Raw genomic sequence first — 136,631 nt, 5'->3', positions numbered from 1 at the left:
AAGATTTGCACAGTTTTCAATCCCGCATTGCTCCAGGGAGGATTGTCCCCTGCTTAGTCTAATCAATTGTAAGTTGCTTTGGATAAATGTTTGAGCAAAACAACAGATTCAATAAAAAAACTCTATAAAAAAATAAAACCTGTATTCTAACATTAAAGACCTCTTTTACAATTTTCTGTCATTTTCCGCAAATGTCAATTTTATTTGAATTACAAATCATTAAAGGAGAGAGCCCACCCTCATAAATGTATTCTTTAATCAAATAGGGGAAAGCAAAGAGGGCTACAGATAGAGATGAACCCTGGGCCACGTGAGGAGATCCTTACAGCGGGCTCCAGAACTTTCCAGAATCATTGATATCTTTAGGTTTGTGCTTCTGGACCCCCTTCTTTTGTTCAGACCACAGGGGATGGCCATTGCAGAACATGGGTGTTGTTTTTGCTTAACCATTTCGATGTGGATTTTGATGTGTGTTTGGAGTCATTTTCCTGCTGGAAAATCTACTTACAACCAAGTCTCAGCTTCCTAGCAGAGGCAACCACATTTTCTGTCAAGATTTCCTGGTACTGAATTAATTATGCCATTGACCTTAAATAGTGCATTTTGGCACGTGTGGCTTTCAGTAAAAATTAAGATTACTAAAAAAAAAAGAGAAGTAAAAAAAAATTGAGAGTAAATGTATTGAAATAAAAGTGTACCGTATATGTTTGAACATAACATATAGATCCTTATCCATGCTGTTTATTAGATTAGCCTTTTTTTTTTAATTAAGGGTGCCAATAATTTTGCCCAATGTATGGGTTGACATTCAGCCTTGGATCTCACTTGCAACATGATTCTACTCAATAAACTATACTTGTGACATTCTCTGTTCTTCTGTGTTCTCTCTCTTCGTTCCTTGCTTTTCACTCCTTCGGACATACCCCTCACAGTCACTTTGGCACCAAACTCCCACCCCCGGAGATGTTTGTTCAGCTGGCTGACTCTGCATCTTTACCTAAAGTCCACTGCTAAGAAAACAGCGTATCCCAGTGCCCCCGGTCCAAAAACAGAGGAAGTTATGAACATAAAAACAACATGGATTGAGGATCCAGCCAGTCTGCCTGCCTTGTAATTGCAGCACTTAGGAGTGGGCGGTGGGGATGGGCTAGGGGCTGGGGGCTGGGGGGTTTAAACAGCACTGTAGGACTCTGGCTGTGGGGAGGAGGGGGCAGCCTGTCTGTAAATATTGATGGCTTTACTTCCTGCTATTGAGGGTCCGCGCCTGGCTAGTCAGCCTGAGACTCGGGTCTGCTCTTTGTTTAGGTCTGCGCTGCCATGGGTCACGCAACTCGGATGACAGGGCGTGTGTGTGTGCTCAGTGGCTGTGTGTGCGCTCAGTGGCTGTGTGTGCGCGCTGTGCCTGTGTGTGTGCTCAGTGGCTGTGTGTGTGCTCAGTGGCTGTGTGTGCGCTCAGTGGCTGTGTGTGCGCTCAGTGGCTGTGTGTGCGCTCAGTGGCTGTGTGTGCGCTCAGTGCCTGTGTGTGTGCTCAGTGGCTGTGTGCTCAGTGACTGTGCTCAGTGGCTGAGTGACTGTGCTCAGTGGCTGTGTGTGTGCTCAGTGGCTGTGTGTATGTGCTCAGTGGCTGAGTGTGTGTGCTCAGTGGCTGAGTGTGTGTGCTCAGTGGCTGTGTGTGTGTGCTCAGTGGCTGTACGTGTGTTCAGGCTACACTAGTGTGCAAGAGTCTGTGTGTAGTTTGCCTTTCTTAGCAGATTTGGTTAGTAAAACCATTACATAACAATCTATTTTCATACTCCTTTCTCCGAGGTCACTGAATGTTGATAACCTACACATAGTTGAATAACATGGAAAATAAACACTTTGAGAAATTAATAAAAATGTCATGCATTGTGCGGATTATTGCATTCCATATTCAGCAGGCAGCAGTAATGGAAGGAACATTTAACACAAGAACAACAAATTATCCACAAAATGGGTTATCAGCTTTTTTCCCCAAGTAACTCACACCCACAAAATCAAAGACTAAATGTATCTTGAAATTACTGCATCTGTATTTGTCCTGTCAGCCACGTATGCTTTCCTTACCGGACAGGAAATCAGTCATTATTTGGACTTTGGACTTCCGGCAGAATCAATGAGAGTGCAGTTTTAAGAAATAACATCTCTTTTCTTTGCTTGGATCAATTTCAGATTTCTTTTTGTGAGAATCAGCCATTCACTAAAAATGTGAGCAAATGATAATTACCTCATTGCAAAAATGTTAAAAAGAACCTGAGATATTCCAAGACATTTCCTGGCTCGTATTAACTCCATTAACTGCTAAATTAACACTTCTCTATAATCCTTAATGCCGGTAAGAGAAAGTAACCAAACTGATGACATTACAGTACACAGCACTTTTAGGACAGACAGTAAAATACACACCTGCAATGCAACACACACTACAGTTTCAAGGCCTCAAAAGTCACATCACTGATACACACTCCCTAGATGAAAAAAAAACTCCCTACCTTTGGATTGCTCTTCTCCCATCAAAGTAACATGCAATTTCTTTTAATATTTTTAAAAGCAAACTAAACATTTGCCCACAAACCTACGTTTTTAAATGTACAGTGTGTTGAGACTGTGAAAGGCACTTTAAATAAATTATGACTTGAAATGATGACACAGAAACAGACAAACAATTTTGAGATGCTGTGCTCATGTCTCAATTGCAGTCTGACTGACAAAGCCAAACAGCAGAACCAAAATGGACCCCATCACAGCAGGATATCGCTGTTGCCCGCATTACACTGGCCCAGCAACAGCAGCGCGCTAATTACGAACCGCCCGACACACTCCCTTTGTACTCGGCAGAGATGCCAATCTCACTTTGATGTCATCCTGTGTAAACAACAGAGGGCGCCCCAGCCCCCGACCGGGAGCCCAAAGCGCTCCGGACTGGAGGTGCAGACGGGACCGTGACGCCCATCGCCGCCCGCTCCACCACACTTCCTCCCCCCGCTTCCCGCTCTCAGGGTAGGAACCCAACCCTGCTAAACGGCCAGTGACCCCTGGGAAAAGAGACTCATTGTTGCTCAACCCCCCCCATTCCCCTGGAATCAGATTTCTGCCCCTCCCATTGCCGCACTGTGGGTGGTGTGCCATGGCATGCCAGTGTGGTTCACGCAGGAGTCACCCTTCCCAGAATGCATTGCAGCTACTGTGCCCTCTGCCCTGAACCATACCTCGCCGGCACAGGGACACTGCACTCCAGGAGGCTGGGCCCTTTCAGAGAAAACTACGGCTGCTCCGGGTTTTCAGTATCATCTCAAAATCATCAACAAGGCTTTCGGCTGGGTCTCCAATTTGGACCGGCTTGGTCTGTCTACAACTACGGCCTAGCAGACTGATGACTGATGCACAGTCAGCAGGAGAATGTCAGAGGCCGGTCTGCAGATCACGAGGTTAAACTGTTCACGTCTTATTAGTTCTATTTGCTGGCCTTGATTGTAAAATTCTCCACACAAAAAAAGAAAGGGAAATGCCACATCAGTCATGTTCACTTCCCCAAATCTCCACTCACACGCCCTGTGCCCAAGGACAGTCACGTGACTCATCCAAATCCAAAGGCAATATCCAGACATCCCAGCCTGGTCTGCACACAGTGCTCAGTAACCACTCGGCAGTAATGGAGAGAAGAAACACTGAGTTCTGGATCTGGATGCTTGACCTGCCCAGAGGGATATGGCCCTAGCATCGTGAGATTCCTCCTGGACACAAAGATAAAGGTGCCCATAGGTAAAGGATGTTAGAACAATTATTATTGTTTTATTCAGTCAAAAAGAAGTACATGTTTTCCCTGCCACTAAATCACAGAAATGAGAATAGCTCACCTTCAACCGACGCAATTTCATTTGCAGTTGAGCTATACCCTCAGGTGAGACTGATGGCTTTTTTAAATGTCTTTATGCGGCTTTTCTCCAGAAAGGCCACACACACATTGATCAACCACTGATAAAGGAGGCAGTAGGTTTTTTCACAAGCTCAGGTGAGTCAGGGTAAAGCAGGTGTATTTGCCATGACAAATTACAATGTCTTTCATATTGCAGTCCTTAGGCAGGTAGCATGGTTTTGTTTGAATACTGCCAGCAGTTAAGGCTGGCAGTATACAGTATGAACTGGAACCCCACCTTGCTTCCCCATTGCACGAATTCCCTGCAGAATGAAAATACTCACATAGCACAGATGCCATACTTTATTTATCTTTTGGCAGAAATTAAGATCTGCCAAAAAACTCATGAAAAAGTTCATAGAAACAATACAGTTAGGCACAGGCAGTGGACCTCACTTCTGAGAGAGGTGAGTAAGAGATTTTGGGAAACCGGTGTACTGCTTGGCTTCCCCTAGGAACGCCGTGCCCACAGCCAAGGTGGAATCAGCAGAAAGGTCCTGGAAGCCGTCTTGGCCTGTGCATCAGGGTAGCATACAGAAGAGGACGCACGCATTTTCCCGCAGATTTGTTTTCTGGCCGTAACCTGCTCACTGCCTTATCTCCTGAGTGCAAACGCTTAAAAGCAGTCATGTGTTTCTCAGGCTTCCCTGTAGTCCTCTGCTCCGTTTATCCGAGGACTCACTTCCAGACATTTCACAATGTCTGTGTCAGCGATGTCACGCAGGGTCATACAGTATTTTCTTGCACTCAAGATGCCTCTAAACCTTGCTCTAGTACCTAATCTTTCTCCGTTTCTTTTATTCTTGGGACTCCAGCCTCCCCCGGGGTCCTCATAGACCGCTCTGAGGTCTAGTCCGCTGCTGTCCTACCCCTCCTCTTCATCCTCATCCGCCAACATCCTGGTCCTACTACTGAACCCCCCCCCCCCCCCCCCCCCACCACCCTCTGAACTGCGTATTTACATTCCTCTATGTGGACACTAACTGAACCTTAAGCCCGCGGAGGATGGGCACCCCTCTACAGCCAAGATCCTCTTGTGATTTCTTCCCATCGGGAAGAGGGTTTTTCTCCGCACTGGGGAGTTGTTCACCTTGTGTACTATCAGGCTTAGGCTAGTATTTCCTTTTTTCCCCTCGGTTCTGTGGGAAATAGAATTAATCCAATTAAAAATATTTAGTTATTATTTATTCATACCATGTCTATTTTGTCTATTCAAATTGAAATTACTTAAAAAGTAATGTGTTATCTCTTGAGGGATTGTGCCTATTTTTATGGTATTTAGTTTTTCACTGCTGTAAATCACTTTGTTCTGTATGCTCAAAAATGGCTATACAAATAAAGTTATTATTATTATTATTAATTTTTATTTTTTTATGTCAGGGATGTCTAAAAACGTGTAACTACTTAACTACATGTGTCATAGTTTTCAAACAGATTATAAAAACTGACCAGATCACTTTTGTTAAATCATAATTTTAATGATCAAATGAGACCAGAATGAGAATCAGAACTTTGATCAGATAAAGCATCGACATGTTTGGCATCAAAACAGAGATGCATAAAAGGAGAGACACCTCATACCCACAGTGAAATATGGCGGAGGGTTACTGATGTTTTGGGGCTGTTCTTAGCATATCTTAGCACATCTTAACCAGTACCCCTGGAATTCCAAAGGTCCAGGGGCACTGGTTAAGATATGGTATAATGTATCAGGCAGTTTTGGTTACGATACGATACGATACGATACACTTTATTAAAGTCCCTTAGGGAAATTTGTCTTGGACTCATGGCTACATACAGCTTATCAATGGCTCTACAAAGAAGATAACCGACAACACATTACAAAAAGAACACATACAATCACAAACAACAGTCTTGCATATTCACGTTAATCATATTGCACCATCCCATATATAGCACCATCCCATATATTGCACCATCCCTTATATTGCACCATCCATCCCATATACTGTATTGCACCAACCCTTATATTGCACCATCCCATATATTGCACCATCCCTTCTATTGCACCATCCATCCCATATACTGTATTGCACCAACCCTTATATTGCACCATCCCATATATTGCACCATCCCTTCTATTGCACCATCCATCCCATATACTGTATTGCACCAACCCTTATATTGCACCATCCCATATATTGCACCATCTCTTGAATACACATGACACTATCTAACAAACACACATGACACTATCTAACAAACTATACAGTATTTAAAATTCTGATGGAAGTAGGCACAAACGAATATCTAAACCGGTTAAGCTTCCATCTAGGTACCTTATACCGTCTGCCTGAGGGCAAGAGCTCATATTCACTATGGAGGACATGGGATGGGTCAGACAGTATTCTCTGCGTCTGACTAGAGACAGACTGTTCATAGAAGGACTGGAGGGACTGCTGTTCCTTCCTCCCCATGACCTTCATGGCAGTCTGTACTAGACGCATCAGCTTAGATTTTAATTTTACTGTCAGGTTGCCATACCATGCTGACATCCCATACCTGACCATGCTCTCTAGCACAGCTTGATAAAAAATAAACATAATCCTGTTGTCTACGCCATGTACTCTAAGTCTACGAAGAAAGTAGAGTCTCTGCTGGAGACGTGAGCACAGACTCTCCAAATGTGTATTCCAGCTGAATGTGTTGTCTAAATGAACACCCAGATACTTGTATGAGCAGACCTGAGTAATTGGTTCATCATGAATCACTACAGAACTATGCTCCCCCACTAGCTTGGGGTCTAAGATCATCTCCTGAGTCTTCCTCACATTAAGGATGAGGTGATTAGTGTTGAGACCAAGGTTGAGAATCTGGTTGCCTCTGCCATGAGACTGAACCTTAGCTGTAGGTGGACTTTCCAACCAGACAATGACCCAAAGCATACCTCAGAATCCACACAGAAATGGTTCTGTGACCACAAAATCTATGTTCTGCAATGGCTGTCTCAGGGGCCAGGCCGGAATCCAATCAAAAACCTGTGGGCTGAACTGAAGAGGGCAGAAACCTGTGGGCTGAATTGAAGAGGGCAGAAACCTGTGGGCTGAACTGAAGAGGGCAGAAACCTGTGGGCTGAACTGAAGAGGGCAGAAACCTGTGGGCTAAACTGAAGAGGGCAGAAACCTGTGGGCTGAACTGAAGAAGGCAGAAACTTGTGGGCTGAACTGAAGAGGGCAGAAACTTGTGGGCTGAACTGAAGAGGGCAGAAACTTGTGGGCTGAACTGAAGAGGGCAGAAACTTGTGGGCTGAACTGAAGAGCAGTAGATAAGCGCAAACCCAAGAATGTGAAGGATCATGCAAGGATCTACATAGGGGAATGATCCTAAATCCCTCCAAATATGTTAACCTTAAACTATTACAATAAAATACTCCATGCTGTCCTTGCCAGAGGTGGATGCACCAAGTACTAAACCAGCGGTGGCAATAATTATGAAATCTTGATTTTGGTGAAATACATTTTTTATTCAATTCATATATTTAGTTTGATTCATTTGAAACCTTAGTAAAATACTAAGTAAAAGTATTTTTCACATGTTGGCATCATGTTCTCAAAAATTATATTTTTGTACACTGCCAGTTAGGGGCCCATGGTGTGTGTCACATGCAGTTTTATGACGAAATATACGCAAGCATAAAAAAACCTAAAAAGTGACTTGAGTGGTTGAGCCATGGTCTCCGCTACCTAGCCAATTGCCTTGCTTTATTTTTGGACAGGCCATCAAGCACCAAAGCTTGAATTTCAGTCTGAAAGCTGTTTTCAGTCTGGTTTGTTAGTACTAGGACCTTTCACAGAGGGAGATCCAAAAACAGCAAAGCTCTAGCCAGTTGTCTCGTTGCCTGGTCCTCGTTTTTAAGCGTGTTCAGTAAATGGGATAATTTGGCGGCAGTGTAAATCCATTCACAGTTTGGAACACTCTATCCTCCATTTTGTCTATTTGCACGATAATGCCAAGCTCTGTTTGTGTATTTAAGCTTGACTCACTGCTTGTATGGTTTCATGGTTCAGTTACTGCCATGAAAACTGAACACAGGCAAATGTTGCTCTAGGCAGTGCTACTTTACTGCCTCCAACTCCATAACCACAGGGAGGTGTGAGGAATCCATTCAGTACAGTCTTGTGAGTCGTTTTTAGCACTCTCATCAACCTGCTTCTTCTATTCAGCCACCATTTAACAGTGAAAGTTCTCAGGCATTGATCCGTCCAAGTGATTTCTCCATCATGCTTCTCATAGAAATGCAGAAATCATGTGCATAATTGTAGACTCTTGTCTACAGGATATTTGAACATCATTAGCATTGCCCCCTATGGAATTTAGCGATGTTACATTAGGTTGGGCACACTGGCAAAGGTAATTAAACCATTGATTTATCACAAGTACAAAGTTCACTCTGCCCAAGGGCAGCCTGCTGCAATGCACTTCAGAGGGGAATTTCAACAGTGCGATGTTTTCCACAGATTACTTGAATGAAGGAATCTTTGTAGGCATCTTAATAAATCAATGTATATCCTGGATAAATGCCTTTCCCTAAGTACTCTGATCATAACATTATGGGCTAATGGACCAAAAGCATATCACAGACGTCAAGAATTATAAGGTAAAACTTGTATTTAAAGTATTTTTTCTGAATCAGAGGACCGTTCCGAGAATCAGCCACCATTCTGTTCAATGCAGACTGATGTCAAAGTTGCACTCCACAAGGGCTACTGCTTCCCGGTTTCAGGATTCAGTGTCAAACCATCTGTGACACTGGCCAATTAGGGCACGGGTTATCCGGGTAGAAAGATTTCTTCTCACCATGGTGACATTGGTAATTGACCATCCAGTTGTCATTTTGCCTTGCTAAATAGTTAACATTGCTAAGTGTGAGGATTGGGGTATTTATGCTCAATCAAAATAATTTGAATTGCTTTGGTTTTTGGTGCTGTAAAATGTAAGCTCATTTATTATACACTTCAGGAACTGCCCTTAGTGACAGGTGTATTGTGTCCCATAACACATATGAATCTCAGTCCAGGTGGTGACAGAAACAGGTATTATTTCCACAGTGCTGGGATGTTGGAGACATTCTACATATTTAAGTAATGGGATTCCAAGGGTCTTCCAGGGTGTTCAGCCAAACAAACTTTAAAAAAGCACCATTCAGAATAGCCACAAGGCCACTTCATCAGACCGTTGGATGAGACCAAGTTTTCCTTGACCAGTCATTCGGTGTCTGGGCTTTTCTTGAAGACTCTCTGTTTGATTTGAAGGTCAAAGCACCCCTGCTGAGTCAGAAGTGCGACAAAATCCGTAAGTGCTCTCAGCCCACAAGGTGCTTCAGGGCTGGGTAGCGACTTGGGAGCATATCAGTGTTGAGTCCAAAACATCCTGTAAACATTTGCTGCATTCACGACAGCAGTTATGATACATGCAGTGTTAAATTAATATCTTGAGGTGTGAAACAGCAACATGATCACACATGCTGCTATGTTGACACATGCACTATGTGCACTATACTCCAATCCATTTTTTTTAAATGATAGGTTTACAGTCAAAGGCTGAAGATCTCATCCAGTGTGAGGAGATGTTATAATATTATTATAATCTACATTCAACCGTCCTTTGACCTCTAGTACTGACACTGGTAATATCAGCTACGAATCAGTCAATATTCCTAATCAATAAAAATCAATTTTATTTTGCAAATGGTTGATTACCTTTGGTGCAGTAGTTATGACATGGCACTGACGGAACATAGAACATCATAACATATCTTAGCAATACAGTACTGGATGAAAGTAATCAAACATGTTACAAGCTACACTTTAGTTGTATTTTTTTGTGATTCAATTATTTTCTTTGCTTTTATAAAATTATATTTACTAATGCATATAATCAATATCTCAGCTATTATTTCCCTTAAAGGAGCGAGTGTCCGCAGGCTTTCTGCTCCAACTCGGGATTTTGCTCGCGCCAATCAGTGCAAATGACTGCAAATGGAATCAACTATGTTATTTCCACCGGACCAAATGTAGCTATTTGAAAACCAGCCGAGGGACTATGTTAAAGTACCTAGTTACACTAATATAAAATCTACTTCGTTTTAATACGCACATCAAACATACGCTGTGGGTTGGCCCCGCTGAAAAAAATGAATAACATTGTTTACCTGCAATTTTGTTCAATTTTCTCTGGTTTCAACAGAAAGCTGTACGTTCCTCTCGCTTTCCTCACGAAGTCACCAAAGCGTCCGGCAGCTCCGAAATACGCCACACATGTCCCATGTTAAGAAGCGGCGTAAGTCCTAATGCTTTCCTGAAGTCGGGAACAACTAAACAAAATAAAGTAACGAAAAAACACGGAATGGACTATGTACTTTAATATATGAAAACTGCTTATCTAATCATTTCCAGAGGACGGTAGCATTTTTTTTCCCTTTCCCCACAGAGTTAAGTGCTTTTTACTACGACGCGGCTCGATTCACGAGTAGGCTATCTGTTGATGTTTATAACTAATTAAAAAGCAGTTAATGGCACGTTAAGTCGCTTGTTTCATTGTCATCAACTGAAAAAAAAGAACAGAGCCAAAAAGTATTTGGATAGAAAGTACTACCTCCCAAATATGTCTGACACATAACGTCCGGTCACATCCGAAGTGCTGATGTGAATGTCATAAGTTTCAGATGTATCACAGACTGAATCTTTCGTTGATAAAACAAAAACACGAACATGAGCCTCTCTGGAGCCGGACTGGTCGCCTTCCGCACGACAAAAAAAGGCTAACAATCCTCGCTGGCGTCTCCGGGCTATATCTAAACGAGTACCGACCTAAACTTGCGGTGTTCCTGATTTCAAAGTAAGATTACATATTTTAAGCGCACGATATCGTCCCTCCCCTCATTGTCTGACGGGGTCTACTTGGAATGTGTTCTTTGCGCTGTTTTCCTGTTGCGGACATAGCCTTCATTTTCTCTCTGGCTCTTTCTTCCCCTTTAGCCTCGTGTCTATGAATAGTGCATTGCATTTTTCCTCAAAACCATCTCTATAACTTCATGACAGATTAGTCTCCATTATGTGCACCGAGGAAATATTGTGGCCAAGAGTTCGTGATATTTATATTCATTTTGGAAACTAAGTAGGTAATGTTATTACAACGAATGTTATTAAATCCTGTTATCTTTTGGCGTTACTTTTCTTTCTTTTTTCCGTGTCCTGTGATGAAGGCATGAAAGAATGATCTCACTGTCAATTTTCTCTCTCTCTCTCTCTCTCTCTCTCTCTCTCTCTCTCTCTCTCTCTCTCTCTCTCTCTCTCTCTCTCTCTCTCTCTCTCTGAGCTGATGCAGTCATGTACCCCAGAGAATCACAGAATATTGGAGAAAAATGAGTGCATTCACCCAATTAATTTGAGCAGTACCACCAGACAGGGCTAAAAACATCCCCAGAGCATTGACTACAGATGCACCATAACTTACACACTACTGCCAAAGGACAAATTCTGTACATATAAACATCTATAACAAGACAATGAATCCATCAAAATATAGCCTAATACCATAAGGTCATGCTGAGCCCTGTGGAGCCTGGCTGCTGGCGTCTTGAGAAGCCATAGTTCGCCATCTCGGGTGAAAAGTTTCCCAGTCTCACCCCCGGGCTCGTTCTCATGCTTCTCGGTCTATCTCTTTGGCCCTTGAGTCTGTGCACAGCTGGGAACCCTCAGATGAAGGCTCGCCAGGGAAGAGAACACATTTATTTTCTTCATGTAGTTTGAAGTGACTGATGTTTGCCTTGTGGAGGCTCCTCTCTCTCTTGCTCACTCTTTCTGTCCTCCACTCACTCCTTTTCCTCTCTCCCTCCCTCCTTCCCTCACTCACTTTTCCTCTTTCTTGCTCCTTGCTTTCTTGCTAACAGTGTTTCTAACAGCTTCACCCCAGTCTGCTGCTCCTGAACGCTTCATTTGCTGTGCTTTTCCCGGGACGTAAAACATATCCTCTTGAATGTCCATTTTAACGGCACATAAATTACACGTTCTTTTTTTACAAAGCACTTTTACAACTATGAAATTGCTTGAACTATTGTTTCTTAGTTCATACTGTAGTAATATGACCTGAAGGTGTACTGATGCTTGTGTCATGGTCTTTTTTCATACTGGCCTCAGTCTTTCAGGTCCATGTCTGTCAGCCTCAGACTGTTATTGCAGATTTCGACTGCTGTTTATTTATAAATGCTTCCTAATGAAAAGGGAACTTGGTGTTCCGTTGCACTGTTGAAAGGTCACAGTAAGTCAGAGAATCTAGTCAAACCTCTCTCCCTCCACACAGTGAAAGCTTTGTCAAACTTAGAAGAGGGGAATAAGTGGTTGTTGCAAATGGGGCTACTCAAATTGGGGACAAGAAGTCTAAAATGTTGCCTAAATTGTTTGGGACGACAAGAGGTCAGGGGGGCACAGACTAAGGCCGCCAGAGATGATGGATGGGAAGAATTATTCTCCATCATACACCAATCGAGGTTGGGAGAGTTACACCAAGCATGAATTTTTTGAAGATTGACCGCCCAATAATGAAATAAAAGGTTAGGCAGTGCAAGCCCTCCATCCCTCCTGCTTTTCTGCAGTACCTGTCTACGTATTCTTGGATTTTTGCCAGCTCAGATAAACTTTGAAATTAATTTGTCTAAAGTTCGGAAAAATGATTTTGGTAAAAATACAGGGAGACACTGAAAAATAAATAAGAGTCTGGGCAGAACATTCATTTTTATAGAATTTATCCTGCCCACTAGAGAAAGAGGTAGAGAGTCTCAGCATTCCAGATCAGATTTTATTTCCAAAACCAATTTAGTAAAATGAATGTTGTGGCGAGAGGGGAGGGAGTGAGTGATGTTAACAGCTAAGTAATGGAAGCCTCACTTTTATCAATATTCAGCCTATAACCAGAAAATGTGCTCAGAATTTGTAAAATATTGTCCACAGAATTACTTTGGTCTGTGACGTATAACAGACGGTAATAAAAGTAATAATCAGCATAGAGAGACACACGATGCTCCTGTCCAGCTCTATATATACCAGTAAAAAGCGGGGAGGACCTGAGGGCAATAGAAAGGGGTTCCATTGCTATAGCGAAAAGCAGGGGGATGTTGATTAGTTGTCACACAAGCAGTTGGGGCAGTATATAAAAGTCGTATCCATAAAACAAATTTCCCCAGAACAGAAAACAAATAATCCCACTCAACCTGGTCAAAGGCCTTCTCAGCATCCAGCGATATAACCATTTCAGCGGCTCGAGAGGTGCCAGGAGAGAGGGTGATGTTCAGAAGTCTTCTGATATTAGATGACAATTGTCCTCCCCTGATGAAACCTGTTTGATCTGCAGAAATAATGTTTGGAAAGCAAAGATCTAAACGGGATGCTAGGACCTTGGCTAGAAGCTTTACATTGGAATTTAGCAAGCTAATTGGGCCACATTCATTAGGATTCTTGTCTTTTTTTAGAATGAGTGAGATTGAGGCTTGATTTAGTGTTAATATAGGGGCAAGTAGGTGGGAAAACGTGTAATAAAAATCTACTGGAAAACCATCCGGACCTGGTGCTTTGTTATTTTGCATTGATTTAAGACAAGTGGTTATCTCCTTTAGCTGTATAGGACGTTTCAAATTAATTTTGTTATCAATATCTATGGTGGGGATATCTAAGCCATCTAAAATTTGGGTTGTCCCAATTAGGGGCATAAACACTCACAAGTACAACTGATGTCTGAAATTGAGTGCCACTTACTATGACATAATGTCCGCCGGGATCAGATATAATGTGTGCAGGGGAGAACTGAATACGTTTATTAATCAGAATAGCAGCACCCCTGGATTTGCTATTGAGAGCTGAATGAAATGTCTGCCCAATCCAAGGTTTACGCATTCTGCTATGATCATTCAAACGCATATTCGTCTCTTGAAGGAAAGCTATATCAGTGTTAAGGCCCTTGAGGTGAGAAAACACTTTGGATCACTTTGGATCTCTTTACCCCCTAATCCACGGATGTGCCAAGCCTAATAGAAGACCCCTCTGTTCCTTTCTGGAATATATTTGTATTGGCCATCGATCACGTATACGACAGACAAAATATAAATGACTAGAATAGGCCTATAAGTGAGGTGGGCATCCCGGTAGCATCCATAAAATACTAACATTGGGTAAAAAACATAAAAAACCTCCCAGTGCATAGTAATAATCAACACATTCCCCCCGAAATAGAAACAGATTTTGTTACAATAGTTTGGTCACAGTAACTCTGTCTGCATGTTCAGTGTTATGCTTTGCCATTTTGTCCCTATTCATAATAATTTGTCATAATAATGTGACCAAAAAGGGGGCAAAATTAGCGAACACATGAACTGGGACTGAATGAATAAACACTGGAAACCTCTCTGCAAAAACTGTAAAAAGTTAAATATTGGCAAAATCATCACCCTTTGGACTGATGTCTTAAGGGCATATTTCTAAAAGATTAATAAATAAGTGGACAAGGAATTTACTTTGAAAAATATTGTGTTTATTGGTATATCCCTAAAAAAAATTATGTCTATAACAGCTAGTACAGGGCCTGGAAGATGTTAGAAAAATAACCTTTCCATATTTATTAAAATATAAAGCAGCAAAGGCTTATCAGCGTAACCCATACTGTATACAGAACCGGACTTTCAGCTTCTTCTGTATTTTGCAATACACATGCAACCATTAATGGGTGTGTAGCGCAATAATATCCATATCAGTCTTTTGAATAGTTTCCACATGGCTACATTTACACAACCTTAAAAGGCACCTAGGTCAGTTCTATCAGGAAACCCTGGGGGGAATGATCTTAATTGGTACAAATATTGTGGAAAATATTGTAACTCCACCCCTGATTTGTTTCATGAAACCTCTCTCACCCTTCACTAGTAACTGCTGAATTACAGGTTCCCTAATTTTGGTTTCTTACAGTTGAATAAGACTAAAATAAGGAAGTAGGGCATTTGATGAAAATGTATTAATTAACACATTTTTCAGGACTCCATATACTTCTTCACTGGATTCATGGTAAGAGACAGCATAGAAACTTGCACTCTAAATTATAAGAATAAATTTGGCTCATATTTTTACCTTTCATTCCTGAGTTAGCTTGTTTTTTGCAGTCCCTGAAATTTGCTATTTAGCAACACAGTCATCATTTATACTAGAGGGCTTTTATTTTGGGGAAAATGCACTATAGCTTACTAGATAAATTGGGAAATGTACATTATTTAGCATTATAAGCCTTTATCCCTGAGATATCCTTGACACAAACACACCAGCTGCTTTTTCCATTCTGCTTGGGAATAACTATGAAAAACAAACTTCAAAATGAGTACCGGCGTTCTGTGGAAGCACCTGAGGGAGGTTTGCGTAGATTTTATAATTAGTAATGAGTTCACACCATTGTCTGCCAATGATGACCTCAGGGGTGGATGTTTTGGTACAGTGCACCAGAGGGAAGGAGTCTTGTTTGTTGTGTGACTCAATTCTCAACCTCCCCCTGTTACCAAGGGTTCTCTGGGTATTTCCCTTTAAATGGCTGTTGTTCCTGGAGTGCAAACCCCATTAATGTTCTGGCTGATTAGATACTGCGATCAGGTTCTTTCTTCATGTTATCTCAGACAGCCCTCCACCCCAATCTCCTTTTTTGTCTGCTTTCTTGCTAAACCAAGATAATCTTGAGCAGGAACGCTGATAGCTCAAATTCCTGAGATCTGACAGTGGATTAAGTCCATTCTGGTAAAAAAAAGAAGAAAAACCCAACATGGAGTTTATTATTTTTGTTGTGCTGGTTTGACTCCATTGTTCTTCTGAGAACAGCTGTATAGAACGTGGAGGTACTGTGCTTGGGAGAAACGTGGGTGTAGCTCAGAGCAGAGAGCAGGTTATGTAGAGCTAAGATATTCCAGCAATGCTACCAAAATTCAATGTTTTCTTTTCAGATATTTGTACCATAGTTTATCTGTAATCATACTTGCATATAACACAAAAACAAACAAACCAAAAAAGAAAGTCTGTATGAAATTCTGAAAAAACACTGCATTCATACATTTAGCACAAAAACAGAGTGTTCCAACAAAAAAACAAAAAAAGTGTAGTTCAGTGATTGCTGGTGATTGACATCTTCATGAGCATTTCCCCCAAATGATGTCAGCATAGTCAAGTCAGAAAAGGGAGATGGTGAAAAATAAGTTCCTTGGTGAATTCATCCGGATGATGACCTATAATCACGATCCAACTGCAAATAGGGTCCAGGTGAGAGCAAAAGGGTGGCAGCTTTACCTCATAAGGTAATGTCCCAGTGGTTGGACTTAGACTGGGGGATATAGAGGCAGAGGGGAGAAGTCCACAGTGGCCTGGTAGAGGCTTTTTTTTGGTGGGGATTTCCTCCTACTTTTTCTTCTTATTATTCTTCTTCTTCTTCTTCTTCTTTTTCTCAGACTTCTCCCTCTCCGCCGCCTCCTCGGCCTTCACCCTCTCCCTCTTCCTCTCCTGCTTGGCCTCCTTGTACTTCCACAGCGGGGGCTCCAGGTGGGCCTTGGACATCTTCTTCTTCTTCTCCTTCTTGGGCGTGCGCTCGGCGGACCGGGTGATGTGGATCTGCGGGATGCAGCCGGCGGGGAAGACGCTGTTGCGCTGGCCGATGCCGCGGGGCAGCAGGCCCCGCACGCGATTGGACAGCACGCTCCCGCGCCGCGCCGCGTCCGTGCAGCAGGACGCCAGCGACATGGACGACCCGGAGACCGACCCGGAGTCCACCGAGGGCGAGGCTGAGCTGACGGACCCGTCGCTGTGCCGCACCGAGCGCCGCTCCAGGTCCGCTCCCGGGTTCCTCTGCGCCAGCTCGGGCACGGCCAGCCGCCGCTTCCCCGCCTCGGGGGGGCTGGTGGGGCACAGGGGCCGGCAGCCCGTGGCCACCAGGGGCGAGCGCACGCTGGTGGTCATGCGCACCATGTGGTCCAGCACGCCGTTGTCACGGGGGTCGTGGGGCAGGCCGATGGTCAGCGTGGAGCGGAGGCGCTCGCTCAGACGCTGGCCGCGGGTTTTGGGGGCGGTCGCCTTGGCGACCAGCTGTCGGAGCTCGGGCCACTCGGCCACGTAGCCGTCGCAGAACTGCTCCGCGCACGGCCGCAGCTGCAGCCGCCGCAGCCGGTACAGCGTGTCGTAGCGCCCCGTCTTCAGCGCCCACTCCTTCGCCGACTTCCCCCGCGTCGTGTCCACGCTGTTCAGGTCCGCTCCTGAGGAGGGAGGGGAGAAAGTCAGACAAACTGGAAGACAATTCAGTTGAGTATTAAATTCTGGCTTCTTTCACCACCTAGTGGTCAACAACAGAACAGCAATCTTTTAAAACCAGGGAGGATGGTGTATGGCTCTAATGAGAAATAGGTGCCAGTATTGTATTACTTTCAGCTTTTAACTTTCAATGCTTAGCAGAACAGGCCAAACACACAATTTACAGGACATGAATAGAGTAGAACTGCTTAAAGGCCGTATGAAATGAGTATGTTGATAATAATGTTTTGGTGAAATTACTATATACAGTATATTATGTTATCATTCAACTCAATTATAGGTCAATTATGTTGAAGCATCACCGTGACTATTGCTTTCACATGTCACTCAGAGAAAACTACAGATAAAAAATAAATATGTTTTCTGTTCTTTGGTGAATGTACCGTTATCTCAGCTGTTGTGAAGTGGGTGTGCTGTGTTAGAAGCCCTGAATAAGCAGCGATTACATTGTGACGTCTTGGTTGGACTAGCGATGACTAAGTTTGGAGAGTTTCCAGTGGGACTTTAAATAGGACTTTAAATCCACACATGACTAATCCACAGCTCATCCAGCAAAGCAGGTGATTAAGGCCTAAATAAGGAAATGGGGCATTCTCAGATATGTCCCATACACTAAACCCGCTAGTATTTTCGTCACCCTGTATTTTCGTCACAGTTCTTTACTGCTGACACAGTTCGCCCCAACAGTCAGCAGTGGTGTTTCTGTTATAGTATTATTACTGTTATAGATATTTCTGTTATAGTACACTGTATCTCTGTCCTGTATCTGAATCCTAAAACCGGCTATTTTCTTTCCCTATTGGGCACATGAGTCTCTGGTCTTAATCTCAACAAACATAGATATTCAACTATGCTGACCCTACACAACAGGGGGGTTTCTATAAACATAAAATATTTAAAATATATTTAAAAAATATTTTCACTGCATCTCTTTTTGGTCATCCAAAAACAAATCAAAATGCTTAGTCTTTTTTCCCCATCTGGTCTCAGGAGGACATTGAGGCACTTAAAGTTTTTGTGGATATATACCAAAGCAGGTCTTCACTGTGCTCTGGTCATGTAAGCCATAGAATGACTACACTGCTCTACCTGGTACCTGATTCTTTTTAACTGTGTTATCATCGCCGTATTAACACACTGTAACGTGTGTATGTTGTCATATAACCCTGAATGACACATCTGAGGAATGTTCTACTGGAGGGCACCAGTCCTCCGCCCTTTCACACTCATCAGCGAGGGGAAGGGACTGGCGCGATGTGAGTCTGAAGGCCTCAAATTACTGAAATGGATGGTTTATTTGTAGTTATCGTGCCCCCTGAAATTATTCACACCCTTGACACAGATGTAAAAACAGAGTAATAACAGTACTAAGCTATATTTTAATTCTCAAGAATGTGAAGAATATTCTACATTCAATGGGATCAAACAAAATGAAACTTCTAAAATTTGGGCAATTATTTGTTTATTGCCATTGCCTATGGTGATAGATGAGAGATGGAATTTCCCTGTGTAGATGTGGTATATCCCAGTATATCCCAGTATAGATGGGGTATACACATTGTTATACCCCAGTGAGGGGGCCACAACACACTTCTCTGAGTTTGAGGTAAACCCAGAAAAGTAGCACGTAAATGCTACTCCACTGAAAACAATTATTTGGGCCGTGAATAATTGTGACCTTTTTTGCTGTACATGATTTTATACCCTCCCCTCCCAACTGTGGATTTCATATTTTCTTGGTTACTGAAGGATTCTGAGGATTGATGGATCAATCAAATAGTCAAATAGAGAGAGCCAATCTGCTTTGCCCTCACATGCTTGGACTCAAGAGAAGATGGGATTCTGTTTGCAGGAGTTTCCTTGCAGGGCTGGGTGGGGATGTGTGCTCTGGGGGTGGAGATGTGTGCTCTTGGGGTGGGGATGTGTGCTCTTGGGGTGGGGATGTGTGCTCTTGGGGTGGGGATGTGTGCTCTTGGGGTGGGGATGTGTGCTCTGGGGGTGGAGATGTGTGCTCTTGGGGTGGGGATGTGTGCTCTTGGGGTGGGGCTGCAGGCTCTCACCGGCCATGACCAGGGAGGACACGCAGTCGTTGCGGCCCTGCATAGCGGCCTTTATCAGCGCTGTGAACCCGCGGCTGTCCCGCACCTCCGTGTCCACCCCGGCGTAGAAGTTCAGGATGTAGTTCATGATGGTGATGTAGCCTGGAGATCCACGGAGAGAGAGACACGGGGAGGGGGCAGAGCAATGAACAGTGGTATTGATGAGAGACTGAGAGATGTTAAAATATGAATAAATTGTGGTATATAGGTATATACTGTACGAGGGGCTGATCTACAGTGTGTGAAGCCACAGTCTCTCTATGGGGATTGGTGATGTCTGGTCTCCATGCAGTGGAGGTGTATACTGACCTGCCTGTGCCGCGATCATGAGGGCGGTGTTACCGTCGTTGTCCTGGTGATTGATGTCAATGAAGGGGCAATGGTGCAGCCCAACAACAATATCCACAAAGCCCATGCTGGCTGCCAGCATCAGCCCATTCTGCCATGGAAAATGCCGGAAAACAATGCTAGTTGTGCGTTGTGCATGCAGCTGTGACACACAATGCCATCTCCCATCTCCCCTCTCCCATCTCCCCTCTCCCTAGCTCTCTCCTGAAGTACTCTGTTCACATGAGAATATTTTATGTAACAAACATCATTTTTTAAAAACAGTATTATCAGGCTGCTAAAATGCCATCTTGAAGTAGCAACAGTATATTCTCCACAGGTTGATATCTTCCTGTGCTATGTGCAAGAACACTGAACTAAATTTAGTGTGCTAGAAATTCACAACCCAAAAAACACACTTAAGTGTGAAAAGGCAGTTCTGTCCTATTCTACAGTAGCTAACAAACTGGAAGCAACTCATGGTATCAGTCACTCAATCTGAAATCTAAAGTGAACCTCTGACTTCCTGCTAAAATACTGACATACAGCAACCAAAATAACCAGGTCTTTATTTGATTGAACATAGTCTAAATGCCTTTGATCGGCTCCCCCTGATTGGCTAACAGGCATGTGTATATGCTGGTGCATCTGCCATAGGCCCTGAGACACTGAGCATTTCCTCCATAGCTTTACATTCACCAAATTTTGCAGAAAGAGTATTCTTTAAAAAAATCCCAATATTATTCTCAGAGTGTTCTTCTAACTGGATACGAATACTAACAATCTTCACCCATGTGAATAAATTTTTTCCACATGGGTTATAGCTATTTATAGTACAAAATATGAATTATGAGTATGATTTAGCATGATATTTTTCACATGGGAAAAACAGGAGCACATAATGTGAAATGTAAAGCAGTGAAATAGCTGTGAAAGTAGTACCCTCACCCTGCCGTTGATGTCCAGCTCCCTGACCTCCTCCTGGGTCAGGCCCCGCTCCAGCAGCCTCCGTAGCGTCTGGAGGTCGTTCTGGCCGCAGGCCTCCAGCAGCGTGTTGGCGCTGCCCGGCTTCCTCTCGCGCTCGTAGACGGGCAGGACCGAGTCGTCGGAGAGCAGGCTCCACGACTCCGATTCCCCCTCCCGGAACAGCTGCTGCTCGTCCTCGTCTGGCCCCGCCCCCAGGTGGGGGTCTTCCTCCTCCTGCTCGTGTGCCATTCCGTGCCCCCGCCCCCTGCCACGCTCAGATCACACCCTGCATCCCCCACGACCCCTGAGAGAAGAGAGGGGTCAAAGGCCAAGGGTCAGGTTACTGTTCCAAGGCACCATTCTCACATGTCCTGTTTGGCTCGCACGGTGCCAAAGTGAGAATGCCCTAAGAATGGCTTTTACAGTCAGTAAGCCTCCTCAGTGCAGTGCAGTAAGTCCTCTTTTGGTTTATTGGACCAAAAGAAGACATAGGCCTGCTGTACATCACATGATGTCCGCAGCACTAACGGACAGTGTGAGTGAGTAATGCCCCTCACACTTCCCCTATTGCTGTACATTCACCAAATTTAGCAGACAGAGGCTGAGCTCGTAAATATTCTTCTGACAGGATAAGAATATAAACATTCTTCTCCCATGAGAACAAATACAGTGCATTTTTTTATACAATTATTTAAACTAATTATGCTTAAATTATTCAAAAGTCTGTTAAGCATCGTCTTGAAAGAGGCAGCTACTTACTCTGCCTCATGCTCCAACAGGAACATAAAAGCATGGGGGGTTGTATATATTTTTCCCCAAATATACACCCAGTGAGCACTTTATTAGGTATTTATTAGACTTATTAAGTGCTGCTGTAGCCTATCCACTTAGAGGTTTGATGCATTGTGTGTTCTGTTGTAATGCAGGTTATTTATTGTCATCTTCCTGTCAGCTTCAACCTGCTCTTCTGGCATCTCTCTTTAACAGTGTGTTTCTCTCTGCAGAACTGCTGCAAGCTGGATGTTTTTTGCACCATTCTCTGCAAACTCTAGAGACTGTTAGGCCTGAAAATCCCAGGAGATCAGCAATTTCTGAGATATTCAGACCACCCTGTCTGGTACCAACAATCATTCCATGGTCAACGTCACTTAGATCACATTTCTTCCCTATTCTGACATTTGGCCTGAAAAACAGCTGAACCTCTTGACCACGTCTGCATGCTTTTATGCATTTCATTTTTTTAATGCATAAAATGCATTTCTGTCACACGATTGGCTGATTAAATATTTGCATTAACAAGCTGGTGTACAGGTCTACCTAATAAAGTGCTCACAGAGTGTATATCCCAAACAGGAGCTGAAGATGGCTGCAGTACAGGCCCAGAAGGTCATGGATTTGATTCCTGGGTGGAGCACTTAACTAATTCCCATAACCGGAATTGTTTCAAGTTCTAAATCAGATGTGAAATGTACTGTAAAAATGACAAAACAAAGCATGATCTGTGCCCACTGGCCCTGGGTCTGCCAACCTTTGAGCAAATAAACAACGTAATGCACCATCTGCTGGAGCAGCCAAAAATGACAAAATGAAAAAAATGTAAAAACAAATGAAAGCTCAGAATAAAACAGAACCGGCACAGTGGTGCTCTGCTTTTGGGGTGGACAGAGGGGCCACTGTATCCCTGGCCTCACATGGGACATGCATCACATTTAATTACAGTCAGTGACAAATACGAGCCATTGAGCCTGGACTTCTCAGCAGTAAGATTACTGACTGACAATTTTACCAGCTTAGCCCTGGAATATCACTGGGTTCAGCTGGGGAAACACAGCGAATGACCTGGAAGGATCAGATCCCCTCTGTTTCTCTCACTGCTACTTCACATACAGGGAGCCACAAGTAACCGGGAGGACCAAGGACCTTGTGGAGGATTCTCAAATCATTCCAGATCATGTGATTTCAGTTCAAATGTTCTCGTTGTTGCCTTAAAATGAAATACTACGCAAAATCAGGGGGAAACAGACACAAACTGTACCCTCATGCAAATAAATCTTGGTATGTAGACTCTGGAAATTATCAAAATGAAAGAGAAAGGGTTTTTTTTTGTTTTGTTTTTTAATAAAAAGCAATAAGCGTGAGCTTTTCTCATTCCTCTAGAGCAGTGGCTTTAGTCCTGAGAAGCCAGATCCTAGGTTGACATGTCACAGCCAATGTCTGGAAAATCTTGATGCTGAAATTGTGATTAAATGAAATTTTGTACTTATTCCAACATAATGTTGGTTTTGCTCACTGCCATTTACTCTTCATTTTTTATTAGTAGTTTAGTTTCTTTGAGCAGGTACTGACATTTGCAGCAATTTAATCTGTCAGTCTATAATTGAGTTGATTCAAGACTGTAACCTCTTTCTAAAGGAATGGTTTGTCAAACAGCAGATTGCAGTAAATGAAAGCATTATTTGCTCTGTCTGATTAAGAGCCCCAGAGTGTTTATTCTTCATGGCACAAGCAGCTATTTCTGCCATAATATGACCTTAAGAGGGCAAGTCATCCTTCAGTAGACATTAAGCGTCTAATTAAGGACAATTAACAGCTCATTACTATTCACAGGCTTCAATTATAGAAGGAAAGGAAATCAGCATGCACAGTGGGTCCCCAGGATCGAGTTTAAAACCCCTGTCCAACACTGTGTCAAGCTTGGTCTTCAACGCTCTGTTTATATGTGTGTCAGATTAATCTCTCTGAATGTCTTAGTGAATGTACAAAATGAAAATATAATTTCAATAATTTCAAATATTTGAAATGCGTTGCATGGTGCTTCCTGGGAGAACTGGACTGGAATATGTTTAGCTGTCTCGACAATAAACAACTTCACCATCAACAACAGCTGCGTACCATTTCCTGACCATGAGAAAACAATACTGTTTCCTCAAAGGAGTATTCTTAAAGGGTGCCTAATTAAAGGGAACAGCCACCGAGTCATTCATGGGTATCAAGGGAAAAGAATATTCGCTCACAGCTGAAATGCCACTTCACAACAATGTCTTCCCAATGTCAACAAGGAGCAGGCTGGCCAGTCACCTATTGTAGGAAAAATCAGGAAAGTCCTGAACTCTGGTTTGCTTTATTTACATTACATTACATTAATTACATTATCCAGAGTGACGTGCAGTTGATTAGAGTAAGGTAAATGGGTGTATCACAAACAATTTGCGATATGCGATATCTGTGACAAGGGAATACATTCCATAAGCCACTGCATCATAGCACCAGTGTGAAAGGAAGTGAGAAATGTCTTAACTTTTAACGGTATAACACCCTCAATCTACCACAACAATCAGTCAATGTAATCATTCTTATCTTTCAAATCTTATCACTCATTGTATTCTTCACTACTTCACTACTAAACCAATGAATTAGTTAGACTACTTCTGACGAATCTCCTCATGCAGCTGGAGGCAGCGATTCAATCCAACTCAACAGCTGACGTGTAACGCTGGCTAAATCTCGATTAAAGATCAAATTAAACTAATCTCACATTTGGAATTGTACACTTCGTATGAAATTTCTGTTTCTCAGGAGTTGCCGCAGTACCATGAACAGAATCCGCGTATGTCAGGAATGCCACAGCATCGGGCGCAGTCGTGTGTGTGCTCTTTAAATGCAATATGCCCCAGGCTTTGATGGGACATTGTTTTCTATTTAGAAGAAAACCTCCTCACGCGTGCAAATCATTTCCTCTGCGACCCGTGATGCGAACTTATTACCATTCTTTACGCCAGCAGGAGCGTTCACTCCCACGCCCCAGGGTCTGACTGGATCTGACGGTTGCAAGTGAAGCACTCTGGCGAAGGCCACGCCGAAAAGTGACAGTGGTGCAGGTTTGCGACACATCGCACGTTCAGCTGACGGGGGGAAATCTAAAACCGCCTCAAAGCTCCCCAGGAGCCGGGCGGTTATCGCTCCCCTGTGCAACTTGTTACCAGGGCTTCTGTTAGCGCTACTAAGCTAACTTCGCTCAGTGGGTGTAAACCCCACTCACCAAGCCCTGATCTCAACCGTCCTTAGATTAGCAGCAGGGGGTTTTATTATGATTTGACCGCGCAGACAAGTGCGCGTGGATATGAGCCTGCAACCGGTTGCATCAGCTCCCTGGGAATCGGGCAGCAACCATCACAGCCAACCGTAATTTTTTTTTTTTTTTTTTTTTTTTTAGAGGTTCTTCGTAGCTTATTATTTAATTCATTCATTTTAAAAGATGGACATTTGCATGAAACAAAAAAAGCACCTGGTAAGACTGGGAAAGATCCATCTGTTTTATTTTGTAAAATGCTGTTACTTAAATGCTAACAATTAAACACTGTTAAAGCTGTTAATTTCTTTCAGGAAAGTGAGGCTGAGTGGAGTTGTTCTGTCACATAACTGCCCTGAACTGCACTGCTGATCAAGAACCATGGGTGATAATTATGTCACCTGCTGGTGTGGGCCCTACAGCCGTGAGGACAGTATATGATTGGTTCCCATGCCTTGTGAGGTTACGAGTTTCAGAGCCCATCATTCAGACCACAGAAGTAACGTTTGATAGACATGACAGGGATCCCAGGGAACATAAGGTCAGAAAGCCTCATTAAGACATTCTGCAATAGTAAAAATAGGCAAAAAAAAATGAGTAAGTAAGTATAGAGTAAGTGAGTATAGAATGACCTGCTGTGCCACCCCGGGAGGTGGGTGGGGTTCCCCGAGTGAGTGAATCACTGGAACCCACCCCCCACTTACAGTACACCCTGACCCTTTGGTCCAGCCAAGCTTGCCGTCCCCAGGGAACCAGCTATAAATGGAATGGAAAGGCGGAATGCACGAGACCAACAAGACCGAACCATGTTCAGACTGTTAGAGCCTCACGGTTAAGGAAACCACCCTGGGTGAGTGTTGTGCAGCCTGGGTGAGTATTGTGCAGCCTAGGTGAGTATTGTGCAGCCTGGGTGACTGGCACTGGAGTCGTACAGGAATCCCTGTGTGGGCAGGGGCACGATCCCAGCCATGCCACCATCTGCCTCCAATTCCATTCGCTGTCTGTAACACTCTCTGGTTTCCACCTGTCTTGACTAAAGTGAAAAAATTCCAACAGCAAGGCAGCCCATCTTGCTGTCCTTCCTTTCAACATCAAAGGCCTGCCTTAAGACAAGTGTTTTAATCTTGAATCAGATTCAGTAATTAATCTTTTTTTTTTTTTTTTCAAGTAGAAAACTTCAGCTTGTTTTCAATTTTGTGCTTGACAAGTGAAAATGTCTTACTCCATTGACAAATCTTGAAATAAGTCAAACTATCTCAGCTCATTCTCATTGGCAATCTTTTTTGTCTTATTTAGCAAAATAAAAAATGTATTTTATTTCAAGTCTAAATATGTAACTAAAGATTGACTTATTTTTTGGGTTTTGCAGTGTGAAACTTCCTTACACAGAACTGGGGAGATGTCTTCATTGGTCAGCTCCCATGCATGCAGATCCCATGTAAATCTTTCACACAGACAAACAGATAATGGAGGAATAGTCTGCAGGTCTACTCCAAAACTTGCTGACATGGAATTACTGGAATAATATTAATGCTAATTTCCATAACAAATTTAATGACTGCTTATTTCAGCAGTAATATACATAATGTGTATGTGATTGGGTTACTCCGGTAGAATACACAACTGGCATTTAGTGTCCACAGACGTTTTGAAGAACATAAGGTAATATTGTGTGTGCATGCATCCCAATGGCACTGCTGAATAACACAAGGCACTCGTAAACATGCTTCAAATAACATGAGCATTTTTCAAAACATGTTTTCAGTATTTCCAAAGACAGCTGAAGAGAAATTGCTCAATCAAATGCAGAAATATGTTTTTTTCAAAAACTTGCCAGACTGGATGGCTGAAGGAAAATCCCAAAACATTCTGTTCTTTCACTTAATGCCTTACTCTCTGTTAGGTCAAACGGTTACCAATGGTCGCCACTCTGTCCACAGCAATATAACGGTCTGAGATATCAGGCGGAAAAAGAATTGCTATTTTGCTCCAAGGGTTAGCTATATTTAGCAGTCTTACCCAGGCCCATGCTGTGCTGCTTTGCCGTTATATGCTGACAGAAACGGACAGAGCGGGAGCAGCTTAGCGGACGGAAAGGATGGGGGGGTGGGGGGTGGGAATAGGAGCACAGAGGCCACGCTGCTTGGCCCCGGGGGCTGCTGCGGGTTAGCCCTCCACCGCAGGACCGTGTCCCCACGCGCAGTCATGGTCACTGGGGAGACGCTACCGTACCCACACAGCGTGCCAAATCTGCAGCGTAGCCCTACTCCTTACCGATGGAGACCCTCCCCCCGATCTCTCTTCACCTGCTGCGGAAAAACCACTGCTCTGTTCCGTTACCTTTCCCCTCAGCGTGTGCTAAAGTCTCCCTCCATGCCCTCAGTACTCTTTCTCTCTGTCAGAGTTACACTTTATAAGCAGCAAGAGCCTTTTGAGCATCTCTGGCTTTGAACTCAGTATTTTGTTGCTTAATTAGCTTCCCTGCTGAAAAAAACTGCTAGCACAAACTAGGTTTTGACCAGTTCAGACCAGCTTTAAAATAATTTACAAGCTACCAGCACTAGCTGGTTGACTAGTTCATACCCAGCTAGACCAGTTATGACTGGCTTGACAATAGCTGGTCAAGCTGACATAGCTAGATTTTATGGCAGGTTTAGCATGTGGCGTCTTTCTGTGGCTCATTGCCCAGCTTACATTGCAACATTCTTGATACTGCTGGATATTAAGTGACATAACTGAGATACAGTATTTTGCTTATGTGGCTGTGCTCCCTACCTGGGAACCAAACCAGCAACAACTTGATTACCAACATCCATGGTCTTTTTCCACTGTGCCAGTGTGTTCTAGAGCAGTGGGGAGACCTCTAAACAACTAGTCTGTACCCCATCAATCAACATCTACCTTTGCTCCAATGTTCTGAGACAACAAGCCCCACCCCCTCCCTCTCCCTTCAAAATTAAACTCCTGAACCATCTCCCAGCTCCACTTCAGCATTGATGGGTTCTTTATTTCTCTCAAAGCCAAACTCTTGTATCAATGCCTTTGATTACTGTGGCTCAACCAACATCTCATCTCTGTTGCATTGTGAAGGCAGCATGTATCAGAAGTGACTTCTGCAGACCGTTTCACTTACTAGGATGAAAAACCGGCGGATCCACTCTCTCTGCTGGCACTCCTCTCCAGAAGAAGTTTTAGATTTCTCTTTCCACCCGTGTGTACGCCGAGTTGGCTGCGTGTGAGCGAGCAAGCAAACAAACTTCCTCTGTCAGTTGCGCTCGGGTCATCTATAGCATCCTCCTTGCGGTGACTGCACTGTCCTCTGCTGCTCGTTGAGCACTGGGAAACCCGGACTCGATTGATGCTGCAGGGCGCTCCTCTCTCTCAGGCTCGTCTTCTCCTCCTGCGCTTTGCGGGCAGTCGTGCCGTCCAGCTGCTGAAGAATGTCCCCACGTCTTCTCGTACCCTGTCCCATAAGCCCGGCAGCGTGGCCTGTCTCATCCTCATTACAGGAGATTTGTAGAGAGGATTAAAAGGCAGGATCAGAAGTAGGCTTCCACTCCAGTCAAACCACCATATGGCTCCTGAGTTCTCCGTCTCTCTGTTTCTCTCTCTCTGTTTCTCTCGGTCTCTCTCTTTCTCTCTCTTTCTCTGTCTCTACCGTCCTCTTTTTTTTCTCCCGCTGCAGGTTCTGTTATTACACAAAGACACAGAGAAGCGTATGATTTAATTGCTCAAGTAACTCAAATTGTTTACGCTGAGTTTCAAAGCTGGATTTGGTCATGGGGAAGGCAGAGAGCAGACGCTGTTTGTTTAATACCCCCGCCTCTTTTTTTAAGGAAATCTTTTTATAGAAACAATAAAACTTCCTGCAGCTGAAGCCCTGTGTGTAACTTGTGAGAGGAGACTTGCACGAGGAGGGAGAACCGGAGTGTAAACAGGCGTGTGCTAGCACACACGCTCCGGTGGGCACCGCTGTGCCTCAGCGGGACTGCTGACATGTTTGTTAGTTTCGTCTGTGCGAGGCTCATGGGAACAGGGAGCCGAGAGACCCAGTGCACACGCTAATGGCGAAGACTGGATAGGATCACTGCTGGACAGCAGGCATCGAAGGCCCTCTTGGGCTGTATTCCAAAACAAAATACGCAGTTATGAACCACACTAATCATTTTACATATGGATTCAATTGGATTCAAAAGTGATTTAATATGAAAACAATAAGCCATCGTATGCTTGAGTGATAAAATGGCGGAGAAACAGTGTACTTGGACATAACAATCTCATACTCAGCCAATGGTCCGTGCCAGTGTTTATCCCCAGAGCTTCCTTTCCCTGTTTCCAGATTCCCACAGTGAAAAGCAGTGGCAATCGATGATAAAAGATGACATGACAGAGATCGCATATGAAGAAATATGAACAAAAATGATGCCAGTTGCTTAAAAAGGCCTCTTGGAACCCACGTTTACTGCTCTTGAACAATGAGGGGATCAATTCCACAGGAAGTGGAACACGCAATTTATTGTGAATGATGTCCTAGCCATGTAGGATCAAACTTGTGTCTTGTTTTTACAATTTGCTAGGTCTATCTCAAAAGAACAACAGCACACATCAAAATGAAAATCTGATCGATGCAAGGTGAGAAAACAAAAAGGTCTGGGAAAACGAGAGCAACAGGGCTAGTTGCTGTTTGACTCGAGGGAGTTCAGCTTCCTGAGTTCTTCCTGCTGTGAAAGTTTGGGAAGGGAGGGTGTGCTGAGTCCACGCTACACCATTGTGCTGGTGTGCAGTTCCACAAACACACAACCTTACACGCTCGCATTGGAGCTGGAAAGTGATTTCATACTAAACCCTAACCACCATGGTGCACTGCTACCCTTGCTCTTCATGAGGGATTGATCCCAGAAGCTGCACCTTATCGCAGGTGAAATAAGAAGATCTGGTGAGACTTTATTGTCCCTAGAGGCAAAACCATTGCTTGGGAATTAAAAGGAGGTAGCTCAGGGTGTCAATAACTTTCATATTATACAGGTGGGTGAGTGCTTATGCATGTAGTTAGTTTACTTTTACTTCAGGCTGTGTAGCTGTGGCATCAGTTCCCCTCTTAGAAGGTTCCCCTTGGAAGATTTACTAAAACCCTGTCTCTGTTTTATAACATGGCGTTGTCAAAGGAAATATAGTGGAGGGTGACCTATAATATATGACCTATATATTTAAACACAACCATTTGTAGAATGTGAAAAGTGTGAGAGCATAGATACACACATACACAGGCTCTTGCAGTATGTGCTGCTGCTGTAGCCTATCGACTTAGAGGTTTGACACATTGTGTGTTCAGAGATCTCTTCTGCATACCACTGTTGTAATGTGTGGTTATTTGCGTTACTGTCACTTTCCTGTCAGCTTTGACCAGTCTGGCCCTTCTCCTCTGACCTCTCTCATTAATAAGGCATTTCTGCCCACATAACTGCTGCTCACTGGATGTTTTTTCTTTTTTGCACCATTCTCTGCAAACTCTAGAGACTGTTGTGTGTGAAAATCCCAGGAGATCTGCAGTTTCTGAGATACTCAACCAACAATCTGGCACCAACAATCATTCTACAGTCAAAGTCACTTAGATAACATTTTTCCACGTTCTGATGGTTGATGTGAACATTAACTGAAGCTCCTGACCCGTATCTACGTGATTTTATGCATTGCACTGCTGCCACACAATTGGCTGATTTAGATAATTGCATGCATAAGTAGGTGTTCCTAATAAAGTGCTCAGTGAGTATGTATGTATGTAGAACGCTCACAGATAAAATAATCATAATATCTTTGCTTTTACAGTTAGGCCTACACGTTATTTTGTTTTCCTTATGAGGTTTTAACTAATGAGATAATTCACCCAAAATCATATAACAGTGTATGTAATCTAGTGCTGAGTTACTGACTCATGTCATGACTGCTCTCTGTATGATGTCCATAAATTAGCCATCATAAAAGTGCACCATAGACCACAGCTTCTAAATCCAGACCTATGAAAATCACCATGGCCCAGTCACTCCTAAAGGTGGTATAGTCACACAGGTTATGTGTTTGAAACAGGGGAGGGAGGAGCTGAGCTGTGCAAAAGCATATTCTCACATCATCACCCTGCCTATTTCTGGAACTGTGTGAACCGCGGAGTAAATCATGGCTAAGTGGTTTTTACAGAGATTTTAATAATTGCACTGCAGTACAGTATCTCATCACATACAGTAAAATCAATTATAAATATAGTGACAGGACTGTTAGTTATGAATATATGTTTATTTTAACAGTATTCACCAGGAAACACAAACTGGCCACAGGAAAATATTTGTCTGTGATTCACTATGAAGGCCATGCAGTTTGGTCACAACCCATTCACTGGACAAAAGTGCAATTAGAATGAAGCAGAATGATGTCAATGAACTAAAAGCAAGAATTATTACTTGATGTACAGGTTACAATTATTTGATTAGGACCAGAAAAGCAATTTAAAACTACATGGTTAAAAAGAAACTGAACAGGCAAACAAAAGACCGTATTGGTGTTTGGAGAGGGGAGAGAATGCAAGCAGGTTACACAATGGAGTATGCTAAATATTCAGGAAAGTATCAGTGAAGTGGTTAACCTGAGAATATCAAAGGATGAATATCGAAGTGATGGATTGTGGGCTGGTGGTTATGAGGCCTATATCACACCAGTAGAGGGCGGCAGTGTACAGCCGGATTTTACGCAATATCAAATTTTGAGGTCTTTTTGACTCACTACATTGAGGAATTCTTCAGTAATGCAACAAATCTTAGATCAGTACTTTATTGTGAAAAAAACGACAGACATAGGATAGATTCACCGAAAGGGGAGCCACTGATAGACAGGCAGTTATTCACACATTGTGTCATATGAACAGTGTGAAAAATACTTTTATTAATTGAATCTAGATAGTTGGTTTTTGGAAAGGTTATCCATTGTAAAGTATGATTTATGTTTCTTGTTTACATTTCCAAGCTGTGCAGCAGTCATTTTGTGCCATGTCCTGGGATGTCTTGGGGCACACTGATGTGCTTCTGACTGCCCTGCTGCCTGTGCCAAACTGTTCTGGAGGATCTTGTGAACTGGCCTTTATCACCAATGGTTTTGGTCTCCCATTACGAACAAAAACAACTTTATGCTTCATAAATATGTCACGTCATCATGAATTAGTGATTTACTCTATATTATATTTTCATTAAAAAAACAACCCACAGAACTGTAAGTGAGAGAGCCAGAACTCTGGGAAAACAATCTTTATTGTCGGCAGCAACTTGAAGGCTGTTGAGTGCAGTTTCGGTCTTGATGATCGATTACATAAGAGGTGGCGAATGTTTGGAAGCTGGGCCGATTATCTGGCTGCTCCCTCCAGTGACGAGTCAGGCTCTGGCTCTGCTTCAACAACCCCCCACGGAGGGGGATGAGGTCATCTTCTCTGTAATTTGATTGTTTAAGATTGTTAAGCTTTTCTGAGATCATTGCTTCTGAGTCACCTAAAATTTTTTGCTGTTTACGCTTGTTTTTTATGTGTGTTCTCCATATACCAGTTTAATGGACATGTACCGAATGATTATACGGCTCCTCATAGGGAATGATTAGTCTTCCGTTGGATTGAGTTCCAGAGTGTAGTTGAGTGAAGTTTAGTAGTTGAGTTTGAGAGTGTAGTTGAGTGAAGTTTAGTAGTTGAGTTTGAGAGTGTAGTTGAGTGAAGTTTAGTAGTTGAGTTTGAGAGTGTAGTTGAGTAAAGTTTAGTCGTTGAGTTTGAGAGTGTAGTTGAGTGAAGTTTAGTAGTTGAGTTTCAGAGTGTAGTTGAGTGAAGTTTAGTAGTTGAGTTTCAGAGTAGTAGTAGTAGTTTTCAGTACCCAATGGCCTCTTATTTTAAGCTTCTGTTTAAATGGTGGGTTTAGTTTCCCTTTATCAGCAGCTTATTACAATCCAGTATAGCATCAGAGATGAGTGATGTCACTAATCAACTGTAATCATAATATTTTGGTTTCGGGCTGAAATCAAAAGACCCTGTAACTGTCCAGGGCCAGGGTTGGGGACCCCAATTGTGGAGTGTTGCTGAGGTGGAGGAAAAGTTAGTAAAAATGGAAATGGGAGGATGGATTTGCATGGGAGTAGTGATATTCTTTTGTAAACTTGGTTTCACGGACAGATTTATTGTGCTTTGTAATTATTGTCCTCATTGAAATAGATGCTGGCATGTATCCACTATTCTATTTACTGTCTCTATTTGCTCGTTGATTTAAACTGAAGGTCAAAGCGAAGACTGGATAAATGCTGTAATAGTGTAAGTGATTGTTGCTGCTCAAACAATGGCTCATGCAGAAATCAGTTTCCTCTCTGGATTTAAGAATCAAATTTTTTTTCTGGTAAAAAAACTAAAACAATCAACTCCAAGTGTGGGACTGCATAGGCAGCCTTGAGGATCAGCTGAGGTTGGGGTAGGTGAGGAGGGGGGGAGGGGCGGGGGGTCAGCGGAGCTAAGATTATCCACAAAACCAGCTCTAATGAAAGCCATGTGCTTGGCTAATATTAGGTACTTGGCAGACTTTCTTACCCCAAATCTTAGCACTGCCTTAGTACAGCTCAGAGGAGCTACAGTTATTTTAACCTACACACACACACACATAGTATGTGTATTACCGTTTTGGTTTCTGAGTCATTATTGCTTCCTGGACACCAGCTTGTTAAATGTAAATATTTAATCAGCCAATCATATGGGAGCAGCTAAATGCATAAAAGCATGGTCCAGAGGTTCAGCTGTTTTTCAGGCCAAATATCAGAATAGGAAAGAAATGTGTCCTAAGTGAATTTGACCGTGGAATGATTGGTGGTGCCAGACAGAGTGGTTTCAGTATCTCAGAAATTGATAATCTCCTGGGATTTTCAAGCACAACAGTCTCTTTGCAGTTTGCAGAGAATGAGAAAAAACAAAAAACATCCAGTGAGCAGCAGTTCTGTGGGCAGAAACGTGTTGTAAATGAGAGAGGTCAGTGGAGAAGGGCCAGACTGATCAAAGCTGACAGGGGAAGGTGACAGTAATGCAAATAACCACGCATTACAACAGTGGTATGCAGAAGAGTATCTCTGAACACACAGCATGTCTCTGAGTGGATAGGCTAAAACAATAAGTCTAATAAATAGCTAATAAAGTGCTCACTCACATGTGAGAGAGCTGCAGCCCTGGGGGGGACTGAACTTTCCACCTCCCAGTCAGGCGTGTTCACAGCTGGTGCACCAGGTGAGGTGGTTCTGCTGTCAGGCAATCCACCCAATTAAGCAATTAAAAGGGTCAACGAGGGGTGGCTCAGCTCCATAGAAAAACAACTGCTCCCCTCAGGCTGAGCAGTGACCCACCTCAGAATTCAGACCAGGCTTCAAGTCTTTACTGAACAAATTCTGCCCCCCTCCCCGATCATTAGAGAACTGCAGACCCCCCAAATACTGATTTAAGGCAAATACTCACTATCTCTGTCAATTTCACTTTAAAATTCGCTTTATTGGCGAAATGTGTTCGAAAATATGTATTGTGAAAGCAATTCACAATTAAACAAGATGTTATCCAAATGGAATGTATACAGTAGCAATACAAGAAACATGCTGGTGACTCTCTGTCTGACTTTCTCTCCCTCCCACCTTCTGTCGCTCTCTCCCTCCCTCCTCTCTCTCTCTGTCTCTCTCTCTCACTCTCTCTCTTTCTCTCTCTCACACACTTTCTCTGGCCTCCTGTTACTCTTTACACTTTACAGCTGTTATGCTGAAGGCTGCTCTGGTCATCTGACTACACGAGCCATGCGGGACAGGCTGGGACAGGGAAGGGCAGAGGGAGGGAGAGGGGGAGGAAAGAGGGATGGTAGAGGCATGTGTGTGGTGGACTGGGGAGGCGGAATGGGAGGAGAAGGAGGAGGAGAAAGAGGGAGAGAAACTTGCGGGAGGGGGGGGCACACCAGGCAGTCAAATCTGGAAGGCAGGCTTGGCTTGTTTATCTTAAAATAACAACTGATCCAACAAAATTACAAGGAACACAAGGAAAATTTACCAGAGTGGTTCCAAAGAAGTTGGGAACACAGTGAACTGGAAACGGTCGGGTCCTGAAGGAATGGGGAGCGCAGGGAGAGAGGTACAGATGGAGGGGTGGTGGAGAGAGGTGAAGACCTCGGGGGAATATCCCCTCTGACTGAACGAGAGGTGAGAGCAGCTCAGGCCCTCTGAGCAGAGCACGCCCGGCGCACGGAAAAGAGAGAGAGAGAGAGGGAGGGAGGGAGGAGGAGTGACTGAGAGGAAGAGAAGTAGAAGAGTGTGGAGGGAGTGTACAGGAGGAGAGGCAAAGTGAGGGCTGGGACAGAAGGGGAGGTGAGGAGAGGGAGGAGAGAGCTGGTTTCCCCTGCGCGGGTAAATTATTGATGTGGATGAGTGTTCCTGAGTGTCAGGCACACAGGAGCCCGTGCTGTGGCTGAAGATTCCAACGCAACTACTCCAGAGCAGCCCGTGGAAGGAGAGAGTGAGAGAGAGCGGGACGAAGGCCAGGGAAGAGGAGAGGACGAAGGGGGACCGCCGGCAGGATGAGGGCTCTGCAGAAGAACCAGGGGCGCACAGACCAGGTGCTGGGCGCGATGGCGGACATGCTGACATCCGTGACCTTGCCCCGCCAGCAGCAGCAGCAGTGGGTGAGTGACACCGCACCCCTTGCTGTACACGTCCACGATCGCACTGTGATCACTTTTAAACAATACCCTAGTTTCATATAATAAAATAACTGCTAGATGTGCTCCGTTTGTGTGTGCAGTGACTGAGCTCAGTGTTGGACGAAGGTGACAAATGTAAACCATTTTGCTGAATTGGGGTCTTCAGTCAGAGGGTGGCCATTTTAGGGTGTTTTTTAACATTGAACTGAACTGCAGTCACGGCACATTGCTGTGTTCAGTCCTGCCCTCCCCCAACACCACCACAGGTCCTGTCTTTAGGCTCCTGTTGTCCTTCCAGGCCTGTCTTCTGTCTCATCGATTCACACACTGCGAAGTGCTTTTGCTGTCTCCGACCGCAATGTCAGCTCATAATGGGATCCCTGGGTTATTGATTGGCTTTGGAAACTTGGTGAAAGTGCACTAAAAGCTCGTGTTTCTGCAGTCGGTTCCATACTGGTGGCACCAGGGTTGCACGTCGCTGCCGAAAGGCGTCCTTAGATCTCTTCACCTGCCACCTGTTTTATAGAACCAAAATAAGAGTGAGAAAACATTCTTGGGTAACGACTGCCTTCAAACGATTTATGTGAGGATTTACTTGTGTGAATGTGTCTGGAATCTAGGCTTTAGAACCCACAGCAGGCTGTATTACTGAGGGGGGGGGCTGTGGGACACCTCTCAGTGCTGGGACACCTCCTGGTGCTCTGCGGCCAGTCCTGTGAGTGTCGGGATCAGCTCAGGGCACCGCTGATGGCCTGCCTGCAGGGGGCGCTGCTCCCACCTGCAAACACACATTCCACACACGGACCAGATGGGGTCAGATCACCAGCAGGGACCAGGGGGGTGAGGTGAGAGAGAGGGGGGTAGAGGGCTCAGTCCAATCACTGATGTCATCCTCGTCTCCTAGCTCCTCGCGTGACCCAGCCAGAAACCGACTGAGGACATCTGCTACCTTTAAGGACACTCCAACCCGAATCCTTGCTTCCATTTTTTTTAGTTCTGCTGGGAGCAAGCAAAGGAAGGGAGGTGAAAATATGTGATTGGAAGGGTGGGGGGTGGAGGACAGAAAAGCGTGGGGGGGGTCAGGAGAAAAAAAAAGAAACGTATTGAAGGCAAGAGCGAGAGAAATGGTGACACTGTGAGAGGATTGCTCTTTTGTATTGCCTTCACATTACATTATTACTTTGCTGGCATTTAGCAGAGAGAGAGCTGAATTTTTGTGTCTTTTTTCCATTATTAATTCCGGTGATTGATCTGCTTTGGAAACACATTACATTTTGAAACACGTACTGTAGCTGAAGCATAAATAAGTGAGGGAGAGAGAGAGGAAAGAAGCGTGGGGCTATGTGGGGGCGGTGAGCGAATCGTGCCAATGAAGCACATTTAAATTAAAATGTAATTCAGAGAGAGAGTGTGACGGAATGAATGAGCACGAGTGAACGCAAGTGAGGACAAGTGAGAGGGGAAAAGGCAGCGAGGGAGGGAATTTATGGGGGCAGCATAAACGAATTTAGCCCCCCTGCTCTGTCCTGAGAGGCCGGGAGGAATGCCGGCGGGAGGGAACTGAGACGGAGCAGTATAAACAAACACAACCCCCCCACCACCCCAACCCCAAACCCAGCGCAGACCACCGCAACCACCCCAACCAAACCCCCCCCTCCACCCCAACCAAACCCACCGCAGACCCCCCCACATTCCCCTCCACCCCTCATGAGCCTGTATGCTGTCCAAACCCTGCTACCTGCATATGCATAAGTGTTTTTATTTTCATTTTGTATTTGAGCCAAATTAACTTCCCCATTGTAGGATAATAAAGTTGACTTGGCTTACTTGAAACATTGCTAGTTTCAAGGAACACTTTTATTTATTTTCCAACAAGTTTCTGCATTTTTACTGGAAATTAAAGGTAAACACAGTAAACTCTTTAACTGGCCTAGTGCCACTACCTCCACAAAAGCTTGCCAGATGTTAATATCCACTTACTGTCATTACGACATTTTTGATGAGGGAAGTGCCGAAGATAAACCATCTTGCTTGATTTAATAATGTATAATTTATTATTTTAGGATATAACTAAACCTTGCAAACATATAAACGTATGTTTATTCATTCAAAGTCTTTGAGACTGTTCACATTTGTCTCTTGCAGGCAGCAAAATTATTCATTGACACAGGATGACAAACATAAAGTTTCCATTAGAAGCTCACTTGGTGGCCTGTGTTTCTGTTCCAGTAAAGACCTCGGAATGTTTGGGATTAAGGCATTCCTGTCTCTCTGTCGAGTGCACCAAAACTGTTTTACTGGTGAATCAGTCCTAGTCCTAATTTCCTCAACATAAAGCCCACGTTTTACAATGGGGAAAAAACACGAGGACGTAATGGAACCCACACTCGCAGATGTGTATGCACCTTGTGGAAATGGCCTAATATGCATAGCAACAACGGCCACATATTATAAACCCACAGGAAAGCTCATTGCCTAGGGGAGATTTGGCTGTCATTGATTTGTGTTTTGTGGGATCCCATCCAGAGACACCATCTCACTCCTATAAACTGTTCCAGTTTATGCAAACTGCTACTGTGCTGTGTTTGGCCTGGAGGTGATTCCTTGGTGGTAATGAACGTTCTTGGTTTATGAGAGAGACTCTCCGAATGTGTCTGTAATTGATTATTCTTTTGCTTCTTATTGGTACTTATCTGTGAAAGAACTTTATTGAACAACCATCATCCAATCAAACAACACAACAGGTGGGAATAATCTCTGCCAACAGACAGGAAGATGGAGAGGTTGAGCCTCTTATTTCTCTCTGGTTGGAGAATAAGATTTATAAATGTTACAGTCAGGTTGCGATAAAAGGGCTGTGTGTAATGTACAGGGCTGTGAGAACATACATCTGTTCTGTCATCTTGGAATCTACCTTCAACCCATCTGTGTCAAGCCTTTATTCCCTGCTGCAGAAGAGACAGAATGAGTAACCATACAACCTTCAGTAAAAAAAACGGTAACCTCTCTCCCTTTGCTTCCCCATCTCTCTTCTCCCTCTCTCTTCCCCCTCTCTCCATCTGGGGACGTGCAAACAGGTTTCAGAGGCCAGGAAAGAGCGCCTGCCGGTGGCCAAAGAGGGCCAGAGCGCCGAGCGGGGGTGCTGGGGTCCCGGGGTAGAGGGCAGGGAGCGGGGATCCTCAGACAGTCTGGAGAACAGTGACAGACCAGGGGAAGGTAAGGAAGGGTTTGTCTCCTTTTTTTATGCTGGCCTGGAAGGCCAGTGAAGCTGTCGGGTGATTGTATGACTGAGTGAGTAGCCCCTTTAACAGGTTTGACTCCACTGTGCTAATGGGCATCACTGATCAGCTGACACATCATACTGTAGGACCAATTGTATTCACAACCCAGACTGTGGTGTGAACACAGCATTAGTCTCATTGGCAAAGATGGATGTGCTATTGTTAAATGAAGTACACTTTAAGATAATCAGCCAATCTCTTTTTTAAACAGTTAGTGGAGATGTCTCTATCTGATCCTAGCACAAACAAAGGGAGCTGGGCTCTATTAGTCAGTGAAGGGATGCTGAGGCTTCTCAATCCCCATAATAGGCAGGGCTTCCATTTACTGCTGCTGACTTGTTTGAACCAATAAAAAATAAAAAAGGCAAAGCTGTACGATTAACGGTTCCAATAAGTGAGTCACTTTTTTTGAGGCATTTTGGGGTTTGTGAAATTCTCTCTACTATCACTACAATTGGTGGCTGTTTTTTTGTTTTATAGTTTTAACAAGTCAAGACAAAACAAGAGTACACATTTCACCAGTCATCCAGACACAACAAGTAAACAAAACATAACAACAGGTGATGGTGTTTGCTAAAAGCATTCAGGCACACTGAGGAGGTATGGTAGAGAAAGAGTTACTTGAAAATGAGTGGCATATCACTGATGTATTGTCAGCCTTTTTAGTTCCACAGAACAACGCGTCAGTCAATCCGCTGTGCGGCAGTCTGGGCAGGACATTGTGTGCAGGAGGTGCTAATCTTACCCTCCGTGTTAATGCTCCACAGGGTAAACTGGATTAGTGATGCTCAATTCAACCTTTTCCAGATGTGGAAATTGAACGCTTGCATTTTCACTTCGTGTTTTCCCCCCAGATCAAGAGTTTACAAACTTCAGTTTGCAATCACCCTGGTCTGTCCCAGGAAGGCCTTGTGCAGTGCAGTCACATTGTGTTTGAACGCGATGGAATAAAAGCAGCTTTTTATCCTTTTCCAGGGTTCAGGGGTTTGGATTTTGGTTACATCCCAGTGTGTGTTGTGTTCATGCTTGTTTATGTGTACGTTTCTGTGTGTGGGGATTGGTGTTAAGATTTGGGGTGCATTATGAGTGTGTGTTATCTCTCCCTCACTCTGCCCTCATCACTGTGTGACTAGGATGTGCTTACTGTCTGATCTGTGGCGTTCAGAGGGGGGGGTACAGGTGGAACAGATCATCCATCTGCGTATGACAGGAACCTAGGTGCCTTTGGATTGGTGCAGCAGAGTCACATGATCCTTTGCTCCCCCCCCCAGTCCCTTATTTCCCCATAGGCACTTTCATACAGGCATACCGCTGTTATGATAACTATACTATAAAGATAACAATAAAGAAACAGCTAACTGTTTCTTCTTAGAGAAGGTCCGCGCAATGGTCGACAAAGGAGGTGTTGTCGGTGCTGTGTTCTTAGACCTTCGCAAAGCTTTCGACACAGTCAACCATAAGGTCCTTATTGCCAAACTGTCTGCTTTTAACTTCTCCTCGTTAGCACTCAAATGGATTGAGTCATACCTAACTGGTAGAAGCCAACATGTTTCTGTGAACAACCACTGTTCATCAGCTCTTAACCTATTCACCGGTGTACCTCAAGGATCAATACTTGGCCCGCTTCTGTTTAGCCTATATATTAATGATCTGCCATCTGTCTGCCCTGATGTTGAAACACAATTATATGCAGATGACACTGTAATATATGTGCATGCCAAGACCAAACATCTGGCTGCTGCCAAACTCATCACAGCTATGGATCAGATCACAAATTGGCTGAACCGTTCATGCCTTCAACTTAACGTAAATAAAACTGTAGGAATGTTTTTCACTAAAAGACAATGTAACACCGTGTCCAATATATCAATCTCAGGTAAAAATATTAGCATTGTGCCACAATTTAAATATCTTGGTATCATTATTGACTCCAATCTGTCATTCAAAGCATACATTAAGAAAGTATGCCAAAGAGTCAAGTTTAGCCTAACTAATTTTAAATACATCAGAAATGTAATGCCTTTTAATGCTGCCAAATTATACATGAACGCCATGATTATGTCACATCTGACATACTGTTTGACAAGTTGGGGACAAACTAACAGCTCGTCACTCAAACCACTAGCAATTCTCTACAAACAAACCCTTAAAGTCCTGGACCAGAAGCCTAACAGCTCTCATCATTGTATCATCCTAAATAACCGTAAACTTCTGAGCTGGGAGGATGTGATCAAATACAAAAACATCTGCCTGGTCTACAAAGTCTTGCATAGCACTGCTCCTCCTCCTCTTACCTCATTCATAATCTAATGTAACAATACCAGTCAGATCACCAGAAGCACCACACGAGGCGACTTCTTAGTCCCATTTAAGAAAAGTACATTTGGTCAATTATCATTCTCTGTTATAGCAATACAAAACTGGAACTCAATACCTACCTACATAAAAAATATACATACATACTCCACCTTTACAACACACCTTAAAACATGGCTTTGCGATAACTACAACTGCATACATTAATCTCTGTCAGATGTGACGTGTGTTATGTACACCTCCATCTTTGCTACCCACCTGCATATGTCTGTGTGTGTTTCAATGTCTGGATGCTACTGTGCCTGTATGCTGCTGTGTCTGTATGCTACTATGTCTGTACGCTATTATGTCTGTATGTTGCTGTGTCTGTATGTCTGCTATGACTATTTGCTCTTCCCTTGTCCCCTTGTACTGTTTTATCTCATGTACTGCATTGATGTTGCTGCCATTTGTGCTTGCATGTCTTGTCTCCCCGTTTGTGCTTGCTCCAATTCTGCTTGATATGTTTGTATGTCTTGCTCCATTTGTTTGTGCTTGCTGCAACTGTAATTTTTTTTAATTTTATTTTTTTAACTAATGTATTTTAGGGAGCCTATTGTCAACTGGCCGGGGACTACAGCTGGAAATTAGTCATGTAGGCTAAAGCTGCTCCATTTACTGTTTACAGTTAATTAATGGGGACTGTCCACGACATTATAAACAAATAAATTCAAATTCAAATTCAAGATCATTTGCATTACTCACTGATGTTTAGAACACACCTCCAGTGATGAAACGTGTTCAACCACCAATCACTGCTGCGCACTGCCTGCAGCTGTGGTAAGTGCATGTGCTGAGTGGCATTTGTGTACAATGATAAAATGGATGTTAGTGAACAGTGTAAGTTTACTCTTGGAGTTAAGAGTTGTCTTTCCTAGTGGAAACCGGGCCTTCAGATCTTTAATATTGCGTTGTCTCTCGCCCACTTTCCGAAGGGATCTCACTTAAACTCCTCCACCTTCTCAGCGTGGTTTAACGGCATTAATAGACTGCTGTCTCAGCTGAGTCATTAATTCCAGAGTGTCTATGTGATAAACGGACACAGCTATAGATGACTATGCTTTTGGCAGACTAGAGAGAAAAAGAGAGTTGGAGAGAATTTATTTGCGTTACTCGTAAAGAGCACAACAACAGGAAGCCATGATGACTCAGAAACCAAAACAATGTGTGTATGTGTCTGTGCGTGTGTGTGCATGTGTGTGCGTGTGTGCGCGTATGTGTGTGTACGTATGTGTGTGTGTATGCGTATGTGTGTGTGTGCATGTGTGTGTGTGTACATTTATTTGCATGAGTGTGTGTGTGTGTGTGTGTGTTACCTTTTCAACAGAGTCCGATCCAACATAACAAACCACCGTAGTAACAGAACAGATGTGTGCACATGCTTTCTAAATTAAGAGCCAGCCCAGCACAGTAAGAAGTGGGCTGTTTCACTATCTTTCACAGACCCGCGTTTCCTATAAACACAATTCGCTTTATTAACTTTCAGTAGCCCAGCTAACCAAGTGCTACTCGTTTCCTTTTTATTATGCAGTAACTTCAACAATATTTTGAGTACATACTGTACTGAACAAACATCATTTTAATTTGTTATTCAGAAGGATGCACAATTCTAATTACTGTGCTATTTTTAGTTACTTTATTACAGTAAATCATAAATAATTATACAGAAGAGAAACAGAAACTGATTGAAAAAGTCTTAGGATGTGCCATAAAATTCCAATAACAAACACTGTGAAATAAATATGATGACACAGCAGAATGTTACAAACACAGCGTGACGCTGGCCTGCAGCACTCTCATGCACCCTCTAAATCAGGGATGTAAAACTCCAGTCCTGGAGAATTATGGAGGTATTTGTGGTTTCCTTTCAATCAGCAGCCAATTAAGGCCTTGGGAACACGGTGTGTGGACTCTGAAAGACTTCAATTCATAATTGGTGCTGAAACACCAAAAACTAGCAGACCACTGTGGCCCTCCAGGACTGGAGTTTAACCTGCGGACACTGTGGCCCTCCAGGACTGGAGTTTAACTTGCAGACACTGCAGCCCTCCAGGACTGGAGTTAAACCTGCAGACACTGTGGCCCTCCAGGACTGGAGTTAAACCAGCCGACACTGTGGCCCTCCAGGACTGGAGTTTGACACCCCTCTAATGAGAAGCTTCTCAAGGCCAATCCGAAGTGCTGTCTCCTCTGCGCTGGAATTGAATACAATAGCACCACTCCAATGAGAGCAGATGGCAAAAGTTAGAACCTCAAATGTCTGGTGGAAATGGTGATTAATGGGAGAATTAAGCCCTGGGAAAGTATTTGGATATGTACTACAGTACAGCTATACAGATTCATTTTCCAGAAATTATCTTTTGCTCCTAACATATCTAATAGTAGTAGTAGTTCAGGCAGGCCACAAGAGTGGCTGAATCAGCTGATGGCTGAGCTGATTAGTGATGTTCGCCTCTCACAGTCCATTATCATACAGGGCGGTCTATCTAAACTCCCTCCTCTTACTCATTGGCTTCCTCCTGCATGCAGCTGCCGCACGCTGCCAGTCTAAAGCTTCCTCATGCATGTATGCTCTCTGCACCACCCCTCCCTCATGTGTGGATTAGACTATCCGTTATGGGCAGCACGGTGGTGCAGTGGATCGCAAGAAGGTCCCAGGTTCTGTGTGGAGGTTGAATGTCCTCCCCGTGTCTCTGTGGGCTTCCTCCTAGTGTTCCAGTTTCCTCCCACATCCAAAGACATGCTGTCTGCCTAACCCATACAAATAAATCTACCCCGTGCTGGCGGATTGTGGTCTGTGTAAACCTCTGGGGAGGGGGAGGTGGCTGCTGCCCTCCCTGCCGTAACCATGCATGCTTGTGTTGATGGTCGAGAGGCCCTCGAGAACAGAGCCGTACCGCCAGACATAACTGTATTGCCTTTGGTCTGTTAGTAAAGATTCTAAGCTGTGAAACACTCTGATCAGGAGCAGCAGAGACAGGGCTTGCGGCTCTAAGAGTGACAATATCAGGGGAAAGGATGTGCCAGTTCTTGCCCTCATGAGTTTAAGTGATGGTAAGGGCGTAATAGTGAAAGGGGCCACACTAGCACACTCATTCTCTGAAATATACCAGCTGCTCCTTCTTTAGACTCTCCAGTGCCGTGAAAATTCTTCACGTTGTAATTTAGGTAATTTCCCTCATGACATTTTTAAGAGGGATGGACATAGGACTTTTATTATTATTAATATTATTATTATTATTATTATTGTTGTTGTTGTTATTGTTATTATTGTTCAGTTATGGCCCGCGAATGTTGCACCACGCAGACATTTGCTGTTACCACGATTCCCATCTGTCCATCATGGTGCAAATGTGGAAGCGTCCGTAGCGCTGAGCGCTGAGTGGAGTGGCAAAAAAAGGGGGTGTGGAACACCATAGGCGGAACCCCCCGGGGACCCCGGGCCTGCGGCTGCCCTGACCGTATAAGGTCTGCGCACACAAATCTGGCTCTGTTTCTGGGCAGCGCTTGTGGCGGTGGAGGCCAGGGCGTGCTGGCGGTTGGCTGCTATTGGACGCTCCTGCTGCCTGCAGAGCGGGGCGTTGCCTAATGACCAGGCCCTGGAGGACTGGGCCAGGGGGCATACAGGACAGAGGGGGGGGGGGGCATCGGTGATGCAATGTTTACATTCCAGGAACAATGTTTGTGTTTGTGCATGTGCACGCATGTGTACTGATGTGTAATCTCCTGTGCACACAATCTTTCCAGACATCTGAATAACAGGAAAAGGCACTGTTTGGTGTGTATGTGCCTGCTTGCATATGTGTTTGTGTGTCTGGGTGTATGTGTGTGTGTGTGTGTGTGTGTGTGTGTGTGTGCATGTATACTGCGCTGTTGGTGTACGTGATCCATTGTTTTGGAACTTCAGAGAAGCGGACCCAGAGGCTGTGGTCTCAGTACTAAATTACACACAGGTGAAGGGATAACACTATTAAATTACTAAAGTGCCTTCCCTTTACAATGTCTGACATCAAAGGAAGCTAGCTCTCATGAAACAGAGCATCATCTTTGTCCAGACTGTATCTAAAGCCTTTGGATGTGGAACCATCAAAGTTCCCACCTGGTGGGGCTCAGCACAGCCTTGACCACACAGTATTTTCATTATTTTGTCTCACTCAACACCAAGCTCAATTTATTGACAAGATTCAGGCCAGGGAAAGATGTTGGATGTCTCATTATTCTTATCATGCCTTTGTGTGTGTGAGTTGTTTTTGTGTTGTATGTTACACACTGAGGTAGTGAAATGCAAGTTACATACTGTACTTATCCTCAGTGTAAAAAAGACATTCAACATTTTCTGGGGGGAGAGAACACAATTTCTGGCTTACAAATGAAATTAACTAAGAGGAGATTTCTGTATTTCTCAATAAACTGCTCAGTGTTGAGACAGTGTTGAGACTCGCAAGCAGGACAAAGACTTGAACATAGCTAGTGTGTGGTCCCTTATGAATGTAGGTCATGTGACAAATTCTCTGTTATTTTTTTTCAAATTAGCATTTTTCTGATGTAGCATTATTGAGGTAAATTCATCATGGCAGATGAAAGAGGGTAAATATCGAACCCATGGTTCTTTCAGGTAATGTTGGAAAACAAAGATAATGATCTGAAGCTAAGTTATGCCAGCAACTGAACGTATTGCAATACTTTGGAATGAGTTGATAATGCACTTAATGCTGTTCATTGAAGTGTGAAAGTAGTTTGAAGTGTGTGGTTCCATGTAATCATCGCTAACAAAGGTCCGCTTGATCAATTTAATCTGTCACATCAGAACCATGACCACATGTTTTGATGTTTCTCTGTTGCTATTAATGTCAGGGTTGTGACCGAAGAACCAAGAGGGCACATGGCCCCCGCAGGGCCCCCAGGGGCCTCTGTGGCTCACGTTGCATCAGGGGGTGAGATACAGTACTGGCACAATTTATGGAAATGCTGATGAACAGATATTGACAATTAATGCAATGGTTTATCTTTCTGCCAAAAAAGGTCTAATGCATCTTACTATTTGAAATTTGATTGTGAATCTGTTATATATTTGTCCAGTATTTTTCTAAATTGAATGATAATATTCGTACCAAAAAGCTTAAACATTATTTCAAAGTCACATGATCATTACCACTTGTGGTCAAGAACTGTTTTGAATACATTTTTAGAAATGACGTTGGCTCTGCGAAACAACAGAAGAAAGGGCTCGGATAAAGGTTTTACGAGCACTAAGTGCTTTCCATCACAGTGTTTCCATCATTTGTTCCAGTACTGTACCTTGCTGGGATTCCTTGATGAACATGTTCTTTCCCTACCACATGTTGGAACGTGTGGTGCAGTCCATAGGGCGGCCAAATCTCGATCCATGTACAAATCTCCTCCGCGCGCTTGGGGGGTCAATCCCCTGGAGTGGCACTCTCTGTGACCCCTTCTCCATCAGTTACACTCTCTGCTTTACCCCTGGCTGAGTAAAGTGGAAAGGAGGCTGGTTTTGTGGAGTGTTTTTGTAAATAAAGACCGTACGCCCCTCCCATCGCCTCAGCGTCTTACAGACGGGTGACGACCACCATGCGTGCCTCAAAGCTCAAAGTGGAAACTTTTGGCTTTATGGCCCTGAACACATTCATGTGCATGGTCTCATGTAGCTGGCTGCAGGTGACTAGTCAGCCAGAGGGGGCGCTGTTGTGAAGTGAGGGATGGAGTTCCCTGCAGTCTGAATTCATCCCTCCTTTTCAGGTGATAAAGTGACAAATTGTGCGTCACCCCAGGATAAATTCACAACTGCATTATCACTCTCATTTTAAAGAATTTTTTCCCTTTTTCCTCACACATGTGCAATGACCAGTTGTGTATGTATTATATATTTATACCCACCCCCCCCCCCATCACCCTCACATGGTATGGACCAGGGGAACATAAAGCAGCTCAGATGGAAAGCAGATGGAAAGATATATGAGGCGGAGGAGAGGAAAACAGTGAGGCGGTTTTTTCGGTATGCTGGAATCTGGTGACTCATTGTGCTGTTTCCTCCAAACTCAGATGAACTTAAACTGGTACATCTAAAGAAAGGGATGCTACAGACCCACGCACACATACACACGCACTTAGACACACACACAGACACACACACACGCACACAAACAATCAATCACACAGGAAGAGCTAGCTCTGGCATTAGACCAAGCCAGCCTCCACTTCACCCATCACTTCATGATTATCCTCATCCTCATTGAAAGAGTCAGGTTGGATCTTTGTCTTGAGCAAAACAAACCACATTTAAGAATTTTAAAATTATTTTTAGTTCTTACAGGAAGCCAAATTCAACTTGAAGTTCTGCAAATAAGCTTATAAGCATTTTATCAAAATAGCTTTTAATGGGTTTTGGCAGCCCATCGTGATCTGTCTTCTGAGAAGGCCATCTCCCCAGATGCACTTAGTAGTGTAATACCTTACTGTACCACACAGGGGCAGTCTAACCCCCTTGGCTGGTTCCCTGAGTCCCTGACCTGCAGAGCCATGGGCACTGCGGCCCAAACGACCTGACTGCAGCCATGGGCATCGAGCCACAGCTTCTCTGAATGCTCCTGATTCAACTTCGCCTTAATTGGCATTTGGCTGAGAGAGCAAGAGAGTGAAAGAACGAGAGAGAGAGCAAGAGAGAGAGAAGATAAGTCTAACCTTAAAATTCGACCATGTTTTGGATGAGACTCCGAAAGAAGCATGGCCAGGCCGCTGCAGTTCAACACAGCTCGTTTGATGTGTGAGCACATGTGAGTGGTGTGTGTGTGTGTGTGTGTGTCTGTGTGTGAGCACATGTGAGTGGTGTGTGTGTGTGTCTGTGTGTGAGCACATGTGAGTGGTGTGTGTGTGTGTGTGTGTCTGTGTGTGAGCACATGTCCTAATCATACAAATGACGTGCAGCTCTCTTTATGGGGTGGGCTGTGTCTGGGTGTTGGTCTGGGTGCAGCTCTGTGCCTGTGAGGCGGTGTAATGCAGCATACTGGCTGTGTCTGTTCATTGTTTATTGTTTATTGAGATCTTCATTAGCTGCTGCAGATGCAGCAACTATTCTTCCTGGGGTGCTGTGTGAACCTTCTTTATCCGAAGCTAACGCCGCCCTTAAAACCTCTGTTTGAGCTCAGGGGAACACAGCAGCTGCCGAATGCAGGTGTGGTAAAATGGCCGACAGCGTGCGTGCTCTTCCGAGCATCCGCTCCAGACAGGACCCCGCCGCACGGGATGTGTGTGACCCCCGGTCGAGGTCGCCGCGATCCGAACAACCTCGGGCCGCTGAAAACGGGAGAGGGGAACAGAATGGAGCATCCTGTTCCCTTGCGCGGCGCTTCCTCCGGGGGGTAAACACTGGAGGCCCTGCGTCGGCTGGTTCGTCACGACCACTTTCCCACTAAGGCTCCCCGCCGGCTCGCAGTTGAAACTGGGGGGTGATGTCATCGGAACGGGAGAGCAGCCGTGCGTGCTAGCGAATGCGCATGAATTGGCAGGAGTTTATGAGCGCTAATTTAGTTTACTCGGCACAGCATGAATCAGGAAGGCACACAACAAGTCTCAGTTAAAGTCTCCTCCTGGCAGCGATTTTGGAGTGATGCAATGTGTGATTAAAAACAGCACTTCTCCGGAGTAACTAGGGAAACTGGCAAAATGGTACCTTTTAATACAGAGAACGGAACTCACTGTGAACACCAAGCCCCCCTGAACACGCCCCTGCACTCTTTCAGTTGTTTAATGAAATGACACGTATAGTTCCTGAAGAACTGAAATGAGCTGATGTATCTTCCCTACATGAGCTTACCTGACTGACAGTGGCCACACTTTTTTTGGATTTGATCAGAATTTTTATATATTTTTTAATTGGCCGCTGGCACAGTCCACCAGAGGGGGTCACTAATGAGCAATGGCCAATCTGGCCGCAGTCAGGCACAGTTTGAGCTAAGGGCACGTTATCACCCCGGGCCCCACATTTTTAACCTCACACATTGACATGCCTGCATAATCATGTGTGCATTTGTCTACTGTGATATTTGTGCATATATTCAGTTTTGGTTAAAATAGTTATTTCAATGCATATCCTCTTACTGCTATTTTGGAGCCGACAGAAACAGTATTTTTGCTGTGTTCAGTGAACTCTGCAGCAGAACTGAGGTCAGTGCCCGTCTGTCTGCTCCTGGGAGGCACAGATGAACCCACAGATGTGGGACTTCATTAATGCCTGGCAAGAGCTCCCTCTGCTGATCACCTTTAGGCACTACAATGGCCCCATGTGACCTATGGAGCACCCACATTACTTAAATGAACATTTCATTGTGCTTGTTCCAACTCATTTGTTTTTAGTTACATTTGTTGTGTTAGTAATATAGCCAAATATAGCTTGATTCATGTTGGAAAATCATAGCTTTTAAAAAATGTTGTTGTTCCTGGCAAACCCGGTCTTCCAATTTGACTTTACAAGGAATTATGGAAGCTTGAGTGACACATAGAAATGGCTGTGTGGAATCTTGAGGTAAAGATAAAAGCATTACATGTTTTTACACGCCTGGACTGTCCACCCGCACATGATTGATTTTGCATTAAAGATAATGAAAAGTGGTGAAGAACATGCATGCTGATGAGAATTCTGCAATGCACTGGAATGCTGAACAAGCATTCTGGCTCTGGGTGTTCATGATATCATCTGCAGGCAGTAAAAATACATTTTTTGAAATTTTGAGGTGAAATTATTCTTCACAGAACATATCAAGCTCACTTGCCACACAAGGTGTTGGAGAGATTCTGCATCTGATTTATTTTCTCCCCCTCTTCCACTCATCCATAATAAACACAGTGCTTTCACCTGATTAGCGGTTGGAGACATGGGCTGTCGAACACAGCCATGGTTCTTATGTTTTTATCAAACGCAGGCACCACTTGGGCCCGAATGTAACCCAGTTCCGGTGCACCTCTCTCTCTCCCCGAGTGTGAAAGGAGGGAGGATACAGAGACTGTGATGGGAGCAGAACTGAAAAACAAGCAGAGCACTCAGCTGCTGTGTGGTTGCACTGTGGGTAACACACCACAGCTTCTCAGGTCTCTAATTGGCTGTCCAGATGCTCTACTGGTGGGTGATTCCAATCCTACCCAGCCGCCACGTATGCCGGTGTCTGTTGTTGCCAAATACACTGGACAAATGGGCAAATTAACTGAATACACTATTGCTGAATACACTTAACTCTAGATCAGACCACAATAAGGTGGTTCATGTTGGGACACAGGAGAAGTCAAGTTAAATATTGATAGCATGAAATATACAGATACGGCCCTCCTTGCCCAGTACTAGTGCTAGAAGCCAGTCACAATCCTAAACCGAAGTAATTGCATTACTTTTTGAAACTTAGTAAATGCTTGTGTTTTACGCAGTTTACGCAGTACCTTGCTCAAGGGTGCAAAGGCAGCGGGTCCAACCTGAAATTTTGGAGGACCTCAAGGATTTTACCCAGCCTGTCTACATCTGCTGTCTGAATAAGTGTATCTTGATGCTGTCTTGAGGCTGAGGCAGGGTGGGGCATAAGAGGCGAGGAAAGGCTTCTCTGGGTAGGGTGCTCCCAGCCTCACTGCATTTGCAGTTTCTCCAGGCCTGCTTGCTTGAGCTGCGTACTGTGGTGCCAGGAAAAGTCATTAGGGTGCTGTCCACCAGGTGGCAGCACGAGCCCTGCATACAGGTATGGCCCCAGCTGTGATTCATTGCAATCATCATAGCTGTGGCCATTAGCTATTTTGTGCACTGCTGCATGAGTTTTGTGATTTCTCTCTCTTTGATTTCTCTTCCACCAGAGCATTGTGGGTTGCCACATCGGTCTTGTTGTTTTGGGGAAACTCTTGTTGTGTTTTGGGTAAATAAAAGCCGTTAAGCCAACCTTTCCTTTGGTTGGGCTGTTAAATGGTAAATGGTAAATGGTTGGAATTTATATAGCGCCTTTATCCAAAGCGCTGTACAATTGATGCTTCTCATTCACCCATTCATACACACACACACACCAACGGCGATTGGCTGCCATGCAAGGCGCCGACCAGCTCGTCAGGAGCATTTGGGGGTTAGGTGTCTTGCTCAGGGACACTTTGACACAGCCTGGGTGGGGGATCGAACCGGCAACCCTCCGACTGCCAGACGACTGCCAGACGACTGCTCTTACTGCCTGAGCCATGTCGCCCCCTTCTGTTCACCACGTGAGCAGTGGCCACCCTCTGTCCTGGTTCTACTTCACGCACACGCAGCCCGATTACTTTGGCCCCAAGAACCAAGAGTGTGTGATAGTGACACAGGTGAGGATTGAGGTGGGATTGTGAGATTCTGGAGAAGCAGCATGGGTATTTTCACGGTCACATTTCTTCACATTTCTTCAGCACTATGATTTAACAAGTCCAACTGGTTAAAGCAAACATGCTGATCAAACAGTTTTTTTGGCAAATAGGTAATGTCTAATGTATTAAAGAAAATATTCTGATGAACATTTTTTTAAAATCATTTTATGACACTACTTTTGTCTAGGTTGCTAGGTTGAATATTTATTTCATTTTGTGAAATTTTCTTACACAACCAACAAACTCGTTAGTTATCTCACTTTCAAACTAGTGCTAAAGATTTTTTATTTTGCTTTGTGCCCATGTTCTGCTTGAAGACATATTAATATGAGATTGCTGGACTCATGCATGTGGGGTGTGTTCCCTGATGGCCTACAATCAGCCTTTCAGAATTTGACATTTTTATTGTGTTTTAAGAAGAAAAAAACAAAACAGTCCCTCACATCTTGAAATGAGTCCAGGCCGTGCCAGGGGCAGCTCCACATGGTGATGCGCAGTTGACAATTGCCTTGTCCAGGTTATGGGAAGGTTCAGGCAGTTAGGGGTCTCTGCTGTCTAGTGCCCCCTGCTGGTCAGTGGGGCACCCAGGGGCCATAAGGTGTTCCTCTGGCTCATCTTTGTGTCTGCATAGCTGCAGTCTGCGGTGTGAAATCGAGCAGCTAGTGACACCAGGTCTTTTGGTGGAGAGCTGGGACGGTCAGATTGGCGGTGGGATACGCGTGTGCAGTTGCAGACCGTTGGCATTCCAAATAAGGGGAATTAGACATGCTCAGGTCCACACTGGGGGCTAAATAATAAAGGAAAATAAAGAGGAATGGAATTTTTTCCTGTGATGGCAACCATTTTAAAGCAAGTAAGGGGAAAGTTCCCTGTGTGAGTTCCCTAGACAGTTTTATGATACTGTTTTCATCATTCTGGAAGAAGTGAGGGTACCTGTACAAATTCCATCTGCAGTGTGTAATGGTGTGTTTTTTATTTCTGCTGGATCTTGTTTTGCACACAGGTCTTGCACTCATATCAGAGACAGACGGTCTCTACAGTCTCTGCTCCCTGCTGGTACTCCAGCCTTAATCCCACAGCAAAGAGTCTGTCTGCTGCCCACAGGAAAATGCAATATATCTGATTCCCCCCCTCCGCACACATATACACGCACACATGCGCACACACACACACACACATTCACAGAGACACACACATGCAAGCACGGAAAGACACAATCAGAGACACACACATGCATGCACGGAAAGACACACACTCACAGAGACACACACTCACACTCACCGAGGCACACACGCACACACACACATATGTATGCACAGCCTTGTACGTGAGCGCATTTGTAAGACAGACATCCACCGACCCATAATACACACAGACAGACAGAGAAGAAAGACCTTTCTAAAAATAACAAGGTACTATTCTACATATTTTACATATCTCTGTCCACACACACATTCCCACAGAGCTGCGTGTGACACAACACTAGTATAAACAGCGATGAGTGTGGAATGCAAGCTTGCAGCCCCCTAAGACATCTCCGGGTCTGATTAGTAATCTTGGTCTGGCCCTCTCACCACAAACAAACCCCCAGAAATAAACACACTGCCCCTGACTACGGACAAAGCCAAACACTCCACAGTTCTGAAATCAGATTTTAATAAATGGCTTCTCAGAAAAGGGGGGCGATAGAGGGAGAGTTTTCTCCTCTGTCTTCGCATGGTTGGCATGGCAGTGTCTCCGTCGGGCCTGCTGGGCTTCCCCTCTCCTCAGAGCAGACGCCGGGGAGTGTGGGGTTTCAGCCGCACGCGGTGTTGGGTTTCCAGCAGGAGACACTCCACACGCCTCCCGTGTCCCACAGCGTCATGGATCGAGAGAGGGGTACGGGGAGGGAGCGGTGGAACGGAGGTATGCCAAAAGAAGGAAGAGAGATGAAGAGAGGAGAGTTGGGGGGGAAGGAATGGTGAAAGAATAAAGAGATAAAGGAACAGAGGAGAGGAAAAACCATGGGGAGGAGGGAAAACCTTGTCTGAAACAGCCAGCAACAAGAGCTGCCGCTGACTCCACCTCTCTCCCTCCCTCTCTCTCCCCCTCTCTCTCGCTCTCACTCTCTCAGAGCAGACTCTCAGATCTCCCTTATGTGACCAGTCAATGCGAGGAGAGCGCCGGGAGACGGAGGTGTACATTTTATACCTCCTCCTCCTCTCAAAGGTGTAATGCCTAAACAACTCTGGACTGCCTTAACTACATATACATTTTGCATTCATCTTCCTCTCGTGGTCTTTGCGATGCTGATTTAAAGGACTGTAGATTTTTGGTGGATTTCTTTTCTCAGCTGAGAGTTTTTTTCACACTTTTTTGGGGGATATATTGCCGGCGATATCACTGGAGTGAGTGTGCGTGTGTAAGTGCCTGTGTGTGTGTCTGTGCGTGTGTCTGTGTGTGTGCTGTGCCATGCCCTCGGCTGGAAGACTTGTTGCCAGAGATCGGGGTACAACATGAAAGGGGGAGGCCAGGGCCAGCGGGGGTGCTCCTGCCCGCACTTGTTCCGGAAAGTCCTGGCCAAGTGTGGCTGCTGCTACGCCCGGGTTCGAGGTCAGTGGTGCCCTTTTTAACCTGTCCTTTCCGCTAGTGACTATTCTCCTTCTGACAGGGGGCATTTTCTCTCTCTCTCTCCTCTTCTCTCTTTCTCTCATGAACTCTTTGTCTCCTCATTTGGCTGATTTCTCCTTCCTGTGTACCTCCTTTAATCTCAGCCCCTGTCTCCACTCCTGGCCTCCCCCCGCCCCATCGCCCCTTCCTCTCAGCCCTCCTCTGCTCTGAACTCTGAGATCTCTCTCGGCAGGAGCAACAGATGTCTGTCACTCAGAGAGAGGGAGAATACAGTGTGCTGTATTTGTCTATTTAATCATTAGCTGAATGCTGTTGCTCTTTTTCTTTTCCACATTGACATTTCCTTTGGCAGCTGTCCTACTTCATGCCGGTAAAGCACCTAAAGTTGAAAAACAGAGTTTAAACTTGAGACAGAAAGGGAGACGCAGAGATTGGAATACTGTGGTTCTCAGTGTACGGTTGCCAAGTTCTTAAATCCCCACTGATTTAAGGTTGCCAAGTTGAGGTCCCATGTTAATATCCCCAGTTTCCCCTGTACTTTAACACAGATGTCTAATTGTAAACAGTGGTGTTTAAGTGAATGCTACATGAATGGCAAAATGCACAGCTACAGATTCATCATTTGTACTCACAATGCAAACTAAATATTACAACTTACAAGTATATATTCCTTTCTTAACCGAATGAACCACGTATTACAACACGAGTAAGATAAGAAATAAGCATGTGCTTACTGGTGCAGTTAGTGTAGAGGGGTGAGGGGGCAATAAGGAGCATGGGGAGTGTTGCTGGTTCCCATGGAGCAGGTCTGCATGTATGGGATTAGGCTAACCGGCCCTGCTTCTATGGTATGCACCCCCCCTGGAGGTCTGAGTAATGCCCAGCCCAGCATGTGGGCTTGGACCCAGGATTACATCCATCAGACATCCTTCAACAAAACTCCAATACAGAGACTACTTGGGTTTCCATTAATCGAAGAAGGTCCTCGCTGAAAAGGGCCTGTTCAATTAATTTAAGGCGAAGAAAACCGCGGCACTGTTCTTTAACGAAGTGAAACATCGACTTTATTGATTGCCACATCCGTAAGAAATAATGGCCTAATGAGCTTTTGTCAGCGTCGGAATGTGCCGCCATTCTTGTCCGGTGTTTATTAAAACACTTTTACAGAATGTTCTTTCTGAGCTCACAAAATTGTGTGTGGCAGAAATATCTGTGCATGCATCTAATAATACATCAAGCAATAATCTAAATATATCGTATTACAGTTCAGAGCAAATGTGCGCTTGATTATAGGTTGGCTTGAATCCATGGTTTGTGAGCTCATATTGTGCCTGGGTTTGTGCTGTATGGGTGCTGAAAGATGTTCAGACAATTCAGGACAAAACAGCACCGGAGGTTTAATGCTGGGCCTGAAATCTCCCCCCAACCTCCCAGCATCCTGGGGTTTCAGAAACCTGCTGTGTTTGGCATTAACACCAGGACTGCCCACACAGCCGTTTCCATTGCTTTACACCACATGCCAAGCGCGTGGAGGGCAGGTCCCGCAGCTTTGTGCACTGGTGAGGTGACTGAAAAATGTTTTAATATCTTAAACATGCTCTTAAATCATTAAGATAATTTATCTCAGACCGTTTCAGTCTTTAAGCACACACACACCCACACATACACACACACACATACAGATGCACATGCACAGACGCATACACATAGAAACGATTCTCGGTACAAGCAAAACTGCTTGATGAGTCAGCTTTGCTAGAGTAGCTTCCTTCTGCCCATTACTGTCTGCTAAGCACTTAATGTGCTCTTAATTACCATGTGATTCAAGACCCAAGACCCTGCACTCATGACCTCAGAGCCCGTCAACCTAAGACCACCTGCCTTTACATCGCAAGCCTCTCTGATAAATGTGATCTTGCATGCGATGGCGTGAGTTTGGAATGTGACCCGTATGTTGTAAAATTGATACAGGTTGCAGCTCTTTTAAATAGTTAAACCATTTGGGTCTTTTTTCCACACAAAAAAGGCTCTCAGCTGTAACTGGTTTAAGTTTCTAGTGCTTCTCTTTCTTGTTTCAACCGAAACCACACAGTTTACACAGTACTGAGAAGGGAGACAGACAGTCTGTAATTGTAATAACATTAAACAGCAGGCATGAAGTCCCCAACACCTGCGGTCTGTTTATATACCACACAAAACCTGGAGCTCTTTCTATAAAATATTTATCATAGACTGAACTGCAGTCCCGTGGAGGATGTGTGCGCCGGGAGACTTGGTTATGGGAAAGATGGGCATACATACACACGCAATTGCACACCGGCATGCTCAAACATGTACTGCATGTACTGTATATGCGTGCATACATATGCAGACACCCGTGCAGTCATGCATGAGTTCAAACACACATGTGCACATACACAAACTTCCATGCATACGGCACACACACACTTGTACAGACATGTATGCACACACATGCACTCGCACACACACAAACACATATGCATATATGCATGCACACACACACAGACCGCCGCAGTCATGCACATGCACATAAACCTAAGTGCACACATATAAACATGCTCCAACTCACAGAGTAGGGCTCTATACTCTGTATTTTCTCTGGTAAACTGGATAAATTAACCTGCTTGCAGCGTTTGAGCTTGTGCTGTTGTTTATACCACTTAGTGAAGTGAATATAACCTTCGGCGAGTTTGATTTGTTAGTACTGTTACCATTGTGTTTGTCAATGGGCAAACTGTCATCTTCCAGGCCAATAGGCTTGATTCCTTGGTGTCCTGAGTTGCCCCTTCGTGGTTCAAGGAGTCCGCAAGAGCCTCACTTAGAGCTCCGCTCTTTCCCCGTCTAATCGGTGATCAATATTTAGCACCGTTGATGCTCTTGTTCAGTGAGGCGGGGAGAGACGTTCAGGCTGGGAGCCGTCCTCTGCGGTGCTGCTCTTGCCAGGCGTGCACTGCGTCTCAGGACTGCTGGACATCAGGGGCAGGCTGTGAGGTGCACTGAGGACTGACATTTCACCAAGAGTGGGGTGGGGTGGGGTTTCAAAACACGACCCGTAGATTTGAGCTTCTATTGCACCGATGACAGGTTGGCCATCCACTGAAACTAGAGACAGGATGAAGAGACGGCCTGCAAACTTCAGCTTTGAAACTTTTGGCCTCTTTTTGAGTGGGATATTGTGTGAGGATCTTGGTCCAGGGAAGAATTCATGGAGCTTTCTGGGTTCCTGCCTCCTCTTCCTCTTTCTTCAGCCCCATGTGGATAAATGGCCACTCTTGTGTTTCTAATAAACTTGTTCAAAAAACCCCAAAGTGTTTCAGAACATACAATGAAAGACCCTGTATAAATGCCCTTGAATATTAAGTGGAGGGTCAAGCCAGAATGTTGAGTGATTTGGGCACACTGGAGTCATTGGTATGAAAGTGTATTTCATGTGTCAAAACCAAATCTATCATCCATACCTAAATAATAATTTGTTATCTAGCTGATGCAAGAAGACGAATATAAAAAAAATGGGTGGGAGATTTCAAGGCAAGGATAAAAGTAGCCTCACGTACACTCAGTGTGGAAAGTATTTTGATCTCACAGATCTGGTGAACTGCCAACCCATTTATCTAAGCTCCAATAGTCTCTCTCAGAAGCACACACACACGTGTCTGTTGTGATGTTTGGAGAAGACACAGAGAGATGAGGTGAGGATAGTGGTTGTGTACTGTGTGTCTTTGTGGCCTAGGCACTATGTCAGAGCAGTGGATTCTGGGAAGAGATTAGCCACGTGATAAGTCTGCGAGCTGTGATTCGCCAAATGAGTAGTCTAGGGTAGGGGTGACAGTTTATAGTCAAGGAGCCCTGCTGTGACAAGGGCAGATTTTCCCAAACCTGATGGACTCAAACTTTTCTGCACTTGTCAACAGCCAATGAACAGCATTTTCTGTGTATGTGAGTAAGTGTGTGTATGTGTATGTGTGTGTGTCTGTGAGAGAGAGAGAGAGAGAGAGAGAGAGAGAGAGAGAAAGCGATCTAGCAGGAATTTTGTGAGTGTGTGCGTAGGTTTATCCATGTGCACGTGTAAGATAATACATGTGTGTGTCCATAAGTGTGTGTATACAGTAGGTGCGTGCGCTTGTGTGTGTGATGTCTGTATCTATGTCCTTTAATATACACAGTGTGCTGAATTATTCCAGCAATAGGTGAGATTACATGGCCTGACTGGACAACACGGAACAAAGGCACACCCGTGACAAGGGCTGTTTTTCGAGAAGAGCACACGTGTAAAGTAAATGGGTGAGTGAGAGAAGGATCGAGAGCAAAAAGGAGGAGGAGGCAGAAATCTTGAAGATGGAGCATGAATGTGATTTTAGAGCCACAGGTTATACATGTATTTCCCCAGCTTCTTAAGACGTGACACATTATTACGATGTTATTAGCACATTATTACCCGCAAAAGCTCTTTTAACGAGGCCTCAGAAATCCCCATTACAAACTTCAAATCCTACATTGATGTAACAGGCAAGCACAGCATTAATAATAATTAATAAGGGCTGGTTGGGAAAGAACCATTGGGCTAATTGCAGGGATATTAATGGATATTTAATGGACACAATATTTCAATGCTTCATTGCGTACTGTAACAGGTCTGAATGCACTGGGTCACTGATCGGGAAGCCAACGCTAAAATTATTCTTGTGGCTTGAACGAGTGGCTGCACCTGTATGAGGTTGCACCTGTGTGTGATAGCACCCCTCTCCTACAATCAAAACCCAGTGTAAAGCATCTGGTGAAACGTGTCTGCCATATGGATCACACTGCTGTGAACAAACAGACAGGTAGCGTCCTGACTTTAATGGCTGATAGCACTTTGTATGCATTTAATATTAATAAGAGGGAGTTCCTTGTCTGCAGATGAAATTGGCATGTTGGCAGTGGGACAGTTGGGTAAAAGCTCCTATACTGAATGAGGTCAGGTCTAAATAGTCATGGCCTGTGATTGGCAGGTGGTTTGGATCAATAAGGAGGGAAATGGCCAGTCAATTCTGATCTCTTCGAAAGGAGAATAAAATTGGTCTCAGTGGACTTTAAAGGGCCACACACTTATTTTTCATGTTTTTGAGCTTATATTATCCTAGAGCTTTCAGTTTTTGTTCTGTCCTGATTCAAGTAAAACTATTGGACGTTTTGGTAGAAGTGTTCAGATTTTAGGGTCTAAATGCTATTTTTCAAAGCTTTTTGGAAATCAATTTCCCTTGTGATATGACATGTTTTTACATAATTGTCGGATGATGTTGATAAATATGAACACAGAGAGCTGAACACTGGAGGTGAGGGGGAGGAGGAATTGGGTTCTGCAGCAGGCAGGGTTAGGGACTTTTCAATAAACCAACATCACTGCTCTTTGCAAATATTTTTTTGGTCTTTTTAGATACTAAAACCAGGAAGAGAATGCTGATGTGTGTGCCTTTAACACATGCTGTGCACTGCCTCTGTCTAATAACAGCCGATAATTGCGTTGTCTTCAGACCGGAGAAGGAACTACTCTCCTCTCTCCTACCTGTGGCACTAACAAGGCTTTATTTGGATTCTGCCAGGTCTTGTAGGTGCACTTTTCATGTTGGCTTGTTTTAGATTATGCCCTCTGCAATGGCACTTGTGAGCAGCACAAGTAGATTTATTATGGCCTGGCTTTACATGGCGACACACACAGTTACTGAGAGTGGAACAACTAGCTGAATTACTGTCTGTGGCATTACTAAAGAAAAGGGGACACTTACCTCACTAAATTTAGTTACACGCTTCAAACATTGAACATTTGTAAGTTGTCTTGCTTGTCTTAGATAGACTAGCTTGCTTGTGGGCTAGTATAAAATAACTAAACCTAGAATAAATTAGCTTTAAATCAGAAAATCCGACTACATTTTAAGCGGTACATAGTAGGAAATTCACAGTATTGATACCTGTTATCTACATATGTGTGTCAGTACAGCAATGTGAATCCGTGTATCCAACTGAATTGCTTGTTTATCTCGGCAAGTAGCACTGCAGCTGAGGCATCGCCAGAGCGATGAAGTATGATACTAAAACTGCAGACCTGTGCATATGTTATATAAAATACAAATTATAAACACCTCCGTCCAAAAGGGCACTGGTTGAGTGTGAGGCCAAACAGGCAGGGGCTCAAGCCCCCCTTGAGGTCTGTCTGTGCACGTACCTGGTTTTATGCATCCTGACAAATCATATGCATGAACCAGAAAGATTTTGGGACTGTTTGCTTCATGAATATTGTAAAAGCATGTCGAGAGAGAGATAAACTTACTTCTGCATCATTGTACCAGTTTCATACTGGAACTAGATAAATTACATACACAGTCCAGGTGATAGTCCAGTCAGATTGAAATGGTGGTACCTGTTTGTGTGTGTGTGTGTGTGTGTGTGTGTGTATGTGTATATTACAATGTGTACTTTTCCATTGCATTAGTGAATGAAACTAAAGGTAGAGACCATACTGTGGACAATGATGCTTTGACCACTTGTGAAATGTTAATATAATAAATCCTGCATGCATTTGTAGCTGAGCTTTGGGAGGATCCTTTTATTACATTTATCTCTCTTCATTGTAATGCCTGTCCGACTGTGGCTGTGTCCTTTGTTAATATGTGGGGGCTCAGATTAGCCCAGGCTGGGCCGTGTTGCTGTGCAGCCATTGCTCCTTATCCTACTGGCACAGGCAGACTGCAGGGGCCTCCATTGGGTCGCTCGTTAGCGTGGAGGCTAGGGAAACCCTGTGGAATTAAACCCTGTCTTTCTGGATGCTGTGGTCCGCTGTCCCCCTGGGGCATTCTGGCGCACAGTGAGCCCCAGGATAGTCAGGATTCCTCCTTCAATTCTTGAGAGCTGTATGACCTAGCAGAACCACCGCTCACCATCTCTTGTGCAGTACGAACCGATTGGCGCTGCTCTCTGCAGCAAAATACTATCATTTGTTTACTTCCTGGCCCTTTGAGGTCAGCGGTTGCCCTGTCCACTTTATGGACCATGAAGGCTCAATTTGCCATCACTGGTGTGTAGCTGCTCTGGGCTGCCTTGTCGAAGGGCTCAGAATCCTCAAAATGCACCCCACTCACTCCCATCAGAGCCGGGCTTTTCTTAGCCTTTGGGGTGCGTAGGAGTTGCGTACGAAACGAGAAGCCTTGAAAGGCTCTGAAAGTGGAATGATAGCAGCATATTAAATCTTTAGAGATCCCGGGAAACTGCCAGCCTGTATACAGTACGCAGAAAGGTGATAATTAATAAGATAAAAATAACCATTCTGTTTTAAGCCAGCAGTGTCTGTTGCTATGTTCTTCCTCGGCCGAGGCTGTTGCTGAGACTCTTGCGCACCAAGTGGTGCTCAGAGCGAGAGAGAGAGGGGAAGAGAGAGAGAGAGAGGAAGAGAGAGAGAGAGAGAGAGGGGAAGAAAGAAGAAAAATAGGGTAATCTTACAGATGCTGGCAGTCAGCGGGAGAAGGTATGAATTATGAAAGGGCCGAGAGAGTCGCAGAGAGCGTTGGCTACCGGAGCTGTCAGGAGATAAAGAGGGGGACAAAATGAAGAGAATAAAGGAAGGAGAAGAAAAAGACATATCATCTAGACCAAGGCCTGTGCCTTCGGTATAATAGCACGGTATAATAGGGTCAGGTTACGGGGGGAGAGTTTTCTCACAGCGTTGTGTTTACAGCCTGCCCTGGTCCACTTGCCTCTCCTGTTCTTTGCTTGTTGTTTTTTTGAGTGTTTTTACAGCTACTGCTGGTTCTCATGGGGGGGTTGTGGTTCACGGCCGGTGACTGGAAGGGACAGTGGACGATGTTTGCAGAACACAAACAAACTCTTGAAAGTTTGGAAAGGTATGCCTGTCTATCCCAAGGGTCAGTTGATTCAGGCCACCGGCTCTCCCATATTTCTCCCCATTCATGCCCCTCTGCCCTGATCTGAGGTCAGTCTGCTCCCCCTACTGCTTACGATGGACTGATATTCTAGGTCTGTGGTTCTGATGGACTCTGAGGGCTTTGGTCTCTGTTTATAATGTCAGTGATGTCTCAGGTCTGTGGCTCTAGTGGATTGTGATATTACAGATCTATAGTTCTGGTGGACTAGCGTTCTTGGGTCTGTGGTTCTGATAGACTCTGTGGTTCTGATGGATTCTGCCGTGTGCGGTCCACTGCAGTGTAGATACTGGCGTGCTGGGCTGTGCCCGACCTGAAGCTTCAGTGCACAGCACGAGAGAAATGTGCAGCCATGCGATAACTGCAGTGGCGGTAATCCCTCCTGTGCACCATGTGACCCTGACCTCCCTCATGCGCTGCCCTCCCAAACTGGCCGACTTCATGGTGACGGGACGGGCCTGTGCTCAGTTATGACCGCTAATCGGTAATTAGGTGGGGAGATATGAAATATGGAAAAAAACAATAACAACAGCTGTTGGTTGTAATGTCACAGGAGGGCAGCTCCTCTTTCTGTAATGTCATCACTCACAGAAGATTGCCCCTCTGCCATTAGCTTATAAGGCAGAATTTTATCTGTACATGCATTATGGGAAAATGCTGCAAAAATAGCAGAGAAATTAAAAGAATGTGAGGCAATTTAAGACTCAGATTAATAGTGGCAGATATTTTTATACTGTTCCTCCCCTTCCCCCTCGCTCTCCCCCGGTCGTGACATCTTAGACATTCTCTCACTGGCACACACATGCACGCACACACACACACACACACGCACACACACACACGGCTTGCTCTCCAGGATGAAGAACTTTGGGCAGAGAGTCGTATGATCTGGCTGTGTGGAATTTGAACATCAACTGGATCATTCCTGGAGCCCCCCCCCACCCCTCCCACCGGAAATATCCCCCTCTCTGGCCCATCTCTTCAGTCTCCTTGTCCATCTCAGTTTATACAAAAGTCTTTATTATCATGTGAGAAGCTACCATTAACAGTATTGTGTTGTGTAATAAACACAACCAAAAAATCTTTTACCCTATGTTCCCTCTGTATGGGGTGTGCAGCAGGAGGATTTGGGGACTCCTCATTAACCGAAGGAGCGCATTCCAAACCTTGTTTAGTAAAGCAGCGGGAGACAGGAAGGAGACGTTCCCACAGGGAAACACGTTCTCCTCATCCTGACCTTACTCCCAGTGCTCCTCATACGCTCTGGGACAGAACCAAATACAAATAACAAACAAAACTGCATATTAGAATGGGAAGACAAGTTCTACTACTTTGAATAATATCAGATCATTTTCAATATAATGTACAAAATAGGGATTCTTTCAATTAATTATATATTAATCACAAAAAACTATGTTTTAAGTGAAACGTTTGCATTTGCAAGCCTTAAAAGACAGGAAATTAAATTGATCAGTTCTAATGCTAACATCAGCCTGCTCTCCATCAAGGTATCTGCACAGATCTGACAACTGCTACAGTATACTGCCATGTATAATGCCTACTGTACGCCAAACAACATGTGCTTACCACTGGGCAGATTGTGGATTCTTTGAGAGGCTTGAACTTAAGTAAAGAAAATTTAAAATTTTGATTCAAATTTGATTCACATATTTGATTCAACTTTAATAAAATGTAAATTGAGCTATTTTTGTGCAAATGCTTTATTTTGTCTTAATGCTTTATGATCATTTTTTAAGATTATCCATAACACAGAAATCGTGCAACGTAGCAATACCAAAATCAGTAGCTGGTGCACCCGTTGCCATTGTAGTAGACCCGCAAAATGGCATTGAGATTGGTTTTTGAAACGAGTGCGATATTGAGGTTCAAAATGTGCTACTCTGAATGGAAGTGCCAACCAATGCAAATATATGTGCCTTGGTTTACTTTGCCTATGATTAGTATCAGATTCATATCACACAGTTTCTTGGACTTTTTAAGATATGGAAATTGTAAGTAATAAGTTATTAAAAAATTGTAATAATTGTTTTATAATAAATGTGTGCATGTAATAGACTTCACTGCAGTGGGTACAGTGCATGTCAGTATGGTACATATTCTTCCATAAGTCCTGCTCAACAACTGAGAAATAAATCTGAAGTGAATTTTCAAAATGGATTCTCTCAAAGATTTAGATTTGGCAGTTTGGCAGCTCGATGTACCCTGAAGTGTTTTTTTGTGGAACAGAGCTATTTCAATTTTGAACGCAAGAACGTGTGTGGTGTGCGGAGTAGGAATCATGTCAGCTTTGAGTGAGAGTGAGCATTAAGGTGAGTGCCTGTGGCCAGGATGGATGGGTAGGGAGAGCCTGATGCTCTTACATGATAGGTTTCTAAGTGAGAAATAAGCGAAGCGAAGATGTTTGCTTTGGCGGCTTTCCTACAGGAAGTTTATGACGAAGCTCTAGTGCTGCTGGCCAAACTGTTTACAGAGAGCGACGCAAATGAGGGTGGGGCTGCCCCAGATGTGTACAGCAACACCCCTTCTTCGGGTCTGCTCAACCAGGCCCTCATAGCACCAAATGTCCTTCTGTTACTCCAATACTGGAGACGGGAGGTCAAAGGTCATCAGAAGACCATGTAGGCCAGTAAAGCAATGCTGGGAGGCAATCCTACTTTTTGTTGCTTCTTACCGTATTGGGCTCTGGTTTTCTGGCGTTTCCTGAAGTCAGTGTTGCTGGCTGTCGAAGACTCTGTTAACCAGATTAGTTTTGGGATAAACTCAAGATTTTCTGTTTCACAAAGTTCACCATTTAACTTCTTATCGGAGTCTTAAGCCCAGAATTGCAGGTCTTAAGCAAGTTCGCCGGATAACAAGAATATAGCCTATAAGCCAAACAGTGAAATTACACATACACAAACAGCAGAACGAGGTAATAATGTATATGCCATTATTGAAAAAAGTGCATTTAAAAGAGAGCATTTCAGAGACCAAAATTAAGACCCTTTAAGGCACTATCTTTGTGCTACTGATTTAGTCGTGAGGGAATTATTTTATAATTTCTTTCATACATAAAATGCAATGCTTCACATATGAGGACAAAAGCAAGATGGAATCAACAAACAGGATTCAAGATTACAGAATAAATACAGGAGTAAAATGAGGAAATGAATACAAGGCCACAGTATACCGAGCAATCGGGAAACAGTGCTTTGTGTTTAAAAGGCATATCAGTATGTTCATCACATTTCCTAGCCATGCAAAGGTGAACACTAGTATATGTTTCTCTGTAGTCACAGGTAAATTTGACATTATTTGCAAGAGGCTTTCACAGTGGTAATATTGACATAATCACTAACAAATCAATGTTAAATGTTAAATAGGATTCCCAAATGTCCCATGAGCTTAACCAACTTCTATTAACTAACCTAGTTGAATAATAGAATTACCATAAAGATGCAACCTGTTATTTATATCTGACTTTGATCTGCTGGCAGCTTCTATTTTAGCAGCACATGCACTGGGAAGTCATGAAAAATAATGTAATTTAATGTGTCAGTGTGGTGCCATTATCAGAAGACAAGTGAATAAAAAATCTTCTTACGTATTTCATTTATCTGCTAGTATGTGCCTGGGTTCCTCTCTCATTTTGTTTGGTGTAGATAGGTTTGATTTGCTAGTTAGGATTGCTTCTCGATCTTTAAATGTATAAAATATGCCCTCTCCATTGTTGCCATCATTCAGCTATCTACAAACCAGAAACAAAACAAAAAACAACAACGGTTACATTTTGAGAGATAGAAAAATATTGCCTTGTCTATTTTGATGTGTCGTGATCTCGCAAGGGGCAGTATAACCTCCCTTCGTGTCTATATATGGAGTGTGATCCTGTTTTTGCCATGCAATTCATCTCCCCTTTATAGCAGAGTGGATATGCAGTTATCTGAGATGATTCAATCCTAGATGTACTGATCAAATTGTAAATCACGTTTGTGAAACAGAGTAAGCCCAAATTTAATTAGCAACATCATTTGACACAATACCCATCCAGTTATCCTGGATTGTTGAAGCGATGCATGTGAAATAGGGCCCAGGACTTCCCAAAATGGGATCCAGGCAGAGGGGGAAGTCCTCCACAGTATTTTCTTCCAATCATCTGGATTTGCAAATGAGCAATTATTGAGCCTGGAAGTAGAGCTAATTGGTGTAATAAATAGTTGAGTTGATTGGCTGAGCTGATGGGTGGAGGAAGCACATGGAAGGACCCCTGGACTTTCCATCTTTTGTTAAATATTTATCTTACAGTATACTGTATATTGTTTTGTAATATTTTGAAATATGTCTCAGACTTGAGCTGAAATGAAGCTATACGCAGCACCCCGCTCTATATCTGGGAGATGAGATAAGCTCTCCAGTGGCCAGAAAGACCCCCCTGTACAAAATCACACCCTGCTGGTGGAATCTGATTATTTGACGGGAAAGCGTTTTCTGCCTTTCATCTGGCAGCCATACGGACGCTGCCTGATCTCTGTGTTAAACCAAAATGGTTCATTTAATTGTGATATAATATTAGTTGCAAGCTGCTGTAGAAACAGCTTATCTTTTGTTTTCAGAAGAAAAGAGCATGGCACTGAGATGGCTGTGATTTTAGGAACAGTTCAGTTTGTATACATGTACATGCGTGTGTTTTGATTCCATGTCATTTGTGAAGGTGTCCCTCATTCGCCGCCTCATGGGTTTAGTTGCTATGGCAATGTGAGCGAGTAGCGAAATCCAGACACGGAGAGGAGAGGAAATTTGAGCTCAGAGGCTTTGGTGTAGGCAGCTGAAGCTCGATAGCCGTAGCAGGTCATTCATGATTGTGTTTAAGATACTGTTGAAAAATCCACAGCTAAGGGGCTAAGGGAAAATTCCCAAGGGTTTGTTCTTTTCCTGGGATAGGATTCTGGTAAAGACTGATTTGCAACAGATCTTACACAAGCTGATAAATTCCTGTAGATCATGGGTGTTGTGATGCCACAATGCAAAAGCCGGATGTCTGTGTTCTGCTAGTGTAGACTCTAGAGCCTGGGTTTTCAACAGGGGGCCCTCGAAGGTACTGTAGGGGGGTCACTGGCTTTCACTAAGACTTGACTATATATAGATTTCTGAAAATATTTCAAATTATAACTATAAAAAATATATAACCCTTTTAGCTTACGACGGGAGTCCCATGGATGCCCTTGAGCCTCAGTGGGGGTCCCTGGATCAGAAAAGATTCCTGGTCTGGAGCGAAATTTGGGTAAAAAAGCAGAAACACTGCATTTAATTTCTCTCCCTGAACTTTATGGAATCTGTGATAAAAGGCTTAGTACACAAACAGTCGGTACAACCCGATCATCCTTCAGGGTTGGTGCAGAGGTTACTCTTAGAGCCGAAGCCTTTAGCAGTCACATGATTACAAATATGGGGAAAGGCTGCAGAGCCTCTAATTGTGGTATTTTGAGATGCCGCAGATTTCGCACTGCTGGACAGTAACATCAGAGACAGCAGCAGCCTAGGAAAAAAATTAAGAGGCCAGAAGCCAAAAAAAACTCACATTAGAATTCTAAAATTTCTACTCAAGATCGAGCTTTGAAGAAAAGCTTGATCCTGACCTATTCTGTGAACTTGTACCTTTTAAAAATATTTTCCCCTCATCACTACTTTTCATGTGTTGATTTTGTGGTTTTGTCATGTCCGCTCGTCTTTGAAGTTTTCCTCTGTGCCTTTGCCGGCTTCATTACGGCGTATTTGGGACTGTTTTCCCTCCTCTCACTGGCAGTCATTAAAGTAGCTGTGTGAGTGTCGAGAGTGATGGAACAGCAGTGTATAAATTAAAGGGGTTATTTCAGTGACCGTTGCTGAGGGAAGACTGCGTCTCTATGGACCCAAGCGCAGCTAACCCACCTGGACTGTGTGTTCTGGCTCCTTTTAGAATTCCTATTTTTTCTTTTCAGTGGCATTTCAACCAGTTCCTGTGAATCAGTCGTCCAAATATAAAGATTCCACTCCTGCTCCATAGAATTTGCTTTATTAGCAGAAGTACATCTCTAGTGACTCACACTTCTCCATACAGCTGTACTTTTCCCCTAAAACAAGTTCGGTAATCCTGAACAAAATTGCAATACAAAAAAGCTGTTCTTTCTATACAAAGTACTTGGTGAGTTTGGTGAGCATTCTTCCATTTAGTTTTCATCTTGGACGGGTCATTGAGCTCAGGAGAACTGGAGGGGTCTGGTTGTACTGTGGTTGGACCTTGCCCCACAAGCTTGCTGAGGTTCCTCTGGATCGACACCAGATCCCAGGCAAGTTCAGGGGCCTAATACTGGACCATTACCATTGCTTCTGGCTGAGAATGTCCGCTAGTCTTACAACATCAGAGTGGCACGGGGTCAAAAAAAGGATCCTCACTGCCTGCACTATTTCAGTGATCCTTTATGTCTTGTCCATGAACATGCTGGTGAAGTGAGGTGAATTGTAGGGGTCCACAGACCAAAACTGGGTGTGCAACAACCGGATGACTTTTAAGACAATGAAGCCCAGATCCCTGTTGCTGCAGTGTCGTGAAAGAGAGATACAGAGAGTGTATTATATTCATGATCCAGGTTGTCTATGATGTTCTACCTAGTCCATCCAACCTGTTCTACTAGAGAAAGAGTCACAATCATGCCCTCGTGCCGTCAGAACACTGACATTTTTGGAACTTCAAATTACATTGAAATGTAAGGTAATTTTATATTTATTTCAGTACATTTTGAGTCATAATGAACCACTAACCTCTTGGGCATTTGCTGAAACAATAACAGTAAAGTGCAATCAAAGGCTAACAAACAATATGCTAAACTTGTAGGCTGAACTTAATAAAATAGGCAAATCAGAAATAAATCGATATAGTCGTCCATAGTCATTAGTGTGATGCGATCTTTTCTGCATTTAAATTATTTGCCTGTCAAAACGCTACTCTTTAGAAACAGCTGCTAAGATCAGTCCCTTTTGCAGTCGTCATTTTATATTAATGTTATACTTCTGATTCCATACCCTGTTTGGATTACATTTTTCTACGTTTCGGATGTCTGAGGTTCTACTGTATATGTTTGTGTATGTGCATGCGTGCATGCATGCATGAAATGGTTCATCATTATCTGAAGAGAGTGACAGACAGAGAGCGAGGAGAGAAATGAGAAATGGATAGAAAGAGTCAGTAAGTGGGTTTGAGAGACAGAAAGGGAGGTAGGCTACAATAACAACTCCCCTCAGCTCCTCTGTAACAGTTGCAGGATTTTCTGATGCTTTCTAAGGGGTACACAGCAGCAAAGTTACAATGCCACTGGCTCATCTTTTCCCTCCTACCACAGCACTGCAGGGCTGGGTGGAACAGCACCTACAGCTGCCCCATTGCATTGGTACAGGCAGAGGACTGTGGGTAGGTCTGTGGGCGGGTTCACAATCCAAACTGCAGGTGGTATCGAGACCGGGAAGAAACCATACAAAGAATCCAGTTCATGGCATGAACTTCAGAACTTAGAATAATAACTTTTCTTTGCATGTGATTTGATTTAGATTTGATTCAGTCATTGAAAATAAACATACGTACATCCCCAGAACCACAAACTAGTTTAATTCAGAGATGCTTCCAATGTTTAATTCAGAGTTAATGTTTCATGCTGATGTACATGCATTAGAAATCATGGAGCATAAAAACATAATCATGAAGACTTTGTGAGTGATATTGCTGCCTAGGGAAGTTTGTATTTCAGCGTAGTGGGATTTTAATGACTCGTATATCAGGGGCCCTTTTCGGAGTGCTTTCTAGTCAGCTCTCTTTTACCCAAATGGAACCAAGGATGCCTTTTGTCATAACCCTTCTCCATTTCTCTTGAGTCAGCAGAATGTGATCTTCAGTTCTGGACTGGAAGAACAGAACTGAGGATTGTGGGAGCTATGGAGAGGTACCGGGGTATAGGGAGATAGACAGAGTTTGCAGGGGTAACTAGAGTGTAGACCTGCATTTTTGTGACAGCGGCTGTCCAAATCGATCCATTCCCACTATGACCTTTGCCTTCAGGATGCTGTGAGAACCAGGTGAGCAATACTGCTGGAGATTGGCGGTCAGTCTTTGGGAGGCTGTACGGTCAGTCAGGTGTCTTTGGGAGGATGAACGGTCAGTCAGGTGTCTTTGGGAGGCTGTACGGTTAGTCAGGTGTCTTTGGGAGGCTGTACGGTCAGTCAGGTGTCTTTGGGAGGCAGTGTGGTCAGTCAGGTGTTTTTTGGAGGGTGTGTGGTCAGTCTTAGTTATTTGGTGCAGCCTGCTTCTCTTGCCAGACAAGAGAGAGCAAGTGCTGATCACACAGGTAGGCATTAGCAATCAATCACAGATCTGGGCACAGTCTCTCATGGAGACACGCTGGCTAGAAAGCACGAACTGATGGATTTCAGGGGCCAGGGAGACAGGAGGCAGTTGAGAGGAACAACCAAAACAACCAAAACAGCAGCACTGAAATTTCCCACTCATCAACTTCAGCAAAAATCAATACATGGATACTGCAAGAAATGCAAGCTCAGTTAATGGTGTGTACTGCTCTCTTTTCTTCACTGTCCACAGTATGAAAAAAGCAGTTTTTGGCCTTGCTTAGAACAGAGCTTTTCTTCTTTTGGGCTTCTGACTTCAGGCTTTTTTTTAACCACGACATTATCAACATTCACACAGATATTGTAACCTTTAAGTGCAGACAGACTGAAGTTAGAATGCTAGGTCTGGGGAGAGCCTTCAGATGGACAGATAGAGAGAGAGAGAAAGAGAGAGAGGACAGAGCAAGAGGAGAGAGAGAGCCAAACAGACATAAAGTGAATGGAACCTTTTGTCGAGGTCAGCAAAAAGGGGAAATATGAAAACATTTGTTCTGTGCCATAAATTAATCTATTAAAATCATCCCCTTTTAGCTTGAAGCACCCTCTCCATAATCAGGCGAGGAATCAGAAGGATTAGCATTTTTTGGGCCATCACTCCCCCCTCTGCATTCTTCTCTTCTCTCACGCCTCTTACTTTTTTCTGTTTCTCTCTCTCATCCTCTCTCCCCGTTTTTGTTGTGTGTGTGCGTGTGAGAGTTTGTGAGTCACAGTGGAGCAGGGTGTCTGTAGGCACGTGCACGTTTGTGTGTGTGCACGCGTACGTGTGTGTGACGCAGAGCAATTTCTCTCTGTCATTAACCCTGGCAGCTCAGAGGGCACCACTGGATCACACAATGGAGATCAAAAATATCTGGAGCTGGAGGGGCTCTTGGGAAAAACAAACACACTATAAATACCCAGCATTATCAGCACAAGTGTTTTATTCATATCTATTTAATTGGCTATTCAGTTTGTTTAACGTTGAAAGGTAGATTATGCAGAGACTTCAGCTCAATGAGATTCTAATCACATACATGAGGGTATACATGTGGGCCCTCTTCTGTGGGTCGCACTGTCTACAGCCTGTCACTATCCAAGGCAGCAGATGGCATTGCATCCGTCCCTTATTACATGACTTACTCTTTCTTTGGATTCATAAAGACCCGGCAAAGTGGTCTTTGATTGGCTTTGGAAGGCGCTGAAATAGATCTGACAGCAGCAGCCGCCCGCGTCCGGCGCAGGAAGCGGGGGAGGATGACACGTCTCGTGCTGCGCGCTGCGGGGGTCTTTTGTACCGCTGTGAATGATTAATTGACCTTGAATCTGGCGTGACGAATCTAATCAAACACGGGCCCGAGAGGAGGGCTGGGGTATAATAACGATAATAGCGGCAGCTAATGGGACACGATGAAAGGGAACATGGTTGAGAACCGCTGCAGGACCGTAGTAATTGATGAACAGGCTGTGTCAAAACCACCCCCTCACCTCTCATACACCCAAGATACACACACGCACTCTCACACTCACACTCACACTCACACATACATGCACATACATGCCACCCTCACATGCATGCACGCACATGCATATTTTTTCTTGATCTGTGCTCCACAATTTTAGATTTCTAATCAAACAATTCACATGTGGTTAAAGTGCAGATTTTATGTAGGAATATTTGTACAATCTCATAAATCTGAAATACAAATGCAGAAACGCGGTACAACACAGACACACACACACACACACTCGCACACATACACACTCACATACACACCAAAAAACAGACAAGATGTATTGAATCACTGCACACTGAATGAAGTATCTGCCTTGAGGGATGGCATTATTCTCTCTCATTGTGTGAAGGGCCTCAGTGGGATTTCTGGGGGACATGCTGATTCTCAGGTGTGTCCACACAAAAAGGGCAGCGCTGACTCGCACGCTATCCGGGCTCATCCTCACCCACTGTGCTCCCTCTCTAGATCATGTTTAGGGTTGGCGTGCAGCGCTCCTCTTGGCTCTCAGAGCTGCTATCAGCTGTCACTCTGCCTGGGAGGAAAGCTTACATTTTACCTCCTGATGTTGTTTTCATACAGTGGGGACGAAATGTCTGAGGTCTTGCATAAGCCGGTGGAGTCCGTGCCAAGCACAGTGAGGGAGGTAATCAAGGCCAAAGGCGGACTTTCAATGAATACCGACACTCTTTTTCTGACTTATATTATTAAAAACGTGTATTCTTGCGAAAGAAGTATAGACGGAGTGTCCCGACCCCTAATTGTATTATCCCATGATAAATAGAGAAAACAATGAGTTCTCGGTAGTGTCTTCTGACTTTTTGGCCCCACTATGCAATAAATAAGGCAATGCATTGTGGGCCTAAATAGGGTAGTACTTCATTCATATAAGTGATTCTATGCTCAGAACAGAGCTGGTTATGTGTGCGAGAGCCAACATGGTTTTAGTTCTGACCTCTGGGCCTCCAAGTGACCCAGGTCAAGGGTTGAAGGTCACAGACTATAGGCTCAGATGGTAAGCTCTCTGTACGGTTCTATTTTTCTCAAATATTAATTTGGCTCCTAGTGTGGGGCTGGACATGTCCGTGCTCCTACCTTCATTTGGAATGTCCGGCAGCCACATCCATATTAATGTGCGAGCCCCACTTGTGGTTCAGTCCCTTGTAGACAGCCACTGTTCACACTTGGTCACACAGAGTGGAGTCAGAGGAAGACCCTTCATATGCGGCCTTCGCATGCAGTCCATGGACGCCCCAGTTGACCGGCAGTGGTCACCCACACCATGGGTCGCTAGCAGCCCCTAATTGCGCCTCACCCTGCCTTTCCGTGTTGCATCCAATCAGAGACCATGGGGCTCAACCATGACCACAGAATGATGCCTTTAGTGAATGAGCCACCCAGCAGTCTTACATGGATGTCATATATATTCTCTGTCACTGGCCCAGCCATGAATATTCATAAACCGCTCAATAAACTCCGGTGACCAAACAGTGGGGAAGCAGAGGGTATGCACATGATGGAGCAGCAGAGAATGTGTGGTGAAGAAGAGGACACTGGTCAGGGCGCTGTCGGGTGGACTGACTGCAGTATTGTGGTAATAGTCGAGGGCTCCCAAGCCAAAGTTCTGTGAAAATGTGGTGAGGCCTTTCATTTTGCACAAGCCATATTGAGTTACATATGGGGAAGTCTTTTCCCTGGGCGGTCTGTGGGATGGGCCTTGAGAACTGAATGGAAAGTTGTGTGTAGGGAGGGGGGGGGGTACATTACGGAAAGTTGAATATGGCTTTGTTTAATTGTTGTTCTTTAGAACCAGCCGAAATCCCCACTGGGGTGCAAGCCCTTGTTACAGGATGGATACACAAAACCCCAGAACAAGAGCTTCCTGTGGTCAGGATTAAAGTGCATTTCCTGTCCCCGTAAAACTCCCCCCCCCCCCCCCCCAAGCCCAATTTCCTTCCCATGGGTTCTCTTATGTCTCGAAAAGACAGTGTGTGTGAGTGTGTGTGTGTGTGTGTGTGTGTGTGTGAGAGAGAGAGAGAGGGAGAGGGAGATGTATGCATGTATGTAGGAATGTGTGTGCGTGCATGTGGGCGTGTGTGTGTCTGAGCGCACGCATGTGTGAGTGTGTATATGTGTGAGGAGATTATAAACACTCTATTTTTAGTCGCAGAGGGTCATGCAACAGCTGAGTAAACTGACATGATGGCTCAGGTCTGCCTCCAGTTTGTGATTGACTGGTTCTGCGCATTCTGTTCCTATTCCCGAATTTCTGCTCTCCCCTGAGTGCACCTCTGTCTCAGCTCATCCCCTCATCCTCCACCCTCTGCTCGCTCACTCCTTCTCCACCTCGTCCTCACCCTCGCCCTCACCCTCACCCACACCCACACCCTCACCCCCACCCACCCTCGCCCCCACCCTCACCCTCACCCACCCTCGCCCTCACCCCCACCCACCCTCGCCCTCACCCTCACCTTCGCCCTCACCCCCACCCTCACCCTCACCCCCCTCACCCTCACCCCCACTCTCACCCCCCCACCCTCACTCTCACCCCCACCCTCACCCCCCCCCTCGTCTCAGTCTGTACTGTCACCAGGGCCACTCGATCACTCCTTCTCCACCTCGCCCTCGCCCCCACACTCACCCCCACCCTCACCCTCACCCTCACCCCCACCCTCACCCTCACCCCCACTCTCCGCCCCCACCCTCACTCTCACCCCCACCCTCACCCCCCTCACCCTCACCCCCACACTCACCCCCACCCTCACCCCCCTCACCCCCACCCTCACCCTCACCCCCACCCTCGCCCTCACCCTCACCCTCACCCCCCTCAACCCTCACCCCCACCCTCGCCCTCACCCCCCCCCCCCCGTCTCAGTCAGTACTGTCACCAGGGCCACTCTTTCTCTCCCCTCTCTTTATTGTTTTTTTTCATTTTCATAATATCCAGAGCATTGTACATTGTAAGTAGGGTCATTTTACATTTTAAGTTTTGTTTGTGCAATGAGTTTTCCAAAGTAATTTATGGAAGTTATGCCTTGTACTGACTATGAAATGGAGTAAAAAAAATAATAATTCCCCTCTCTCCCCCTTTCTCTCTCCCTGTCCCTTTCCCTTTCTTCTCTCTTGTGCCTGCTTGGCATGGTTTATTGGCATGAAGTACCTTAAGTAAATATTGCCAATGTGTGCAGTGTGTGCTGCACTGCAGTAAAACAAGCAGACATATTTTACAAATGAATAAATACCATAAATATATTAATGATACATGATACAGAGAAAATGAATGATGTTGTAATGACAGCTGTTTTCTATTGATTGAATGATTGTGATATATTGATTTATTTTACTATGATTTCAGTTTTAATTTTCCTTTTTTTGTTCTGTCTTGCAAAATAATGGAGCAAGTGTGTTTATTTTTTCCTGTTATTGTTAATAAAGGAAGTCTCTTTCTCTCCCTCCCTTTCCCTCTCTTTCTCTCCCTCCCTCTTCTCCCTCTCTCTCTCCCTCACTCTCTCCCTCTGTCTCCCTTTCTCTCTCCTTCTCTCTCTTCCTCACTCTCTCTCTCCTCTCTCCCTTTCCCTCTCTGTCCCTCTCTCTTCTCTCTCCCTCTTTCCCTCTCTCCCTCTCTCTCCCTCTCTCCCACCTCTCTCCCTCTCCTTCCCTGTCTCCCACCTCTCTCCCCCTCTCTCTCTCTCTCTCCCTCTCTCTCTCTCTCTCTCCCTCCCTCTCTCCCCCTCTCCCCCTCTCTCTCTCTCTCTCTCTTCTCTCTCTCTCTCTCTCAGAATCCTACTCCGTGGGGGGCAGTGAGGGCAGTATCTCCACCTCTGTGGCGTCTCTGCCCCCCCAGGCCTCGGGAAGCTCCGCCCCCAGCTCCCCCAGCTCCCGCCGCTCCGTCAGCACTCTGAAGAAGTGGCTGACCAATCCCGTCCGCAAGCTGAGCTCCGCGGGCGCGGCCGGGGGCGGAGCCAAGGGCGAGCGACAGGTGCGCAGGCTGGAGGGCAAGCCTCCCCCTGCCCAGAAGAGCCAGGACCTGGGCCCCTCTCGGGCTCTGGAGGGAGGCTTCACCATCCTACCCACTGCTGACCAAGAGCCGGTAGGGCCCACAGCCGCTCTGCTGGGGAGGGTCCGCACCTGCACCCTGGGAGTGCTCCAGTTGTTGCATGTGCACTCCTCTAGTGACTGCTTAAAGGCCCATCCGCACCCAGAACAATAAATAAAAAAGAGGACTATAAATATGCCGTTTAAAAAACTCAAGTGGATAGCGGAGTCCACATTACTATAACAACAACAGTGAAGAACGATAGCGTTGGGATCACTTTCAGAGAGATTTTTTCCAGCTCCATGAATGGTAAAACACTGACAGCCAATTTAAATCCATCAAAATGTACATGGCGTCACGTGCAAAATGCCATAGCCGAGAATCTATTTACGGAAGGTTATCATTCAGCGATGATAAGCCCAGGAATGCTGGCCCGTTTAAAGCTGACCTGGCGTTTGGAAGGACAGGGTCTTCGTGTTGCTGAGGGCTCAGATGCTCAGACCTATGACTGCCTTCTCTGACTGAGTCGCTCTGTAATACCAGGGCCCGCTATTATGTCAGTTACCATGGCAACATCAGCTTCCTGGTAGTTAAGCTTCTGAACTCTTCTTGTGAAGGTGATGGATGTACATGCAAATGCAGAAAATATGAGCAGGAAATTCATTCTGGAGTTTTTGCCGCTGCCATTAAGTAATCAAGTGGCACCTAGAGTGTCAACACTCCCCTCTCTGCACAGCTGCAGCATTAACATCCTCTCTGTGTGGCTGCAGCATTAACATCCTCTCTCTGTGTAGCTGCAGTAATAACATCCTCTCTCTGTGTAGCTGCAGCATTAACATCCTCTCTCTGCACAGCTCCTATAAGCTGTTATAAGCCCCCACTCTCTTTGCAGCTGTAGTTATAAGCTCCCGCAGGTGCAGTAAATGCCGTGTATTGTGTTGCAGGAGTGGAGAGACGGTCCACTGAAGGCTGAAGGCGAGGGACAGACTCTGACTGACAGCTACCTGTCAGAACTACTGCAGGGAGACGGCACACTCACACACACACAGGTGAGCAAGTACATTACTGCTTAAGGTAGTCTATTGTGTCCGATGATGACCTCTACTACTGCTTGTTATGAGTTCGCTGCAGGATGCACAATGCCTGCCACAGACAGTGCGCATGAAAGCCTGATGTGTTCTGTCGGTTGCAGCCATGGTTAATCGCCAAGTATGGCCCGCTTTTCCTCTGCCAGCTGCACCCCTTCTTGACATGACCTACAAAGACTGGTTCAGTTGGAGGCTGTTTTCTCCAGTCCCACACTTCTTGAGGGAGATATTCAGTTGGTCTTTGTAGCGTTTCTTTTGTCCACCAGCAGAACAAAACCTACTCTCAACTGTCTGTATAGGATTCTCCCGGGGAGGCAGTCCTGCGCCATTCTGATGCCAAGTCATCTCAGCTGGTAGTGAGCGATGGTCCAGTTTAAGTTCTCATGGTGCAGGACATAGCCCTGCCAGGCCACTTTAAAAATGCGCAGAGTTCGTTTCGGTGGTGACTATAGAGTGTCCCTGTCTCGCACCCATACAGAAGTGTGGACACACACTGCCTGATACACTGTGATGTTGGTGGTGCGGTGTAGGTTGCTGTTAAGGAACATTCTGGTCGATTGCAGGAAACATCTATAAACACACACATACACACTGGGAGGGAGGACACTTGCACAAAACTGTAGCAAGGTACAGACTAATGGAGAGCAATCAGAAAAATAAAAAGATTTAATTTATTGCAAAAAAACGATGTTTCAAAACGATGTTTTTTGAAAATGCTCGGTATGCATGCACACATTGGTCTTTGGGTTGGATGACAGAGCATGCAACTACCGTTTTCTTTTAATAAGGTTTTTTTTAATTAACCAAATAGATTGTGTTGCCTGAGAAGGTAAATTCATGTCCAGGTATAGACCGGCACAGCAGCGCGGAGATAAATGTGCCAATGACTCAGAGGAACCCAGTGATTCAAAGAGAAATGTATGGTAATTTTATTTTAGGTTATTTTATTTGGAGGCCGTCTCGGTCTGGTGAGAGTGCACAGTGTGACTGTGTTAATGACAGAGTGACTGTGTTAATGACAGAGTGCTCAGTGTGACTGTGTTAATGACAGAGTGACTGTGTTAATGACAGAGTGCTCAGTGTGACTGTGTTAATGACAGAGTGCTCAGTGTGACTGTGTTAATGACAGAGTGCACAGTGTGACTGTGTTAATGAGAGTGCTCAGTGTGACTGTGTTAATGACAGAGTGACTGTGTTAATGACAGAGTGCTCAGTGTGACTGTGTTAACGACAGAGTGCTCAGTGTGACTGTGTTAATGAGAGTGCTCAGTGTGACTGTGTTAATGACAGAGTGACTGTGTTAATGACAGAGTGCACAGTGTGACTGTGTTAATGACAGAGTGCACAGTGTGACTGTGTTAATGACAGGGTGCACAGTGTGACTGTGTTAATGACAGGGTGCTCAGTGTGACTGTGTTAATGACAGAGTGCACAGTGTGACTGTGTTAATGAGAGTGCTCAGTGTGACTGTGTTAATGACAGTGTGACTGTGTTAATGACAGAGTGCTCAGTGTGACTGTGTTAATGACAGAGTGCTCAGTGTGACTGTGTTAATGACAGAGTGACTGTGTTAATGACAGAGTGCTCAGTGTGACTGTGTTAACGACAGAGTGCTCAGTGTGACTGTGTTAATGACAGAGTGCTCAGTGTGACTGTGTTAATGACAGAGTGCTCAGTGTGACTGTGTTAACGACAGAGTGCACAGTGTGACTGTGTTAATGACAGAGTGCTCAGTGTGACTGTGTTAATGACAGAGTGCTCAGTGTGACTGTGTTAATGACAGAGTGCACAGTCTGACTGTGTTAATGAGGAGTGCTCAGTCTGACTGTGTTAATGACAGAGTGCTCAGTCTGACTGTGTTAATGACAGAGTGCTCAGTGTGACTGTGTTAATGACAGAGTGCTCAGTGTGACTGTGTTAACGACAGAGTGCACAGTGTGACTGTGTTAATGACAGAGTGCTCAGTGTGACTGTGTTAATGACAGAGTGCTCAGTGTGACTGTGTTAATGACAGAGTGCACAGTCTGACTGTGTTAATGAGGAGTGCTCAGTCTGACTGTGTTAATGACAGAGTGCTCAGTCTGACTGTGTTAATGACAGAGTGCACAGTGTGACTGTGTTAATGACAGAGTGCTCAGTCTGACTGTCTTAATGACAGAGTGCTCAGTCGGACCGTGTTAATGCCGTGTTGAGGAGGACATGTTGATTCAACCCTGAGGAATGGGCCTCGCTAGTGTTTGGCCAACCCTAACCCCTCTTTCCCCCCTGTGTGCCTCCCTGCCTGCCCCACACATGCTCATATATACACACACACACCTCTCTTTCCCTCCTCAAGTCCTCATTCCTCCTCTTATTCGACACAGGCAGACTTGCTGGTCATGTCCCCCAAAGTGCCAGAGAGTGAGTCAGTACTCCAAGAGGGAAGAGAGAGAGATTAGGGTGTAGCGAGATGATTATGGTTCTGAGGGGCATTTGTGCGCTTCCCAGGAATCGCAGTGAGCAATCCACAGATAAGACGTTTCCTTCAGAAAGTCTGAAGGATTGGACGTGTTGGACCTATACGTGAACAACATGATTATCGTGGATGTCCAGACTCTGCACTCTCTGTCTCTTGTTCACCCTGGGTGTGTGTAGAGTAAACGGAAACAAAATGGCAGATTTTCAGGTCAGATAAGAATTTTGAGCTTTTGCCTTCAGTGGGAGGGGAGGGAGGGGTTTGCGCTTATGGTTTATCAACCAGAGGAGAATTCCCTGGCGGGTGCGCAAAGTGATCCGACATGTCCGACCGAACCTAGGGGCGCAGGGAGTGCCAGACCGAGCCGGGCGTTTCCTGAGACACGCAATGGTGTATCGGTATATGGGCCTTTTCAGAAAAACAGGGGGCTTTTAAGAAACTGACACCTCTGCCACCCCCCCTCCAATCCCCCCTTACCCCCTGCAAACAGCACATTTACAAAGGAAACCTTAGCGCACATCTCCCCAGGACAGACAGCCATGACCTCAGCCTTTATTGAAACTGGCTGATTTATCATGAAAAGGCTTCTGTGTAGAAAAACAAGGGCAGCCTGAAAATAAAATAAAAATTTTAAAAAGCGGGATCTTTCCTGTTTGGGGGGAGGGGGGTGAGCACATCTGGAAGCGATCATTATTTGGGGAGGAAAGAGCAGTGGACATGGGGGCTGGGTTGGGGAAGGGGGAGGGGTCAGTCTGGAGACAAAGTCTCAATTGCAGACAATAGTGGCTTTTTGCATAAAAATAGAGTCCGGAGAGCCCTGCGGGCTCACTGATATTATATGACTATAAATGCCTGACATGTCTCCACCTCTCATTGTCTGGTGTCCCTCTGCTCGACTAGGAGGGAGGGAGACGTGTCCTGCTTAAGTGGCGAATGGACACAGTGTGTGTGTGTGTGTGTGTGTGTGTGTGTGTGTGTGTGATCCAGTCGTAGAGTGCAGTTTGTGGGTTTATGAAGGATAGTTGCTGCTGAAGAAAAACCCTGCTGTCAGTTTTCAAGCATGTCAACAGGTGTCCGGACAGGTACGTGAGCAGGTGAGTAGGTGAGTGAACAGGTCTGAACAGGAGTGTTATCACGTGTGTGTGTGCAGGTGTATGAACAGGTGAGTAGGTCTGTGAGCCGGCGTGTGAAAAGGCCTGAGATTAGGTGTGTGTTACAGCGTCCCAGGACCCTGAGCTGCGTTCAGGTTTCTGTGGGAGTGAATGCAGGAGAGAAAGACACACAGGAAGCCCGGCAGAGGACAACAGATATCCCACAAATAAAAAGAGAGAGAGAGAGGGGGAGGGAGGGGCAGATGGAGTGAAAGGAGAATACAGGAGGAAAAGGGGGAGAGAGTCAGATCATTTTGGTATTCAGTGTTCTGAAACAGCGATTGCAAATGTTCCTGAAGAAGCGGGGCTTAGGTGGAATCTAGCGCTCATTTAAGGGGGATTTCAGCTGAAGGCCGTGTCTGGGTGGGCTCTCAGGGCCTGGGAGAGGGGGGCTCCGAAGTAATGAAGCTGCTCTCTTATGGGCTTTTAAATCCACCCAGAAGACACTGGTTGCTCCACATATTTTTTGAAGACAAGGCTGATTCAGCACGGGTGATTCTGCACTGACTGGTATGAATCACTCCCCTGTGAATTCTCTAGAGTTAGTATTGTCAGCTTGTTGGGTTCAGACCACATGTGGCCAAGACACTGCTGCAGTATTACTTTGACCCATGGAACCAGGAAAGGTAAGTCTGCTCTATTACCCTTGAGTTAGCCTGCCATTACACAGAGTCACTGTTTGATTAAAGTTACGTTATTTTGAATCAGTGATGAAAACAGTGCTGTGGGGGGGGGGGGGGGGGGGGGGGGCGGGGGGGTGCGCGGGGGTGCGCTAGACCAACAAAATGTCTTCTTCTTTCACCCTTTTACCATCACAGGATCCAGGTAAAAATAACAAACTAAAAGCAAAGTAAATAAAAACCGACCGCTTTTCAGCTGGCTCTTTGGCTTGCGTGAAAATGTTCTCTCTCATGCGTGACACGTTCCCCAGTCTCAGCCTGTGGAAGGAAGCACACATTTTAAAAGCTGAGCCACCTTGCCAGATCACTGTACCTAGCGCATGTGCAAGAGGGTCACACGCAGTCTGCATATGTGACAGGTTCGCTGGGAAACGGCGGATGTATGAAACTGTAGCTGTTAGGCCAGTGATATGGGTGTATGGGAGGAAACAAAGCATGGGAAATAAGCCAGCTGCGGCATGGTGGAACAACATCTGTTTACAGTCTCTGTGGGACTGTCCACACCTGAAATTCAATTATACATGCTTCGCTGGCATAGAGGACATGGGGTAAATATTGTCAGCACAATGTACAAGTACTCTCTGTCCCTCAGGCTGTGTGCAGATGGCTTGCTGTGCCACTGAAGCCTCATTCCCTCTTCTCCAGGCAGCAATGGGAGCCTCTATTTCTCTCTCTGAGAGTCTCTCACAATCAGGGCAGATTTCTTGTGTTTGGGCGAAATACACTGTTCCTGATTCTATAAGCTGTCCACTTATGGCCTTTCTCTCTCCCTCTCCCTCTCTGTCTCTGTAGCTCTCACTGTGGCGTTGACACCCCACATCATCACTCCTAACAGACTCATCCCTGTCATAATTCCCTCACTGTCGCTGGTGCCTGACTTCTTGTCTTCCGTTGCCGGGGCAACCCGGATCATTCCAGCATAGCATCCATGCTCGGTCTTGCTCATTCTCTTCCTCTTCTGTCTCTTTCTTTCTGTCTCCCTCTCTCTCTATCTTAAACACCTGCCAATTAGACTTCCAAACACCATCTTAAACGCCTGCCAATTAGACTTCCAAACACCATCTTAAACACCTGCCAATTAGACTTCCAAACACCATCTTAAACACCTGCCAAAGTGCTCTCCCTGCCACTTGACGCTCTCATGCTCTCCCCCCACCTTCATATTTCACATTTTCAGTCCTCCCTCTCATTTGTCTTCTGGAAACATCTCTGCAGTCTGCAGCAGTCTCGTTTGAAGAAGAACAATGGAATATTGGAATGCCTTTGAATTAAAACTTTATTTTGTAGCTCTGTGAAACCAATAATTATTATTCTCCAGCAAACCAAGTGCAGTACATTTATCATGTCTGTGTTGCTTCACACCACTTCTTCATTAGAAATGAACTGTGCGGCTCTGCATTTTTCATTCAGTTAAAAAGGTTCATTAATTTTTGTTTGCCAGTGAACCACAGGCGAAATTAGATGATATTTGCAATTTCAGATTATTGCCTTGCATTGAAACCAAGGAAGTACAATTGTGTGGTTGCGTGTGTGTGTGTGTACATAGACATGTATAATATGTATAATAGCACCTGGTTATTTTTAGGCAGGACTTTATTAAAAAGAGGTGAAAGGCAAGCGGTAAATAATGAATGGATTTGCAGCAGAATCCATCACATTTCCCCCTGGCTTTATCTGTAGAGTGTTCATGCAGTGATTCATGAAAGCTTTTTTGCTAAATGAAATCCATTTATCCTAAAAGCATAATTTTTGCTCTGGGCCATGTGCATATATACACGCATGCAGACACACACACATCCATATACCCGTAAATGAATACATGTACACACACACAAACGCATACGCTCAGTGAGCACTTTATTAGATATTTATGATAAAAAAAATTTTTACTTACTGGTCTTCTGCTGCTGTAGCCTATCCACTTAAGAGGTTTGATGCATTGTGTGTTCAGAGATGCTGTTCTGCATACCACTTTTGTAATGTGTGGTTATTTGCGTTACTGTGACCTTCCTGTCAGCTTCAACCAGTCTGGCCCTTCTCCTCTGACCTCTCTCATTAACAAGGCATTTCTGTCTGCAGATTGCTGCTCACTGGATGTTTTTTGTTTTTCACACCATTCTCTGCAAACTCTAGAGACTGTTGTGTGTGAAAATCCCTGGAGATCAGCAGTTTCTGAGATATTCAAACCACTCTGTCTGGCACCAACAATCATTCCACGGTCAAAGTCACTTTGATTCCATTTCTTCCCTATTCTGACATTTGGTCTGAAAAACAGCTGAACCTCTTTACCTTGTCTGCATATTTTTATGCGTTTACTGCTGCCACATGATTGGCTGATTAAATATTTGCATTAACATGCTAGTGTACAGGTCTAATAAAGTGCTCACTGAGTGTACATATGTGCACCCACAAAGGAATACACACACATGCACACTCACCCTCACAGTAAATAGCTTGTCAATAATATTGCACACAAATGAAAATCATTCTTTCAACCTTTTTCCCAAAATAGGTTTTTGACTTCAGTGTTCACTTCTTGCATTTGTTAGCTAAACGTGATGAAGTGTTACTGTATGTCGTCTCTCTCTCTAACCAGGATAATCAATCCACAAGTCCTCAGGCAGATGATGATGGCTTCACCTTGATGGACGACACATCCAGCCAATCGTCAGCTACGATAGACAGCGAGGAAGAGAGGAGGAGTGCCATGGAGAAGAGCATGTATGCTTTCCCTAATTACAGCGTGTCCTATTGGTCAATAAAATACACCTTTCACGGCAAACCAATAAGAAGACTCAGATTGCATCACTGGTATAGCTACCTTGAAGTTGGCATTAGGCATATTATAAGTACACAGGCCCATGTATATTGAACCTAAAATATACCATATCTACTAATTTTGGGATTCTCTGTCTGTCATAGATATTAATACATCAGGTGAGCTTGTTGAATGTATTTCTAACTAAAATACAGCCCTGTCGTTATAGGTTTGGTAAGGAGGCCTTTGATCAGACAATCCTTCAAAATGACTGACATGATACTCTTCCTGTTATTAGCTTGCCATACTACCTATATACTGCTGTTATGACTAATAATATGTTTCCCTATTATTCTCTCTATTAATTTCAATCCAGTTCTAATGTTTTATGGGCAAACTTGCTGTCTCTTCCCATCTTGCTCTTTCCCTCTACCATTCTTTCTTCTCTCTCTCTCCAGGTACGTGTTGAATGAACTCATAGAGACAGAGAAGCTGTATGTGGCAGATCTCTCCCACATTGTGGAGGTAAGCTGCATACAAACCCAAGCCATACTTGCTGCATGTACACAAACCAATAAAGCTCACATTGCTTTGCTGAGCTTAAATGGCTATTATTAATTATCAAAAACACTGGAGGACATAAAAAAAGAAAAAGAATAGCATTGCTCCAAAACAACCGTTTTTTGGTTTTCTGAAATTGCCTGGTTTATTGGATATGCTTGTTACTGATGCTATGAATCCTATCATTGTGTGAGGCTGGGATGCAGTCCATGGCTAAACACTGTTATTTGGAAGGATCCTAATATATTTCGATCACCTTACAGATCACCTGTTATATTTGTTTCTTAATAATGCTTGACTTGTGTGTTTATCACTGTCATTCCCTGTACAGAAACCTTGGGTACACATGCTTTACAATGCATTATTTTAGTTATTGTGTGCGTGCCTGTGTTTGTGTGTGTGTGTGTGTGTGTGTGTGTTACAGGGCTACATGGCCACTATGAACACAAAGGGGGTTCCTGAGGACATGAAGGGAAAGGATAAGATTGTGTTTGGGAATATTCACCAGATTTACGACTGGCACAAAGAGTGAGTGTGTGTCTGAGAAACACAGCTTCCTTTTCAGCTCTTATACTGTATGTGTTTTAGAGAGAGAGAGAGAGTTTTTCCCTTCACATCTGCTCTTGTTGTACTGAAAAGTACCGCAGTGTGTGAATTGTGTTCTATGACTTATACCGCAGTCTACAGTGCACATGTACAGTGTCTAGGGCGTTTTATACGTCTGCATTGTCTGCATAGTTTGCATGTTACGCGTGGCACTTGTGAATGTGCAGACCATTTATACTTATATAGCATGTTGGTTTTATACATCTATGTGGACTTGGTCTGCAACCTCTGCATCCAGTGGCTTGAGAAAGTATTCAGACCCCATCACATTTTGCACACTTTATTGTAGATTTAATTTTAAATGGATAAAATAGCAATTTCTCCCAATCAATCTACACTCAATAACCCATATGACATAATGACCAAGTGAAAACATGTTTTTATAATTTTTTTATAATTAAATGTACAGCACAATAAAGTGAAGGGGTCTGAATACTTTCTGAAGCCACAGTATGCCACATAATCCACAAGGGCCGCACACTCTCTGTGTCTGTGCCGCACATAGTCTAACTCTCTGCACTGTGTCTGTACAGCACAGAGTCTAACTCTCTGCACTGTGTCTGTACAGCACAGAGTCTAACTCTCTGCACTGTGTCTGTACAGCACAGAGTCTAACTCTCTGCACTGTGTCTGTACAGCACAGAGTCTAACTCTCTGCACTGTGTCTGTACAGCACAGAGTCTAACTCTCTGCACTGTGTCTGTACAGCACAGAGTCTAACTCTCTCTCTGCTCTCTCTCTGCACAGTTATTTCCTGGAGGAGTTGAATAAGAGTGTCTCTGAGCCAGAGAGGTTGGCACAACTGTTCATCAAACACGTGAGTCCCACAGCCTAGTGTGTACGTGTGTGTGCACATGCGCAAGTTTACGTGTGTTTGTTTATGCATTCAAGTGTGTTTGTTTCGGCTGCTTTTGTCTGTGTGTTTGTGAGTTTGTGTATGTGCATGTGTGTTTGTGTTGCTGTTTGTGTGTATGTGTGTTTGTGACTGTTTGTGTGGCTGCTTGTGTGTGTATGTGTATGTGTGTGTGCTGGAGCTACTGCCTTTTGCTGTTTGTTACAACACACAACAATACCAGGGAAACTGGGGCTGTTTAAGATAATGGCGTGCCGTTCCTTCAGGACAATGGCTCACTGTGTTTGAGAGCCTCTCCACTGTTTCCCATCCTGTTTATGTTGTCGTCTATATATCGCCATGTTTTCACTCTGCTGTACAAACAGCTCACTGCTGCAGGCCAGATGCAACTTTGACTGGCCTGGTCAGGAAGCAGGCAAGAAAAAACAGAAAGAATGAAAAAAAAACCCTCACGCGTAAGATCACAAGACTACAAAGCATAATGCTAAACACACTGGTACAGCAGTGTCACGGGGTGTAATTCTTTGGTGAGGTTTATATGTCTTTGATTCTTTCTTTTTGGACAGTCAAAGGCAGGCGATAGTAGAAGTCCAGCGCTGAGCTCTCGCTGTAGCTGCGGTGGTTTAACAGCACTTATGACACAGCTACATTATACAGCTAGCGGCTGTGCGTGCGCGAACGGTTAGTGCTGTTTTGGAGACGAGCATTTGGCAGACTCCGCTGGAGCAGGAAACTGGGAGTCATTGTCGGGGGAGGGGTCCGTAAACATACTAAGTTTTCACAGGGTCTTGTGGCTTATGCCCTAGTTCCAGGCCACTGTTATTTAATAAGCCCGACTTGTTTAATTAACTGGATTGAATGAAATCATTCTTCCCTCGGCCACAGAAACCATTTAGCATGATGAAGAACATCCTTCGGGAAATGAACTCAAATCGACTTTTGGAAAAGTGGAAAAAAGCCCCTAAATCACCGCATCGTGTTGGGGAGGGGAGTAATGAGGAGCAGGAGGTTTGGGAGCAGACGGAGGTTTTTCAGTCCGACAGGAGGCTGCAGATGAGCCACTGGCATTTTAGTGGACAGACACTTCTCCTTTATCTCACCCCTAGAGGAAGACGCTCTCTCCTTCTCTTTCTCTTTCTCTCTCGCTCTCTGTTTCTGTTTCTGTCAGACATCAGTTCTGAATGATAAATGCTAGGAGCCACCAGATAACTAGCTCAGTCCATGTTATTTAGCCTGTACAATCCAGGGTTGTACTTTACTTACTTTCTAATTTGTTTATTTTGTAATGATCACGTTAGCCATGCAGGCACAGCCAACTATGCACAACCTTACCAACTAAGCCCCAGCAGTGGGCATACGATTGCACCAGGCAGTGTTGCAATAGTGCACTAGGATACCAGACCGGCACAAGTACTGCAGACACTCACTACTAACAGCTAATTGTTAGGTGATCAAGGTCAGTGAGTTAGGAGGGGATTTGAGGCTAGGGGGCTTTGAGTGTGTCTGTTTTAACACTCAGACTAATGGTGCTCAGGCTCTAGATCACTCATACAAATCTGCGTCACAGCTGGAGTGTGAAGTGTGCCACAGGCCCCTCTCCTCTGCCAGTTCATTACGCAACCCCTGGCACACGAGATAGAGCTCACGTCTGCTTCATAGCATCCCTTAAGTCCAAATAATCACTTTTTTAGGACTCTGTTTCATAACACTATTGATATTTCAGTCCTAGTACGTTTTCTACAGCTGGCAGTTTAATGGCACTGCACACGGTACAGAACCGTGGAGGCGCATGTGGATGTGATACGCTAGTCATTCTTTCTTTATAGTTTTTATCCTTTATATTTCTCCCAATCTGGAATGCCTGTTCTTCTGGCAGATGTGAAAAATCTAAATGCATGAGATTCATACTGTGGAGGTGTGGGGTGCAGGGTCCTCAGTGGAGAGCAGTAGAAGCCATAGTTTAGCCCCAATGAAGCTTCCAGATCACTCCTCTGACCTCAGACAGGTTCATTTGCCTGGTCATTGTCATTTATTTCCGGTATTCATCTCCAGGGCTGCAATCCAAAATGAATGCAAGTCAGTGGAAGGAGTGCAGCCTTATGCAAGCTTATATAAGTATCACAGGGTTGGACTTGATTCAGGTTTAATTCTTTCAGTTCAGGTAATTGACTGAAATTCTGTTCACAAACTGAAAGATTTCACTCTCCTCTGTTACAAATTCAAGTTTAAATGAGGAATTGCAGTGGAATGGAATTGCAATTCGACTCCTAAGATGACTGGTTTAATATGGAACTGACCCAAGCTCTGCTGCGGAATATCAAAAATAAATCATGTGAATTAAATCTAAGTTGTTATTGTCCATGAACCACTTGACTGTGTGTGCATGTTTGTTCTATTAGAAGCTTGCTAACTAGCTAATATGCAAGCTAACTCTGGTGGCATACAATGGAAGTGTAACTCATGTGTTTGTATATCCATTCCAGGAGCGACGTCTTCACATGTACGTGGTTTACTGCCAGAACAAACCCAAGTCTGAACACATTGTGTCTGAGTACATAGAGACCTACTTTGAAGTGAGTACCTTTTCTTCAAATTCATAAGATGGCTTTATTAAACTCCAGGGACATCATTTGGTTGGAAAACCACATGTATACTGTAATTCAACCTGTTAAGCCTTTGGTTTCTGGTAGTTATTTCAAATAACTAATCATTTCTAATTACTAGTAATTAGTAATTAGTAACTAGTAACTAGTAATTTCCTTCTGTGTTTTTTGAAATGGAACTTGACAAAAAAAAAAAAAACTTTCTATTTATACATCAAAGTGATAACCTTAGAGTAAGCTATTGATGATATTTTTTCTTGTTAATATTGTTGAAGGACAGCAGCCCTTGGTGTTTATAACTGATTGATACTGAGTTATGACCTTGCATGTGTGTCTTGGTGTGAACATGTCTAATTGCCTCACAGGAGCTGAAACAACAGCTGGGACATCGACTACAGCTGAACGACCTGCTCATCAAACCTGTACAACGAATCATGAAATACCAGCTCCTGCTGAAGGTAAGCCTCGGCCCCGCCATCCAGGTCGATGAGCAGCTGTTGTATGTGCTTTGAGTATCTCTATGTGCTGATCATCCTCAACTTGTCATGATCCGTGTTTTTCTGTCTCTGTATTTTTCTAAGTCTGTTTTCTGTCATTATTCGTTTCACCTGTTCATTGTTTCCTGATTCTGTGTTACCCACCTATCAGTCATTAAACCTTGTTACCTGTCTATTTAAACCCGCCTCTGTCTTCTGTTCTTTGCTTGATTGTAATTTGCTTCCATCATTCCTTACAGCAGGTTTTCAGTCTGACTTACCTGTGTACCGACCTGTTTCATTTAACCCGACCACCGTCTTCTGCATTACCCTTCTGTCTGTGTTGCTACCTCTGTTTTCTGACTTTCATTTATTGCCTTTCAGAATTCGTTTTGTACCTCTGGCATGTCTGACTGCCTGCCTGTTTATGATTATCTCTTTATGATGCTCTGATTATCTCTGCTGTGCCTGGTAGCCCCGGTTTCGAACCCTCGTCTGGGTTAATCACCACAAACTTGGTTACCTGTGATATTCCCGTTTGCTCGTGTCTGACCATTGCCTGCCTGACCTGCTGTGATCTGAATAAAGACATTCCATCGGATACATCCCTGATTCCTTTGTTCTAAGCCACACCTGCTTTTCAATGTTATGCACAATTTTCCACTAAGATCTCTGTGAGCTAAGTGAAAGTAAAGTGCCGTGAGGGGGATACTGTGTTCTAGGAGGTATTGTCTTTAATATCACACTGAAGGGTTGTGTGCATGTGTGTGTGGGGGTGTGCATTAATGCAAGGCTTTGTTATCAGCAAGCTTCCTCATTGAACCACTAAAACTGCTGTTCGATTGGGCAACGGCTTAAGAGAGGGGTTTAACCATTTAAGATAAAAGCTTTTGCATTGTGAGTGATATGTGTGATGTAACCTAATAACGATATGATTTTAAAATTCCCACTCATCTGCATCATTAGTGTATCAGGAAACTGCATCAATTTATAACACGATGGAACCGTGCTTGAGGCTCCGGCTGCAGACATTGAGGCCATTACGTTCTGTGTGAAATCATCACCACCATTTTCAGACGCATTAATGCACCTCATTCCTCTGCCATAGGCAAGACATTTACATTAATTTATTCATCGGACTCAGAGTGACTCTAAATATACTCTGTGAGGTTATGGATGAACAGCAGATACAAGATAAAAGCACGATCAAAAGAAATCACTGTTGTGAACAAAAACATTTAAATAAAAATGTTACTTTTCTGGAATATACATAAACATGTACACTCAGTGATCACTTTATTAGGCAGACCTGTACACCAGCTTGTTAATGCAAATATTTAATCAGCCAATCATGTCGCAGCAACTAAATGCATAAAAGCATGGAGACATGGTCAAGCTGTTTTTCAGACCAAATGTCAGAATGGGGAAGAAATGTGATCTAAGTGACTTTGACCATGGAATGATTATTGGTGCCAGACAGGGTGGTTTGAGTATCTTATAAATTGCTGATCTCCTGGGATTTTCATGCACAACAGCCAGCAGAGAGTGGTGCGACAAACCAAAAACATTCAGTGAGCAGCAAGTCTGGCAGAAGACCAACAAGTAAAATAAATATGTTTAATAAATACCTAATACAGTAAAACTCTGAGTGTACATGAACATGTATATTATATGTGCATAAGGGCCATAATGGAGGGGGAAATATTACAGGTCCGCATAGATATAGACATTCATAACTAAGAATTGGGTATTCATTTTTGGTAATTATTGCTTTTTCCCTGCAGGACTTCCTGAAGTACTACACTAAGGCAGGGATGGACACAGTGGAGCTGGAGGTACTGTGTCTCTCTGTCACTCTGTGTACCTGGGGCAGTCACACCTACCTGCCCTCTCTCTGTCACTCTGCACATGGGGCAGTCACATCTACCTGCGCAGACTGAGCGCTAACTTGACTAACTGCCTGTGAATGAGGAAGTGAGGGAGTTAGGCATACTGCTGTCTCATTGGTTGCTTGGTTAAAGTCAAGAGGCACTACATTAAAAACATCGCTATGGCCTATTAGAATGTACAATTTAAAAATATGTTTAAAAATACATGTACACTATAACTACTGGAGGGTTTCATTTCACAGTTCTTTTTTTATTTAACCTTGTGCTATACAGGGTATGTTGACTGAGTGCATGCACATTTACAGCAAAGCCCTGTTAATAGCTCCCAGGTAGCCTAACCAGCGTGTTTATATTGTGGGAGGAAACCGGAGCCTGACTGCATGACTGCATGTACACCATAACTAGAGGGACTCATTTGACTGTTTTAAAACATGTATGATAAACAGTTTGAAAAAATATGAATGTAAAGGCCTGGAGCACAGCTGCTCGCTGCAGCATCTGAGCCAAGACCTCCTAATGCTTCCATTAGCACAGCGCCTCCCTCCCTATCCCTTCTCTCTATCGCTCTATCACTTACTCGCACCCTCCCTCTATCGCTCATCTCTCCCCCAGCTCTCTCTCCCTTTATCTCTCTGCTGTCATTATCCATCTCTCCCTCTCACTAGTTCTCTTTTTCATTCTGCCCCTTACTCTCCTATCTCTCTCTCCCTCTCTATTATTCCCCGTCTCTCCCTCTTCTTATCGCGCCCTCTGCCTCTCTCCCCCTCCTCCTCTCTGTGTTTATGGGTCACGTTCCCTCTCTCCGTACAGAAAGCGGTGGAGGTGATGTGCTTCGTGCCTAAGCGCTGTAACGATATGATGAACGTGGGGCGGCTGCAGGGATTTGAGGTGAAGCACCCCCCCTTTTACATTCAACCCCCCCCCCCCCCCCCCCAAACTTCAGAAGAGCTGTTCTGGCCCAGGGCCATGTGCTGGTCTAGGAAACACTAGAGCTGCCCATCTCACTGCTCTTATTTCTCTTATTTTATGTCCTAAAACTAAACTTTCAAGGTTTCCAAAGGCCTTTAAAAGAAGATTGGGTCTACCCCTCACAGTCCTTTCAAAGCAGAAATGTTGAATTTTGGTTTGGGCCTCCTCCTGCTCCTGACAGGGGAAGATCACGGCTCAGGGAAAGCTGTTGCTGCAGGACACCTTCACGGTGACGGAGCAGGAGTACAGCTTCCTGTCTCGAGCCAAGGAGAGGCGGGTTTTCCTCTTTGAGCAGATTGTCATATTCAGCGAACCAATCGACCGCAAGAAGGGATTCTCTCTCCCCGGGTATATCTTCAAGAACAGCATCAAGGTTTGGCCCTGTTTATGTGTGTTTGAATATTCCATATGTGAGAGAGTATCTGTGTTTGTGTTTTCAATATGAGAGAGAGAGAGAGAGAGAGAGAGGGAGAGGGAGAGAGAGGGAGGGAGAGAGAGAGAGAGAGAGAGAGAGAGAGAGAGAGAGAGAGAGAAAAAGATGGTGTGGGAGAGCAAGAGTGACACTTTTTGTGTGTCAGGGTATTTATTTATGAGTATTTGTGTGTTTGCCTTCCATGTATGTTTGCATAAATATTGTGTAATGGTTTGTTTGGAAGGTTCTTCCACCTGATATGTTCTTTGAAATTGTTAGGTCAACTAGACAACCTGCATCTTGAGAACAAAGTGACTTTGAAGGCTTGTAAATTAGGAGCATGGTTGACAGATACGTCAATGTATTTTGAAAGTTAGAAGCAGAACCTTAAAATTGGTGTTTAGCCAGCATAGGGACTTTAACACAGGGGGTGGGGTATCTGTTCATTCTTCTTTGTTCCAGTCAAGATATGAGCAGCTACATTCTGGGCCAGCAGGAGGTTCTTTAATGATATATTGGAGCAGACAGATAACAGGGCATTGCTGTAATGAAGCCTTGACAAAAACATGCTTCATTTTTCTGTCACTTCTAGTGATAAGAAGTGTCTGATTTTAGCAATATTTTATAAGTGCAAGAAAGCAAGTTTTCAATATGGGTGCCTAATATGAGACCATAAAAAAGTGTTTGTGACTGTTTGTCTATGTGTATATGTATGTGTTGTGAGTGTTTGTGTCTCTGTGTATACAGTATGTAAACTGGGCTCCAGAATTATTGCGTATAATAAACAACACGCATAAGGATCTATATTTTATGTTTAAACATATGGGAAAACAATATACTTTTATTTAAATACATTTACTCTCATGTTTTTATTTAGTCATTTCATTTTTTCTGAAAACCACTGGCGCCCCTAACAATTACTGTAAATAAAATTAAATGGAGTGAAATTGCCATACAAGTTTACTTAATTTAGTTAATCTCAGTCTAAATAAACTACATGCATGTTAGTTGTGTCATTCCATCATCCTGTTTCATATAAAATTGAGGTAACAAGTATGCAAACTCTCTTTGTCAACCTTCAGCATGGGAAAAGCCAAATAACTAAATTCAGAAGACACAGATGGTAATTTACCATCACAAGTAATGGGTACAAAAAAATAAATAGTTAAATGGTTAAACATACCACCTAACACTGTAAGGGCAATAATAGAAAGGTGTAAACATATGGAATGGTTGCAAACTTGCCAGGATGAGGACATGAGTGCATATTGTATCCAGGGATAATAAGGAAGATGATGAGGGAGGCCATAATGTAACTGGATGGTTTAAGAATTGCATTGAGATTGGTTATGTCTTGGGGTCACCAAGTCAAAAAAAAAAAGGCACCTTCATTCCAACATTGAAGGTGGCACGAAGACAACCCTTACTGAGCACAAGAAAAACAAGAATCTTGAGTTTGGCAAGCCTCATTGGAATTACGAGTGGAAGAGAGTGCTGTGGTTAGATAACACCAAAGTTGAACGTTTTGGCCGTACACACCATGAGCATGTGGTGTCTGTGTGTGTGTGAGTGCGTATAAGCCTTCCCTGTCCCTGGCTCCTGCAGGTCAGCTGTCTCGGCGTGGAGGCGTGTGTAGAGGGGGACCCCTGTCGCTTCGCCCTGACCTCCCGGGGAGCCGACGGGGCGGTGCTGCGCTTCGTCCTGCAGGCGGCCACGCCCGAGACCAGCCAGGCCTGGGTCAGCAGCGTGGGCCAGATCCTGGAGACCCAGCGCAACTTCCTCAACGGTAAACACCCAGGGCCCTCTGACTCTCACCACTGACCTCAACACGTGCAAAGGGATTGTTCTTCTCACCCTGCCTTCACTGAGAAACACGTTTACAAAGCCTTTCCTTTTACACTCAGCATCAACATTAACCATATTTGTTGTTTTGAATGAATATCATTAATCGCTTATCACTGATGTTTTGGTTATATAAAGTGCAGTTACTTCCTGACTGTGTCGTATCCTAGCAACCAAAATGGAAATGTTAGTACTGCTGTACTCCCTATAAGAACTTAATTGAGAAGTGATAATATGCACCTTAAGTGTTTTCAAAAAATATATAATTGAAGTGCGAACTATTGTGTGAATGGAGTGTGAATTATTGCATCGATCTCTTGCTGAAACATCGGGACACAACAGTGTAAGGCTGAACTGCTCCAGGATTTCATTCCAGACCCTGTTTTAATCATCAAATGAGTCTTCTTCAGAGAAATCTTTTGATTAACTTACGCAATTGATGCCTGAAGACAATGCTTTTGTCCTGAAACATTGTGGTGTATGACAAACACAGTGTACAGCTGATTATCTCCATACACTGAGGTAAACAGCCAAATACTCCGTTTCTTTCCAGGTTCCAGAATATATAAAGTGGCTCTGGTGTCCAGCTATGACCAGCTTGAAATTACCAGTTACCGGCTGTTTCAAAACGTACTATAGCTTGAGCTGTTTTTTTCAGGTGCGTGTTTAATGTGAAACGTGTGCAGCACTGTATTTTTAGCCCCCCTCCTCTCTCCCTCCCAGCCCTGCAGTCTCCCATAGAGTACCAGCGGCGCGAGAGCAAGTCCAACAGCCTGGGCCGAGCCATGCGGCCCCCCATGGCCTCAGTCCTGCGGCCCCACTCCTCCGCCTCCATCGACCGCCACCGCCTGCCCTGCCTGCAGTCCTACAACAGCTCCCTGCCCTCCATCTACCTGCCCAGCCACGCCCCGCTGGAGCCCCGCGCGCAGCCAGAGGTAGTGCCGCTGTTACTGCTTTTTAATGACAAGAAAAAATAAGATCTCCAATTTCTTTGCTGTAATGGAAATGTTTAATCATAGAGTCACAAAAGTACAGTAAAGCTGTAGCATAATTAAGAGAAAATGAACTAAGTGCTGATGGGGCTGATTCTTACTTTAGAGACCAAGCTTGTTAGGCACAGTACTGTTATTAGTTGGACTGGATTGGATCTCCGTCTACTCCATTTCCGGCTTGTGGGCTGTGATTTGTGCACTGCTGCACTACTCAAGTATGACTGGTCGGCAGGATCTGCATGCGATTGATTTGGTCTGCTGTTGTCTCTTTAAGAGTCTGGCACTTATTGATTCTATTGTATGTTAATGGATTCAAGGCCTGTTCAGGGACTCCAAGCAGGAGAGAAACACATGCATATGCACTATTGGACAGGCACACACGCCTACACACACACACACACACACACTCATACACACAGACACACACACTTTTATCGGCAAACTTTTATCTCAGCATTTTTGCTGCATTCAATAGAAACAACCATCTGTTATGAAATAATCTCTAAGCTAACTAGAACACATTTATATTGAGATTTATGTTCCTCTGCAATTGAAGCTAAAACTTGAACTGTGAACATTCATAAAGAGACATACAGGCAGCACTGATGGCAGTGGAGTGGGCTAAAACACCATCCTCCCGGGCCCCTACTTCATTAATACTTGTATTATATTATAATATAACTACAGTTGGGATGTAGAGAGTATATAAGTAACACAGTAGCCTGTCTGGTCAGGCTAGAGCATTTTTGGTGGCACTGAAGGACAGCTCTAAGCTGCCCCAGCATGCATTATACCATTCTCCATATGGGTGTGTCCGTAGTCTGCATCAGTGAAACACTGCCCCATGGGATCCAACCCCGGCTCGCAGACGGTGTCCCCGGCCCACGTGCACCTGGCCTTCACAGAGCAGTCGGGCCTCCCCCTCGCACCCCCGCATAGCCCGGGCGTGTCCAACGGGCTGGCTGCTCACAATCTGCTCAGCACACAGGTACCTCCCGTAGGGCTCGTCAACTGGGAATGGAAGCCACCAGAGAGCAAACTGTGACCTTGGGATTAAAGGTTCTGTCTGCTTTCTGTGGCTTTGAGATATTGAGCTTCGAAGATACCAAAGGGAACGGGCTCCAAGTAGATACAACCTTTTAAATTTAGCATTTTTTCTAGCTTTTAAACATTTAAACACGTATATTTATTGCCCTATCACCAACATATTTATGTGACAACCTCATTTTTGTCAAAAACATCAGTTAGAACCTTATAATTTGAAGGTCTAAAATGAAATTCTGCAGGTTTACGTATATGGCTGGGTAGAAGGAATGGGAAGTCAGGTTCATTTTAAGATTTGCAGGAATGTTTTGTCAGCAGTTTTCCCACATAGTTAACTTCTCGATACATGCTTTACTTACCTGATATGCATAAGCAGTGGCTATGCACTAGAAAGCAGGCAAAAAGTAGGCAAAAAGTATGACAAGCTTAGAGTTCAGTGGCCTTTTGACATGACGTTTTTAAAGGTAAATTCTTATCATTGGACAATAATCTACAAGAGGTATTTGAATCTGGGTGGGGCATCCCATATTTATGCCTGTCTCTGGCATGGTGGTGTGCCCAGTAGGGGGCAGGTCAGGAGAGATGGGTCTGAAGGCCTATGGGGGAGGAGTGGCTCACAGTTGCTCTGTGAACTCCGTGAGGGCCTTCAGAGAGGAGACAGAATATCCGGCTGTTCCGCCCTCAGAGGCAGCAGTGCCCGGAACCGGCACCCAAAACACAGGGCCTCTCCTCTGTTTACGGACATGCTGATGACAGAAATGGGCAGCGCTCTGTTTGGTATCTTATTTAACCAGACATGGGTCTGGCAAACAGAGGGAGAGAAGGAGGGAGAAGGGAAGGAGAGAGAGACACAGTGATAGATAGAGAGAGAGACAGAAAGAGAGAGAGAGAGAGAGCTAACTCCACCTTCTGCTGGAATCTGCATGGAATTCAAGATACATTTTTTATGTAACCATGGCCTTAACTGCTGCTTTCTGGCTTAAACAAAGGCATTCAGTTGAATGCAAGCACAAAATGACAACCTCTAAAACGTGAAAAAGGAAGACTTTGAAGTCAGAGCCAGAACACAATGGGTAAACATCCATGTATAAACTCAATGGAATGCATTCATCTCATTTCAACACTAATAACAAAACATTAAGCAATTTTGAAAGGGGAATCAAAAATATATTTTTTATTAATTCACCATTCTCTGCATTTTGTTGCTTTCACGGTGGAGGTTCACTTTAAAGGGGAGGTTTTGTTGTTGCATGGCATTTCACAAACACGGCTCATTTAAAGGGGAGGTTTGGTGTGAGTTTTGTCTAGTTTTAGTCAGAGGCTCACCTCACTGCTCCTGTATCATTGGTCAAGGTGCTCTTCCTGAATTTCCCCTGTATATCAGGCTGGGAAAGTACATTTTGTTGCCCTGGCAACAGCTGCCTGCTGATGAAACCCATAATAATAATCAGTGTTTTTGCCCTTCTGGTTAGTTATTACCTGAGTGCATGACAAGAGGTCCATTATATCAAGGGGTGGGTATTAAAAATTATAGTCTCCGCGTTGACAGGAACCTTCACTGTTTAATGTGTGTAGAGCTGACAGACTGTAATAGAGGTTGAACAGACCACCGTCATCACAACACAGACAAGGCAACCCTGTCTCAGTCACAGTACAGTAATTTCCCACTGGAGGGAAATTTCACAATACATTAGTGTTTGTGATAAATATATAAATTTTGTTTTTGGTTTTGCAATCAGTGAGGCCACATGAGCAGGTGAATTATGGGAGTGTAAATGGAATGGAATGGAAAATGATAACTTTTTACCTCTTTTCTTCCTCTCTGCCATCCCCACCTCCATCCCTTAGAGAGGGAGCAAGGGTTGCCACAGCGTGCCTGCGGGGGAGGGGGGCCTGCCCACGGCCGGGTCGCCCACAGAGCGCAGACGTGGCAAGCTGGCTCTCCTGGACGAGGACGAACTCTGAACACGCAGACTCTCCAGCAGCGGTCCAAACGCGGTCCAAACGCGGTCCAAACACTCTCCTGTGCCCCTCCGCGTCTGAACTAGTCATAGTTAAAATAATGATTCCCGCTGTTATTACTGTGGTTGATATTATTTTCTATTTTATTTTCTGTTTTAAATTTGACTTATTTACAGAGGGACAGTTTGGTCTCTGATGTTAAAGACTTTATGATTTTTTGTATCAAGACATCAGCGATGAGACGCTTTGCAAAATCTTTTTTATCTTTTACTTCTTTTACTTCATCAGCGTGATCTGTTCAAGGGGAAAATAGTTCATTCCTCAATTGGGAGGCCACTGGAGTGTATGTGTGTGTGTATGTGTGAGTGTGTGAGTGTGTGAGCGTGTGTGCGTGCATTCGTGTGCGTGAGGGTGTGTGTGTGTGTGCGTGTGCGTGTGTGTATGCCTGTTAATGCATGTGTGTGTGTATATGCATGTGTATGCACACATTCCTGCGCTTGCTCATGCATGTGAGTGTGTGAGTGTGTGTGCTTGCATGTATGGCTCTTTCTAGAAGAATGATTTGAATTTCCCCACGCCAAAATACACCAATCAAGAGGACAGATCCTGCTCTGTCTCCCCTCCTCATTGGCCGACGCAGGAGCATTGTTTTTCAGTGAGCGGCCACAGGAAGCAGCTCTACCAAAGCTATTTTCGGCACAGCGCCTCCTGCTCCTCCCAGAATGCACAGCGACAACAATGAAAGACATTTCTATGGATGGAAAAACAGACGACAGATACCTTTCGACTTCTGTATATAACTGTCCCGTAGACCGATTGCTCCCTGGAGCTCCTGTCTCTGCAGAACAGAGACTGCAGTGTCTCTGGCCGCCCAGCCCTGGAGCGGCCGCTCTCTGATAGCAGACCATTACAGCAGACAGACTGCGCCTGACACACCGAGCTCACGCAAGGGTCACTGCCTTTGGAACTGAGCCACCCGAGCTTACGGACAGTGGTGTCACAGGCAGGGCGGTGCCAGAGAGCGAGAGGGCGTACCTGTCACGCATGCCGCCTGTCCTGCTGTTTGGGATGGGGAGCGATGACATTCATGTTTTTCACCCCCAGTGTAAATATTGTCTGTTCGCAAAACACAGTGAAATGAATCGAGCTGGCATTAAGCGGTAAGACACAGAGCAGCGTTCTGTGTAGTTAAAATGCAGGTGTGTCAGACAGCGAGAGAACACTCACACACAATACAGATGAATAATGGAAATAATCCTTTTAAAAAGAAAACATACACAAGTTCCATGGGCTGGTGAATAATCGGTCTTGGTTTCTCCCATGAGGGAGTCTTTTACTTTGCGAGCATTTTTCCTACATTATTTCTGCAGCCCGGCAGTCCCTTGCCACAGTAACTACACAGGTCTAGAGTCCTGATTAGATGCTCCAAAAATGGGGAATTACATTAAAAAAATTCAAATAAAATAATTTGATTATGAATAGAAACCTGCAACAGAATTCCACACATGCACTGATAGCGCAGGTCTCTCCTAGCCCCTATTCATAGAAGCCGGCCGCTATAAGCATACATCATACATTTTGTCTTTATCATACAGTTTGCTTCACTGTTTCTTCATATATTTTACTGAACTGGTCAGTTGGACGGATGGTATTGCTGTGTTTGTATTCTCTTTTCTGTGCACATCAGTGTGAGGGTAGGGGGGAGAGGGTGTCAGTCTGATAGCAGCAATGTGGTTTGTCTTCTGCTCTGAGTAGCAACTTAAAGCTTGTGTCACTCAGTGAACTCAGAGTTTACTCCAATCAATTAAAATGTAATCATTACTAATTAAAATATACTGAGTGGAATGCAATTAATTTAGAATTAAGATGTTCTTCAAGGATCTGGTAGAAGAAATCTAGAAGTGTTGCTTTACTTCCTAATTGAAAGTGACCAGCAGTCGTCCTATTGTTTGATTGAACCAGGACCATGTTTAGAATTGTTCAATACTGCCCTCTGCTGCTTTCTTGGAAAATTACACTGCTGTGCACACTGGTCAGTCTCCACCGGTCAGTCTCCCCCGGTCAGTCTCCACACTGGTCAGTCTCCACACCGGTCAGTCTCCACCGGTCAGTCTCCACACTGGTCAGTCTCCACACCGGTCAGTCTCCACCGGTCAGTCTCCACACCGGTCAGTCTCCACACTGGTCAGTCTCCACACCGGTCAGTCTCCACACCGGTCAGTCTCCACACCGGTCAGTCTCCACCGGTCAGTCTCCACACCAGTCAGTCTCCTGCTGTTCCATCTTGGTGCCTCCCCTTGCAAGTGGGTATTTCTTTCAACATTAATTGAATTTCTGAATTTTAACAAGCTATTAGTTCTTTTTTTTAAATGTCCTTCTCAGTTTGTCATTTTTGATAACTAACTAGCTTGTTGAAAATATGTGTCTCCCTCTAATGTCCTTGCCAAGAAAAAAGCAATGGAAGAAATATGATGTGCTCTACCAAACAGTCGAGCAGAACATTAAAAGGTTCATTTCAAATGATGAGCCATTTACCCATTTACCCATGTGGTGTGCATGCTGTCAGTAACAAATATTCCTTTGGCTTCTAATCAGTCAGGATCGGTTTGCAGAAAAATGATGCTTTCATCTTCTAATAATTTCATTTTCTGAAAGGTGCTAAATGAGAAATGATCCCTTTAGACCAGGAGTGGACTGGTGTGTATGCAGGAGTTTGCTGCCACCAGCTACCCTGGCTCAGTCAGCTAATTACCCATGTGCACCATGACCGAGTCACTCCCAAATTAGACCACAATAAAATGCTACAGGACAGAACATTTATCAGCTGCTATTTACAGGGAATGTGGCTAAAAAATTCAGACCATCTAACTGATGGTGCTAATTAAATAATTACAGATAAACACAGATATGGCGCATCTTGCCCATCCCTGCTTTAGAGTGAAGGTACAGTTCTCATTTGATTCATTGACAGGCTGACGGGAGAAATTGGTTGGTTCCTATGATGTATGGACAGGTGAAACCAGGCAATCTGTGTAAAATACAGTGTTCAATAACAAAGCATACAGTCACTGAGCACTTTATTAAGAAAATGTTTACTTTATTACACCTACATATGCATGTGATTATCTAATCAGCCAACTGTGTGGCAGTGCAATGCATACAATCATGTAGATACGGGTCAGGAGCTTCAGTTAATGTTCACATCAACCATCAGAATGGGGAAAAATGTGATCTAAGTGACTTTAACTGTGGAATGATTGTTGGTGGCAGACAGGGTGGTTTGAGTATCTCAGACCTGCTGAGAATTTGCAAAGAATGTTGCAAAAAACAAAAAGAAAAATCCAGTGAGCAGCAGTTCTGCAGACAGAAACGCCTTGTTATGTCAGAGGAGAAGGGCCAGACTGGTTAAAGCTGACAAGAAGGTGACAGAAACGCAAATAATCACATATTACAACAGCGGTATGCAGAAGAGCATCTCTGAATGTGAGTGTATAGTAGTGAGTCAAGCCTGCTCTTGTAGAAACACTTCAATGTTTTTTCTCTTAATTGACCAAGAAACTGGATGGAAGAAAAGTAATCCCAGACAGTGATCCCTGAGTTTCAGGCTTCCAGGATCCAGAGATATTTTACCTGTGAGGGAAGAACTGTGTTTCACCAAAAACAATCTCAATCCAGTTTCACATATCCATTCATCAGTGCCTCACATGTGCTTTAAGAACAGGCTGTTTTAGTGACTGTGTCTTTAAGGCTCATTGATATAACTGAACCTCTGTTCTGATTGGTCGGTTGGCTCCAATAAACTAAAGGCTGTCTGTGCCCAGTACTTGAATGCTACAAGGTGTGACATGCTGAAGCAAACGAGTGATGTCACTACTTCACGGAACTCCAAACAGCTTGTTTAAATTAACATTTTCTTCATACGGATTGTTTTGATACTTTCGCTGTGTTTTATAGCACATTCAACTCCTTTATTATCCACATAGAAAGGGAAAGGTCATTTTCCACAATTTGGGACCTTTTAAGTTTTTACAGACCCACTGCAGGAAATGGGCCTGGAGCATGGAACTTTCAAAAGACAACTGAAAAAAAGACCACCTGAAAAATAGACCAACTGAAGGTCCCTTTTCCAGGAACTGGCTTCTGAGGGGGTCTGTATTTTTTATGCTTTAGATGTTCTTTTTATGTTCTGCATTTTCAGTATGGTCATTGATCAGTAATTTGTTACAGTAAATTGCTTGCAGTTCACATTTTGAATGTGAATATTTTGTAATAGATGTAAGTCATAATTTAAAAGAAATGTAGGTGCACATCGGTGTTATTGAGTTCTATACAATTGAGGCAGAACAAGCATGGGGGGACTTCACCTTCTCTGCATTTTGGAAATCCGCATACAACAAGTAATAAAGTAATGCCAGTGTCCTTTTCACAACAAGTGTCCAGAAAACCAAATGTATAATAGTTTCTTATTACAAAAAGCCACAATAATCTGTATCCACTCCAAAAAAAAATCTCACACTTCCACTGTGTTTGAGCGTCTGTAACTTTGCTTTAGTAATACTTTTAGTAATTCTGACTCTTGGAAAACAAACCTCAAATGGTCACCCTTTGGAAGAGACCAAGATTATGCATGTAGTCAAAAGGGTTAAAGAATAGTAAGTATTCTATTTTGGGAATGTCATTTTCAAGCTTGTGTTAAGAAAAGGTGGCGATACTTTTCCCCCCAAGCCAGCAAGAGGGACACTTGATTGAAGTTATATTGCATTTCATCTCCAGTAGAGGGCAATGTATGACTGCACATCATCTGTTTTATCAGCCAATCTTTTGGCGTAACCTATAGAAAGAGTGCAGCAAAACCAAACATCTGAGGGTTGAAAGCTGATGTATGTTGAACTTGCACCAATTTCCAAAAACACAGGCATATGTGCCACATGTCAAGGTTCACACATTTACTCAAGGCCTCTAACTGTTGAATGAGTTGTGCTTTGGAAGGGTTGGAGTGAAAACCTACAGGAGAGTAGATCTCCAACTAAGAGTTGGGCAGCCCTGGTGTAGAGAGTATGGTCTAACATAAGGTGCAGTGCATACAGTGCATAAATTACAAATATCCTGTGATTATCTTTTTGTGTCATTGGTGAACACACACAATAGCACTGATTTTGAATGGGTTTTTGTCCTCCTTCCTTTATACTCCCTGGATCCTTGTATTTTATGTTCATAAAGAAAGAAAGACAGAATTTCTGACAGCACACACTTTCTGTGTTTTTCATGAAACATCAGGTACAGGTTCTGCACACGACACCGTATTCTCACACAGTGACATCACTCCCTTCATGCCTCTTGCATCATGCAGTACCAGGGACAACATGTATTACGGTGCACCTTTGAGTAGCACAGCATTCACCTCCGTTCTGAGAGGATGAGGCTGATGTTTCCAGCATGGGGTACAGGGCATATGGCTTATGGTGTGGAGTATAGAGTGGAGAGCTATATGTAGGGAGTTGATTGTAGGGAATAGGTTTAAAGGGTAGTGTGTAGTGTTAATAAAAACCCTTGGAGCTAAGGTTAGGGTTAGGGATAAATTTCACAATCCTGGCCTGCTTTTCGTTTTCGATATGTTCCTCTGAAGATCTTTCTCTTCTTCTTACCCTCCTTCAGCCTTTGCAGCATGAATGGTAAAATACTGTTCCATCATTGTTGTGAGAGTCGGAAAAAAACGCTTCTATTTCAACCACCCACTCACACATTCTCCATCTCTACCCACACACTCCTGGTCAAAAAAACTGGACTGTGGGAACAGTAAGTGATTTGAAGGGCCCAGTTAAAATAAAAATAAAAATAATGAAAACAGTTCTCGCCTCGCTTACATTTCAGGAGTTATTCATTGATGCTTCATTTTTAACGTACAGCATGGTTTTGGGCTGTTTGTGGATCCAGAGCTTGCGTGCGTAGAGACCAGACAGAGGAGCCGCAACGCTAAACGTAGCACTGAAACCGGACTCAGACAACGTGTTGTTCTTACATTTTGAGGAAACGGCGAGAGTTGCGAAACAGCAGGCCAGCAGGAGATTCACGTGGACAGTGCGCTCACAGCGAGCCTGAACCTAAGCCCGCTCCTCGTCGGTAACGGTGGCTGTGCTATTCGCTTGGTTCTCAGAACAGGATGTGCGGAGTGGGGCGTGGAGGCCTTGCTGACGGTTTTCCCAGGGTCCCACAGGAAACGGTCAGGAAGCATCGCAAGAGGCCCATGCGCACAGGGAGCCGGGGAGGGGAGGCTGCAACAATGTCCGTCCGTCCCTCAGCGATATCGAGGATGCCAGCAATACAGCAGCAGTGCGGTGCTCTTGTTTTCATTTCTTTCCAGGACTGGGACAAAAGCCACCTCTGACTCACACATTGGCTGTTGGCTGTTTGGTTTTTTTAAAAGAATTTCCTCTTGTTCCTGCACCAAAGTACAGCTCATGGCCGACACAGTGGTATTATTGTCAAAGTTTCCTGGATCAATTCAAGGTCATCTCTCGTGCTGGTTTTTGAAGAAACCTTAGAAGTGCAGAAGATTACATTTTGCTGAACAGGATATACAAAAACAACTTTATCCTCTCATTGAATCTCTCACTAATCCACACTCCCCGTGATGGTTAAATAACATAGAATCCCCACCACCAGACCAGCCTCTCTGCTAATATCTTCAACAGCCTTATTTTCTTCTGACTCCAGCTTGTGGTTCTCCGCGCCCTCCTCCTCCTTCACCCTCCCTTCCTCTACTCTCACTCTACTCACAGCATTCCATTACTAAGGTTTCTTTACTGGAGCTCCGTGTTGTTCTGAATGGTCATCAGGGGCCTGGTTCTCAAAATAGGATCACGGGTTAGCTGGATAACACAGGGTAAAACCTGAAGCAGCTCTTTTTACTTCAGCTCGTGTTCCATTAGGGGGGTTTTTACTCAGTGCAGTTATCCAGCTTAGTAATCTTGCTTTGTGGAAAAGTTGGCAGGTCCCCTTCCGTACTCCATTTTGGACCCTGTGACTGGGTTCTGGTCTGTGTAAGCCTGACTCATGAACGCACGCCCACGCTCTTGGGTCGTCCGCACACGGGCACTGCAGACCATCAGTGACGCTCCGCTCATCCCTCGTTTCCTGATGTCCGGTTTCTCCACATCTCTTTCCCCCTGGAAGAAGAAAGGAAATGACGCACTATATTCACACGCTTTACACTTTCACTTCTGGTCATGACGCATCTCATTCGCTGTTCAGCTCTGAGTAGGATTCAGGATATCATTTTTTACTATTTTACACATGACCAAACCAGGCCAGTTTGGCAGTTTGACTGTGGCATCTGGGAACATTGCAGGGCCCGTGTTTATAAAACATCTGAGATGAAAAGAAAGTGCTGATTTAGGATCAGGTTTCCCTGGTGCATATCCTAACTTTATTTATTAGGAGCTAAAATGCTAAATTGATCCTAGACAAGCACTCCAACTCCAACATTATGAACACAGACCTAGTCTCTCCCATGGGATCTCTATTGGCCAAAATGACTCTGAACACTTTTGTTCCACACTAAACATCTCACACAGTGTACCCATCTCTGCAATAGAGGAGTAGTATCTATTGGTCCTAAGCTAAGAGAGCTACCCTCTTGCTAACCAGCAGTTGTCCCATAGACAAGACTAGTTTTCCTTAACTCATTTTTGATGCTTTTCCAAATCAGTAAAATATTCCCATTTTGATAGACCATGTCTTATTCATGATGTAATGTAATCATTTAGCTGTACATCTCCCTTGTTTGGGTAGAAACACACATATTCATGCTATTGCAAAGAATAGTCCCCATACATTACATTGTATTTCTTACCCTATTCTCTATGTTCCTTGTTAAAGTTGAGCTGTTCATAATGCATAACAGAAAACATGTGTGTTTTTAAAAGATACTGACAAGTCCTGAAAAGAAAATGCATTCTTACTGGGACTGACTAATTTCATCCACTTTCAGATGAAATGGTGAAAAACGCAAAACCCCAACTTCCCCTCTAGCCCATTTCCGCCAATAAGCGTGACAGCTGCAAAGAGGGGTTTTATTGCACCAGCCCTCAGCCAGACCTTATCAGCAGCAAGACCGCCTGTCTGTACGTGCTCTGGGTGGCGTGTAAGCATGTGGCTGTGGTGGCGTCACTTAACGGTTTGGAGATGATGTTTGTGTTCTGGTATCGGTACAGCCATCCTGAGACTCCTATACAATACTCATAACACATAAGTGTCAAAACCTATTTTGAAAATCGAAATGATGATGATGTTACCGTCCTTCACAAGGGAAATTTCCATGGCCTTTTAAGATGACAGTTCATTCGCAAATGCTAATTAAATCAATGTAGACCCTAAATATAAATATCTGCATCAGCTGATGTGTAGTATCAGTGAGTAAAAATCATTATGATTTGAAATCGGCAAACATCTTTGTTTCTGAGGAGACGTTCTGTGGCGCATAAGAAGATGGTGGATGTGCATGATAAGTGTGGAGACGGAAAGTTGCGCAGGGCTGCAGACAGGAAGCTTTGAGACTGGCTCGCAGGCGCTCAGTTGCACCCCGCGCCCCTTGGCCCAAACCCCCGGCCCTCTCTGAAGCTCCTCCAGACCGCCTGCGTGTCACACTCCGCGCACAGCATCCTGGCGGCTGGGAGACACGTGTTTGGAGGGAATGTTACCCCTCTCCCCTCTATCGATCATCCCTCTGCTTTCTCTCTCTCTTGCTCCTTGTCTCTCTCTCCCTGCCTCTCTCTCTTTGTCTTCCACCATCTTGCCTCTATCTCTGCTCTTTTACTGTCTCTTTCTTGTTCTTCATCCTCTGCAGCATATGCCCCACCGTTGTCCGTCTTCTTTCCTTGAAACAAAATGGAAGTCTCCCTTTAGAGCTAGCCCTTGAGCAGCCTCCTGTCTCTGACAGGCTGTGACCCAGGAGGGGCTCTCTCTGCTCCCTGACGGAGCTTCCTGTGTCCAGCTTTACTCTGCTTCTGCACTGGGATGATCTTGCAGGAGCTGGAATGCCCCTTCTCAGACTGGATGGCTTTCCAGAGACAGGAAAGCTGCGGGAACAAGTACAGTATGTTTAGGTACACCCCCGCCATGAGCAGACTTGGAAAACACTGATGAATCAACATCCGTTTTGTGATAGCAGCGCATTAGCATCTGGCTATGATATAACCTGGAAAAGGGGAGAATTCTGAACAGAATGACAGAGTAACAAAGCTGAAACAACTATGTTTGCCTTAAAGCTTCAGTGCCACAGTGGACAAACGCACAAGACTATGTTTAGGGTCTGTATTGTGTGCATATATAGTGTCCTCCTATATCTGAGGCCATGTGTTTATACGGATGTGAAGGGGGTTTGGTTTCGGGTGGAGAAGAGGTGGAGCTTTTCAAGGTAATGTTACTGAGACAGACAAAAGTGGGCCTTTTTTCACAGAGGTGTGAAAACTCTACATTGTAATCCAGACCCACCCAAAAGCAGAGCGCCTGTTTACCACACCCAACCCCCCAACCCCCCATCCCCCTACGCCTACACACACACACACACAAACACACACACACACACACACACACACACACACACACACACACACACACACACACACACACACACACACACGCGCGCGCGCGCGCGCGCGCGCGCGCGTGCGCACACCCACCCTGTCCAGAAACAGGAAGTCGATAACTTGCTTTCCTCTGGTCAGAGTCAGCCGAACAGGGCCTGGCCTTCTTGATCCCAGCAGGGAGTGAGCAACTTCAGTCTCCCGGTTGCGCAATAGGCGCCATGCTGCTAAAGCTGGTGGGATATTTAGGGCAGAGTGCGTATTTGTATGCACTAAGTCAGATAAACCCAAATAATCCTATACAAAACTGCCAGTGCCTGTAATGGTGCATGGATAATCCATCAATGTGTAAAAAGCCAAAATAATTGCTTGGAGCAAAAAAAGCACCACAATGCAGCCCTCTAGGAATGGGGTTGTGCACCTCTCCTCTAATGGAATCATTAGACCCCCTGTGCACACAGAGCTCTGATCGCACCAACCATTTATTCTGCCTCAATTTCCCAAAAGCTGAATATACTATTGCTGCTTCACTCATGCATGGGGCTGCAGTAAAGGAGTTTCACTAAGATTACCAGCACAGTCTACAGCTGTAGCTCAGGCATTTTAGCAACAATTTTGGTTCAAAGAAATGATGGGGCTATTAAATAAACAAACAAGCTGGCATGAAATTAAGACATGAATCATTTTTTTAATGATAGCACGATGAGCACTGCCAGCTTCCATATGCTCAAGGTGCTTGACCGTTGGCCGTTTCCGGTGTCTGTGCAGTATGGAAACAACAGGCAATTTCATATGAAATCACACAATTTCCTCTGTCTGCGGTGTAGACAGCATGCCACAGAATTACCAAAGAACGAAATTGTGCAATGTGCCTACAAACCAAACTCATCTTAAATTTAGGAATGTACCCAGTCCCTGCTTTTTTACACTCACTGTAAAACACGCACACGCACTTTATTAGGTATTTATGAGACTTTTTTAGATGATTTTGAGACTTATTAAGTCTTCTGCTGCTGTAGCCTATCCACTTTAAGAAATTAAAGATCTATCCGCGTTGTGTGTTCAGAGTGGTTCTGCATACCACTGTTGTAATGTGTGGGTTTTTGCATCACTGTCACCTTCCTGTCAGCTTTGACCAGTCTGGCCCTTCTCCTTTGACCTCTCTCATTAACAAGGTGTTTCTGCTGTTCACTGGATGTTTTCAGTTTTTTGATAGTTTTTCTCTTTAAATTGTAGAGACTGTTGTGCGTGAAAATCCCAGGAGATTGGCAATTTCTGAGATACTCAAACCACCCTGTCTGGCACCAATAGCCATTCCATGGTCAAAGTCACTTAAACCATCAGAATGGGGGAAAATGTGATCTACGTGACCATTAACTGAAGCTCCTGATCCGTATTTGCATGATTTTATGCATTGCACTGCTGCCACATGATTGGCTGATTAGATATTGACATTAATTAAGTATGTGTTCAACTGTTCCTAATAAAGTGCTCCGTGAGTATAGATCTCAGCTTTCTTTAAAGGGTACTTTTTACATCTTGGTTTCACCATGTAGAAATTATTCCAGTTTTTATACATAGCCCTGTCACCATTTCCATTTCAGGTCACCATAATCATTGAGACAATGATTCTGATTCTGATTAGTCAGGTGTGTTCAATTGTTTCCTTAGTGCAGGTATTAGAAAGCATTCAGTAATTTAGTCTAGACTCTCAGCTTTATATTGCCTTTGGAGTAATTGCCATTTTGTCAACATGAAATGCCAATGAAAGTCAAGGCAGCCATTATGAGGAAGAGAAATGAATAAAAAACTGTCAGAGACAGACAAAACTTGAGCTTACCAAAATCAACTGTTTGCAATATCGCTAAAGAGAACACTGGTGAGCTCAGTAATTGGAAAGGCTCTGATAATCCAAGGAAGACCTCTACAGTTGGTGATTCTCACCATAATGCAGAATAAAAAAACATCTGTGCAACAGATCAGAAACACTCTTTGGGAGTCAGGCGTGGATGTGTCAGTGACTACTCTCCGTAGAAGACGCAATGAAAAGCACTACAGAGGCTACACTGTAAGATGCAAACCTGTAGTTAACCACAAAAACAGGATGGTCAGGTTACAGTTTGCTAAGAACTACCTAAAAGAGCCTGCTGAGTGCTGGGAAAGGGTCTTGTGGACAGATGAGACCAGGATTCACTGGTATAAGATTGATGGCAAGAGTAAATGTGGAGGACGAAAGGAACTGCCCAAGATTCAATGCACCCCACTTGCATCTGTGAAACATGATGGTGGTGGTGGTATGGCTGGGGCATGTATAGCTGCCACAGGTACTGACTCATTTGTCTCCATTCTTGATGTAGCTGCTGATAGCAGCAGCAGCAGAATACATTTTGAAGTGTACAGAAGCATCTTATCTGCTCAAGCAAATACACCCAAACTCATTGGATGGCATTTCATTCTACAGCAAGACAATGATCCCAAACATACTGCTTGCTTAAGGAAAACACGAAAAGCCAAAAACTACAAAATTCTTGTCCGGCCAAATCATTCACCTATAACCAATTAAACGTGTTCAGTATGCTAAAGAAAAATTAAGGCTATTTTAAGTTTAAGGCAAAACTTAAGGTGGTAGTGGTGTAATGGTGTGAGGAATGTTTTCTTGGCACATATTAGGCCCTGTATTAATCACTATTCAAATTGAATTAGTTATAGTTGAATTAGTTTGAATTAGTTATAGTTCCAAAAAAATGTGTATTATTTGTACATTATTTTAATAATAAACAGATGGGAATTCCTGATTGACAACATAGAGGTCTTTCCATACATGCCCAAGTCATACCACCATCATGTTTCACAGATGAGAATGGGGTGCATTGAATCTTGGGCAGTTCCTTTTGGCCTCCACATTTACTCTTGCCATCAATCTTATATCAGTTGTTGGGTTTCTTTCCACATTGATTTCCCATAGGAATTATATACGTCATCACACTCCATGTCCACCCACTATTCCAAAATCAAAATCACTCAAAAAATATTATTTTCTTTTCTTTTTTTTCTTCTGCTCCGTTAATTTTGTGGCAGCAGAATTTCAGAAATCTCAAGGCCCCGGAACTAGATCTTGTTCATCAGAGATGTATGTTTCCTTAAGTTGTGCAACATTCATTTGTTTTGTGACCTTGACCTACTAGACAAAAACAACTTGCAGTTGATTAGACTAAGCAGGAGACAATCCCCCCTGGAGCAATGTGGGGTTAAGGGCCTTGCTCAAGGGCCCAACAGCTGTGCAGATCTGATTGTGGCTACACCAGGGAGTGAACCACCAACCTTGCGGGTCCCAGTCATGTACCTTAACCACTAGGCTACAGGCTGCCCCTGTCTTGACTGGACATCAATAGTTGAACAACTGCAGGTCATAGACCACCATTGGATGGCTGAGCAGAGTGCACATCAGAACCGACTGGCTTGATGAAAGGTGCTTATTTCCATACGCAGTCAATATTGTTGCTAAGAGATCTAGAGGATAGGTATTCCTGTCCTGATAAGTGATTATGTGGAGAGGGCTTGTGGGAGTGAAAACCTGAGTGACTGCTGTAGACGCAACGTGCTTCACAGCCATACACTCTAGGGTCTCTGCTTTCATCTGTACAGTCCAGCAGCTGTGCTGCACATTTTCACTGAATCTGCAGCATTTTAGCGATGGGAAAGTGAGCTTTCAAGAACCCTGCAGAGATTGGGACTGCAGTGAGCTGTCAATCACTGACAGGATTTTTAAAAATCAAACAAGGTTGCTTTACACAGCAAACACAAAACTGCTTAAAACCAGTCAGGCACATAGGAGATTATATGATAGTTCCACGTAGTTTTGGTGTCATGAAGCCTCGTTCTTCAACTGCTAGATTCAGGTTCTCCCATTCCAGAAAATGGCTCCCAAGCCGACTGCGGCTTTTAATGTCTAGGCCTACGTTCATGCAAAATATTTCAAGTTACAGCACCGTAAAATAGAGTATGCTACTAACGTCAACTTTCTTTTTTTCACATCTGATGCATTTCGTCGTTTTATTCCCATAAAAAAGAAAAAGATGTTCCGGCAAAGGTTCGTTATTTTAGCTAAGTGATGTATTATTGAGGATAACACGTTCACATCTGCGCGTGCATTAAAATGACCAATCTACGTCTTGCTGTGTTTCTAAGCAGTACCTAATCTGAAAATCGCCCAATTGAACCTAAACCCGAAGACATCTTTTAAAAGACCACAGACAATTTGACGTTAGTGTCCTGCTCTATTTTACGACCAATTATCCTCCGCTGAGGCTGTCTTTTAAAACAGTTAATTTGGGCGATGTCAGAAAAATTTTGTTTCATTGTTTAAAATTAATTGTGAGTGAATGGGCATATATGGGAAATATGGCGATTTGGTAAACGGTCGACACATGACAGCTAATATTCACTCTACGCAAATAGAATTGGGTAAGCGCCACACATGTACTGTTGTTATACCAACGTGAAATATAATAAGCAACTGATTATAGTGGGTAAGTCCCGTTGCTAATGGGTGATGTAAGTTTAATACCTATCAGTCCCTAACATCTACCAGTCCCTATATATATATTTATCTATCAGTCGACTCTATTATTTTGTCAGGACAGCAATGAAGCAATTACATACAGTCGTATGTAGTATATCTTCCGTTTTCTAAAAATGTTTCTGACAGTGGAAATAGGCCGTTTGAAAGCTTGAGAGTTTTTTGTAGCATTCTCCTACTTGGTGGAAATTAACCATCTTCATTCTGACATCCTTGGACAATTGTTTAGAAGCCATTGTTGTTAACACCAGCCAAATTCGCTACTGTAGTTGGATACTTTAGAAGGCATGGAGTTACTTCAGAATAAAAAGTTCAGCACTGGAATTATATTAAAACGACTCATTAAACGAATAAATCACCCTGGTCTTTTTTAAAAGAATAATCCAAAAGGGTTCCCAAACTTTTTCACAGGGCCATTTTTAAACAGTAAAAAATAAAAATCAATCTTGCTTTAAAATTTGTAGAAAGGTCTCATGTTTAACTTTGCAAACCACTGTAGTTGTTCCTTTACATTAGTCATGCCTTATAAAACTTGATAATGGTCCACAGGGAGTCTGCTGAGCATATTGATTTCGCAATCATACTGATATATATAATGACATGGTAGATCCACCGGAACCATTTTGTTTCATCACATGGGTGGAGTTCCTTTTTCCTGCTACGCATAACAAAACACAATGCAGACAGACCCTTTGTCCTTGAGTAGTTGCCATGGCACTAGTCCATGCATGTGTGGCTGGTGAACACCTAGGACTGGCCACAGAGTCCCATTTGAGTCAGACTCAGTGTTAACGGACTGGCCACAGTCCCATTTGAGTCAGACTCAGTGTTAACGGACTGGCCACAGAGTCCCATTTGAGTCAGACTCAGTGTTAACGGACTGGCCACAGAGTCCCATTTGAGTCAGACTCAGTGTTAACGGACTGGCCACAGAGTCCCATTTGAGTCAGACTCAGTGTTAACGGACTGGCCACAGAGTCCCATTTGAGTCAGACTCAGTGTTAACGGACTGGCCACAGAGTCCCATTTGAGTCAGACTCAGTGTTAACGGACTGGCCACAGAGTCCCATTTGAGTCAGACTCAGTGTTAACGGACTGGCCACAGTCCCATTTGAGTCAGACTCAGTGTTAACGGACTGGCCACAGTCCCATTTGAGTCAGACTCAGTGTTAACGGACTGGCCACAGAGTCCCATTTGAGTCAGACTCAGTGTTAACGGACTGGCCACAGTCCCATTTGAGTCAGACTCAGTGTTAACGGACTGGCCACAGTCCCATTTGAGTCAGACTCAGTGTTAACGGACTGGCCACAGAGTCCCATTTGAGTCAGACTCAGTGTTAACGGACTGGCCACAGAGTCCCATTTGAGTCAGACTCAGTGTTAACGGACTGGCCACAGAGTCCCATTTGAGTCAGACTCAGTGTTAACGGACTGGCCACAGAGTCCCATTTGAGTCAGACTCAGTGTTAACGGACTGGCCACAGAGTCCCATTTGAGTCAGACTCAGTGTTAACGGACTGGCCACAGAGTCCCATTTGAGTCAGACTCAGTGTTAACGGACTGGCCACAGAGTCCCATTTGAGTCAGACTCAGTGTTAACGGACTGGCCACAGAGTCCCATTTGAGTCAGACTCAGTGTTAACGGACTGGCCACAGTCCCATTTGAGTCAGACTCAGTGTTAACGGACTGGCCACAGTCCCATTTGAGTCAGACTCAGTGTTAACGGACTGGCCACAGTCCCATTTGAGTCAGACTCAGTGTTAACGGACTGGCCACAGTCCCATTTGAGTCAGACTCAGTGTTAACGGACTGGCCACAGAGTCCCATTTGAGAGTAGCTTTGACGTTCCCGCCCCACCCCTCACTGCACCTGTCACGGCAAGACAGGGTAAGGGCACAAGTGTTCGTTTCTGCATCCTCTGCATCTGTTACCCCCCCCCCCCCCCCTCCTGCACACAGGAGAACATGAGACCTTCACAAGAACCCCAATACACACGTGGCTGAAAGTTTTCTGTTTCATAAATCAACCCCTGGTTTCCTTTCTCTAAATTTGGAATGTTCAGTTCTCTGAGAGAGCGCGCTCACTTCCGCAGCCCCCTCTGTTATTTGGGGAGAGTTTCTACACGCCTCACACGACAACCGCGCTCACGAGGGTCAAATGCTTTACTTCAAATTCTTGAGCCCTTTAGACTCCAGTAAATTATTGTGCATTGCTGCCATTTATAAAAAAGAAACATCTAATTCACCCATATTCTTAACCAGTGTGTTGTACAAGCATCTTAACGGAGGTCTGCACAAGAGTCTTTGGAGAGGAGGTACAGGCCTGGATTCAATCAACATGTCCTCAATGCTGGCTCAGACATAAAAGGAAGTGCTGTATCTCTTTTTTTCTCCCAGTCTGCTGAGTTAATTTTGGCAGTGCTGAACTCAACCAAACTGGGGTTATGAAAAAGGTAAATTAATGCTTGCATTTACTTCTGTCTAAGTGAACGATAAATGCTGTTTGATTCTGAGCCACAATCTTTAATCACTTTTAAGTTGTGCTTCTTTTCTCATAAGTAACTAAAACAATACAAAAATAAACATAAAAAATAACAAACTTATGTTATATTACGTTATAATGCTTAGCAAGATCTTTTAATACAAAAAACATGCCCATGACTCATATGAGATCTACTCAAGTGATTCATGTAAACTACATGAAATTGATTACACAGGGAGGGAAAGAAACACTACGAAAAATGGTCTGCTTATAATGTCTATTGATCGCAGCTTTAATAACTGGGTGTTGATAGCATAAGAAGACGGATGACCTAATTTTAATTCAACTAAGATCAGAAAAAACTCAGCGATTGACAGCATGTGAAAATTGCTGCTGATAATACAATCTGTTGTATTGTCAACCAATAATGTTATTGTGGGTTTCCATTGCTATGAAGCCCCATCAAACTCTACAGTGACTGGACATCGTTTGAGCTTGTCTGTCGATATGTGACTAAGTTATTGTCTTATTCATTGTGGGCAAGGCAGTGATAAAAACATTACATGCATCCCAGTCTGGAGGAAGGCTGCTGCTTCTATAGCAGAGGGATTTTTAAAATATATTTATTAAAATTTTTCGGTGTGCAATCAGCCACAGAGCCTTGTGACATGTTTCCTGTACACAAAGCAGAAGCAGCTGCCCACATCCTCTCTGAGTTCCACAGCCCACGCAATACTCATACTGCCCTCATAACACCCACTCCACCATGCTCCCCTGTGCCAGCGCTTTGCCCCAAAAATGCTTTCCAGACTTTCCATTTCATGTCACCTGCTTTAAACTGAAATTAGCCGGAGACCTTTTGTGTTGTCGTGGTTTAATTTCACCTGGGACTGTGTATTTAAGGGTTGTTAGTAACTGTAGGTTTCTGGTATATTTATGGTATATTTATACACTCCGTGAGAAATTTCTAGACTTCTGCTGTAGCCTATTTTCTTAGAGGTTTGAATGCGTTGTGTGTTTAGAGATGCACTTTAGCATACTACTGTTGTAATGCGTGGTTATTTGCGTTACGGTCACCTTTCTGTCTGGCGCTTCTCTAATCTCTCTCATTAAAAATATGTTTCAGCCTGCAATGCTGCTCACTGAGATCAGTTTCTGAGATACTCAAACCACCCTGTCTGGCACTAACAATCAGTCCACGGTCAATGTCACTTAGATCACATTTCTTCAGCATTCTGACGTTTGGTCTGAAAAACCTCTTGACCACGTATGCATATTTTTATACATATAGTTGCTGCCTCATGATTGGCTGATTAAATATTTGCATTTAACAAGCTGGTGTACAGGTCTACCTAATAAAGTGATCACTGACTGTATATTTATTTGCATATACCAATATGTATTGCTTATATATTTCATTGGAGCGGTTTGGAAATAATTATGTTTCATTAAAAGAGAAAAATAACATTCGGAAAATGTAGCCTGGAAATGCATTTATTTGGAAATTCGAAGTCGTTGACCTGTGAGCTGGTGTGCAGAAGCTCAGAGCATCAGAATGTTTTCCCTTCATTTCCTTCTCACAGAACCAGTGAGAAGTGAAAACTAAGGGCTTTTCATGGTTAGATTGAGGGTAGTAAACCCTGGTATCTGTGTCGTTTTTTGTCTGCATTGTTGGCTGCTTGGTCCTGGGAGAGGAGACTTTGTGAAGAACCGCATCTGAACATTTCAATGTGCCCGGCAGCGCTCTGTCTCTCATGCTTTGTGTGAAAACGGCTTGAGAAAATGCGGTTTGCTATCAGTGTGCGCCGCAGCGGTTAAACTGCTGCACATGGCCCCTTTCACTTCCTCCTGTCACGAAAGGGCCTCTGCCATTTCGGCCGTTGTGGTGACGCGATGATGGCAGCAAATTAATCATGAGCCGATAAACGTCCCGTCTGCGGATCAAGAATGCAGAAGTGACACAAAACTGTTGCAGCAGTCCCATGTTATATTTTCCATATTCAGCTGCTGGTTTGACGCATTACACGTCACTCTATTCAAATAAAGTAACTTTGGAGTGCCTGTACAACAGTGGCACTCAACAAGCTAACCGTAGCCCGCCGTGGTTGGCTCTGATTATATTGCCATGGAAACATATGCTGTGCACTGTATAAAGAGGTGGCCCAATTATCTGCAAGCATTTACAGCATTATCAAACCTAAAGGGCTTCTGTTCTATTAACGCAGACCATAATTCTGTGGTCTCTGGTGACCTGGATGGCTTCAGCTATTAACTGGGAGAGCTGTACCATCCAGTCCGCAATGAGTGCAGATCAGTAAACATGAGCAACGGTATATCTGCATATGGAGTCTCACAATCAGATCTTTGCTCGTAGGGCCATAGCCTATAACGATTGTATTGAAATTGAAAATGGTCAGCTTTTCATACCTTATTCAACATCTCCAAATGCTTAATACTATGATGTTTGTGCCAATCAGCATTGAACTCACTGAGTGTTCAGCCTGTTGTTGGGGACTCAACTGTTTAGTCAGCTATGGTAGACACATATTCATATTTTACACTGGCTCACCATATGTAAATGTAAACATTTGCATTTATATAGCGCCTTTATCCAAAGCACTGAACAATTGATGCTTCTCATTCAGCCATTTACACACACACTCACACTGGTTGGGTCCATGCAAGGCACCAACCTGCTCGTCAGGAGCAATTGGGGGTTAGATGTCTTGCTCAGGGACTCTCTGACACACCCGGGGCGGGATGAAGCCAGCAACCCCTCCGACTGCCAGACGACTGCTCTCAACTGGTCCAATGGCCAGATGTGAATCCCATTCTCATCTCCACAACAACAAAAACAATTCTGTTCAAACACAGTTACCCATTCATTTTCACAGTCACAGCAAATCATTTCCACACAATTTCAATGATCACCCCACATTCACACAACGATTGATTCTTTACCACTATGAATGTGGAGAGATGATTGCACCGCTGGGCAGCAAAACAGGCAACCCAGTGCATTTCACCAGTGACTGGGCCAAAGTCCAAAGGTTAGCCAAGGACAAAAGGTAACACTTTCTGAATTTAGCTCCCTTGAGGGATCAGACAGTGTCTAAATGACTCTCGCACCTGGGCTGTGAACAAATGCAGCATCTTTGATCAGGCCAAGGCCTCAGGAATTCGTCAGGAATGCCGATGTCACAAAGGAGGGCGATGGGACGCAGTTCTCTGGCCACGCTCCCGTCACCCGGGGCACCCGCATTCACGGCGGGGGTCACCGAGCTGACCGAGCTGCCGTCACGGCAACAATAAGCCAGCGGAGAAAGCTTACAATAAGAAAGGACCTTTCCACCCGCGGGAAACCTCTTCATTCAGGCACTACAAAAGCCCCTGAAAGGGAGCTAAGGAGGCTAAAGCCAGCAGTCATGTCAGGTACGACAGCAGTGACGTTATTTACAGGGAATGGTGAGAGCCTTCTATGCTGAGGCCGTCCACGGACTGCAGTAGTTTTTGTTGAAGAAAAAAAAAAGGAAGAGCAAGGACCCCACCCCAGACGGGACGTCTCCTGCTAAAAGTGGCCCAAACGTCACAACCACCACAGAGCTGGATTATATATAGCTGGGTGGGACTAATGATTTGGAGGTGAGAAAACACACAGAGTTCTGTAATCCCCCTCAAGCACCTCCTACCCCCGCTGAGCTAATTGCCCTTTGCAGGATCTAAGGCCCTATGCTTTTTGTCTGGCTGCTTGAAAAACCCCATTCATTCACTTCTCCAGAGTTTCCACTCCCACGTCCACTTTCTCCTCGTCACGAGCTCTCTTGCTGCTTGGGTGCCCTCATTCAAACACTGGAGCCTCTAACAGCCGGCTAATCGCTAGCGGTGTGGTTTCTTTTCCCATCGGCCCTTACCCTGGGGAATACGGTGCCATTTAGAGGAGGGCTACGACAAGAGGGCACAAATTCCACCGGCCGCAATCCGGGGAGAGCCAGGCCCAGCTGAGGAATGCCGTCGGGAGGGACAAAGGAAGGGTGAAAGTGAGGAACGGAGCGGAGCCGTGACCCCGCGAGGGGGAAAAGGGTCCTCCTCCGTTCCGGCGGGCTGCGGGAATGCGGTCAGGCACGGCGCTGTGAAGGCCACGAAGCCAGGAACGCTGCGGAGCCAGGAACGCCGCGCCGGCCCCTTCTCTGCGCATTCTGCGGATTAGCCCCAAGGACGATGCGCTGGCCTTAACGGATCGCAGGAAACCCAATTACAAATGCCTCCTTTCTGGAAATCCTTGGGAAATCGGTGTCACAGAATCAGAAAAATTCCAGGCCACTGCCCTGGGGGTGCAATGAAATATTTAGCAAAGGGGAAAAGGTTATGAAAAAAGAAACAAGAGAGACATTCATAATTTTATTGAGTGCATATTACTGGATATTATAAGAGAGAGGAGTTCTTTGCCTGTGTATAATTTAGATAATTATAATTTTCCGTGACATCGATTTCCCAAGGATTTCCAGAATGAATGCATTTGTAATTCAGTTAATACACAAAGTGATAATAGTTTGACTGGCGCAGAGGTTAAAGGTCATACTGGGTTAGACAGAAGACTGTAGAGGAGTAGACTGGTATACAGTTAAACATGAGACCTTTCTGCTATTTTTAAAGCAAGATTGCTTTTTATTTTAATTTTTACAGTTTCCTTAAAAAAGGAAAAGGGCCCTGTACACATGTTTGGGAACCCTTTTGGATTATCATTTGTTACCTTTTAAAAAGGTGATCACTAAGGCCCAGACCCAGGTTATCTGCTTGTTAGGGCTTCAATGAGTCAGGTGAATAGAATTCCAGGGCTGAAATTTTTATTCTAAAGTAACTCCATGACTTCTAAAGTATCCAACTGCAGTGCCTATTCTGTCTGGTGTTAACAATCATGGGTTCCTCTAAACAGTTGTCCAGGATGTCAGAATGAAGATGGTTCATTTCCAACAAGAAGGAGAAGGATACAAAACACTCACATTTCAAACTACCTATGTCCACTGTCAGAAATATTATTAGAAAATGGAAGATAAATGGAACAGTTGAAGTCAAGGCAAGGTCTGGAAGACTAAGAAAATATTCAGACAGAATGGCCCGACCTGGTGAGAAATGCTTAGAAGGACCCACACATCACTGCAAAAGAGCTGCAAAAAAAGAGTAGCAGACACAGGTCTAGCTGTTCACAGGACAACAATACAACGTATATTAAACAGCAAATACCTACATGGCAGAGTTACCAGAACGACCTCAACAAAAGAATAAGCGTGTGAAGCGGCTTTTTGGCCACCACCAAAGAAGGTATCAAGGGTGAAGCCTTTGTACAGAAGAAAACCTTGCCAACTGTTAAGCAAGGAGGTGGACCCATTATGCTTTGAGGTTATGTGGCAGCTGGGGGCACAGGAAATATTGTGCAAGTGGAAGGAAGAATGGATTCCACCAAATATTACAAAATTCTAGAAGCTAATGGTGAAAGGTCAGTCTAGACAGTACAGAGTTGAAGAGTGGTTGAAGTGGTTATAGTTTCCCGAGGAGGAGTTACTAACTGACAGGATTCCCAAACTTTTGCACAGGGCCTTTTTCCTTCTTTATTATTTTGAAATTGTAAAAATTTAAATACATAGTAATCTTGCTTTAAAATGTGAAGAAATATAAAAAATCTAACTTCACTTCTGTGCCCCAAGATATTAATTGTAAAAGGCTTTTTGACCAGGGGTGACCAAATTTTTGCATATGATTGGACGTGACCTCATATAATAAAAAGCATATAAACCTCACGAAATACACAAAGCGGCTCAATGCAACATGTTTATTTTCTGATTTTCTTGTGAAAGAACAGAGGAGCCCTTGTGCTTCCTGAAGAAATAAAAAATAGTAACAAAATTATTGAAAACAACAAAGCAAAAAGAGCTCTTACAAAAAAGTGGCAGTTGAGATTAAGCAATCAGATGGTCTATGGGCATGTCTTTTCACTTTAGTGTTTATATAAAAAAAATAACTCTGCCCATTTTACAAAAAAAAAGATCATAAATAAATAACTTAACTGTCAAAACAGAAAACCACAACAACAGTATATACAAAGAGCAGAGACGCACGGCTGCCAGATATGGGCATAGCAGGGGGTGTCGGGGGATTGAGGATGTGGTGAGGGAGTGGGAGGATGTTGCGTCTTTACCGCATGAACGTCAGAGCTTGCTCTCCTCATCCTGCAGAACAGGTCTGTGGGGTGTTTTTTGGGGGTGTGTGTGTTGAGGGTGTGGTGTTGGGGAGAGGACAGGGGGGTTTAGGTTCACTCTGCACGGCCCGGGCGTCAGAGCTTGCTCTCCTCCTCCTCCAGCGCTCGGTTGAGTCCGGGGATGAACTTGAGCAGGCGGCGGCGGAAGCTCTTCTGCTTGGGTTTGCGCTGGAGGGAGCCCAAGCCGCCCTGCTTCTCTGTGGCGGGCTGCGCGGGCGAGGGCGAGGACGCCCCCCTCAGGTAGCTGCGGGTGCTGGCGCTGCGGGTCAGCTGCGTCTTCGGGGCGGGGAACAGCTCGCTGGCGGGACGGGCGGGCCTGGCGTCCACCTCGTCCTGGCACAGGAAGGTCTGGTAGAGCGGGTCGTCGTCGGTGGCCACGCTGAGGCGGCTGGCGCTGCTGCTGGTGCTGCCCGTGCAGTGGAGCGCCCGCACGGCGGCCGGGCTGGGCGCGCCCAGGCTCCCGTACACCAGCGCCCGCGCCGACTCCAGCGACTCATACACCGCCGCGTCGCCCATGACGATGCCTGCAGGGGGACGGGCCAAAGGTTAGAGGGCTGAAAGACCCCGGGGCCACGGCCTCCAGAGTACAGGATGGCAAAGGTGTCTCACGCGCATGCAAGTGATGGGAGTGCTAGCGTGCGTATTTCATATCTAACAATAATCTATTTTTAGTATGGTGCAGTACACGTCTCTGTGGAGCTCCTCCGAAGCAACCTATACCTCCACCATTTCTGACTGCAGATTAAATAACTGCTTTCCCAAATGAACTTGAAGACACATTTTAGTGCCCGGCCCAGTTCCTGGAATGTGCACTCTGGAATTCAGGAAAAGAGACGTCTCTCATTCTGTCCCACTGTAGAACAGGAAGCAACTCACTGTAGAACAGGAAGTAACTCTATGGAACAGGAAGCCACTCACCATGAACGAGCCTCTGTTCCTGCATCATCAGTGACCTGTACTCCTCCCACTTCTCATGCAAGGTTTGCTGTCAAAACAGAAAAAAGTCAGACAAGGATCCCTTTTTGAGCAATTGGGGGGTCGTATCTGCTTGCTTAAGCACACACAGAACACAGAAGTAAGACATTGCATGAGCAGAACATTATCTAAGCATTTAGAGAAGAAAAGGGGCCCTCCAAATGGGCCTCTATGTCAAACACAGACAACATTTCTGCCCTTCTGCTTTTTTGTTACCGATTTTAAATGTGCCATTTCACGATAAGGCCATTCTAGTATTAACCATACTAGAATCCATACTGTTGTGAATCCATCTTGTATCTTACTGGCTAAATGCTAATCAAAACTGTCAGTATGCATACAGTACACTGATCACAAAGTTCTGCTGAGATCATTTTCACCCACTGTAGAGTAGCAGCAGGGCCTTACTCCCTGACCTGAACAGCTCAGTTAAACTGCAGAAGAACAGCATACCTTTAAAAACTGCAACCGAGCCTCCAGCTCTGCTTTCCGTATGGAGTCGCTGTATGCCGTCTCCAGCCTGGAACAGAAGAGACCTGGGTTAGCACCGCACACTCACACTATCTCACACTGTTCACACCGTTCACACTGTTCAAACCAGGGGTTCCATCTAATAGAGCTATTAAAATGCTGGCTCAAATAAATGATTGGACCATAATTAAGAGGTTGGAATGAAACGGTTTATACCCGAGGTCCAAATGATTGATACAGTTTCTCTTTTTTTCTTTCAGATATCTTTAAGTTCTTCGCAACCATCAAAAATAGATGCAGATTTAAGCAGCCAGGGATCCACCACATTGTAAGTAGTTCTCAGCCAGGACACACCAGAAGGTCCCTCACTCTGGCAACCCAATCCACAACCACTGGTGACCCCACCGCTCTGCGGCCTCCAGTTAAAAGGGGGATCTGGAGCTGAATCCGGGAGGCGGGGGTGGGGGGTGGGTGTCAGAAACACGAGGATCTAACCGGGCCCCACTATAATGGCTCTTTTTGTGCAAGGTTTCCGACACATGGCGCGCCCTTGGCTTAACAACTTAAGAGAGCAGAGGGTTATCGTGTTTCGAGTCACGCACTTTGCTCCGCAGCCTGGCGGACACATGCAAACTCACAAGGCGGTAGATTTTACGGGGCCGATACATTTCTAATTTAGCGGCTGACTTTACCCCGCTGGCAGCAGGGATAATTTGGTGCTGCTTGTCACAGGCGGAGAGGCACGCTTTGTTCCACGCTCGGGTGCTGAACCCCCCCCCCACTTCCCGTTTATGAGCAGGGTGTTCAATTTTAAAGTCACTTTCCTCTTTTATAAACTGAAAATGTGTGCGTGTGGTTCGAATAAACCTCACACAGAGTCTGCACTGTAGGGTAATTACAATATAAAGCCCAAAGTGCTAGTTTTCACTATACATCTAAAGGAACACTTAAAATGCGGTCTCACTAGAAATTTGTATAAAAAGTGAAGTAGAGCAAAAAGGATCAGCATGTTTGTTCTAATTGGTGCAATGCCTCAGTACCAGGGTGCATTTTCAATGACCTGGCCAAATGGGTGTAAAGTTAAAAACATCCAGAGGCTCAAACACCTCGACACCAGTGTTCGACTGTGACCGAGCATCACAGAATTCAGGCAACTTTGGAGCCAGCCTGGTCAGTCCCACTGACGGTGCCTCTGAAGAGGCTCAACACAAAATGGAAGACAACAACCCATTTGTACCCAGTGAGCCTCTTGCCTATTGTGCTTCTGGATTCTGTGAGCCTCACCTGATGGAGTTTCCTGAAGACCTTATAAGCTGGACGATGTCCTTGTGTCTGAACCCCTCCACCACGGCCTCATTCACGCTCGCGATGGTGTCCCCTGTGCCAAACCAACCCAAAAACAGTCAGATAACACGCCTCACATGAAACATGCATGCAGTTAACACAGAAACATAAAACCAACCGCATTTACAACACTTTTCAACCTTCTAACAAAGTTTAAAGTTCTATTTTTGGTGAGATTGGTTTATTCCTCACACTCTCGTGGCTTATGGTAAACTGCTCAACAATCAACAGTCTGGCCTTCATTAGGCCTGTGATGTTGATGTGTGAATGTGTGTGTGTGCAGATTTGTGTGTGTGTGTCTTTTGGAAACCAGACGCCTAAAAGGCAGAAACACTACTCTCCCCCACCCCCCTCGCAATGAACCGACCCCAATTTTATTTTCATTGGCAGTTTTATTACTTCACAGGAGAAACCCGAGTTCCTTTCAACTTCCTTTTACAGTTCTTTTAGCCTGGGAGGCTGGGAAGCTTTTGATTATGAATGGGGCTCTGTGCCTTCTTGTTGAAACTGCACTTTTGCACAGTTCTCCACTACTCTAGACCGCCCTGCGATTGTAATGTTAAGAGTAAATTGTCACGAGAGAAAGAAACGCCCCTAGTCAGGCAATTTGTCACTGCTGCACCCTGATTGGTCACAGAAGGGGGCGTCATTTCCTGCACAGGTGCTTGGTAAAATTATTTCTGCACCGCGCTTACAGGAACCGAGCGTCGAGTATGGCCTCGCAGGCAGGGCGATGAGGTCATGTGGTGAGCACAAAGCATGCAGGGAATGCAGGAAGTGAAACTGACAGACGGGGGTGCGGGCGGTGGGGCGGGGCCGCTTGTGGCCGCTCGGCATTCGGGCACTCGCCCACGTCACGCGCAGCCAAGACCAGCCACACGTAGTCACCGCGCGCAGCCAAGAGCAGCCACACATAGTCACCGCGCGCAGCCAAGAGCAGCCACACGTAGTCACCGCGCAGCCAAGAGCAGCCACACATAGTCACCGCGCAGCCAAGAGCAGCCACACGTAGTCACCGCGCAGCCAAGAGCAGCCACACGTAGTCACCGCGCAGCCAAGAGCAGCCACACGTAGTCACCGCGCAGCCAAGAGCAGCCACACGTAGTCACCGCGCGCAGACGCTTGTTTCTGAGCACCACAAGGGAGAGCCGGCTGGTTCGTGGGATTGTGTGCTCGCTGACTAGCCCACCACCGTTAAAGCGGAAAAAATTATGCGCTCAAAAAGGGCTGTAAATATACTGAGAAATATACTGGACCAATGACACAGCTGGCGATGAAAATAGGAATACGCAGAAATAAATAGAGGAACTCGGTGCTGGACGGAAGGAACCGGAATCAGGAGGCCCTAGTTCTGACCTCGCTTGGCTGGTAGATGTTGTTGTTTTTGGGTAAAAACAGGGAAGCAGACTGTCCTGTTTCTGGTTCCCTCAGTAACAGGCAGTAACCAAACAGTGCAGATACTCTCTAGGTGACAGCAGGTCTGTTTGAAACCAAAACAACAGTGGGCGGAGCTAAAAACTTCCCAATATCTGTGGTTGGTCAAGAGGGTCATTTGAGCCATATATAATTCTCCATCTATACTGAACATATGGACATTTCTCACATTATATACATAAAACAACCTACATATAAAACAGAATACATTATACACTCAGTGAGCAATTTATTAGGTATACCTGTACACCAGCTTGTTAATGCAAATATTAAATCAGCCAATCATGTGGCAGCAACTAAATGCATAAAAGAGAGGTTCAAGATCAAGAGGTTCAGCTGTTGTTCAGGTTAAATGTCAGAATGGGGAAGAAATGTGCTCTAAGTGACTTGGAATGATTGCTGGTGCCAAACAGGGTGGTTTGAGTATCTCAGAAACTGCTGAACCCCCTTGATTTTCACACTAAACAGTCACTCGAGTTGGCAGAGACTGGTGTGAAAAACAAAAAACAAAAATTCAGTGAACAGAAGTTTGGAAAAAATACGTTGTTAATGAGAGAGGTCAGAGGAGAAGTGCCTCTAAGTGGATAGGCTACAGCAGCAGAAGACCACTCAGTCTAAAAAATTAAAGTCTAATAAATACCCAAGTGCTCACTGAGTGTATATACTGTACACACACACACACACACACACACATTTAGGTGCACATCTACATGGGCTTCTTCCCTTGCTGATGCACTCCCCCGCTGTGTGATTCATGGTAAATCTCCAGGGGAGTTTTCTTCCCTCGTCACCTCAGGGTGTGACAGAAAGCCACCAGAACGGCTCATTTAAATAACAGCCCCGTCCTGTGACGGGATTAAAGGGGCTTGCCAGGGTACGGGGAGGGGGGTTTAACAGGCGGGCGTCTCACCGACTCGCAGGCCGGCGTTGTGCGCGGGGCTGCCCTCGTGGACCTTGCAGACGAAGGTGCACATCTCCACCGAGTTCTCGCTCTGGTGATGCAGCCCGTACGTCTGAAACAGAGGGACAACAACGCGAGAAATCACTCACAGAAAGTACAGGAGGAGATACAGCAGAATAACTGGAATATACAGCAATATATTCTAAATATACTCACTTTTGGGGAAAGATAATGCTAAATATATTTCACAACAAATGAAATAAAAAAAATTTAAACCATTGTGATCTCTCTATGGGTAATAATTAATCTTGTTGCCCATATAGTGAGTGTTGTATATTGTTCCTGAGAATGAGAACGACAATATTTCAATATACCGCATTGCCCAGAAACACAACACTTGCTGTAGTGCAGCAATTGGGCTGCAATACAATGGGAAATACAGTTGTCACACAACGGAAAACCAGTTTTCGTCTAAGCTACATTATCCAATTGGAAACAAACCGGTGGGGGAAAAAAAATGTTTTTAAGTTATGAAAAAGAAAATGAAGGAATGTTATGAATCAGCAGAGATGACCTGCGGAGTCGCCCAGGGGACACGGACTGAATTCTGCAGGGTGCTCGCTGCCATCGAGCCCAGTTATCTGCCCCTGCCAGCACTGATGCAAATCCCCATTACACTATTTTACTATCGGTCGAAAGCAGCCTAGAGCTCTACATCCTCCCATTTAACCTGCTTTGTTTAACTGTGTGTGTGTCTGTGTGTGTGTGTCTGTGCGTGTGCGCGTGTGCGTGTGTGTGTGTGTGTCTGTGTGTGTGTGTGTCTGTGTGTGTGTGTGTGTCTGTGTGTGTGTGTGTGTGTGTGTGTGCGTATGTGTGTGTGCGTGTGTGTGTGTGTGCGTGTGTGCGTGTGTGTGTGTGTGTGTGTCTGTGTGTGTGTGTGTGTGTCTGTGTGTGTGTGTGCGTATGTGTGTGTGCGTGTGTGTGTGTGCGCGTGTGTGTGCGCGCGTGTGTGTGTGTGTGCGTGTGTGTGTGCGTGTGTGTGTGTGTTTGACAGTGTTCTGAAAACCTCACACATGCAAAACTTTTTGTGTGATAAGGCATCAGAAGAAAAGGCCTTTGAATACAGGAAGAATATCATCTGATTGCACACTGAAGGAATGGTTAGTAAGCAGCCATCTCATCTGCATACTGCTCTGGCGTGAACAAGAAGCGCATTGCAGATTCTTATCTTGCAAAGCCAGTCGCCATAATCCCATGCAAGACAAGAGATTGGTCTCCAACGTGCTGCTCAAAAGAACAACATTTAAGGACAAGGGCGGCAAGTACAGAGTTCAAATCCCAACCGAGGGCCTGTCTGTGTGGCATGTCCTCCTGCCTTTTCCCCACTGCACGCTGTGATAGGTTCCAGTCAATTCAGTTTTCATGAAGAAACGTTATTATTATTGCTACATACAAGATGCAAATACGATCAAATTTTAACTTCCTATGAACCCGATCTTCTGCCAGGTGAAACATTTCTCGTACTGTTACTGAAACTCCAGCATGGAGGCGAAACTCACCACAGTAGTGCAGACACAATAGTGACGTTTGATGTAGCTTCAGTTTATCTAACAGTGATGGCCTTTGTATCACACATCTCGTGACAAAAACTCCCAGCGCTTCGTCGAGACACGGCTGTTTTACGAGCGCAGAAAATCCGACAGGTTCGAATAACATCAGAGCCGTTTCGAAAACGATTGCTATCTGAGCAGAAACTCGCTGATGTATCCTGCAGTGAAACCGCAGCGAATTTCCCCCCCGGTGGGGAATCGTGCTGCCTGACGCCTTCAGGCCGTCTCCGTCCCGAGGCAGGGTTACCCTTTCCCTACGTGGCAAGACTTTCCCAGAATGCATTGTTCTGTGGTAGCCCAAGACCAAAACTTTCCCAGCCCTTCTGGAGAAATTCGCCGGGCGTGGAAGGTTTACGTCAAAAATCACCTGTTCAAACTGTGAATAGTGAAGCGCCACAGACAGGTCAAATCACATATTTAAAAAAATAAATAAAACAAATAAAATTTAGTAAGGGAAACCAGAAGAGAGACTTGGGAGTAGGCCTGTTCACTTTATTACCGTCATTAACGGGGTTATTTACTCAGATTATTTTATTACGACTAAATCATTAGTTACAGCTTAAGACTGCTCACGTGGCACTCAAAAATGTTTTACTGCGGTTGGACGCAGGAGTGAACTGATGCTGGTGTAATAGTTTTCCAGAAACCAAAGTCAGCACAAAACTGGAACACAATCCAGCATACACATAGGCCCTCCAAGACCACGGATGGGTACCCATGCTCTAAGGCTTGAGCACACATCTATCATCGCACTGACAAGTGCACATCCTGTGGACTAGATCATCACATGCATGCTGACTCATATTACTGTAAGAAGCAGAAGAGAAAAGGAAAACCAATGGGTCACGCAGACACATAAATTCAGTAGCAGCACTCCTCTGATATTTTGGTTCATCTGAGTTTGGGGTGGGCAAGGGCGGATATGCATCATGACATGCAAATTCACATTGGTGATGCAAATAGAAAACAACTGCAATTACGTGGGCGGTGCAGGTGGTCAAACTTGCGTTGCTCGGTCGCAACAGAAACAAGCCTAAGAGGATGAAAGAAAAAATAAAAAATGAAATACAGCATCTGAAACTCATCAGTCTTTCAGTGTCAAGCAAGGACCCCAAACTGAGGTCCTATGGCTGAGGCAGGAAAGGAAGGCTTTCTGTCAAACAATGTCCACCCGCTCTGTTACTAAATATAAGTACTTATCTGGCAACTGAAGTAAAGAGAGACAGTTTATTGACCAATGATACGGCTTTGGCATGATAAGGCTGTAAACTATTATTAATCTGTTTGTTAAGACATGTTCTGTTTTTAGAGATGAAACAAGCCTTGTTGAGGGCAGGGGAGGGATTTTGGACTGAATCCAGAAGGATTGGCCTTTTAAACTTGTAATATCCACAGAAAGGAGATATTGTGACCCTGGAACCATGCAGCGATCGGTTTCTTTCACAACACAAATAGGCTATTTCAGAAAGGGCGTGCTGGGAGTGAGCGGGGTGAAACCGCGGTAATGTGGCGGAGACCTGGAGTGACCTCGTTATCCAGGCACAGTGACCATAATCCTCTTACCTGGATCTCAAAGCCAAACGTCTCCTCCTCCTCTTTCTCAAGAACAACCACTTTCCTGAAAGAGAGGACAAAACACCAAATTAGTTTCCCAAAGTGTCAAACAATGAGACTCCTAAAAGGCTGTTTAAAGACTTGTTGAAAACAACAAGCAATGGGGCATTATAAGGTCATCACACTTCTGAATGGGCTCTGTTAGAGCTCTGGGTCGTTTGGCTTTGCAGACAGAGAGCTGTTAATAGGGAATATATGGCTGTGGTGCCATACTTGGCAGTTCATCACATGGATATAGGACATACAGCTAGAGAGTACCCACCAATCACCCAATATTCTATTATTGGAGGAGCTCCTCACTGTCTTTGCAAGTAAGTTGAGCACACACCCTTCCCGTCTTATCCTTATTCCTCGCACTTCATAGCACGTCGCTCTGGATAAGAGCCTCTGCTAAATGCCTGTAATGTAATTCCACTACCCCTGAAAGCAGGGCATGTTTTACAGTAAGCAGGAGTGCTGTAAACGGGGGAAACTGCAGTAACCCCTGCACTCACAGTGCGGCAGGGCTAATGTCAGCGCACTCCTAAATTAGCATCGCTGTGGAAGTTTCCTGTGAGATGGACGTACTGCAGTGGACTGCGATATAACACACAGCTGGAGTGGAGAGAAAAATAAAGAGGCTAGCCACTTCCCTCGCTTTTTTTGCAAGGGCTTTCCACACAGCAACAGATGGAGAAATACCTTAACTCACAGCCAGAATGCGTTCTACCACGGGCGTCAATGCTGAGCGCCTGGCAGGGACCAGCAACCGAGCGCAGTGGTAAGAACAATCAGCTTAAAGAAGGAACCACACAATAGAGCAGCGAGGGCGTGGCCCTGCGGCTGTCTCCGAGACGACACTGCGCCGACGAGACAAACAGCAGGTAATACCGCGTAAACACAGCGGGTTGGGAAACTTTCCAGCCACGCGGAACGCCTCCACGGTGCCTCCACAGTGCCTTCTGTGTACAGGGCAGGGTTTTTATTGGCCACAACCCAAAAATAACAACAACACACTTCACCGTCGGCGTTATTGTATGATGTGGGGAGTGGTTGGAATATCACCCTTTCCATTACATGCGCTAAATGCCACCCAAGTCCGGCATCGCCTGAGTGGTACAGGGCCACCCCACACCACGGCCGCCAACTGCCCACAGCGGGCCTGTGAAACCAAAGTGCTGTTTGTGTCAGTGGCGTTTCAGAGCCGAGGCGCATTAATATTTATTGCAGGAGTGACGAGGGCAGCCAGACAGTCCTGCTGAAAGACAAAGCCACAAGACCGCAGGGCTCTGGCTGCCCCTGATACTGATGCGGTCTGGCTCCCGTGCCAGGGAAAAGGCCTGAGCTTCAGGGCACTCTGTCCTAAAAGCTCAATTGCACTGGGAAGCCTGACAGATTTTCTGTTTCCGAATAAAGAGGTAAACAATTGTATTGCCATCGTATCGTATGATAGTTATTATTTAATAATTCCAGTTATGTTATTCGTACACTGTCTAAGGGCCACGTTGTTCACAATTTAAGAAAATATAAAGGGTTGATGATTCCTTCTCTGGTTTCCTCTTTGTTGGACAATTCCAAGGGAAGCTCTCTAAAAGGTGCCAAGACTGGCACTCATTTTCAAACACTCACTCAACTTATTGAAAACTGGCATTGATCTTCTGGATCCACTTCTCTAAAGTGACTCAACTAGTATGCATGCAGTCCACTGTGGCTTTAGTAACGATAGACTCACACAAACACAACCACACAAACAAATACATACAGATCCATACAATGAAACAGACAGTAACACAATGGCAGAAATATCATAAACACCTTTGATCTTCTAGAAAAACCCTCCCCTCCCCTATGGGGGTAAAGGTTATTGGCTAAAGACTTGTTGTGGTCCTGTCCCCTGGACCCCAAGTTCAAATGCATCACACCCAATGCTTGTTTTTGTAAATAAAAATTGTTTAAATTAATTTAGGTAGCCTGAAATTTGCCTTGCTGGACATGTTTTTTTTTGGTACACTAAAACTAACCACTTTGTAGATAATGAGAAATTTTAAGACAATGTAAGACCCAAACCTGCATTGTGTTCAGTTTAAGGACACCAAAACATGAAAGAACCCAAGAACATGTGTCTAACAACCTGAACTGACCAAAAGATTAGCTGGAACAAAACCCAGCAGAGCCCGGGGTCCCAAGAGCAGCGTTTGAGAAACACTGGACGAGCAGAAGTGAGAGAGGGGAAGCACAGCTACATTCAGAGGAGAGATGGCCTACCTCTGCAGCTCGGGAGACTTTGTCAGAGGCTTCCATTTCTGTAGGCCACCCTGTGAAGAAGGAGAGGTGCAGGTGAGACACAGGCTACAAACAAATCACCCCCCCCCCCCCCCCCCCCCCATCATGTTCTGTGTGTCTGACACAGGACCAGGGGACTCCCAGTGAACTCCAGGGAACAGGTTTGACAGACACTTAAGTGACGCACAGTCTGTCGTGTGCCTGGCAACCTGACAAATTCCTGCCACCTCCCTCGCTCGATTAACATCAATCTCAAGTCATTTTTTTCTTCTCTAATCCATCAACAGCCTACAAAATGCATGACATTGTTGTCAAGTGTCAAAAGGCCACTTGGTAACTTATGATGCCTGTACAGCATGTACTAACTAGATTTCACAATAGAGTTTCTGGTCCTGTCCCTGAGCTTAGTTAACACCACTGAATCTTGAATATGCTCTCCTTTCTGGTCTATACAGTGGGCCTGGCTGACTGAACCTGTTCAGCACAGTGACTACACCAGGGGTTAAGGGAGGCTAATGTGCTGGAAGAACCACCCTTTCCCCATTTGGTACAAACACATTACACAATTTCCCTCTCCCCAGAACCAATCCACTCCTGTTCTACCTCAGTAGTTCCAAGCCCTGTTCTTCTGAAAGTGCACTTTGTATAAGGGCCAGGGATAATTAAAAGTCGCCTTTATTTTCTTACACATGCGAAATTGTCCTGAGCCCAGTCAATGGCTTCATTTATTCCCAAATACCTTGGGAGTCCCACTGGGGCGGTCCACCCACAATGCCTGTTTGTGGGGGCCACAGGGCCATCGGGTGTGGGAGGCATGAGCTAGACTGCACCCCCCTGCACAGACCCTTTCAGTAAAACCCAGAAACGCAGTTGTTCCTATACCGGTCTCAATGAGGCAGCCGGCTACCAATCCACACACATTACAAGTCCATACACCGCACTCTCATTTACATATGTAGCTTTGAAGCTGCCATGCCTTAGTCTACCTTTTGCGGTGGACTGTCAGCCACACACCAAACGAACAACAGATGAGTGGTATGCGGTCATAATTCAGGTGAATGTCTGTTCTCATTTGGAAAAGAGCGGGGAAATATGTTATGTTGCCAGCAATGTCTGAAAAGAAGATTTTGGAAGCATTAATGCCAGGCACAATTAGCCTACGTCAGTCAGTCGCTCGCAAAAGCATCGTTCGGCTAGACACGCCAATTTCTGGAATCATGTTTGGTAAAGTGTTCGCACAGTACTTCCATTGTGCGCGCCACAATAAAATGCTGAATACTGAGAAATATTTGGGCAGCTTTGGGTACTGTTCTTTCTACACCCCAAGAAAGTCATGGCCTGCAGTCCATCTGATGTGGGTGGTCGTTTTTGACTTGCTAACGGCAGCCAAATACACTCGTTACATCTGTTAAAGGCACCTGTGCGCATTCCTCGCTCCAGCACATTTCGAAGCAGGGGGCAGTCGGTTTTCTCTGACTGTGACGTAACTAACACTATGTTAAAGAATGGTACGGGATAATTTGTACTGCAAAAATATGCGTGGAAATTGGATTTCATCAATGACATGTTCGATAATTCAAATACCATCCAGATCCAAATGTCTAGTGCAATGACTCTCCACCACCGGCAACCCAAAGACACTTTCCTTCAAAACTTCTGAATGGTATATATTTATATCACCTGCTACAAAACAAATTCAGTGATTATATGCCACACTGTGGTATTGATACCACGTGGACTTTTTCGTCAAGATAGCAATACAAATTCAATGAGTTCCATTCACACCGTGTGATGCATGTCAGAATAATTCCATGCGAGGTGAAAATTTGTCTGAATAAAACTGGTAATCGCCAACCTAAATCAAATTGGCAATCAAATTATAACCAAACACGAACGATACGTTTAGGCTCTTAAACAGTAGATGCAGCAGAGATAATGGCCTCTGGGTTGGAGTTATTTTACTTTCGTTAGTTACGTTCTATGCCCGATTGTGAAAGTTGCGTCCACGGGCCACGAGTACGTCTGTAACCACGTTTCCTACTGAGATACAAACAATTGACTGTTTCAAATTAAAGCCTAGACTTCGCAGGATTATTGTCTCCGGTTCTAATGAGATCCAGACATGTTGTAGCACATGTGCACCCAACGTGTGCGTCTAACTCCGGGGAGACATTACTCTTCAATTCCGTGCGTCCTGTTCCCTGACAGCATCTGTCAAACTCATCCCCCGAAGAAAATCGCTACGGTGTATACAGTTGGACTATAAGCATACGTTTCCTTGATTCGGCTAACTAAATGAATGTAAAGTGGTTTTGCAGGCTAATTATATACCAGAACATGGTGCTCAGCGATGTCAAAAAAATATTATTTATATATCACACATACAGCTACTTATCTACGGTCTATGATTACCCAAATATTTTCCAGACATGTGCCCAGTGAGCAAGCCAGCTAGCATACACGTATTGGACCCGTTGAGTCGAATACTACAAGTCAGCACGACAGTCTAGCAACTGTAGAAATGTACACTGCATTGAACTATTCGTTAAACACAATAAAAACCATAAGATTCCATCCAACCAAAAAAAAAAAAAAAGTCCATCGCTAGCAACACATACATTCGGACAACACACTCGAAAAGCTGATCCTGTCTCATCTTAGTGAAAAGGACGGATAGTTTTTAAAGTAGCCTTACCTTCCTGAAGTTCCTTGGCAGCGTCCCTCCAGAATACGCCAGCGTCTTGTAATTGTAAACATCGGAATAGTTTTTCGACGAGTCCGTAGTTCTACAGCTGTCCGATTTAGAAGAAGGAAAGTAAATCTCACCACTGTCCGATGTCCCACCCTCATTGGGGTCGCTGGAGTTGAGTTTCTTTAGCCTTCGGAAAGTCATATTCTTCATGTTAAGTGTTCCCTTCTCGAGAGAGATTAGAAGACTTCGCGTGAGACAAAAGCAAAGTGCTATGCTAAAAGACACGCCACAGGTGTCACTATCGTGTTCAGAAACTTTAGTACACTTCGCAGGAACGTGTCACCCCAATACAACTACAGCTAGTTAGTCCGCCGAAATGAACTGCTGCTCAGAAACAGATAGGATGCGAAATGAGTGCCCCAAGGGGCGGGGCGACCAAGAAAAAGCTCATTTGGAAACGAAGGGCGTCGTTATTTATGTCGATTTATTTTTGTGTTTTAATGTCACTCGTGGCTATGTTGTTTACGCGCACTGTGAAAATGGATTGTCTTGTTTGAAATGTATGCAATAAAAATAACTCGCTGGGGATCAAATTTAAGAAGAAATTATAAAATTAAGGTCACATACCAAACTATTAAATTCAGTTTGATTAAATAAAGAACTATTAAAGACTACAGGCGTACGATACAAAGTAAAATATTTAAAAATCTTCTTGATATAAAAGTGGCACTTATTTTCTACATAAAACACGTTTAATTAATCCATATTCTTCTTATTTGCCGAGATAAGTTTGCTTATAATAACTGGTAAGGGTAAGAATACAGAACTTTGTATTTGGACTGATTCATTTTAATTCCATCATTGTCGAGAGTTGTAATAAAGTAAAAATCTGCTGCAACTTCTCTTTACTTGAACAGCGCACTAGCTTGTAATTTGCTCTCCGCAACCTTTGACCCGCCAGGGTCTAATCAATTAGCATATTGTAATGAAAGAATGGAAGATTGGGTGAGTGCATGAAGTGGAGCGAGCGCCACCTAGCGAACTATTAAATTGAATACAGTTTAATTCTCAGGTAGGTCTGGCAAGCAACGCGATATTCAACAACTGTCCGCTTTGCAAGGTAGAATGAATGAATGCGTGTATGCACGTGTAACAAAAATGAAATACAACAGATTTCCATAAAATATTCCACCATACTTTATTTAAATTAACAGAACATTTAGGGAGATACAATTATATTTCTCAGGATTTGTAAGGGAATTCTTAAAATGTACAGGTTAGCAAACAGGCAATAAATAAGCAGTCTGGATTCTACAGCAGGCCAAGTCAAATATGCGTGTCCTATGTAAGTTATATTTACTGTGAGGAATTTACAGATCATAAAATGACAAAAGTTTAAAATATGGAATGGGGCATAAAAACACAGGATGGGATAGATCCATTTTTCCAGTTCCAGTGAGCACAAACCCTCTTGAGTAATGAACAGTGTACACTATGGGCATGTCAGCACAATACTGGTTAATGATGCTTTTCCTAAAAGCAGAAGGAAAATACAGGAGAGTGCTAGACCTAAAAATCACACTCAAACCACACTACAGTACCTGTCCAAGTGCCGAGTGAGATTCATAACCAATATTCCCCAAGTGGCACAGCTCATGAGCTTTGACAATTCTGTCCTGTTTTCAGTAATGTTTTTTTTAAGAGGAGTGCTCTAAACTGGGTTGGTAGTTTTGTGCAGGCAGTGTCATAACGAAACCCATTATTGTACATTTTTGTTGAAATATACACAGGCAGTTTTTACACACAAGAGCTTCAGATTCGTTTTGATGCAGAACAAGAGCACACAGGCAAAGCGACTCTGTCAGCTGTGGAAGGGGCAGGGGTGGGGATGGGATTGGTAGAGATGGGCGTGGAGTAGGGGGTCTACTTGAGGTTGAAGAAGCTTGATGATCTGGCAGGCGGGGCCATCAGCATACTGGCCTGGTTCTTATGCGTTATGTGGATCTGGACAGAGGAGGAAAAGAGGAAGAGTAAGTCATTCCGGAAAATTTCAGTGGTTGGTGTGGGTTTCAGGTAGTGATCTTAAAACTTCAGTTCTGGATGTCCACAGAGTCTGTAAGTTT

General features: G+C 44.5%; 5 protein-coding genes across 9 annotated transcripts in view; 1 reads left to right on the top strand and 4 right to left on the bottom strand.

The window, feature by feature from the left end:
• Window positions 1-10,780, bottom strand: part of acvrl1 (activin A receptor like type 1) — a 24,939-nt gene extending 14,159 nt beyond the window's left edge. The window contains exons 1-2 of one of the 3 annotated variants that reach the window (XM_061258828.1): window positions 10,550-10,780; window positions 10,107-10,268 (exon numbers count right to left, since the gene is read on the bottom strand). The gene's annotated coding sequence lies outside the window, so the exon portion shown is untranslated. Of the gene's footprint in view, window positions 1-10,106 lie in introns of all 3 variants that reach the window. The other 2 variants (XM_061258829.1, XM_061258830.1) reach the window with 2 other exon arrangements.
• Window positions 10,781-15,727: 4,947 nt separating this feature from the next.
• Window positions 15,728-28,459, bottom strand: ankrd33aa (ankyrin repeat domain 33Aa). The gene is made up of 5 exons (XM_061258831.1): window positions 27,866-28,459; window positions 20,646-20,967; window positions 19,680-19,809; window positions 19,332-19,472; window positions 15,728-17,216 (listed from the first exon to the last, which is right to left on the bottom strand). The coding sequence occupies exons 2-5, from the start codon at window positions 20,910-20,912 to the stop codon at window positions 16,369-16,371; spliced, it is 1,386 nt and encodes a 461-aa protein (XP_061114815.1). The 5' UTR covers window positions 20,913-20,967; window positions 27,866-28,459; the 3' UTR covers window positions 15,728-16,368.
• A 6,202-nt stretch (window positions 28,460-34,661) lies between these two features.
• Window positions 34,662-100,846, top strand: arhgef25a (Rho guanine nucleotide exchange factor (GEF) 25a). Of its 2 annotated transcripts, XM_061258980.1 has the most exons (17): window positions 34,662-35,438; window positions 38,534-38,672; window positions 75,710-76,020; window positions 76,911-77,015; window positions 83,937-84,061; window positions 84,557-84,623; window positions 85,084-85,187; window positions 86,013-86,082; window positions 88,602-88,691; window positions 89,087-89,179; window positions 90,982-91,032; window positions 91,897-91,974; window positions 92,237-92,428; window positions 94,073-94,253; window positions 95,033-95,244; window positions 96,122-96,289; window positions 98,194-100,846. In XM_061258980.1, exons 1-17 carry the CDS (start codon window positions 35,334-35,336, stop codon window positions 98,308-98,310), a joined length of 2,208 nt encoding a protein of 735 aa, XP_061114964.1. In that variant the 5' UTR covers window positions 34,662-35,333; the 3' UTR covers window positions 98,311-100,846. The 2 variants fall into 2 exon arrangements, with proteins under 2 accessions (XP_061114964.1, XP_061114965.1); XM_061258981.1 differs by lacking the exons at window positions 34,662-35,438; window positions 38,534-38,672 and adding an exon at window positions 53,604-54,058.
• Window positions 100,847-120,765: 19,919 nt separating this feature from the next.
• On the bottom strand, window positions 120,766-134,940 carry tamalin (trafficking regulator and scaffold protein tamalin). Its single transcript, XM_061258264.1, has 8 exons — window positions 134,512-134,940; window positions 131,799-131,848; window positions 129,504-129,558; window positions 126,340-126,442; window positions 123,936-124,029; window positions 122,634-122,700; window positions 122,124-122,190; window positions 120,766-121,729 (listed from the first exon to the last, which is right to left on the bottom strand). The coding sequence occupies exons 1-8, from the start codon at window positions 134,716-134,718 to the stop codon at window positions 121,281-121,283; spliced, it is 1,092 nt and encodes a 363-aa protein (XP_061114248.1). The 5' UTR covers window positions 134,719-134,940; the 3' UTR covers window positions 120,766-121,280.
• Window positions 134,941-135,681: 741 nt separating this feature from the next.
• Window positions 135,682-136,631, bottom strand: part of dgkaa (diacylglycerol kinase, alpha a) — a 33,504-nt gene continuing 32,554 nt past the window's right edge. For both annotated transcript variants that reach the window (XM_061256853.1, XM_061256854.1), the window contains one exon: window positions 135,682-136,512. In XM_061256853.1, the coding sequence (XP_061112837.1) occupies window positions 136,432-136,512 (81 nt within the window). In that variant the 3' untranslated portion in view covers window positions 135,682-136,431. The remainder of the gene's footprint in view (window positions 136,513-136,631) is intronic.

This window comes from Conger conger, chromosome 10 (genome assembly GCF_963514075.1).
Source record: "Conger conger chromosome 10, fConCon1.1, whole genome shotgun sequence".
NCBI classification, from domain to species: Eukaryota; Metazoa; Chordata; class Actinopteri; order Anguilliformes; family Congridae; genus Conger; species Conger conger.
This window is presented reverse-complemented; position numbering and strand designations above follow the sequence as displayed.

Coding starts and splice junctions, on each gene's coding strand:
- ankrd33aa (XM_061258831.1), bottom strand. CDS start 20,912: ATGGCACACGAGCAGGAGGAGGAAGACCCCCACCTGGGGGCGGGGCCA. Junction 19,473..19,679: donor CATGATCGCGGCACAGGCAG/GTCAGTATACAC, acceptor GTGGATCTCCAG/GCTACATCACCATCATGAAC. Junction 17,217..19,331: donor GTCCTCCCTGGTCATGGCCG/GTGAGAGCCTGC, acceptor CTCCCTCCTCAG/GAGCGGACCTGAACAGCGTG.
- arhgef25a (XM_061258980.1), top strand. CDS start 35,334: ATGAGGGCTCTGCAGAAGAACCAGGGGCGCACAGACCAGGTGCTGGGC. Junction 77,016..83,936: donor GCACACTCACACACACACAG/GTGAGCAAGTAC, acceptor CTCTCTAACCAG/GATAATCAATCCACAAGTCC. Junction 96,290..98,193: donor ACAATCTGCTCAGCACACAG/GTACCTCCCGTA, acceptor TCCATCCCTTAG/AGAGGGAGCAAGGGTTGCCA.
- tamalin (XM_061258264.1), bottom strand. CDS start 134,718: ATGAAGAATATGACTTTCCGAAGGCTAAAGAAACTCAACTCCAGCGAC. Junction 126,443..129,503: donor CGTTTGGCTTTGAGATCCAG/GTAAGAGGATTA, acceptor CCTCTGTTTCAG/ACGTACGGGCTGCATCACCA. Junction 122,191..122,633: donor CTCGGTTGCAGTTTTTAAAG/GTATGCTGTTCT, acceptor CTGTTTTGACAG/CAAACCTTGCATGAGAAGTG.